Here is a 144,179-nt window from a genome sequence, read left to right as displayed (position 1 = left end):
TGATGGTTGGAAGTAATATTGAAATCTGGGGATAGGAATGTTAGGAGCAAGTTTCATCATGTATCCATTCCTCGGCGATCCTTAGAATAACTGAATAAATTACTTCCTCTTAATTCATTCATAGCGATTTCTGGAACTACAGGTTCTAGCTCGAAACAACTCTGTAATCCTTATAGTAAGAGAGCAAGACACTTGCCAGATCTCACCATCCGCTCAAAACCTGTGAATAAGTTATGGTCAATGCTATAAGTGGAATGTAATTCATAATCTGTGAATCTTTATTGAATGTTTTGTTTATATATTAAATTCCCTTTATAAAGAATAAAGGCATTGCAAAAAGTTCAATATTTTTAACAATCAGTGTAATATAGACCCAAATCTTCAAATGGATTAAAAGGGAAAATTAGATTTTAGTGGAATCTATTTAGGAAACATTATAAGTAACGTCAGTGTCTAACTGGAAATGTTATAATAACAGTGATAATAATAATAATAATACTTGCATTTGATATAGTGCCTTTGATGTCAAGAAGACGTGTTAAAGAAGAAGGCATTTTACAGGATTTACTGCAAAATATAGTGACTTTGAAGACAAACATACATTAGGGTTGAAAAACATCCAATTATAAAGGATTTTCATTTTTGCTTATGTGGTGGAATTGGACTGTCAACCTAGACTGTGAGCTTAAAGTCCCGACATGGGACTCATTGTACCTCATCTATAGTCAATAATGTCATCTAATTCTTTCAATAAAATATGAATTTGATTTGTGTGTATGATCTATGTCAAACAGTGCAATTTATTTTTCTCGCAGGATACCATCAAGATATATTGTGTCAAATTCAGTTTATCAAATTTAAAATGTTATTCATTGCAAATGTATAGCTTACAATTGTTTTCTCTCAAGAATTAATGAAAGAAAACAAACCATTGTAATACTTATGCATTTCATTCGCAACAAATTGTGATATGAATCATTTTTCAGGATGTAAAACTCTGAATATAATAATACAACTGATATAGTTGGCATAATGACTGACAACACATGCATATACAGTATCAAAGCCCTGTGCGAACCATATTTTTGGAATATAAGCATTTGACAGCAGGGAAACTCTTCAGTATCCGGCCAAAGGTTTGCATGTGCTTTGCAATATGTTTTTCAGTTGTCTTCCGTTATGTCTCAGTATCTGTAACCTCTTTTCCAAGAAGCAATTAGCACAATCTTTGTGAGAAATGTTAAGAAAGGTAGCTTATCTTTAACAGTGACTGACTGTACTTTTTCCACATGCTTTGACTAATGTGCAGTATTACTGGTAAAGTTCGTAAGGCCATTCAGATCCACAATGGGAGAATCAGGCAAAGTAGTTGACATGATCAAAATAGATAATGTGATTCTGGTCCTAAAACAAAAAGGTTAGAAGCATGAGCCCGAAGATCATAAGATCATCAATTTATCATCTTTAGCAAGAAAAATATTGTGGTATTACCATAATGGAAGCAGTAATAGTAATAATAAAGACAATTAATCCAAGCTGACTGGGGTCTACAATAAGCAAGTTCAGCCCAACTAATTTATTGATTCTTTGAAGATCTAAAAGAGTGAGTGGATAAAAGAAATATTGTTTACATTATGGGTGAGAAACTTCCTCCTTAATCAATCCAGATTTCACTTGGGCATAACAATCTTCTGAAATACTTTCTGAAAATGAAAATGCCTTTGGATGAATTTTTTCTTGTCGCTGAATGTAAGGACTTTTACAATCCTATTATAATCCCATGTCCTTATGCTTTTGCAAGAGTTATTTGAACCTTAAGCATCTTGTAGATCAAAATGAAGTGTAAAAATATTAAGAAGGATGTTTTAAGTTGATCAAAACACTGCACAAGGTAGGAATAAGGGAGAAATTAACCCAAAGCTCAGTCTAAACCACAATCTCATAGTACTGATATTAATGATAAACTACAACCTTCTGATTCAGAGCCATGTAGTCTACCAATTGAGTCAAGCTGACACCTAGTACAATTTGTTCCATCTTATTTTAAAACAAAAATCCCAAGAGGTGTGAATAACCAAAGTAAAACCTCCAAGAATGGAAAACTATGAAAAATGTCCCCAATTCCAAAGGCAATTTAGTAAATTATGTTAGGACATAAATCTAATATTTAAATCAACATTTTTCAACTTTGATATGTTGCATTCCAAGCTTGATATTCCCATGATCCCAACAGGACTGGAGTCATAATAGTGCTCTTAGACTATTTAGTCATGCATATTTATATATATTCCCGATGTTTCATATCCTGTTCATTACTAACTTGTTCATCCAGTTCTATTTTAAAAGGAATAATTGACACTGTGTTCCCCAACCTTGATAAACATTTATTGCATATATGTGCTACTCTGTGGGAAAAAACATTATAATTCAAACTTCGAGTCTTTCTTCGTGCTTGCCAATTTTCTACTGAGGCCATTTAGTCCTAAATGAAACAACCCATTAATATCTACATTATCTATACATTATAAAAACTTGATCAAAATCTCTCTCAGTGTTATTTACCAAGTCCAATTTTGGAATTTTTCCTTCTTATACTGTTCATCTTGGAATCATCTTTGTCGCTCTTTATAATGTGTATATATATATGTACAATTTAAAGTACTTGCTATATCATACTTAAAATGAATTTGATATATTGCAAGTATTGTCTAACGTCTTGAAGGAGGAGAGACAATTCTGTTAAGTGTGACTGCATAGGTCCAAGTGTGGCCTAGATCATCTGTGTTAAATTGATGGCGATGTCATACGTAAACTAAAGGAAACTATCATTTGGAATCAAGGAGAAGTGATGAATTATGCCGTTGAATGAAACTGTTCTGAATCTCTGCTCAGATGATTGTTAAAGATCCTGTTGCACTATTCAAAAAGAGAAAGAAGTCTCTCCCAATGTCATGATGAACAAATCGCTCAAATAAAATTGGTCATTCACATCACTGCTGTTTGTAACACATTGCTATGCACATATTTGCTGCCGCGTTCACCTACAAAATACACAATCCTTGCACTTTACAGTATATCCTGTGAAGCACTTTGAGACATCATCCTGAGGTGAAAAGCGCTATATCAAATGCAAGGATTATTTTTAATATTATTATCCCAATGTTATGAACCATCACACTTTTCATCCCATAGATGTAAACAAAAATTGAAGAATTGCCCAAATGTAACAGAAGATATGAGTGCTGCCTTTGAGAACTACAACATTGTGTAATGAGGAAAATAAGATGCACACAAAACAAATGTGGAACTCTTTATTATAATACCCTCCATCTAAGTAGAAGAAGCTTTTTTTTGTTTCATTGCAATAATATTATTTATTCATGTTTTAATAGTGCTTTGGGCACTAAAATAAGCAACAACAACAACAACAAAATTACATTTGTGTAGCACCTTTCACATCGGGAGGACGACCCAAGGCGCTGGACAGACAGTTACGGACCCGAGCTAGATTTCGGGGTCGGGGAGGGTGGACAGCAGGGGAGGAAGCAGGGAGATCGAAAGCATGGTGGAAGAGCAGGGTCTTGAGACAGGTCTTGAAGGTGGCAAGGGAGGGGGCGAAGCAGAGGGACTGCGGGATAGAGTTCCAAAGGATGAGTGCAGAGGAGCCGAAGGCCCGCCCGCCGATAGTGGGGCGAGCAAGGTGGGGGATGTGAAGCAGGCCGGAGAGCCTTGGGCAGATTTGCAAAGCAAATCCCCAGAACAAAAATTTACATAATTCAACTTACAGTACAATTTATATTTATATAACATATTTCATGTTGGGATGAGGACGTGAATCAGAATCTCTATTGTACATACTGTAATTACTTTATTAGAGATATTCTCTTTGAGTATGCTCTTTCTTAGTAACTATTAGCAAAGAATGAAACATTCTGATAAATATGTTAAAATCAACCTGTATAAAGTTGGACAATCTCCCACTAACTGAATATGAGACTGCTGATGACAGCATAGCCAGCCTGGCTCATCAGCAGGACCTGGAAGAGCAGACCAGTCACCGAGTGCAGGGAACCATCCCACTCAGTTCCTGTTAACCCTGCAAACCAAAGCCCTAATGGGCAGGGTGGTCCTAGCTGTAGAAGCAGCGGGGAAGCTTGTCGGACAGCAATATCAATGGCAAGCTATGCGGTTTTAGCTGGTTAGACTTCAGTAGTACTTCAACGCCCACTTTTGGGTCCTCAAGCCTTGGCTCTTGCCAACCTTCACCTAATACTTTCTGGAATTAGGTAAGCAGGATGCGTCTCTCCAGGGAGAGAGCGCACATTCCATTTGAACAATCTACTTCTGGGATATCCTTGTGTAGGTGGGATTTGTGGAAATCTCAGCTTGGTTTGGATGCTCTTTAAGCATGGTGATGGATTTCTGCATGTGTGAGATACCCGGCTGACCAAACATGAATTGGTGATGCAAGTGCTGAGCAAGAACTGAAGTGCCAAAAGTTATTAAGTCTGTGTGTGGAAACCTATCTTCAAACAAAGAGAAGAATATCCTCTTTGATAAGGTGCACAGTAAGATGAATTAGAACCTTGCAGAAATAATTGAATCCTTCTCTGAAGTACTTTGACTCAGCACTCTCGCCTCTGAGTTAGCAGGTGTAGGTTCAAGCCCTGCTTTGGTGCTTGAGCTGCAGTCCAGCTGACACTCCAGTTCAATGCTGGAGGAAATGAATCAATATTGAAGGCGCCAGCTTTTGGTTGTGACGTTGAATTAAGGATGTGCTTCTTTGTGAAAATAGACTTGAAAGATCCCACGGCACAATTTGAAAAGTCAAGGGAAGGGAGTTTCTTCCGGTGTGCTGGTTAACAATCGTCCAGACAAATTGGTCATTCACTTTATTGCTTTGTGGAACCTCACTGTGTGCAACAAAAAGTGCGTTGGCCAACAAAAACAGTGACAGTAATTACTGTAAAGGGCTTTGAGACATTTTGACGTGATAAGGTACAATAAAAATGCACATTTTTTAAAAATAAAAAATAAAAAGGTGTTTATATGATAAAGTATAGATTTAAATATAATTTGGGCACAAGGCACAACAACAAAACAATCATTGAGATACTTGTCCCCGCAATTGTTTGACCTCCATAATAAGGCACAGGAGCCCGGCAAGGGAATTACTTTCCATTTCTGATCTTATTTTCTACAGCTCTCCTTGAATGTTTCACTACAGCTCCAGCCTTAGCAGGTACCGCAACGTACTGCAAAAAAAGCAACACTTCACCATTTTATCTGTACTTGATGGTTGTCCCTCCATTTAAAACTACTGTATAATGATTCCTTTGTGGATTGCTCTTTCCTTTCGATAAGGTACATTATTATAGCACCTTATCACTTCAAAATATCTCAAAGAGCTTTAGTTACTGTCGGATTCAGTCACTGTTTTTGTTGGCCAATGCACTTCTGGTTGCTCACAGCAAGGTCCAGCAAGAAAACATACTGAAATGATCCCGGTTTGTGGCTGATTATGTGGTCCTTATGGTGTCTGAACTTCACAAACAATTACAAGAATGGGGTCCAATTCGTCTGACAATTAATCATAGAAGTTAGCAACTATGCCCTAAGATGATAGGTGCTGTGTCTTGCGATGTGAACGCCGACCCTGTCTACGTGCCATAGATAATTTGGATTCTGCAACAACTCAAATACAGTTGTATCCATTTTATGTCAAAGTGTTCAGAGAAGATTTGTCAAAATAAAAATAAAGCACTTGAGATGTCTTCCCGACATGCCTCTATATCAAATGCAAGGATTATTTTACATAATATTAAATAAAAACAGAAATCGATGGGAACACTCAGCAGGTCAGGCGAGGGAAGTGACTTAATGTTTCAGGCTGATGACTTTTCGTCAGAAGGATTATTATTATTGGTTTGGGCATGTGGCAATGTTTTTGAAAAGTTGTTACTGGGAAGAAAATACAACACATCCTTGACTTTGCTTTTCTCCTGAAGGAATGTGAACTCATCCCTTTAGGTTTCTTTACTCAGCAGCAAATGTAACTCATTAACTATATTAGTTTGTGCTCGGACTACTTTTTAACCTTCTGATTCTGTTTTCCCATCAGAGTTCAAGAAAAGCTTTACGTCTCAAAGCGCTTCACAGAATATGCTGTAAAGTGAATTGACTGCATATTATGTGGGCAAAACTTTTGTGAAACCATTTGAAAATAGAAGGGAACCTCTTCCGACATCCTGGTGATTGCTAACAGTGACCGGCGATTAATATTAAGATGGAAAATGCCTTCCTAGGGAACCTCCTGTGATCCTACAGCCTCTGTTATTTTCTCCTCTGAGCAAATATTTGTCTGGTTTGCTCACCAGCATCCTCTGCAACTCCATCCCAGAGACCCTCTACCTTATCCTCCCTACTCAGCAACAAGCCCCCCCCCCACCCACCCCCCACCCCCTGAAGCTCAGGCACCCAGTCAAGAATGTGAAGTGCTTTGAGAAGTTCTCCCAACATGAAATATGCTATATAAATGTAAATTGTTATTATTTGCTCCTTAACTATCCCTTGTCATTCTCAACGATTCCAAATACTGTAACTTATTAATGTAACTTAGATAATTATTTGGGGAGGGCAAGTTTGCAAAGCAATGGGGAGAGAGTGTGGGAGTGGGATTGATTTGGACAGCTCTTTTTAAAGAGCCGACACAGACACAATGGGCCGAATGGCCTCATTCTGTGCTGTATAATTCTATGATTCTATTGTATGCATGCCTTATGAACACTGCATATTCATTTGAAAATAGCTGGCGGTGAATGCATACAAAACACTACATTTCCTCTATATTTTGCCCACAAAATATACAGTTAATTCAATTTACAGTATATTCTGTGAAGCGCTTTGAGACGTCTCAAAGATGTGAAAATGCGTTATATCAAGTGTGAGGATTATTATTACTGTGACTTATTTTAAGCTGCCTACTATATATGAGAGGGGTCATTAAGAATACATTGAGGAAGCAGTGAAGAATAATGAGGCTGATAGCTGGACACTGTCATCTGGATTACAATCACAGCTACAGAAGTTGGGGGTGTTCAAACCAAAGAGAAGACTCAGGGAGATTTTATTGAACAGCTCAAGATAGTCCCACAAACAGTCATGGATTGAAGTGACCAATTTATTATTATTACTATATTATTATAAAGAAATTATTATCCCCGGAACAGTGATCTGTAAATCGACTAATAACTGGGTTCCTACTTACTGCTAGGTAAACAGAGGCATGTGGAGTAAGGAAACTTGCCCAACATTTCGCCCTGCCCAGGAATCAAATCCAGGTCTCCCGCTTGCGAGGCGAGTGCTCTAACCACTGAGCTACAAAATCCTTAAGGATGAAGAAAAATTGAATCCTAAATTATATTTAACAAGGTCAAAAAGTCAAGAATAAGGCACAAATTCAAATCCAGCAGAAGTGGAAAGGTGAATGGGCAGATCACATTCAATTATTTTATATAGAGGGTGTTGAATCTGTGGAATAGACTTGTCCAGGACCTTCTGTGTCAGACTGCATCAGCAAATCCAAAGTGAATTAGATATCCATTTGATATTGATGATAATAAGCCTTGCATTTGCATTCTGCATTTTAGTTGAGAGTACTTTGGAACTGGTCATATGCTGTTCTAAAATGTAAGCATGCTTTAATAACACTGAATAAACATTTGAAAATGGCTGGCTGTGAATGCGTACAAAACGCTACATTTCCTCTGTAAGCAGCAATGCTCTTTTCCTGTCTTTTTCTAGATGCCTTGACCTGTATGACGGGCAGCATAAGTAAGAAAGCATTATTGTGAGGGGCTATAGCTTATTGCACTTTACAGACAGCAACATGATGACGTAACATATTTTCTGCATTCACAGGCATATATTATCACTTTCAAATGATAATACAGTGTTGTTGAAGCATGCATCTGTTTAGAACAGTTGTCTAGGTGATTAATAATTTCATTTTCATCTTAAAATGAAGCAAGCATGTCACTTATTCCAATTATTTGATTGCCATAAACTTTGTTTTGTTTAACTTCACTTAATGCAATAAATATTTTGAAAGTTGCAGCTTTGTATAGATAAATATATGCTAATGCCATCATGAGATGTTCTTTTATCTAAACTAAAACTGAAATGTAAACCAGGATGTTTTACTCAAGAAAACTTTATGGTTGCTGATGCCTTTTTGATACATAGATCGCCAGTTCTTTGTATTGTGTGTCTGCCAGTCAGAGCACTCTATATCAGTGAGATAATTTAATCAAGATCTTAAGGAAATGACATATTATTTGGCAACCTGGAAGATAATAATATATAGTAATAATAATCCTTGCATTTGATACAGCGCCTTATTACATCATTGAGACGGCCCAAAGTGCTTCACAAAATACCATATAAAGTGAATTGACTGTAAATTTCGTTGGGGGAAACACAGCAGCCAATTGCGCACAGCAGTGTCCCACAAATAGTCGTGGATTGAGTGGCTAAATTATTATTTAAAACTTTTTTTAAGGAATTATTACCCCAGGAACAGTGGATCCGCCAATTGACTATCATCAGGTAACTGCTTACTCTTAGGGAAACAGAGGTGTGTGGAGTAAGGAAACTTGGCTAAGGTTTTTCCCCATCCAGGAATCAAACCCAGATCCTCTCGCTTACAAGGCGAATGCTCTCAGCAATATGTAAATGAATCTTAATAGTCTTTCAGCTATGTTGGTTGTGAGGTACGGACGGAGGCGGGCAATATGACAGAGGTGCGAAAAAAGCGGTCTTGGTGTGGGGTAGAAAGGAAAGCTGGGGATCGAACCTAACACCTAAGATTTGCATGGTTTCGGAGAGTCTGGGGGAGAGCCCGGGGAGATGGAGGAGTTCAAACCCGCAGGAGAGAAGACGTTGATGGGAGCCAAAGAGTATGGCTTCCATCTTGCCGACATTCAGCTGCAGGCTTTCATGGCACTACTCAAAAAGAAAAGAAAGTTTCTTTTGGTGTCCTGGCCATAAAATAAGTGACCATTCATTCATTCATTCATTTGTTTATTTGTTTATTTGTTTATTTGTTTATTTGTTTATTTATATCTTCAGATTAAATGATTCATGGCTGTTTATGGGACATTGCAGTATGCAATTTGTTGCCACATCTACCTATAAAATGCACAGCTGCTACACTTTACAGAAAAATGAAGCACTTTGAGATGTACTCCTAACTTGAAAGGCACCATAATCAAATGCAAAGATTATGCAAAAACACCAGGAGAAATTCCCTTCTCTTTGAATATTGCCACGAGATCTTTAACTAATGTGAACATGCCAATGGGAGCTCAATTTAACAACTCATTTGAAAACTACAAGTTACAAATGTTCCCTTTGAAAAAAGGGTTGTAATGTGTTTATTCACATACATTATAGCCATCCATGGCCTTAGAGAGAAACATTCCTGAGATTAAAACAGAGAAGTTACAGAATAACCAATTACTGCAGTTTTACGGCATTAAACCTTTACGTCTGCATTTGTGGTACACATTTTACAACTTTGTAAGATGCGTGCCTTCATTGTATGGCAATATACTTAAGATGGCAGTAGATTTGAAGAGTGACTCAGCTGTTTACTTATCAGTCACTTTATTGTCTGTTGCAGCTTTCTGAATAGGTAATAGTTGCAGCCTAACTAGAACGTTGAAACAACTGATCAGGATCAAACATCACATGCTATTAATCAAACGGACTTGAGCCAAATCTAAGAACGAAAAAGTAACAACCCTTGGAATTTCTAATGGGCCCATTATAAAGTCCAAAAAGCATTAGGAAGGCTATGACCGGACTAAAGATGCACGCACTGCTGGTTCCCACATAAGAATCAACACATCGGAACCGTACAACAATAAAAGGGCAAGGAAGGATCGTGGCCCCTGCACTCAAAATCAGTAGCCCGGTTAAAAGTGCAATTCATGGGGAACTGTCAGCATTGAAACATCTCAGTTCAAACTTGTTTCACTGAGGATCAAGTGGAGGAGGCTAATTTCGTTTTCTAGACACTTAAATCCCATTTTCCCAGGAGGCTTTACCCTCCACTGTCTCAACGTATCTCTTAAAGAGAATATCTTATTCTGAAGTATCTCCGTTGAGTTTGAATGGAACAATGCCTCCGAATACATCACTGTCACAGCCAGTGTGTCCGTCAAACCTGAGTGAATTCCAGAAAAGCGTTCATTCTGTTTTCCCAAAAGAAATGATAGTTATTGTGATTGATGCAAACATTTGTGAAAGGAGTCTTGATTTAATTGTGCAAAGCTTAACTGTATTTTACTTTATGGGAGTGAATGATAACTCTGACAAGCAAAAAGGAATTTACGCATATAGATTATTGTTTTAACTGCTTGAAAGTTCGCAGCTGCAGTGTGGGCCTAAAATTGCAACGATTATTCCTACTCAAATAAAAGGCAGACTCTCCTTCTGAGGCCACATGATGTTCAGGTGTTTTCTGACATGCAGAAGGACTGCTAAAACTCACAGGCAGCTGGGAAACTACCCTGAAATGGGTGTCACAAACATGAAAAAGCAGTAATTCCCTTTAGCTGGTCAAAGAGCCGTTGTTTTGTTTCTGAAATTCTTTCTTTACAAATTTTCTGTTTTACCATCATGGGGAGTTATTCCGCTCTGTGGGTTTCTTGTAGCAATTTTGTTGATGTTGGCTAAATGCTACAGTTTTCCATTTTGCTCATTAGTCCCTCAGCACTCATATACCTTATAAAGTAAAGAAATTATAAATTAAATGGATTTGAAATTGCAACACAATTTTTTATAAGTACAGAGGGATAATTCTGCAAACATTTAGTAAATAGTACAAAATAAAAATTACGATTAGGTGAATAAATGAACAACATGGACCATTAGAGCTGAATAATTGCTGTTTTTTTTAAATTGATTTCATTGTATCTAGTATTTGTCATGTACAAATGCACTTTCTGAAAAGCTCCTTTGCCTTTGCGACATGTGTAAACCATTTCCACAGTACATGGGCACAGGGATTATTTTGTTTAATAATCATCAATTTCACTCCATTCTTGTGAAATGCAAACAATTCCTTTCCTTTATCTGGACCCCAGAGGTCGAAAATTCTAGCACATTCTCTTTTCTTTAAGACAATTATCTTAAAATGTAAGATAGTGTCAAATTTTCAGAATTTCTTAAATTCAATATTACTCTAGAAGCCAGATTTCTGTAGTCCTGGAGTCCTGTAGCTCAGCAGTTCGAGCACTCGCCTTGCAAGCGAGACACCTGGGTTCAATTCCAGGCAGGGCGAAACCTTGGGCAAGTTTCCTTACTCCACACGCCTAATAATAATCCCTCCAAAACCAAAACAATAATAAATTGGTCATTTTCAATCTACGACTGTTTGTGGGACATTGCTGTGCGCAATTGGCTGCCGCGTTCGCCCACAAATATACAGTCAATTCACTTTACAGTGTGTTCTGTGAAGCGCTTTGGACATCCTCCCGACGTGAAAAGCGCTATATCAAATGCAAGGATTATTATTATTATTATTATTATTATTATTATTATTATTATTATTATTATTATTATTTATAAACAATAATAAATTGGTCATTTTCAATCCACGACTGTTGTGGGACACTGCTGTGCACAATTGGCTGCCGTGTTTCGCCCACAAATATACAGTCAATTCACTTTACAGTATATTCTGTGAAGCACTTTGAGAAGTTGAGAAGACGTGAAAAAGCGCTATGTCAAATGCAAGGATTATTATTATTATTATTTCCCTAAAAATGCAATGTCATTTTGCAAAATACCTCGGAAGCTGTTTTTCCACAGTGCCCAAAAAGAACTTGAAGTCTAAACCCATGTCTACTACTTTAGCAAAGTACATGCTTTGCAAAGTCCTGCAACACACAATCCACATTGTGTTTGTTTCAATGCGCTTTCAGTGAGAAAAATAATAATGTTTACATTTAGTGTAGTGCATTTCACATCAGGAGAATGTCTCAAAGCAGTTTACAGGATATATTGTAAAGTCTAGTGACTGTGTGTTTTGCAGGTGAGTGGAGTGAATAGTACAAGCTTCATTTTTTTAGAAAATAAAATCATCATCCTTGTATTTGATGCAGCACCTGTAACATAAAGGCATCTCCAAGCACTTTACAGGTGTTGATAAGTGCATTATAGGCAAACATAGCAAACAACTTGCGCATAGCATTGTTCCGCAAACTACACAATAAATTTTTCTGAAGAAACAATGGCTGGTACTCACTCCATTCTCTCTTCAAATAGTATCTTCAACATTCACCTGTAAAGATAGACAGGACCTCAATTTTTATTGTCTCATAATTTTGGAGGGGACAGCTGGGTGTCTTACAAATGCAGAAACCCATCCCCATGCTTAAGAGTATCCAAACCAAGCTGCGAATTCCATGCACCTCACCTACACATGGAAATCACAGAGATAGATTGTTCGAATGGAAAGTCTCACAAGACAGACATGCCCTCTGACAATGCAGCACACCCTCAGGTTAGTTCTACTCTGAAATCTCATCTCAGGTTCTACTGTGAAGCTGGAATCCACAGGAGTGGAGGGGATGGGAAAGTGACCAAAGAGGAAGATCCTGAGAAGGACCTTGAATGAGATGAGGGAAGGAGCGAGTTAGAGTGATTCTGGGATGGAGTTTCAGACAGTGGGGTTGGAAGGCACAATTTGGAAGATTGGTCTAGATGAAGAAAGCCCTTCGACTCATCTGATCTCATCCTTCCAGAACACCCACCCTGCCATTCCCCACGTAGGAGGCCAGCTTTATAAATGGCTCAGATTTCTATTGATAATCACAGTCAGTCCTGTGTGATTTAATATAACTCTTAACTTACCTTTACTTGCTCTTTTGAGAAAATGTAATGCCAGGCAAAAGGAATGTCAATGAATATGTGTTATTGAAGAGGATTATATGGGCTGGTATGAGAGTTCTTCTCTACACATTTACAAATGAAGACGTTCCATGCCAGCACTTTTAGAGTCCAGCTGATTTGTTATGCATCCATGCTGCCACTTCTTTTTAATCCCCCATTATTTAGCATTTTCCACTTCGAGTCCCGGGTACTTGCAGATTGAATGAGCCAAAACACACAAATAAACTGTTAAATGATCCTTGTGAGCCTCTGCAAGATAGGTGATGTTTGAAATATTTTATGTGATGAGGAGTACAGTTCATTTCACAAAGGAGGTTCTTGTAAAGATCCAGCTTATCTTTGTGACTCCTTTATTCATGCTTCCTTTTAACATGTCACTGTTCAAACTCGAACAATAAACAGTGTAGCCATATTAAAACTTCAGGCACGAAGCAAAGAGCATTAAAGGCAAAGGCTGTGCTTTTATACTGTTGTTTGCCATTGCAAGGGAATTAAGAGATTACAGGATTTCTCTGTAAGTTTTTCTAAACACAATTTAACAAAGTTTTAAGGGATATTGTCATTTGGATGATGTCCCTTCCAAGATACTTAGCCTGGCTTGCAAACAGAATTGAGTCAATGATGTGATCAGCAATACAGTGCCTCAATTCATTGTGCCTCAGGTTATAAGTGAAATGTAATGGCATAAAAAGTCACTTCTCCTTGGGGGCCTTATCTGAAGTGTCAGGGAAAGCACCAGCTGTGACAAGCAATGTCTGTTTGGTCACCCAATGTTAAACATACTGCAGTTTGCATTTGAGGGCACACTCTCAAAAAGTGAGGCTGTGGCCTGAGTATCTTCAGGAGGTGCGGTAGCTGATACATTTAACTACTCTTCAGTCACTCTCTAACACCATATCCATAGTTCTACCCTCTATGAACAAAATTCTGTCCATTACCTGAGTGATCAGGGGTCTCCTTGGAGCTGAACTGCTCCAAGGTGACATGCCTGACACTGGAATGTCAGTATCGAGCCAGCCCTCTGTGGCGGTCTCAATAGTCCGGTTCCTGAGCCAGGCAGGTCTGCGGTATTCCAGGGCACTGCTGATGACAGCACAGCCAGTCATGCTCATTGGCAGGATTTGGAAGGGCAGACCATTCACTGGGGACAGGGAGTCACCCTACTTAGCACATGTTAACCCTGTGGACAAAGCCCTAATGGGTAGGGTGGCCCTAGCTGGACAAGCAGCAGGAAAGGTTGCCGGACATCAGTACCAATCACAAGCTATGTGGTTTTAGCTGGTTAGACTCCAGCAGTACCTCAATGCACACTCTGGGGTCCCCAAGCCTTGGCTCTTGCCAACCTGCACCTAATACTTTCCGGAATTAGGTAAACAGGTTGCATCCCTGCAGGGGGAAAATATATTCCATTCCAACAGTCTATCTCTGGGATTTCCATGTATAGGTGGGATGCTTTGAAATCTCAGCTTGGTTTGGATCCTCTTAAGAATGCTGATGGGTTTCCCCATTTGTCAGAAACCTGTCTAACCAAAAACCTGACAGAGCAGTTAATTTAAACCCAAGTTCCTTCAATGCCGCTTGCCTGCCTAGGAATCCATCAGGATGTTAGCTTGATTTAGTTGGTAGTGCTATCACCTTGGAGTAAGAAAATTATGGGTTCAAGCCCCATGTCAGGACTTGCAATCAGATATTCCGAAGCTGAAATTAATTCCACAAATCAGGTTTACCAAATCATTATTTAGACCACACAGGTCATTTTGGTAATCATTAGTGTGTTGTTAGCAGGAGAAAGATTGTTTTCAGCATTCCTTCACCTGAAAACTCTCCTTCAAAGATTTGAAATAGCAGCACTGGAAACCTAATTAAAACTTATTAAGGTCTTGTTGAAAGCTATGTAGGAGCTTTGCGAGTGAGTTGCACAAATTTGGACAAAGTGGAAGTGTTAATAGCAGGAATGTATGGAGGCTTAAATTGGTAGCACTTTTACTGCTCTATCAGAAGGTTTGTGGTTTCAATCACCTCAAGATAGAGGTTAGTCTTATAGTTTAGGGTGAAGACTGTCATTCCAGTTTATCTTCCATGTTAAAACTGCTCTTTTCCACTTACCGCAACCTCTCTGGTATGAAAAAGGTTCCATCAAAATTCACTGCACTTCAAAAGCAAAAGCAACGGTTACATTTTTATAATTGCACAGTCAGAGTTCAAAGATCCAATTATTAAATGCAGAGTGTGCCAGTGACATCAGATTAATCTTCAAATGAATGAAGGATTTAAAATGTGTTCAAATGTGCTTTGATTTCTTGAGAATCAGAAATCAGTAGGAATTAGCTTTAATATAATTAATTAGAAACAATTGGCATCTTGAAGACACCAATTTCAGTGTGTGCGTAAACTGGAGTAGAACTAGCACAGTGATTTTAGTTTTTAAAGGGATGGTATCAGGAATTTCTGTCTGGCAAGTTAAGAATGTCTACTTATAAACAGTAACATGCTGCTGAACCTGAAAATGTAACTAGACATAGTCCATAAGACTATTTCGATTTGAAATTGAAGGTTGTGCAGGAATGGGGAAAGTGCTTAAATTCAGTCTTTATTTCAAAGTCTGTTTTTTTAAAAAACTGCAGAAAATGGCTTCCAAATTAAGATGAAATGAAAAACAATTACACAATTCTATGCATCTTGAATTTTAAGACAAAATGGTTTTACGGGCTAATTCGTATGGAATTTCAGGCCTCTGCAATGTCTAAATATTTGCACAATAACACTACAACAAAAGTACTATCCTTAACTCTTGCACTTAACACATTGTGGGATTAGGCAAGCAGGCTGTGTCCCTCTAGAGAGGGAATGTTCACTCTGTTCTAGACAAAGAGAAATTTCCGTGCACATGTGGAACTCTCAGTCTGGATTGAATAGTCCTAAATATAGAGTTGGGTTACTGGATGCATCCGACACACAGCTGATCAAAAATATCCATTCAAAACCATAAAGGGTAACACCCAAAATGTTAACCTGTATTTCTCTGTCAAACACTGTGGGCATTCCCAACATTTTTTGAATCCCAACATTCATATTTAAAAGACCGCAGCAGATTTACATGTTCACACTGAGATTTGATACTTAGATTAATAGAACATTCTTGTGGAGTCCTATAGTCTATGGATTAGAGCACTCACCTCGCAAGTGAGATGACCTGGGTTTGATTCTGGGCAGGCCCAAATCTTAGTCAAGTTTCCTTACACCACGCACCTCTGTTTACCTAGCAGTAGGTGGAAACTCGGTTGTTAGTCGATTGGCATTTCGCTCCCTGGCCGTAATAATTCTAAGAAAAAATTTGGTCACTCAATCCACGGCTGTTTATGAGACGTTGCTGTGCGCAATTAGCTGCCGTGTTTCACCCACAAAATATAATCAAGTCACTTTGCAGTATATTCTGTGAAATGCTTTGAGGCGTCTTGAAGACTTGATAAGGCGCTGTATTAAATGCAAAGATTAACATTACTATTATTACGTCACACATGAGACATCGACTCTGAGGTGATCGGGAGACCAATTTGAGATCTTGTGAGTCGGTATGATTTATGTAGTCACTGGCACTGAGGTGCTGGAACTGTGTTGCCTACTTTCTTGATCTGTATGGAGTGAACTTGGAAGAGTACTTATTAAAGAAACACTGCTCTTCCAACACTGTGTCTCTGCAGCTGAAAGAAACAAGTTGCATTTCTGTAGCACATTGCAATGTTAAAATGTCTCAAGGGCTTTACCGAAATTATAATCAAATGCAGTTTTGTAGACAAATGCAACAGCTTTTTTGTGCACAACAAGGTTAAATGATTTTGAGGTGAATGAGGATTGCTGGCCACAAAACGGAAAGAAATTCCATTTTTTTGGGAATAGTTTTCATAGGATCTTTGATGTACGCCTGAAGAATGGGTGGATAATGCTTTGACGAGGCTAGCTTAATGTATATAATAAAATAATAATCCTTGCATTTGACACAGTGCCTTTCACTTGTCGAGACGTCTCAAAGTTCTTCACAGGATATACTGTAAAGTGGAGTGACTGTGTATTTTGTGAGCGAAATATGTATTATCCAAAGGACAGAACCCCGGCATTGCAGAATTCTCTAATACTGCATTTAGGGATTCCCTGCAAAAAATACCTTACATTGCCTGCAGACTTTTTCAGGGGTCAGTGCAAGTAATGCTAGTGCTTTCATCAGGTGTGATTTTCAACCCTCAATGTTGCTTTAGCTTAGAATATAAAACGGGAACATGCAATGCAAAAACTTTTGGCAGCTTACTGCATGCTCCCTTCAGTAAAATCCTGATATAAGTTACACTGTTTGACAAAACAGTATTTTTCCCATAAGTGGTTGAATAGGAAATGGTGAATTCAGCACAATGTGTGGTAGGTTTTGACAGCTATGTCCAGTTTAATCTATAATTCAAACCAAGACATGTCTCTCCTTTATGATCACATACCAATGCTTTGTGAGAGGAAAGCCTTCAGAATTTGTTTTCTGCCGTTAAACAGAATTCCTCATTAATGTTGGAGTTGACTTCCTCAAGTGTCTGGCTGGCTGCTATCACAAAGAAATTCATTTGCATGATACATACTTCACTCTACTAAAATAGCTACTACCATAGGCTAAAGTTCGCTCCATTTCTTTTCAGCAGTTTCATATTCAATTAATAACGCTTCAATAAATAGATTCTTTTGTGAGAAACTTTTGTAAAGGCTGCTTGCAGGACAAATACAAGAATGCCATTGTAGTAAAATATAATTGGATTAAAGTGAGAACGGGTTTTGAGTTTTTTACCTCACTGTGTTGAATATTGTCTTGGTCTGTATGGAGTGAACTTGGAAAAGTACTTATTAAAAAAACGCTGCTCTTCGAATACTGTGTCTGCAACTTAAATAAACAACTTGCATTTCTATTGCACATTGCTATGTTAAAATGTCTCAAAGGGCTTCACTGAAATTATAGTTAAATGCAGTTTTGTGGACAAATGCATTAGGTGTTTTGGGCACAACAAAGTAAAATGATTTTGAGGTGAATAAGGATTACTGGCCACAACACAAGTAGAAAATCCATTACTTTTTAATAAATTTCATAATATCTTTGATGTATTCCTGAAGAACAGGTGGACAGTGCTTTGGCGAGGCTAGATTAATGCAATATAGTAATAATTCCTGCATTTGGTATAGTGCCTTTCACTTCATCAAGACATCTCAAAGTGCTTCGGGATATACTGTATAGTGGAATGACAGTGCATTTTGTGAGAGACATATTATCCAAAGAACAGAACCCTGGCAATGAGGCATTCTCTAATACTGCATTGTAGTGTCAGCATAGACCCTGAGTTTATGTCCCAATTGTAGACTTGAATCCACAACCTTCAAATGGGTGACAAGAATGCTAACAACTGAGCCAAGATGACCTCGAGATCTGAAGTGAAATCAGAAAATAATAGAAGTTCATATCATGTCCATCAGCACCTGAAAGAGAATGATGGCTTAATAATTTGGGTACAATACTCCGTCTAAATATATTATAAAATATCTATGTCAGTCGTTAAACATTCACCACAGCAAACAATATCGCAAGAAACAGATTCATAGATTCAACACATATGAACAGCAATATATAAAATTGGATTATTTTGTTCTATCAAAAACTGTTAAAAATAATTGCATTAGTATTGTGGTATTCCTAAGCCCTTTTGTCCCTTAATTGAAAAATGGGATATATTTAGGAATGCTATCATTTTGTCTCCAATATATGTAATGGGACAGAGTTAACAAAATGGAACAAATACAGTTGGGGAAGAATTCCCCCTGGGTATTTATGTAGCATTTTAGAGCATTCAGAATTTGGCAATTTGTTTCATTCAGCCTTTATTTTGAAATTTTGGTTGCTATACTTCTGAAAATATATATAAGTATTTCACAACCTCGATTTCCTCTGCATCAATGCCTGTTGTGTTGTTTTGCCAGAGCAGGACTATGCGTGAGCTGCAGATTCCTTCATGATTGTGGTTGAAGCCATTTTATGACTACCCCGGAACAGGCAGTCTGAACGATCTGAACTGGTCTATGTCAATCCCCCTCTCAAATTACTGAGTCTTAACTTAACTCGTGTTTTATCTTATCCTGTCAATACTAATGGTGCTAATTTAGAAATGTTTATTTTGTTACATGGACAGTCTTAATAGGCATTTAGTCTTATCTAAACTGATTTTATGCAGGTTTAAATACATCTCCTAATCTTATTATGTGCTAGGCTTTTAATTGCCTTCTATTTTTGCTTCAGAAGGCCATAAGCAGACCTCAGTAAAGCGTACGTTGGGAAGAAACCCCTGGCCATTTGCACTGCACTCCTCACATAACATTGATGTAACTTTCACTTTTGCTGTAGAACAACTCTGCTTTCAGGGGTATCGATTTGCTATTTATTTCCACTCCTGAAACCAGACTCGGAGTTGGTTTAATAATCTAATCTATGTCATTGGCTGCAAAGTAAATATGGATTTTAAAGCAATAGGATATGCCTCAGTTAACATGCTAGAATTTTTTAGTGCCTTTTTTCTTTTTTCTGGTTAGCTGGATATCACGTGCAGAAACCATCACTATAATTGAATATTCTATCCAAACCAAACCAGGCATTCCACACTGTATATATGCCACCTACCCATGGAAATTCCTCCGTATCTGGAATGGACACTCTCCTACCGGAGGAACATATCTTGCTAACCTAGTCTCAGAGAGTCTTGGGCACAGATTGCCAAGAGCCAAGTCTCGGGGACTTCAGAGTGCTTGTTGATGTGCTGCTGGAGTCCAAACAGCTAAAACCACATTCCATAAACTCCTGATATATCGCTGCTACAAGGGAAAAGAGCTCAGTGACTCTGTAACTGGGGTGAAGACATAGGCAGGAGTCCTCTGGGGCCACTATGAGGCACTCTGGCCAGGAGGACTTACACCAACACACACTGCAGCTGCGCGGAGTGAGCGAGCAGCTGTAAGTGTGAGAGAGCGGTCATGGCCCCTAAAACTATCAGTTTATTTGTTCAACCTCATTTACGTTAAGTACAGTATAAATTTATGCGTAGGCCTATGCATCTATAAAACATGTTTGTTCATTTTGCTCACCTGAATTACTCAGACTTTAACAATCAGGCAGAACCTTTCAGAAGGCAAAGTCTAACATTTCTGCTCACAGAGAACTTGCCCCAACAGTCAAACCAGGTCCCACCTGGCTGGCTGACGGCAATGTTTTCCCATGCTAGGCTGCTCATCATGAGAGCTCGCTGAGAGGCCCATACACATAGCACAACTGGCTGAGCCGTGTAGGGAAGTTTGTTCCAATGATATATCTGATATTTTACTTACTGGGATGTATGGAATGTGACTTTATATGTTATAATCGAGTGGCGAAATAAAGTAAGCTCTTTTTCCTTGGAGTGACGATATATCAGCAGTTTATTATATGTGATTTTTCACATTTTGCATGGGAAGCAGCTGGGATATTGAGAGCTTGATATAAGTCACGTGATGATGTAAGCAGGGTTTTATTATCATGAGTTCACTGTAACTTGCCTTTGAGAGGGCTGTCTGGCAAGCTTCCTGTTGCTTTTCCAGCTAGGACCATTGTATCTGTTCGAAGAAATAGTGTCATGAGATCCTGTAATAATATAATAATAATAATAATCCTTGCATTTGATATAGCGTTTTTCACGTCGGGAGGACGTCCCAAAGTGCTTCACAGAACACACTGTAAAGTGAATTGACTGTATATTTGTGGGCGAACGCGGCAGCCAATTGTGCACAGCAATGTCCCACAAACAGTCGTAGATTGAAAATGACCAATTTATTATTGTTTTGGGTTTTGGAGGGATTATTATTAGGCGTGTGGAGTAAGGAAACTTGCCCAAGGTTTCGCCCTGCCTGGAATTGAACTCAGGTCTCTCACTTGCAAAGCGAGTGCTCTAACCACTGAGCTACAGGACTCCACGTCAACACACACATGGCACTTCCTGTTTTAATCTGAAGAACACATTGGAGATTCTCGAGCAACTGCATTGGATGTTAATCGAGTCTATGGTCTCAAAATCCCCAAATGAATATTACACCCAAAGTTGTCTGACGCAAAAGCAAAGGACATGATGAGCTGAGCTAAGATGATATCCTATTTTGTTCAGTATAAAACAACAACAACTTGTATTTATATAGCGATCTGCACTCTGGTAGCATCTCAGAACATTTAACAGTGGCGGAATTTGAAAAATAGAAATAGATTTTTTTTAATGTGCTGAATAAACTTTGATCTTGGCAAATGTCACACTATGCATTATTTATTCAGGATCATTAATCAATTAAACAAACGTCTAATGGTTCACTGGGGTCTGGCCCAGTATTATTTTATTCTTTGCTTCAGGTTTATAAATGACTCTAAATGTTCCTTTATTGTAAATAAGGCAGCAGCAGACATTTACCTTTTACTGATCTTCATTGGTGATTGATGAAAACGGAAAGGGGAAAAGATTAGTTTGAAGTGTCAACACCTTGAAGTTGTCTAGGACTTATCGGGTGCAATTCCTGATGATGCCACACAAAAATAAGATGCAAAAGAATTGCAGGAAACTGGTTTTACATTTATGAGGTGTTCACTGAATATCTGCCACTGGTTCCAACAATGTGTGCAAAGGTTAAACTAAGGTAAATGGAGCCATTTACGCATCTAAGAAAAACCTAACCAACAATGTAGCAACACAGACAATTACTGAGAAACATTCACTCTGGCATGTTTGGTTTGTCATTATTTACAACACTCTATTTGCATGTGTTTTTTATTTGGTTTCAACAAGTATCCACTTTTTTAAAAAAAACTTCCTACTGGGATTAATGTTGGTGACATTGGAGTGCCTCATCTTATTTCCAAATTTTTCAATTACACTTTTTTTAATTAACTTTTCAATTTATTAAATCAAATTTAGACAAATTTATTTTCTTTAACTGTTCTTTTACACGAACAAGCTGGCAATTCTCACAAATGATAGAAATTAACAGCACAGAAAGAGGTTATTTAGCCCAATGAGTCTACTAGAGCTCTCAGAACAAGGTCCTGCTTCAACCCAACTGTTCCAATCTATCCCCATATCCCTTCAAGCCTCTATCTTTTATACATCTATCTAATTCCCTCTTAAAACCCACAATGCAGTCTGCCTTTACCACCTACTTGGCAGGGTTTTCCACATTCTCCCAACTCTCTCTGTGAATATCATGTTGGAAGGCATTCTGCCCTCAGTGGGACAGAGCTCCAATCTCCAAATGACCTTTGTGGGGCAGGGAAAGGGAAAGGGTGGCCAATGACAATTAGTATATGTATAGCACCAATCATGGGGATAGCATCTTGGGGCATGTACCAGTGGCGGAGCATGATGCTGAGCCAGGAAGAGAGTGGAGGTGACTGTAGGCATGGTCAAAGAGGAAGGTCTTCTGATGTGCTCTAATGATGGGCAAGGAGTGGGGGAAGGTGGAGGGATTGAGACAGTATGTGTACATGCAATGCACCAAATTAATTTCCCTTTAAATTGTAGCATGGTCAGAACCAATACTTTATTCCATCATTAATCTGCTTCAACGAATCAAGAGATATGTAAATAGGTAGTTAAACTGGTAGAAGCAGCTAGTTATCACTGGCCCAGAGGAAAGTTGGAAGCTAAATGACAGCTTTGTTGTGGTGCCGTGGAATAGTTATTAAATCTCGCCCAGCACCCTTGTTCTATTTGGAGATTAAGTCATACATAACATATATAACAATTTTGGCAGTTTCTTCATCAAAATAATTCTTTTTGAGGCCATAATTGAACAGTGATAACATAGTGATAGAATTACTGTGCATTCCTATTCTTAATCCTCTTAGGTGGCAAAGGAAGGTACATTATTATTGTGGTATTTCAGCAACAGTAAAGGCATATTCAGGTCTTGCTTTGAAGTTTACAACACTTGTCATACCTAGACATTTAATAAGAAGGAACGTTTAAATAGACACACACAGGTACTGTTTTGATCAGAATATTATGTGCATGCTACAGAAGCATATAGTATCTTGGGTCTATGATCTACAATGTTAATGGGGAAGTGGATCAAACGTTAATGGCTGTACAATTTGTAAGCTTGCTGCCTTTGTCACATACGCTTCTGTTAGGTACCTTGCTACTCCGACTGAAAATTGAAGGAAATAAGGAGCCTGATAAAGAGTAACAATTCCATGAATTATTTTCAAGAAGTAACTTTGTGGTGGGTTAAGCAAAATCGTGCAGCTACCCCCAAATAGATATTACTGCATTCAAACTATAAAGCAAAGTTTGGGTCAGAGAGTACAGAGGCCTCTGACCCCTTCACTATTGATATCTTGCCACTGCACATTATGTACACTGGATTACACTGCATTTAAACATCATATCAGGATCCCATACAATATACACTTACTGTTTTATTTAATTTGCGTGGAAATTGATTTCCATGGGAAATTTCAGAACTATTTTGTGTTTGCATGCCTAACAAACAAGCGCTTTGTAAAAATTATAAAAGTTAATTTTAACATTGCAACTGAAAAAAATCTGTTTTGACTTTGACTTTACAATTGAAAGCATGAAACACTTGCAAAACATTAGCTTTTCATTCGAGTGTAGCTCAGCTAATAAACTACCACTTTGTAACTGAAAGAAAGTTTTGAGAACCGCAAAATGCATCCTATGATCCCATCACTAGGTTAAGATAGGAATTTAATTTTTAGCTCTATCCTTGTGGAATAATGTAACCTCATGAAGAATTTTAAATGGTCTGAGCTCGCAGTGAACTGGTGAGCTGGTAGCAAGCTCACTTCAAAATGTGGTTTAAAGCGACGCAGATTTAGCAAGGTTTACAGCTTCATGCTATCACTTTCATAAACATGCAGCTTAACTACTTTTTTGCGTCGATGTGTGCATACCTGATGTGAACCCAAATTTAAATCTGAATTTGCTGGACTTTTCCTAACTTATTCACTGAATGCCTGGATCCCCATTAGTTAGAATTGAGGCTCTTCCTACCCTAATGAGACAGATAAGGTTTCCAGTTAGCAGTAATATCACAGTTCTGGCTGGATGTCAATGCATTTAATTAGCTGTCCAGTACCAACAGTCATAAGGCACAGAGGTTTGCCTTGTTCTGTATTAAAGGGAACACCTGTTTTTTGCAGGTATATAAAAAAAATCCAGGGATTAATTAAAGCTCTTTCCCACAGATCAATTTGTACATTTTATCATAATTTCATAATTCTCTACATCAGTCAATCAATGACAGCTGTGCCCCCGAATTGCATTCAACAGAGAGCAAAGTTTCCTTTCCCAGTGTCCTGGCCAACATTCCCCCAAATAAAATTAGTCATTTGCTTCATTGCTGTTTGTGTGACATTGGTATGTGCAAATCAGTTTCTGTGTTTGCCCACAAAATACCCAATTTTATACCAATTACTTGTTTATGCAAAATCATGATTTTTACTTTTCATCCAATAGCAGAGGATGATTCAAATTGATTTATTTTGGTCAAATGAGTGCATGACACACGCACAAATTCATTACCATGCTCAATGAATAAAGAATAATATAATCTGTAACACAAAAGATATAGGTTTCATCAACATCCAACAAACACAATCATACAACATGTGAAAATTAAACATTCATTTGGTTATATTTACTTGCAGGTCTGTAACAATGTTTGTTTGAATAATAATAATGCTTGCATTTGATATAACTCCTTATCACGTCTTTGAGACATCTCAAAGCGATTCCCAGAATATACCGTTAAGTGAATTGACTGTATATTTTATGGGTGAAACGGGGCAACAAATTGTGCACAGCAGTATCCCACAAACAGTCGCGGATTGAGTGACCAAATTATTATTATTATTTTTAAAAAATTGAAGGGATTATTACCTCCTGGACAGTGATCTGCCAATCAACTAACAACTGAGCTCCTACTGACTGCTAGGTAAACAAAGGCATGTAGAGTAAGGAAACTTGCCTAATGTTACGCACTGCCTTGGAATCAAACCCAGCCCCTCTCATTTGTGAACCGAGTGCTCTAACCAACACACTACAGGACTCCACAATAAACTAACAAGTAGATGGAAGAGAATTATAGACAAAATATAGTGTAATCTGGAGTACATTACAAAGCAGTCACAACCCCATAAGAGTGGAGTATGAGGATTCTTATCAACAGAATCCAGAGGTATGTGACAATCCTTAAACAAATTGAGGAATGTAAACACACAATTTTTAGTCAAAATTGAGGAACCTGGGTGAAAAATCAAAACACACAGTTCAGAAAAAAAACATAATTGAAAAGTACCTGTTCACGTACAAAAAATTATGTAGACACTACATTTTAGAGTAAATCCTGTAAAAGTCCTCCTGAGTGATAGGCATTATATCAAATGTAAGAATTATTGTTATTAAACGATAAAGAGAAACTGGCAGTGAGATCAAGTAAAGAATCAGTAATTTTAAAATCCTTTTAATTATTAGGTAGGAAGAAGCGTGGACTGAGTTTAAGGGTTACCACTGGAGTTTACGTGCTGTGTCCCAATGTTTTTTTTGTGCTTTTATATCTACTGGTATGGCAGCTGAGACTTAGTATATAACTTCTTGTCTATATGTCAGTAAGAAGATTTTTTTTAACGTAGGATGATGTCTCCAAGGACCAGGGTTGGAATAGCAATAGTCGAGTCAGTGTTTTATTGTAAAATAACAAATGTTGTTTGAATGGATCATGGTGCCCTTCTAGGTGTTGGACTCTGGCATACAGACACATGTTATTCCTCTCTTGCCTCCCTGAAGACCCATCTTAAGACCCTCCTCTTCAGTCACTCTCTTACCCCTACCTTCTCTGCCCTCCAGCATTCCTGATCCCAATCCCAACCCAGGTCCAACCTCCTGACGGTCCAGCACCTTGGGACATCATCTCAACGTGAAAGGTGTTATATAAATGTAATTTGTTGTTGTTGTTGTTGTTCTGAGCGTCTTTGAGCATCACTGTACTGGAGAGGTCCTAGCTCCTGTATTCCAAAATCTGGTGTGGTGTGTTGGTTGCCGAGGAATGGTACCAATGCAACACAAACACTTGCAATCTCACGATTTATCTGAATTTTGATGAAGACTACGATGAAGAGATAAGGAAAATACAAATAAATAAGATAGTGATAGCACCCACAGCGATAGGCAATGCCTGGGAGACAACGTATCAGAGGAGAAAGCCCCCGCAATGTTATTGTCCACATCGACTGGCAAAGCCAAAATAAACAGTGACCATCAGCACAGGGATTTTTGTGGTCCGGGAGAGAAAAATGTCAAACTTTTGTGGCTAACTCTGTTTGCACACCGAACCAGAATGGAAAAAAAATACCTTAGTGGGGGGGAACCTGTTTATAGATAGAGTAGTGTATTACTCTTAGGACATGTTTCGCTTCATTGGCTGATCAAGACACTGGCTGTGAGGCTTTGCAAAGGCAGCTTCAAACTAATAAGCTTCCTCTGATCATCCTAAAGTGCAATAATGTATGCTTTCACGTTCATCCAACTTAACACCAGTTAAAATGTAAATCTGTTGGGGAATGGCTTGAATGGAATGTTGTTTTTGCTTTCCTTCTTAATCTCCTTAATCTGTTATTGATCAGCAAAGATCATGGGGCAGTTAGCCCAAGCAGAAAAAAAGAACTCTCTCTTTACAAGCTGGCACTGTTTCTTCACGTTACGCAGCTAAACTTAATTATACAAACTGACCTGTAATTTTCATCTTTGATGCTTTTATCTTCTTTTCCTCCAGTCACATGTCGACATCTGCCCTTTGAAATCGTGGTAGATCTCGTAGCCAAATAGCAACGACTTGTTAAATGTAAATGGCATTAATGAAAATTAAAAAGAAGGCACTTGCAATACAAATGTCCTAAAGGCTACTCACCATTGTACACTTTAATTAATCCACTGCTGAATGCTCTGACAATGTGCAGCACCCTTTACAGCCGCTTTACAGGCAGTTGTAAAATACCTTGCAAATTAAAACTTGCCTCCGTTAAAAATTTAGTGCAGACTTGACTCTGCTTCCCCCTTCGTAAACTGATTTACTGGATGGGGTCTCGGCTTTATAGTTCTGCAAATGCCTAAAACTAATTACGTACAATAAGATCTCTGGATTTGTACTGTGGATTTATGGTGCATGTCTGGGATCAAACCAGAAGCAATTCGTTCAAGACACCAAAAAATGTTGGTGCAAATATTGTAGATTTTCGTGGTTGATAAATCTGTTAATCAGACATTCTTTTGTGCACTTTGATGCCCCTACTGCAAAAACTGGTTATCCTGAATCTTTCTTCTAATATATCTTGAACCTCCTGCCAAGTCAGGATCAGGTTCCGTCAACCTGACCTCAGTTATTCTTTGCCTTTGTCATTCAGAGCTGCCCGCTTACAACTCAGTTGTTGTGTTGAGCACCTGGCGTTGCAATCTGGCTTGCTTCCTGTTGACTGCTCAGCGAAACTATAAATCTTGCACTTACTTGAAGCTAATAAACAAAAAGGTCCCTTCTGATCTCAGGTGTTTTACTTTTTCTTTTCAAAACTGCTTTACAAATAGGAAAGGACAAAACATCTATTCACTGCTGTTCATTGGTTATTGAGATCAGTGACAAATACATCAATCAAGTATGATCATTGCATTCTCAAGGCGTCTGATATTTATGAATAAGGAAAGATAAGGAATAATTACAATAAGTAATATGCCATAAGGTTATAAGTGTTGTCATAAGTGTTGCATTAACACAAGTTTCATGTTGATTCCAGCCTCCTTTTTCCTAAGTTCTTTCTCTCAGTCTTTAATCCATGTTGGTGTAAGCACTCAGACACAGTCTTTTATTCTTCCTTCCTACTAAGTTGCTTCCTCGAGTATCGTAAACTCTGGGTTCATTTCACAAAGTCCTGTTAAGTTTCCAAACACACGAGCGAGCTGCCTGCATGCATCAATCTGGAGATATCACCTTTATCTGAGACGTGGATTTTTCTTTTTTATTTCTTTTTACCTGACGCCAAACTGGGGATGTTAACGGGAAAATTAAATGGCAATCTGGTTTGTTAGATTCAGATTTATTTTCATTTTTGCAAGTTACACACTAAATAAGCCAACAGATATTGTATCTTTTCTATTATAGGAGGAGGGAAAATAATAATTTACAAATAATCAATGCTCTATCTGCCCAAGGGATGTCCTTCTGAAGTGAAAGATGCTATACAAATGTAACTTTGTATTGTAATTTTGTAATTGTATAGTTTCCCTAGGAATTAATTTGGATAATACCTGACTATTTTCTTGCTCATATAATATCCGTAATCAAACAAAAGGCTATTCCAAAGGCTGGCATCAGGTTGAGTACTTCTGATAAGGTTCCCAGTAGTCTATGGGGAATTATTTTACTCAAACCATAGTACATTCCCCAAGTTTGCAATTGTAAATAATTCCAGACTTAACATGGTGGAAATAATTACCCCTATTTGATTATTGTAAAGAATTCACTCCAGAGCTTCCAAGCATTTCAGTTGATGAAATGCTTCAAGAAACAGTTGTGCAATCTTATCTGAAGATCCAGTGCTCTGAAATCTGTCCCATTTATATTGTAAGGTAGATTCCATGGTAGCCAGCGTAAGAGAAAATCTACTCTGCATGGGCAAGCTTACACATTCACAATCTTAAAGCCATAGCTCGTGAATGAATGTCAGCCTGGCTCTGTCTGTTGTAATCTTGCCTTTGTCAGAAGGCTGTGGGTTCATGCACCATGTCAGGTCAGTCATAATCCAATCTGACAACCCATTAATAATAAATAGTAATAAGAATCCTTATATTATCATTAATGTAAGGGGTAGGAGGTAAGTGAGGTCTCTTTGGAGCTGAATTGGTTCCAAAGTGACATGCTTGGTAATGGAATTGAGCCAACCCTCTGTGGCAGTTTCAGTCGTCCGGTTCCTGAGCCAGACGGGTCTGTTGTACTCCAAAGCACTGCTGATGACAGCACAGCTAGGCTGGCTCATTGGCAGAAGGGCAGATCAGTCATTAGAGGCAGGGACACTTCTCACCCAGCTCAACCCATCCCCATGCTTAAGAGTATTCAAACCAAGCTGAGAATTCCATGTATCTCACCTACACAAGGAAATCCCAGAGACAGATTGTTGGAATGGAATGCGCACTCTTTCCCTGGAGGGACACATCCCGCTTACATAATTCCAGAAAGTATTAGGCGCAGGTTGACAAGAGCCGAGGCTTGGGGACCCCAGAGTGTGCTGGATTCGTTATTCAGCTCAGTGTGATAATAAGGCCGATAATGGCAGTAAAATAATCAACTTAATGGGTCTGAATGGAGCAATACAAGTAAATGGATTTTGTATTAACTTATTGAGGTTAATACAAAATCAGCAGCATTCCCTTCCCTCAGAACCATAACATTAAGAACAACAACAACATGCAATTATATAGCGTCCTTCATGTTGGATAGTGTCTTGGGGCATTAAGAAGACGAGAAAAAACAATGTTTAGTTTTTGAATGTTTACTTTATAAATTTACATATTTTACAATACAACCTGTGTAGAAGTCTGTGAAAAAATGAATAGACAATTGATTCAATACACTTTAACAGCATAAATTGATCCGTCCCTGCAAAACTGTTTACTTCACCTGCAATTCTATTGATTTTACACAGAACCTTTCTGCAGACTGCTTTCACGATTCTTAACCCGATCCCCTCCCCCTACCAACTGGTCTTCAAACCATGTTTCCGAACAATAACAAACAGGTTCAAGTAGATTGTGTTTGTTCTGCGGAGAAATGTACTGAAGTGCATAACATAACATCAGATTGAATTTTCTTCTTAAATAGTGGAATCTTCATGCACAACCATTGTCCCAAAGTCAGAGGAGTGTTCAAACTCCCCATTGGCTTCAGCAAAGTGGTTGGGCCCAAAGATCTCCATGCTCCCAATCTTGGCAAATCTGAACATCTTAAAAATACGATATCATTTTATCTTGGATAGTATCATGTAAAGCAATGTGCAAATGATGTTTCGAGCCCCCAGCAATGCATTGCATTCCTGCTCACTTAGACCTAATCCAAAATGTAATTTCGAACTAAATCAATTTTCAAAGACTCCTACAAAGGAAACCACTGTGCCAAAGATGTGGGGTGTACATCGGTGATAATTTCTGTTTTTTTGCAAGTAATATTTCTAAGTGCTCTAAGCAGTATTTCATTTCCGTTGTCTATATTTAATAATAGCAATCCTTACTTTTAGTATAGAACCTTTCATGTCAGAAGGACGTCTCAAACCGCTTCACGTGATATACTCTAAAGTGGAGTGATTATTTTTTGTGGGCAAACGTGGCAGCTAATTTTCACACAGCAGTGCCCCACAAACAGTCATGAAGTGAATGATCAATTTTATTTGGGTGATTCTTGAACACGTCATGGAGAAAAACTCATTAACACAGTATATATATTTATACCTAGAGCTTTCTATTCCTGACCAGATATTAATCCAGGTCTTTTTTGGGAGAAATTGTCTAACAGGCAGTTACACAGCATTCATTCACTGTTGTTGAGTTATACTGTGGTTCATTTGTATTGCTTGCTTTTCCCTGTTGCAATATAATTTGTAAAAGCTTATGGGAAAATATGCAATGTTTTGGTAGATCTAAATCAGCTGTAGCTACAAACCATTTCCTGAAATACACAGAGAACGCTCAAGGGCTTTCACAGGTTTGAGGTTACTTACTCCAGATGAACTAAATAGTTTTGCAGGGACGGATCAATTTATACTGTTAAAATGTATTTGAATCAATTGTCTATTCATATTTTTCACAGACTTCTACACAGGTTGTATTATAAAATATGTAAATTTATAAAGTAAACATTCAATTTAAATCAACATCCAGAATATGTAACAATATCCTCTGCCTGTATCTTATCTTTCTTTGCATTTATTGCAACATTTGCAATTAATTTTGTGAGCTAAAGTATAAGGAAATATAAGCTATTTAAAATACTCCTGGCCATTTCAAATAACTATTTATCTGTGAAGATGTTCCAAGTACAGTTAAATAATAAAGGAGCAAGTGTCAAATGGAAAACGAGGTAACCATTCACACTAATAAATTGAAGTCATGCACTCTCATTCATTTGGTTTCGGTCTGTAGTTGGGTGTTTACTTATGTAAGAAAAGTCACATTTGACACGACTACTTATCACTTCATCAAAATATCTCAAGAGCTTCACAGGATTTACTGTAAAGTACAGTGACTGTGTACTCACTCTTCACAACCAAACCTTGTCATAGACATGCGGAAAACAGCTCAGTGATATTTTTCCATTATAATGCTATCTCCTGGGTGCCTATAGATATTTGTCACAGATCCTAGGTGAGTTTCACTGTGCACTGACACCAACTTCAGATGCTAGGTGTCAAGAACATAAAGCATAGAATGAGAAAACCTTCTCCTATCAAGGACAAGTAATACCAACACGATTATGGACATCAACCCACCACACAGATACTCCCCCAAGCCCAAATGTAATCATAGTAACAAAAATCCAGTATTTATTCACCTCCACATAGCCCTGGCCTTCTTCTCTCCACAGACAAGATATCTCCATCCTGGTGGTCCCAACAGCACATAAATCATTTTGTCCCATGAAACATATGCTTATTTCAGTTTTCACTTATCCCTAGTTATAATGATAATAATCCTTGCATTTGATATAGCTCCTTTTGTGTTGGGAGTACGTCTCAAAGCATTTCGCAGGATCTATTGTAAATTGTAGAGACCGTGCATTTGTAAGCAACTTGTAGGCACATATGAAAAAGCATTGCACGTGTTAGTATCACTGTCTTTAGTTAAAGACTGCCCCTGCCTATCCCCCGCATTATCAGACAGCTGTGGACAGTAAGGTGCTGAGTGACATTTGTCACATAACTCATGTTTAACATAAGAACAGGTGAATTTAGCAGACGTGACTTGATGGAAAGCTAAACAGTTCCTTCCTTTCAGCTTTAGAAATGCATGGATTCCACTACAAACTAAGTGGAGTACCTTTTAATATTCTCTCGTATAGCCCAAACATGCACAAAGGTGTCTGTTGAGGAAACAATAAGGGGAAATTGTATAGTGGTTCCTGGTACAAACTAGCGACAGACTTCCAAGCACTAGTAGATAATGCAGTGGTAATATTTGCTTTTATTTTGGTTTGGAGATTGAAATACAGCACAGCTAACTTCAGGGCTGCCGAAAAAGAGAGTGTGCAAAGGATCAGTATTTTTGCAATAACTGACTTTTAATGAAGCAGAACCGCACCAAGGTCATGCTTTCTTAAAACAAACCGAGCATGAAGTAATAATAATAATAATAATCCTTGCATTTGATATAGCGCTTTTCACGTCGGGAGGACGTCCCAAAGCGCTTCACAGAACACACTGTAAAGTGAATTGACTGTATATTTGTGGGCGAACGCGGCAGCCAATTGCGCACAGCAATTACAATAAGTTACAATAGCTGTGTTATTTATACGCCATGTTCTAGTTGCAGCCTGTGGTATTCCAACAAAGTCAACAGTTACTGGGCTCATGCAGTCTTTGTATTGCTGGCAGCGAAGCGGCTTCACTTCAAGGAGAAGAGTGATATGAAGGCAGGATGCTGATGTACACTTCCTGGTTCACACCACATGACCTACAAATAGAAGGAGATGAGGTGTGTGCCTCTGGACAGCTACTGTTATAGAGATCACGGATTATGGGTGTACTGCTGAGATTGAGAGCATTGGTGTTTCATGACACAAGCAGTCTTGTTGAAAGTTTGCTCTTGAAAAAAAGAGTATTGGGAATGAGAGCCCCAACAAGAGAAACACAACACAAGATCACAAGATTAATCTGGATGAAGAAAGCCCTTCAGCCCATCAGATCTATCCCTCCAGAACACCTCTCCTTCTGTCGTTCCTCCCAATCACGCATTAAGTTGCTTTTGAAATTAGTCCAGTGTCTTGGATTGTACTACTTTTCCTGACAATCTGTTCCAGTCACTGATTATCCTCTGTGTAAAGAAACCTTCCTGGTATCTCTCCTGAAAGCGAGAGATATGAAATGTTACAAGCAGAAATGTCAAACTTCACAATTAAAGGTGCAAAAACGTTTAAAATAAATAAATACCAGTCTTGATTTTCTGAACAATGCCTGTATGAACAGTGACATTGGAGGGAAAGAAAACATCTCCACATAGATTATAAAATACAATAATAATCCTTGCATTTGATATAGCCCCTTATCATGTCTTTGAGATGTCTAGATGGGCTTCACAAAATATACTGTAAAGTGTATATTTTGTGGGAGAAACACAGCAGCCAATTGCACAGAGCAGTGTCCCACAAACAGTGGGGGATTGAGTGAACACATTTTTTTTGAAGGGATTATTACCCCCAGAAAAGCGAGCTACCTGTCGACTAACAATCAGGTTCCTACTTACTGCGAGGTAAACAGAAGTGTGTGAAGTAAGCAAACTTACCTAACTTTACGCCCTGCTCGAGAATCAAACCTAGGTCTTTTGTTTGCGATACGAGTGCTCTGATCAATATGCTTCAGGACTCCACAAATCTTGAAAAATCAAAACTTGAAAAAGAGAAATACTGGGCCCTAAATTATATACTGAACGTTATTGAATGGCAAATCAAGATTGCTGAGGTGATTTGCGCGAGTCAATGGGAAAACAAATGTAAATTTTATGCCTTAAACTCTTGTGAAGTTTTAACCTATTCAATAAACAGTCACTACATTTTACAGTAAATCCTGTGAAGTACTGTGATATCCACTTTGAAACATGCTACATCAAATGTAAACATTATTATTACAGTTATTACTTATGGAAATTAGCATGGCTGACATGATTTGGGGAGTTAATGTTCGCCCTGTATTGCAGGAAGAATTTTGCTCTTGTTTAATGAGATAATTATAATAATAGTAATCCTTGCATTTGATATAGCACCTTATCTTTAAGATATCTCAAAGCGCTTCATGGAATATACTGTAAAGCAAATTGACTGTATATTTTGTGGGCGAAATTCGGCAGCCAATTGCGCACAGCAGTGTCCCACAAACCGTCGTGTATTGAGTGACCAATTTATTATTATTTTTTTTCAAGGAATTATTACCCGGGAAAAGTGATCCATCAATCGACTAACAAAAAACATTAAAAACGTTTTAGTCTTTAATGAGTTTAAGGGTATGTTCTCTCTACCTCTGAAACTGCCTAATTTTCTCCACAAACCGAAAAGTCTATACGTATGGCTCTGTGGAATCCAGTAAACAACATGTTGTGTTGCTGGTGAACTCAAAAGGACTTCACAGAAATATGTACATACAGGAAATAGGAACATGTAGAACAAACAAATGATTTAGGGACAGCTGTTGGGTGTCAACAAAACTTTGTATTATACAATGTTTATATCACTATGCAATGTGCCTGCAATCAGCGCTCAATGTAATGGATTTTACCTTCTAGATTCCAACGAATGCCTTCGCCTACTGTATGTGCTCATTAGTCTGACTCACAGGACATCCAATATATGTGTGAGAAAGAAAAAGAGTGAGACTCCTGATGGTGTGTGCCCAGGGTACAAGGGAGGAGGAAGAAAAAACATATTGAGACACATCATTTAAGACACGTATCACGTTTCAAACTGGGTGAGCCATACAATTGACTGAATTGCCTGCTGTGTAGCACTGTGTCTGTCCAACTATATTCACTCTATACAGTAGGACTCTGGTTTGCAGGGTTTCATAACAATCGTTGCCTTCAATAAAACACTTAATAGAGAATTGTGTGAAGAGATTTTTGAAGGTAAAGATTGTTATTAAAAAAATAATAATTTGGTTACTGAATCCACGACTGCTTGTGGGACACTGTTGTGTGTAATTGGCTACTGCGTTTCACCCACAAAATATCTCATTCCAATATATTCTAGTGCTTTGAGAAGTCTCAGTGACGTGATACAGCGCTATATGAAATGCAAGGATCATTATTGTTGTTATTAATTGCTGTGAAGTAATTGTAAATGTGTATTTGAATGAAATAACAAATGGCCAATTTGCACAGAGCAAGACCCCACAAAGACTAAGTCAATGACTAGTTCATCGGAAGTGAAGCATTGTTGGCTAGTACACCAGGAGAAACTCCCTTCTTTTTTCAAAAAAATGTCATGGATCTATATGCCTATCTATGCAGGTGTCCAAGCCCATGATTTAACATCTCATCTGAAGGATGGCACTTCTAACAATGCAGCTCTCTCTACATTGCATTGGAGTGTCAGCATAGACTATGAGCTCATAGTACTGATGTGAGGCTTGAAACCACCCACGCTTAAACCTTCTGGTCGAGGGTTGTGTGCTACCAACTGAAGACAGCTTTAGACTCCCAAATCTGCCTTGGTGTGTTTGTATGAAATAAGTGTGGGAAACATAAGGTGTGTTTCCTTGGAGCTAATTCTAACCCAAGGAGACTCCACAACTCCCTCTCCAAAGGAATTATTTTTAGACATGATACTTATTTAAAGTACCTTGAAGGATTGAGTGAACCAACCAGGATTTGAACCCTAAACACAAATCTTCCTATTCCTATTCCAGTATGGTCCTCAACCAACCATGTAAGATGAATTAACTAAACTGAATTTTCACAATCAACTAGATGACGTCCTGCTTTCAATATGTTTCTAGCTCTCTCCCTTCAGTGGATTTCCAGTAACTCAACCTTTTTGGCTCATTTGATCGCATTCTCATCTTTCAGTCAAGACACCTGGGGTTCAGGCCCCACGTTGTTGATTTTTTCCAAAGTAATGTTGAACCAATCTGTCTCTTGAGGTAGATATTAATAACGATACCATTAAAAAAGGGAAGAGAATTTCTTTTAGTATCCTGGCTAACAACCCTCTGCATTCATTTGTCAGTCACATTGTGTCTGTCTGTGGGACTTGCTGGAGCAATTAATGACCCCATTTGAATTATGCTTTGATAGATTTCAAATATACGATGTAACAAATGTACAATTTCCATGCCATGTGAATTTAAACGATTTGCACAAAGCTAGGTAATAATAGTAATAATCCTTGCATTGAATATAATGCCTTATAATATAATTGGGACAACTCAAAGCGCTTCACCAAATATTTTGTAAAGTGGATCGACTGTATTTTGTGGATGAAAAGCGGCTATCAATTGCATTTTCAATCAAAGAATTGGACAAAGCATCCTTGTGGATTTATCCGCAAACTAAATCCCTAAAACATGCAATTAGCATATGAAATTTACTTTTTTCTTGTTCCGGTTCAATTTCTGTTTCAAGGTTCCTACATCTAAGGTCAGGGCCACAATGTTTCTTTTACGCTTGTTCTCCCGACCTCTAGGTCTAAGAGGTAGAAGGTCTACCACTCGTGTACATGACGGTGACTCGAGCTCAGCATACTGAGGGCTCATTCTTTACAGTTGTTTTTTTTAATAATGTTGATGTTTTGGCAAACCAATCCATTACTTGACTCGCATGTTAAAAAATCTACTTTGTGTGGAATATGGATTTATGTGCTTACTTAATGGATAGTCATGTTTATGGCTGGGAACCAACTCTTTTATATAAATAACAAAAGGCCACAAACATTTGGCTGTCCACCAGTGTCCCTTGGCAACTTAGTAACAAGTTCCAACTTCACATTAGCTTTCATTTGTAAGTGACTGTTGATGCTTGTTTATGGTACATGCACCAAGCAGGATATCAAGAAACTGTGTCTTGAAAGACTGACATTTTTATCGTACAACAGGACCACAAAGTACTTGGGCCATCTGCTTGACTCCCTGACACCAACCCAAGGGATCAGCCACAATAATGATGCCTACAAAATCAGAGTCACTGCAGGTTATATGCACTTTAGACTCTTCATTTAAACCTGTCAATAATACACTTATGAAGATAGTATAAGAGAAATGGTACAGTAACCTATCTCTTGTACTATTCAGCATAAGATTCAAAGATTTGGAGAAAGACAAATAGAAAGAGAAAAGATGATGAATTGCCAGTTGCATTTGTACAATGCTAGTTTTCAATGCTAGTTGGTTCCATTAGTATAACAAAAACAGCAGTCGTTGGGAACACTCAGCAGGTCAGGCAGCATCTATGGAGAAAGGAAAGTGAGTCAACATTTCGGGTCCACGACCCTTTGTCAGAACTGGGGCATGTTGGGAGGGAGAGGCTTTTAAGGGCAAACAGAAAGGGGGTAGGCAGGGCAAGGAAGACAAAGGAAAAAATGGGGATGATGGTTAAAGAGGTGTTAATGATGCAAAACAAAGGGGGCAGGGATTGTAACAAACCAGGGGAATAGATGTGTTAATAATGCAAAGCAAAGGGGTGGGGAAAGAATTGCAACAAAACGGGCATACCAGCTATTTTTCTCCATAGATGCTGCCTGACCTGCTGAGTGTTCCCAGTGACTTCTGTTTCTGTTTTCAGATTTCCGGCATCTACAGTATTTTGCGTTCCGTTGATATAACTCTTGCCTATGAGTCAGAAAGTTTAGGGTTCATGCCACACTTTGGGACTTTAAACTCACAGTCGATGCTGATACTCTTGTGTTTTCACACAGCGAGTTGGTCGGATCTGGAACGCATTGCCTGACTGGATGGTGGAAGCCGATTCAGTAACAACTTTTAAGAGAGAAGTAGATAATTATTTGGGGAAGACAAGTTTGCGAGGCAGCACAGACATGATGGGCCGAATGGCCTCCTTCTGTGCTGTATAATTCTATAATTCTATGATTCTTAGTTCTGCGCTGGGGGAGCCCTGCATTGTTCAAGATGCTGTCGTTTGGATGAAATGTTAAATTAAGATCTTCTCTGTGCATTCAGGTTGATGTTAAAGATCCCGTGGCACGATTCAAAAAAAGAATGGAGTTTTTCCCAGTGTCCTGGCCAACAATACCTCAGATTAAATTGATCATTCACTTCATCGCTGTTTGCGGAATGTTGCTGTGCATGGATTGGCTGCTGCATTCAACCTACAGAATACACAGTCACTACACTGTGCAGTAAAATCTGTAAGGCACTTTAAGACATCCTCTCAAGGTGAAAAGTGCAATATGAAATGCAAGGAATATTATAATTATTATTTAAGCCTGTCAATTGAAATCGACGAATTGTCAAACTGGTTTAATTCACAGTACTAACACTCCCCCCACCATCCTCTCTCTCCTGAGGTTCAGAGAGTACAGATTGTTGGAGCCATAATAAACTATCTGTAATTGTCCCATTGTGTAAAATCTGAGCTTTTATGTGTGTAACGAGCCCATCAACACTTAGTTTGCAGGCATTCTGCTTACATATGTGACCAGGTTAATGAGTGCATAGTTCAGAGGTTAACAGAGGTAATGGACACCCAGCTCTGAAGGACATGTTTGAAATACCTTCCGGCCTATTTGAAATTCTTTGTTCCCCAGAAACGTGACATTTAAACCACGAGTTTTGATGCAATCTTCCTCTTTTATAACAACTTTTATAAAATATCAACTGTGTCATTGCATGAGGCTGAGCTGTAACCTTGCTTGTATATTAATGCTGAGTTTCAGATGTTAGTTCCTGAATTGGTGGGATCTGAGTGGAGGCAAACTCCAACACCCTGCCTATTAGCTCAATTGGCTGTGGTGGCTTTGGGCAAAACCATTGGAATTAATTCTGAAGAGGGAGGGGGACAGTTATGGATTAGAAAATATCCTGAAATGGAAGATTGGAATATTGGAATATCAAATTGGAATGGGATATAGTCATCATTATACATTAACAAAAATGTTATCATTCAATCCACAACTGTTTGTGGGACACTGCTGTGCGAAATAGGCTGCCGCCTTTTGGCCACAAATACACAGTCAATTCACGTCATAGTATATTCTGTGAAGGGCTTTGAGGCATCTCAATGACGTGATAAGGCTCTATATTAAATGCAAGGATTATTATTATTTTTATTATCAACATCACACAAAACGTTTTTTCACATCACATCTTGTAAATGTCATGAAAAAGCAATGCCTAGTCCAGTGGAATCTAATATGTGATACTACTAACACGTCCTCCGCTCTGACACCATCTGCTTTACTCCCACAGAAAAGTGTGATACACCTCGAGTTACCCCAGTGCCCAGTCTCCCTTAGCCTTCTGCCCATAACCGCATAGTTTTAGTCTAGCAATGTGGTGTGCACGAAATTGCGCGCACAAACACTTGTTGGTGAAATAAGTTTACATAAAATAGTAGGTGGTTGTAACATTATATCTCAGAATTGCAACTGAATAAGGAAATCAATGTTGAGGTATAAAGGATGTAGACTGAATTCTTAATTCCTCCCAGTGTTGCAGTCAGTTTTATGGAGTTGCAGATATTGCTTTACATGTACAGTACTCCCCTGCTGTTACACGCTCGCGGCCTCCCCGTGTTGTTTCAATTAGGAACTGAGGTAAATTAATCTAAACCAGCCCCAGACTCCCAAGAGTTCTTTGAGCCAGGTATTGTCGCGTTTCAACTTTTCTGGAAATAATCTGCACCATCGCTTTCAAGAAGCCCTGATATTTTTGTTGAAAAATGGTACTTCAACCAGGATCTCCTCAGGAAATTCCAAAACATTAACCTCTCGGGGTCACTGAAAGCAACAGACGGTTTCTAGTCTTGAATAGTGACCTCTGTTCATTTCCAATCCAAACAAAGTATCTGATGCTATCTACTTGTGTATCTTAGAGTTCCTGAAAGTAACCCCTGAGATCAAACAGTAGCAATTCCATACGTTTAGTTAGTATATTTTTTTAGCAAAGAACAGTGCTTCTTTAAAGTTATCAGGCTGAAATAAATCATGTTTCACAATGCATTCGATGTGTCCATTAAGTTTGCTGGGCGCGTCTTCGACGTTATCACATCTTCGAGACGTCTGAAAGCTCTTCACAGTGGAGTGACTGTATTTTACAGTATATCCAGTGAAGCACTTTGAGATTTCCTCTTGATGCGAAAGACGCTATGTGAAACGTAAATAATAATTATATTGGATAAAAAAATGTCAACCCATATATTTATTCACTTCATTTCCATCTTATTTTATTCAGAATTTGCTGCACTTCCCTCTCACCTTCCAACTCCCTTCATGAATTGATGAAATGGAGAAGTTTCCAGCCTGTTCTCCTTACCCAGCACTAAACAAGTCTCCATCTCACAATCCAGATGAGAGCATGAGTTGAAGGGATATATAGGAAGAGAAAAAATTACTGCATTTATAACCTCAATTTGTTCCTTAATTAAAGTCACAGATTAAAAAATAAAGGAACCTTTACTGACTGGCCAGAAATTGCAAATAAAGTTTGTCCTTAAAACCAATTATTTGAGACATGCTTGGGACTGACTTCCCCCCTCCTCCTCCCCCTCCAGCTTTTCTCCTTGAGGCTTCTGAGCTGTGAAAGAATCAGGTATGTTTTTAAATAACTAGAGGTCCTGAAATACCTTCAATCACACCACAGGAGAGACCTCTTCACAACAGCTCCCAGTAGCATCCTATGATCCATCAATAGGCTTAGGAATCTCTGTCCATCATCTCCCTTCACATTTTTCTTCCTGAAGGGCGCTATATAAATGCAAGTTGATGTTGAAATCCAGGAACAACAACAAATTGCATTTGTACAGCACCTTTCACGGCGGGAGCAAATCTCCTCCTCAGAGCACTTCTCTGTGGTGCGTTCCACCCATCACAGAGAAGTGCTCTTTATACTGTCCAACCAAGCGCTGATCAAACACCCCAAGATAGCACAACATAAAGATTTAGAAACCTTCTCTGGGGAGCAGAATCTGGGTCAATCGGATTACAGGTATACAGGCACATAGTGATACCACACGGAAGCAGGACATTCAGCCCATCTAGTCCATGTCTGGGTTTATAGTCCTCCCCAGCTGCCACTGCTCCTGTTACCCTCACCTCTTCCCTTCTACCTCCTGTTCGGAGTCAACTTAGCATTTCTCCACTCATGCAGCGACATTTCCAATACAACAACAACTTGCATTTATATAGCTTCCTTCACACGGGGGTAGCGTGATAATAATATAATAATAATCCTTGCATTTGATACAGAGCCTTATCACATCTTTGAGACGTCTCAAAGCGCTTCACAGAATATACTATAAAGTGAATTGACTATATTTTGTGGACGAATTTTCGGGGTTCCAAGATCAACTCTTAAAAATGCCACTATTCACATAATATATATAATTGACATGCCACATTAACTGCCGTGTTTGCCCTCAAATACATAGTTACTACCCAACTGTCCAGCCCCTTGGGACATCCTCCTGACGTGAAAGGCCCTCTATAAATGAAATCTTGTTGTTGTTTACAGTAAAATCCCGTGAAGTACTTTGAAACATTTCTACAACATGCTCCATCAAACGGAAGGATATATTTATTTTATTCTAATGGTTAAAAAAAACTAAATAAACAGACATAAAAAGAATAATGTTTGCATAAATAAGTAAAAATATCAAGTTCCCTTTTTATTAACAAATATTTATTCACAGGATTGTTTTTCGAGATGTAGCATATGGAAACTATTCTGGCAACAGTTTAAATGTCTGAAAGTAGTAAAATATGTTTCCTTCAATTTATACAGACACTTCAAAAATAATAGGATTTAAAACAACATAGAATCAAAATATCATAGGAAATTTATAGCACAAGAGGAGCTTTCAGCCATCATGTCTCTGTTGGTGCTGCAACTCCCCCTCCCCCCCACCATGTTTCAGATATTTACTCTGATCCCAGTCCATTGCTTGTTCCCCACCTTGTCTGCACAAGTGGTAGCCCCTCGCTGGAACTATCCACTCTAATCCCATTCTGCTCTCTTTCCCTGTAACCTTTAATGTTATTTCTCCTCCAGTATTCTTGTCAAATAACTGGATACACAGACATACTGAAAACAACATAGACAAGGCCAAAAAAAACTACAGTAATCTTAAACTTTGAAGGCAAGTCACAGTCGTGTGCAGGTTCATTATGTATTGTTATTAAATAGTAAGTTATACTCTGCTCAAGAGTAGAGTATCCATCCTCTGTAACCACACATATGGGAAAAGGGAAAACCTTTACTTTCTAGTCCCATTCTGTCGCTCCTGTTCTGTCCTCACAAGCCGTCTGCCAATAACATGAGCTTCGTATTAACCTCATGGAGACCAGAGAGTGAAACCTCTGGGGAAATCACATCGCACACTGCCCATCAACCGAGACATGTGCAGTGCAGTAAAAAATCTATTTGACCGGAACTGAACTCTCATGAACTTTGTCCTGTTCAAACCGAGCTTCCCCCTCAATGTTGTCTCGAAAATTTTGCAGGATTACTTGCCAATTCCTAGTTATGCCACTACCCTCTCCTGATTAGCAAGGAAAGATATCTTAAAAGCAGTAAGTGTGTGAGGGATTTTGCTCTCCTATTGTATATCAGTGTTGAATGTTCCTCTGCGTACAGTTTGAACGAGTGCAAAGGTGATCAGTTGAAGTGATTTATACTTTTCTGTTGCAGAGGTCAAGAAGCTGAACTGTGTGTTTTGTTTACAAATGCCACAAATCTCCATTCTGTACTATTACTTCTTGCCAAAGTACAAAGAGGAGCCTGTACAAATATAATTCAGCATCTTGATCTCAACCTCGAGAAACACACCAATATTCTGCAGAGTTTGCATTTCAAATTGAAGTGTTGGTGCATAATAATAATAATAAATAATAATATTCCTTGTATTTCATGAAGTGCCTTTCACATCAGGAGGACATCTCAAAGGGGTTCACAGGATATACTCTAAAATGTAGTGACTGTGTTTTATGGATAAACGCGGTAACCAATTTGCACTCAACAATGTCCCACAAATAGCCATAAAACATTTGACCAATTTTATTTGGGGAGATTGCTGACCAAGACAGAGGAGAAACTCCCTTCTCTTTTTGAATTGGATCCTTAATGTGCATCTAAACCCATCAACGGGGCCTCAGTTTATTATTTCATCTGAAGGACAGCACCTCCAACAATGCAACAAACCTCCAGCACTGCATTGGAGTGTCATCTTAGATTATATGAGATCCAATATGTTAACATGTGGCTTCAACCAACAATCTTCTGACTCAGAGATAACAGTACTACTAACTGAGCCAGGCTGACGCACAATAATGTGTACATAACGGTGATTCAAGACAAAATATTGAACCCACAACCTTCTGAATCATTCCATTTTTGAGGACATTGGTTTTATCCATACATTCCAATAATAATAATAATTCTTACAGCACCTTTCACTGGTTTCCTGGGAGCAGGGGAGGGAGAGCGTGGGGGGAGAAAGAGGTTTAACAAACCCCAAATATTGGCTTTGTTTTTCTGTATCTCATATTCATACGCTCCAGTTCTGTAGGTCAGCGTTCAAAGCACTTGACTGAAATTGATAAAGCTCTTTCTCAAAGCCAGAATTCTATCATACTCTTTTATGATTTTCGAACAATATCAAGTGATAACTTGTTAGAAGCAGCACAGGACAGAATCAAAAGATCATCTGTATGATTTCATGGTAAATATTTGTAAGTATTTGTCTCGAAGGTGCTATATCAAATGCAAGGATTATTATTATTATTAATACAAATGTAAATTAGGATTCATTGTCTACGAGTCACACATCCTGTTCTCCACCTATAAGGAATATAGATAGTTTTTTTCTTTTTTACACTGGATGTGCCATCCAGTAACAGAGATTCACCTCTCTTTGGGAATATTGATTAGTTTGATTGATAAAATTACATCCTTGTGATGTCATTCTGGAAATCAAGACTGAGATTGTGGAGGATAAAAATTATGAATTCTCATTAACAGATAATAATAATAATAATTCTTGCATTTGATATTACGCCTTATCACTTCATCAGAACGTGTCACAGTATTTACTATATCCATTATCTATCTACCTGTCTATCATAATATTAGTCATTGAATTCGATATAATCTTTTTCATGTCAGGAGGATGTGTTAAAGCACTTCATAGGATATATTGTGAAGTGTAGCAACTGTACACACACAGCCATGGAGTGAATCATTAATTGTATCTCAGGATACCGGGAGAAATTCAGTTTCAAATAGTGCCACAGGATCTTTAATGTCTACCCGGACAGGCAGACGTGATCTCAGTTTAACGTCTCATCTGAATGACGTCACCTCCAACAATGCAGTAATTGTGCCGCACTGCACTGGAGTATCAGCCTGCAGTCTGAGTTCTAAGTCCTGACATGGGGCTGTAAACCAACCTACAGCATTCTGACTCATAGGCAAAAGTATTACCAACTGAGTTAAGGTGAGATTTAATAGATATGGAACTCATCATCACTATCTTTGGAACTCAGCAAGATGCCTCAATTTATCCAGATAGCAGGATAGATAGAAGAATGATAGAGTTGGAGGAAGGTGAAGATAAGGACCAATTACAGTTTACTGCTCTTTTGCAGTTGAGTAAAACGTGCATGCTCAACAGTAATTTAAACTCATTGAGAAATATCTTCCTCCATATGGGAAGTCACTATATCAAACTGGAATATGGTTCAGGGTAGACAATGTCAACTGAGGCAGCTCTGACAGTCTCAGATATCTGAAAACTGGAGGAAACACACAGATGCTTAAAGGTGCCCCTTAACAGAAATAAACTTATGATATAGATATATTTCAACTGACAAAAGTAATAATAATAATCCTTGCATTTGATATAATGCCTTAGCACATCTTTGATACGTCTCAAAGCGCTTCACAGAATATACTGTAAAGTAAATTCATTGTGTATTTTGTAGGAGAAATGTGACAGCAGTCCCACAAACAGTTGTGGATTGAAGTGATCAATGTATTATTAATTATTATTATTATAATGCAAGGATTATTATTATAAGTATGAAAAAGACATTGAAAACTTAGCCCGACCTGAGTGTTTTCTGCAATCAGTGGAGCTTGTATATTTTTAGCACTGACATGACTGGAACACTTATTAATGCTGCTGTCTGTTCTGTGAAAATGTTTAATCTCACGACAAGGAGATCTACCAGATACCCAGGGCAAGGGTTGAGCAACAGGAAATTCCAAAAGGAGCAGGCAGAGCTAGTGAGCACGGTATTGTAATGCTTCTCCTAAATGGCTCAGTGTATCTCTATAGCCTAATGATAATAGTGCGTGCAGTTAGGAGCACTAACATTCCTTAGCAGGTGCACTGCCATTTAATGGTATGGGCTCTGCATTCTGTCAGAGTTGAGTCAATCCTCTGTGGTGGTCTCAGTGTTCCAGTTACTGAGCTGGTTGGATCAACAGTAATCCAGGGCACTGCTGATAACAAGACAACCACCCTGGCTCATCAGCAGCACTTAGAAGGGCAACTGGTCACTGGGGCATAGATTCCTCCCACTCAGTTCCTATTAACTCTGCAGGCCAAAGCCTAATGGGTAGGATGGCTTCAGCTGGACAAGCAACGAGACAGAATCATACAGCACAGAAGGAGGCCATTTGGACGATTGTGTCCATGCCGGCTCTTTGAAAGATTTCTGGTGATGTATTCTATAGGCAAACTCACAGTCATTTTTAACACAGTAAGGTTCTGCAAAACTTCATGAGGTGACTGATTACTTTATCTGCACATTTCTGGCTAGGACACCAGGAGAACCTTTCAAATAAGGTCATGTTTTCTATAACATCCTCCAAGAACAGATGGACAGGAGGTCAGTTGAATGTAGCATCTAAAGGACGGCATCTCCAATAGTGCAGCTCTCACCCAAGTACTACAGTGAAGGGTCATGGGGGTTGAACACATAATTTCTTGACAAGCGGCAAGAATTTTCCAACTGATTGTTCCCAACATTAGTCACCAACTGAGCCAAACTAATAACTGAGCAATCACTGCTTCGGGAGGAATGGTTGAGATGCAACAAAGATGTGCATACATTGTTTGCAGCTACATGTTCTGACAGATGTGTGTGCATGTTAATAGCAAATTAGGGCATGAGGAGTTGGAACAGTTTTATGGCTCAATTGTACAGTAAGAACCTTGTCAAGGCAGAGTCTTCGGCTAATAATAATAATAATCCTTGCATTTGATATAGCGCTTTTCACGTCAGGAGGATGTCCCAAAGCGCTTCACAGAACACACTGTAAAGTGAATTGACTGTACATTTGTGGGCGAACGCGGCAGCCAATTGCGCACAGCAATGTCCCACAAACAGTCGTAGATTGAAAATGACCAATTTATTATTGTTTTGTTTTTTTGGAGGGATTATTATTAGGCGTGTGGAGTAAGGAAACTTGCCCAAGGTTTCGCCCTGCCTGGAATTGAACTCAGGTCTCTCACTTGCAAAGCGAGTGCTCTAACCACTGAGCTACAGAACTCCACTCCACAATTAGGAAACAAGTCGTATTTATGTTTGCCTTCAAACTTCACAGTCACTACTTTTCACAGTAAATCCTGTGAAGCAACTTGAGATGTCTTCTCAATGTAAAAAGTACGATATCAAATGCAATGATTATTATCATTCATTATAATTATAATTATTATTTGGTAATTATTATTATAATTATTATAATTATTGTTTTACTGTGTGTATACAACAATCCTGAAAATAGATAAAAAGATTGAAAAGTAACTTTGAATATTGGGAATAACTTTGAATAACTTACAGTTTTTGCAAAATGATTGCAAATGGTGAATCCTCTGGAACCTCTGAACATTAATATCAGTTTCGATTTCCCTGATGCTGGAGTGTAGACAAAAGAGGCTCCTGTTACCTGGCACCTGGCAGAAGATCAGTGGAGTCTGAGTGGAGTGCAAGAGAGTTGGTCTGATACAGATCTAGCTACCAGCAGGATTCACAGTTTACAAATCATTTTGCAAGGATCGTATGGGTATATAAACTTATAAACACGCAAGAACTTTATTCAAAGGTTTTGTTCCATTTTTATTTATAAGTTTTCTTTCCTCATTTATTCAATTTATTATTTAAGATGCCGTTTTCCTTATTGCCCCATTGACCAGATCAAGATCAAGATGCACTCGGAAAAGGCGTTGAAAGTAAACTTATATCAAACCTTGGTTAGACCACATTTGGACTACTGTGTACAGTTCAGGTCCCCATATTTTAGAAAAGAGGCACCAGAGATGGTGCAAAGGAGATTTACAAGGATGATACTGGAACTGCAAAGTTATACCTATCAGGAAAGGCTGAACAAGCTTGGACTCTTTTTTCTTGAAAAGTGAAGGGTGAGGGATGACCTAATAGAGGTCTTTAAAATTATGAAAGGTTTTGATAGGTTAGACATAGAGAAGATGTTTCCACTTGTGGGGGAGACCAAAACCAGGGGCCATCAATATAAAATAGTTACCAATAAATTAAATAGGGAAGTCAGAAGAAACTTCTTTACCTAAAGAGTGGTGGGAATGTGGAACTTGCTACCACAAGGAATATTTGAAGCAAATAGCATAGATGCATTTAAGAGGAAGCTAGATAGGTATGTGAGGGAGAAAGGATAGAAGGCTATGCTGATAGGCTTAGTTGAGAAAGGGCAGGAGGCGGCTCATGTGGAGCATAAACACCGGCATAGACCAATTGGGCTGAATGGCCTGTTTCTGTGCTGTATATTCTATATAATTCTGTAAAGAAAGTTTCTTGTTACTATGTCAAATCATGTTACAAGGCTGGAAGTCAGAGAGACACAAACCATCTGGAAGGGGTTGTGGGAAACATTGAAATTCCAAGTAGACAACATGGGAAATGAATAAAAATGGTACAAATTAACTAAGCGATTGTGGGAAAGGTCACAAGAAGTTGAGTGACATGTCATGGAAACATGACCGATTCGAACTGAAGACATCCCCAAGATGAGAGGTAATGTTAAAATAATGGTCTACAATATTGTTGCTGGATTCTTGTCTTGTGCAGCACTATGATTTGGTGGTATGATTCAAGGTCTAGAATGGTCCATTAGAATCTATGCAAGGATAGGACAACTTCCTGGAAATTAAGGCGGATGTGGTTGACAAAGCAAAATAGCAGTGACGCCAGTACTGGAAACAACTAATAATAACAACTTGCATTTATATAGTGCCCTTCATGTGGGGTAGTGTCTTGGAGTGCTTAATAATGATTCTTGTGTTTCGTATAGTGCTGTTTAGTGCTGTTAACCTGGAATAGTGTCTCAAAGTGCTTCACAAGATTTATTGTAAAATGTAGTGATCGTGTATTTGTGGGTGAATGTGGTACCCAATCTACAAACAACAATGTGCCACAGTCAGAAATTGAATGACCATTTTTTTTATCTGTGGGATTTTTGGCCAGGATACTTGAAGAAACTCGCTTATCTCTTTGAATAGTGCCATAGGAACTTTAACGTCGACGTGAGCAGGAAAAAGGGATCTAGGTTTATCATCTAATCCGAAGGATGGCACCTCTGATAATGCAGTGCACCCCCAGGATTGCAGTGAAGTATCAGCCTTGACCGTGTGTTCAAAATCCTGACATGGGGCTTGAATCCACAATCTTTGGACTCAGAGGTGAGAGCACCTCAACTGGCTGACAAAATTCACTTTTAACTCCAAAAGCCAAAGTCATATTCCACTGGAGTGTAAGCTGCATAAGTTTAATGACCAACCTGCAGAAAAAAATGTTGTGCTTTTCCATTTGCTTTGATTTATGACAATTTGTTTTTGAGCTACATATTGAGCCATAGAAAGTATTTTTGGGTACTTGTGAATTCTTCTTCCAGGCACTTAGTCATTCAGATTTACAGCCTAAGACTTGCTAGTTGACTAAGTTCTCATAGGCTTTTAACATTATATATTATTTAATGGTCAATGTACACAGTACAGAGAAGAAGCAATGTGACAGTGCAGAATATGGCTGATAGTTATGAAGTGCAGAGCACCACTGATGTGGGAAATCAACTATTTTCTACAACAACCTCAGCAGTCACAGACTTGTCCTTATCATGAGTTTCTCTCCTTCAATATAGTGCCTTATCAAGTCAAAAAGCGCTTCACAGTTTTTTTTCCCATCAAGTGTAGTGACTGTATTTGTAGCCAAATGAGACAGCCAATTTGCACACAACAATGTCCCACAAACAGCTGTGAAGTGATTGACCATATCAGGGAAATTGTGATCAGGACTCCAGGAGAAACTTCCTTCTGATTTGAAAAGTATCATGACCACCTAAACGGTCAGATGGGACCTTGGTTTAAATGCTCATCAGTAGTAATAATATTTATCATATCTTCTAGATGGTTCAAAGTGCTTCATAGAATATACTGTAAAGTGAATTGACTATATTTTGGGGGCGAAACGCGGCAGCCAATTGCGCACAGCAGTGTCCTACAAACAGTCGTGGATTAAGTAACCAAATTATCATTATTATTTATTTATTTGAAGGATTATTACACCTGGAAAAGCGATCCACCAGTTCCTACCAACCGGTTCCTGCTTACTGCTAGGTAAACAAAGGCATGTGCAGTAAGGAAACTTTTCCAAAGTTTTGCCCTGCCTGAAACTCTCACTTGTGAGGTGAGTACTCTAATTATTAAACTACAGGACTCCACAGCACCTGTCACAAAGTAATGTTCCATTAACATTGAATCAGAGTGTCTGTGTGGAGGCCAACTTAAGCTACAAATCAACCTACAACCTTCTGACTCACAGGGGGAAAGCTACCAAGTGAGTCAGGCTACAGCTAAATGGACAATATTTTTTGCCACCCAGGTGCCTGAGATGTGTAGAAGTGTCACCATGCTTAAGAATATCAAGACCAGATTGAGAGTTCCACATCTGTATGCCGACACATAAATATGCTTGTGTGTCTGAAAGAAAATGCAATCTCTGTCTGCAGGAATGTACCCTGTTTACCGAATTCCAGAAAGTATTAGGCACAGATTGGCAAGAACCAAGGCTTGGGGACCTGAGAGTGTGTGTCGGGATATTGCTGGATATTGCTTTAACAAGCTTAAACTGCTTATACAGTTTGAACCATTTTTCCCATTACGACTTTGGCTTGTAGGGTTAACAGGAACTGCGTGGGTTGCTCCTCTGTCAACATAGCACTCTTCCAACAATATATTACAGGGCCAAACGGGACTCTGACTTCAAATTTTTGAATCATACTAACATATCCAAAACATTTTGGGTTACGTTAGCAATGTCAGATAGAGATTGCCACTGAGAGCACTGTCTGGAAAGCTTTTTGCTGCTTATACATTTTGAACCACCTTATCGATTATGGCATGGGCTTGTAGGGGTTAAGAGGGAGCTAAGTGGGAAGGATCTCTGCTCTCTGTGACTGGTGTCTGCCGCTCCAAATCCAGCTGATGAGTCAGGTTGGCTGATCTTTTATCAGCAGTGCCCTGGATCCTCCGAGCTCACAACTGGACTACCGAGACTGATTGATTCTGACAATTGATTGCTAAACCTATCACCTAAGAACCAGTTCAGCTCCAAGGAGACCCCACATACCTCCTTTCCTAAGGGAGAGAACAATATTAGATGATAGAAATATGAATATCTGTGCAATGAATATTAAAGCAAAAGCCAGTTGTCATCAGTACTTGTTAAACTTACCCATCAATATTCAAACATTTCATTAATTGGTATACATAGGCAAACTACCCTCGGTTTATATGTTTGATTTAAGCTTGATAGGAACTGACCTGCTCTCATTGAACTCAAAGCCAGACTGGAAAAGTTAAATACATTGCCAGCATAAAAATTAATACTGGAAGGAAAATTTGATTCAGATTCAGTTTTTCAGCTCCCCAAAACACAATTTCTAAAATAAATTGTTCTCATCTGACCGTGAAGTAAGTAAGAGCTTAGTCTGACCGACTTAACTGCGCTGTATAAATAAATATAAATGCATCCTTTATTTCTTCTCAGACTATGATGTTTTACCTTCTGCAATATACAAAGAAAATCAGTTTCATTATTAAATTGCATTTGATATAACATCTTAATCTTCGCCGAGAAGCCTGAAAGCGATTCATAGGATTTCACTGTGAAGGGTAGTGACTCTGAATTTGTAGGCAAACACGGCAGCCAATTTGCACACAACAATATCCCACAAACAGCCCTGAAGCGAATGATCTATTTTATCTTTTCTTATCGGATCTTTAACGTCCACCAGAATAGGTAGACAAGATGTTAGTATAACATATGATCTGAAAGACGCACCTCTGTCAAAGTAGCGCTCCACCAGCAATACATTAGTGTGCAAGCCTAGACTCTGAATTCAAATTATATATAATATATACATATTAGGATACATACAACAACCAGAAGATTCCATTTATAGAGCGCCTTTCACGTCGGGAGGACGTCACAAGGCGCTGTAATACTGTAACAAAATGCAGCCGCAAAGTAAAGGAAAGCAGATTTGTTGTGAGTTTGATCCCTCCTACTCGTGAGAGCACAGGAAGGGAAAGATTACTGTATTACTATAAATAAGCCACATATTTTTCATAACTTACATTAGAATATATTAGAATATGCAGCTCAGAAACAGGCCATTTGGCCCAACTGGTTAATACTGGTGTTTATGCTCCACATGAGCCTCCTCCTGCTCTTCCTCAACTAAGCCTTCAAGCATAACCTTCTATGCCTTTCTCCCTCGTGTACCTATCTAGCTTTCCCTTAAATGCATCTATGCTATTTGCCTCAACAACTCCTTGTGGTAGATTGTTCCATATTCCCACTACTCTCTGTGTGAAGAAATTTCTTCTAACTTCCCTATTTGATCTATTTGTGACTATTTTATATTGATGGTCTCTGGTTTTGGTCTCCCCCACAAGTTGAAATTTGATACAGGAGCCGACTCTAGTTCAACAAATGTTGCTAAACTCTGATGACTGAAGCTCTGTATAAAAGGAGAGGATCCTTCTTTAAATTTTCTGTCCTTTTTATCCCTTGGTGTTTCTTTCTCCAGTAAATCTGTGACTCCTTTTGTTTCTACTAGGTTGTGACTAGATGAGTGTATGAGTGTAGGTTGACCTCAGTGGCCATTGTGTGAGCTAGGAGAGTGAATGGCAGCAGGTTATGAGCCATGGGGGTGGGGGGAAAGTCAGTCAACTTTCATATATTCTCCTATTAAAATATACAGCAATGCATTTTACCATAAATCCTGCAAAGCATTTTGGCCATCTGTCTGACTTGTAAGGTGTTATATTAAGTGCAAGGATTATTATCTATTATGTATGAACATAGGAGGAGGCCATTCAGTCCACTAAAACCTGTTGCACAGTTTATTAGATCCGGGGAGATAATTTAATCCCAATGGCCTGCTCTTTTGCAATACCCCTTTATGCCTCTACTACCAAGTATCTGACCAGTTCTCTTTTATACATTCTTAACGATTCTGTAGCTTTCTGGGGCAGAACATTCCACATCTTCACAAGCCTCTGCATAAAGAAATGCTTCCTGACCTCAGTTATAACTGTCTTATCTCTGATTTTAAGGCTTTGCCCTCTTGCAGTGGATTGGTCTACCAAAGAAAAGAGTGGTTCATCATCTAGCCTGTCAATTGCTTTCATTACTATAAATTCCTCAATCAAATCATCACTTAACCTTCTCTGCTCATGGGAATGTAACCCCAGTTTACCAAGCCCAACCCATTAAGAATGATATGCCAGTGGGTCAATATTACTATAACGTGCCAGTAGAAAATAATATGTTCACTTTTATGTTACACATTTATTTTTACAAATAATCTCATTTTATCAATCAATTCAACCCTAACATTTTTTTTTGACTGATACCTTTTTTTGTATTACAACAGCAACAACAAATTACATTTATAAAGTGCCTTTCACTCATAATTTAAAGATCTCAATAATTTTTATTCCAATGGACAAAGTCCCAGTTCCTCCAATCACCCTCATAGACTAAACAACTCTTTCCCTGCGTCATTTTAGGAAATCTCCTATTGCCTTAATATCTTTCCATATCTACTTCCTCGCAGGTTTGGATGGGATGCAGGATGCTTTTGGAGGCAAACAACAAATAAATTCTAAATGGATAAAAACCAGATCAAATAACTAATAATGCATATCATTGTGGAGGAATAATAATAATAATCCTTGCATTTGATACAGTGCTTTATCAAGTCTTTGAGATGTCTCAAAGCGCTTTGAATTGCAACTTTAATACGCACGTGTGGTTTCATGGCTCTTTGTAGCACATTGCTGCTATGCGCAACTTGCCTGTTATATCTGTCTATAAATACACAGTCATTGCACTTGGCAGCAATTATTTGTTATGCTCTTTGAGACCTATTGATGTACAGGCGTTATATCAAACACAAGTATTATTACTATGTTCTTGGACTTGGGACCTGGCACCATCACATTCAATTAGTACCATTCACAGCTAATTTTCTCCCCTTAACCATTCTTTGTGAGCAAGCAAATGGGACCATCAATATAAAATATTTATTAGGTAAAGAATATATTAGTATCAAACCAAGGACTTCCTCCTGCCATTCCGAGGACTCTGCTGTTTTTGTTGTATTATGTTAATCATTTCTAGGGGTGTGCCCTGGCAATGTGGAAATATCAGAGCCAATCTTACATAAGCACTGAGACAACCTTTCAGTTGCTTTTAAACAGGAAAGAGGAACTATTTGTATTGCTTAAGCCAGGTAGGGATCAATGGACTTGGCAAGGCTTTAATCAAACCTTAAACGGTCACACTGTTCTAATCATTGTGTTATATCAAAATGACATGAATATATAACATGATCATACAGGTCTGCCTTGTGTGCCAATGCAATGTCAGGACCTATGCCATAAATCCAGTACACCTTTTATAGTTCTCTCAGTCCTTGGGGTCTAACATGTGCTAATTGCAAACCAACTTAGAAATAATTGTGACTTGTGGTTTGTGAATAGTGTTTTGGGTACTTTGTGGTATGTAAATTATGAATTGCAAGCTAGCTCCGTTCAAAATAATTTATAATTTAATTCCTGGTGAACACCCTCCTCATAAAAAATGTGTCTGTCACGTTCACCTACAAGTGCACAGTCACTGCACTTTACAGTAAATCCTGTGCCGCCAGTTGAGATGTTTCATTGACGTAAGGATTATAATTATTATTATAAACAATTTCTCAAACAAAGATGCAGTTCCCTATGGTTGTCTGATAAAATGCACAATCCTTCTGTACATTTTATCCTTGCACTTGATATAGCGCCTTGTCACATGTTTTAAAGCACTTCACAGAATATACTGTTAAGTGAATTGACTATAAGTTGTTGGTGAAATCCGGTAGCCAATTACGCACATCAGTGTCCACAAACAGTTGTGAATTGGGCAAAGAACATATCAATACAACAACAACTAGATTACATTTGTATAGCACCTTTCACGTCGGGACAATGTCCCAAGGTGCTGGACAGTGTACAGCATTTCAGACCCGAGCTGGAGTCAGGGAGGGAGAAGGGAGGGGAAGGGGAGGAGGGTGGCCGATAGTATGGTTGAAGAGTAGGGTCTTGAAGCAGGTCTTGAAGGAGTCTAAGGAGGGGGCAAGGCGGAGTGACTGGGGGATGGAATTCCAGAGGTTAGGGGCAGAGTGGCTGAAAGCTCTCTCCCGCCAAACCAAGTGACCAAATTATTATTTTTTTAAATTTATTTTGAAGGGATTATTACCCAAGGAAAAGTGATCCACCAATCGACTAATAACCAGGATCCTACTTGCTCATAGGTAAACAGAGGCGTGTGGAGTAAGGAAACTTGCCTAACCTTTCGCCCTGCCAGGGATTGAACCCAGGTCCTCTCACTTGCGAGGCGAGTGGTCTAACCAATACACTACAGAATTCCACATTTGATCTGAGAAGCTTGTGGAATCTCAGCAGCTGTTTCTATTTCTGGCAGCGTTGGCTGGCAAGACCCTGTGCCTTGCGCTTCTGAAGCCAGGACTGAAATGAGAGAATGTGTCTCTGGTGGATGGATGATCATATTTAGCAAACATAAGTGTGAAAATCGCAATCTGTGGCAGATTGACACTGGTGTTAATTAACACATTTTTGAAAATGCTACCAGTCGATCTAATTTATTGTTAGCAGGTGTGACCCTGAATTCTGTTACAATTGTTGGTTGTGAAGCCATCTGCACTGTCAATTTTACACTTCACATTCATATCCTGTGAATCACTTTCAGTTGTCCTCCCGACGTGAAAGGCGCTATATCAAATGCAAGGATTATTATTGTTATTATTAACATATCTTGTGCTGTGGTTTTCCCAACATATAGCATAAAATGATTGCACCCAAAAATATGATGAGTTTGACATTGATTCGGAAAAATGGGTTAATATTTTTATGAAGTACAACTCCAGTAAAATGGCTGAGGAGGGCAGAGCCAATTGGGTTGATGCAAGAAGATCAGAAGAAATGCTGGGGGCTGACATATCAGTGATTGAAAGCAGCTGCACTGAGTCTGAGAAGTACAATCCTAACTAAGGTGGTGAAATGAATCCAGATTGGGCCAACAATGTGCACTACAACAACAACTTGCATTTGTGCTTCATGTAAGGTTGTGTCTTGCAGCACTATAAGTACTGCAGCTGGATCAGGTTTCATATTCAGAAAATTAAGTGTGTTAATGGATGAGATAGAGAGGGGGGAGAGAGAGAGAAAGAGAAGCAAAGAGAGTTTTCAAAACCACTGTAATAGTGAGAGAAACCATCTCTGATAGCTCAATAGATAATTGTTTTGTGTGGTATGGCAATGAGCCATATAGTAAACCTCCCCTCCCAATAGAAAATGGGACATGTGAATGGATATCAGTTAAGGATAAGATTGGGTTTAGCTGGGATGCTTTCCACAGTTAATCTGATGACATTTACTACATGAAACATGCTCATTTACTACATGAAACATACCAAAGGCTGGCAACACCTGTTGGACTGTGCCCCAGTATGAGAAAGGAACTAAGAAGGTGAGAAGAAAGCCCTTCATATGCATGGATAAGAACATTCTTGAGACATTTTATTCACTTTTGGATTTTTTTTGGTGTGTTTTTGTTTGTGTACATTGAAAAGGTCTATGAAAATATAATAATATTCCTTGCATTTGATATAGCTCTTTATCACATTGTTGAGACACCTCAAAGTACTTCACGGAATTTACTATATAGTGAATTGATTGTGTATTCTGTGGACCAAACACAGCAGCCAATTGTGCACAACAGTGTCCCATAAACAATCGTGAATTGAGTGACCACATTTTTTTTGAAGAGATTATTACATCTGGAAAAGCAATCTGTCAATTGACTAGCCACCAGGTTCCCACTTACTGCTAGGAATCTTGCCTAAGGTTTTGCCCTGCCTGGGAATTGAAGCCGGGTCCTCTTGCTTGTGAGGACTCCACAAAGGATCAGAAAATGCAGAAGAAAAGAAGTTCAATATTCTAAAAAACTCTGACATTGATATTGAAGCACAAAACAGATGACATCATTTATTATGTGCCACACAGCACCTTTCACCTTCAAACAATATTAGAAATGCTCCAAATCAAGCAGACCAACGAACCCTACCTCACAGATAAGGAAACCAATTGAAAGTGAAAGTCACTATCTTGCACATATGATAATCACCAGTGAATACCTGCCAGGAAAGTTAAGACACAACTTGCATGATAGGGTTCAAATGAAACTCATAAACTGTTTGTCTGTCTCTTATGGTGATATCACTAATGGTTTATGGTGATATCACTGAGACGCTGTCTGGCGTGGTGGTCGCTATATAAATCCGAGTTGTTGTTTTGTTTAGAATTTGTTGTGTAATTTAATTTAACCTTTAATCCATTAACCTTCATATAATAAATATAATCTGTCATAAAAGGTTGATCTATGTTATCTGCATGTTAACCTCAAAACCACAATCTTTTGGCCGAGAGACAAGAGCATATCCAAATAGCATGTCCAGCACCAGAAGGAATGTAAAGGGGTTTTCAGCAGTTCTATGTACAGTATTGCACCACATATTCACATGCTGCCTATTGGATTCTCTGCATCTGGAGCTCTTGATAGTGAAGTGGTGCTGAGATGATTCAAAAGGAAATCACACCTTTGTATGAGGGAGACTCATGTAGTGTACTTCAACATTCACCTCTTCTTCCTCACATTTGTTCTTTGACCAAGACTGGTTTTCCTCAGCTTCACCACATTGCCAGCCTCCATCCTTGTCTCACGAAAACACACCATTAAAACCCCAATTCATGGCGCAATTACACCAGAGTAAAGAAAGTACAAATCACAACCTTGACTTCTATAGTTTTTAGTGTAACTTCCTCTAAATTTGAAGATGCTCCCAGAGTTTCAGGTAAACACAGTAGTGCTCTGACATAATTTAAAGCACTGTACACAGAGATGGATCATGGACAAGATGTACGTTTTTTTAAGGATAATGGTTTGAAGTAAAGAAGTGGTTAAGCTGGGGACGAAGTCCATAACTCAAGTACAGTTGCATCTTGCCAATGTATTCTTTTACTTATTTTAGTTTTTCATGAACTTGAATGAAGATGTAGTTTAAGTGTAAAGTTGCTGCAGACCGAACAATTATTAATTTAGTTGGGAAAAAGTGATTCAGCTAGATTCTTTTGAACACACACACAGTACTTCACATACTTCACCCCAGATGCTACCTCTGGGTCATAGTGTGATTATTTGCAGTGTGCCAAACAAATATTTTTTTTCTCTCTTTTGCAACTATTGACAACATGTGAAGGATTATTTTGTTGTACACTAATCTTGTTGTACTCCTAGGTCAATACTTATCTGATAAAGTAAGATTAGTGTACAACAAAATAATCCTTCACATGTTTATTTACCTGCATTCCATTTGATGATTATCATGAACATTTCAGTAAGTGTTACACTTGAGTAAAGGACAGGGCAGTGACTAAAGGACAAGGTGCAGTCAGTGCTTTAAATCAATGAAATTCCAGCCCTTCATCTAAGAAACATTTATTATAATTGTCAACAGAAGTGATGCAAATCAAGTGTGAACCAATAGTGACTTTGCACCTTCCTGCTCATTTATAAAGTTTGGTCTATGAGTGTAGCCTTTCTATATTTAAAAATCACAACAACTCCAGATATTATGGTGTCCTGTAGCTCAGTGGATAGAGCACTTGTCTTGCAAGTGAGAGACCTAGGTTCAGTTCCCCGCAGGGCGAAATGTTGAGCAAGTTTCCTTATTCCACACTCCTCCTGATGATAATCCCTCAAGAAAAAAATACAATAATAAATTGGTCACTTCAATCCACGACTGTTTGTGGGTCACTGCTGTGCGCAATTGGCTGCCGCGTTCGCCCACAAATATGCAGTCAATTCACTTTACAGTGTGTTCTGTGAAGCGCTTTGGGACGTCCTCCCGACGTGAAAAGCGCTATATCAAATGCAAGGATTATTATTATTATTATTATTATCTACCGAGGTTATATGCTGTGTTGTGGACTAATAAAGTCAGTAAGAATATGTTATTCCAGACAAATGAAGATTATCATGATTCTGCTATGTTAATTCAAAATTTAAGTAATAATTAATGTGAGTTTGTGTGTGTGAGTGTTTAATAAACAACAACAAAATTACATTTGTATATCGCCTTTCATGTTGGGAGGATGCCTCAAGGTGCTGGACAATCCGTTTTTCAGACCCGAGCTGGGATGGTTGAGATCAGGAACAGTGGAGGGCAGGGGGGAAACAACAACAACAAAATTACATTTATAGAGCACCTTTCATGTCGGGAGGATGTCCCAAAGCACTGAACAGTCAGCTGTCGGGGCCCAAGCATGGGGGAGGTGTGGTGTAGGTGAGAGGGAAGGCAAAGAGGTGGGAGGGAGACCAAAGGCACGGTCAAAGAGAAGGGTCTTGAGACCGGCCTTGAAGGATGCGAGGGATGAAGTGAGGTGAATGGACCGTGGGATGGAATTCCAGAGTGTGGGGGCAAAGAGGAATTGAAAATCCCGGCCACCGATGGTAGGGCGGGTCGGGCGGAAGACATGGAGCAGGCCGGAGCCTGATGAAGGGAGGGAGCGGGCAGGTTGGGAGGGAGTCAGCAGGTCAGAGAGGTAGGAGGGGGCAAGGTGATGGTCGAGATCAGGGATGGTGGCCATGGATGGCCTTAAAGGTGAGGACGAGGATCAAAGGATCAACGTGAAAGGAGAGTGATCAAAGGCACTGTCAAAAAGGAGGGTTTTGAGCTAATGTTTTCTTTATGCTAGTGATTGATACTGGCTCAGTAAAATCACATACATAGACCTAAGAGATATTTCATTCAGCATTTCTGTGAAATGTTGTATTTCATCCATTGGTGCTTTTTTTTCTATCTCCACAGCTAAATGTTTTTGAGGGGTTTATTTGATAATGACAGGCATATGATGGTTTGGCAACCAGCAAGGTGTGCCCAAGTTAGCGCTGAGCAACAATGTTTTTAACGGATTATTATTTGTCGACCTTACTTTAATTTTTCTGTTTTCCTTAAATTGAATGGGTAGCAGTTGACTTAACAATGCAATTTCAATGCAGCATGTTATTGAAGCAGAAGTGTTTCAAGCTGGTGCCAGGGAAAAATGAATCATTTTTCTTTCCATATTAATCTGCTTATTTTTCTTCTCTGTTTTAATACTTTGTACTTATTGGGAAAACATTTACAGTGCTGGAGAATAACTCTTGTTTCCACTCTTTGAAGCACTTTTAGGTATGATATTTAAGTGTACTGTATAAAAATGGTGTCAGTTTGGCTCATTGGAAGCACTTTTTCCTCTTAGTCAGCAGGTTGTGGGTACAAGCCTTGTGTCAGAACTATTCGCTCAAGGTCTAGGCTGATACTCCAATGCAGTGCTGGGAGTGTTGCTGCACTGTTGGAGCTGCCGTCCTTCAGATGAGACGATAAACCTAGGCTTATTCTGCCTGTTCAGGTAGATGTTAAAGATCCCAAGGCACTGCATGAAAAGAGAAGGGAGTTTCTCCCAGTCTCCTGGCCAACAATCCCCCAAATAAAATTTGGGAAAACATTTTACAGCTGTTTGTGGAACATTTCTGTGCATAAATTGGCTGCTGCATTTGGCCCCAAAATACAGTCATGATAGGGAGAGTGTGCATTCCGTTCCAACAATTCTTCTCTAGAATTACCGTGTGCAGTTGGGATGCATGCAATTCTCTTTTTGGTTTGGATACTGTTAAGCATGGCAATGGGTTTTCGCATGTGTCAGACACCTGGCGACCCCCCCTCCAAAATATATACAGTCACTACATTTTAGAGTAAATCCTGAGAAGCGCTTTGAGACATCCTACTGACATGAAAGGGGTTATAATGAGGATTATTAATAAATGCAAAATCAATAGATTGAGACTGTGCATTATGTTCCTGTTCTCAACTAGGCCTTTGTGAAGAGACACTGAAAGACAGTCAACCATCTTCCGTGAGGAGAAACTAACTGTCTGCAGGAACATTGTTTGGGGGAGATCTGGAGCTGTGTTCTCATCCGCTCCCTCATTCCTGGTATAACATGCGAGGAACAACAGAAGGGGAAAAAATTAAAACTTAAATAAAAATTGGAAAACTTACCATCCTTTACTTTGTAATTCCCATTCATTCATTAACTAATCTATTAACTTCACGTTTATGTCTGGTTGCCAAATCAAATTCTTGATAATAATTTGTTTCAGTTTCTGATGTCAGCTTCTTTACATTCCACTAATTACATCATTTACACCAGACTCTCCTCTCAGACATAAGTCTTTGAAATGCTGCCCTCACGACACCTTTTCCAACTAGTGATAGGAATCGTTTGCAAGTCACACTGTTACTGCAATCATTATTTCAGAGGACATTTGCTGCTAATGAAACCACCTGCTTCTTTTATCCTTTGGGATCTCACACATGTAAACTCTGACAGTGAGTTTGCAGGTCACACCCATTACTCTATTCACTATTACAGAGGATATTATTTATTAAAGTGACCATATTTTGTAAAATAAATCTAGGGACATATATATATATAAACAAATTAAACTCACCACAATTCTTGATGCTGGCAGTACTCTTGAAGTTTGTTGGATTAATGGCTGTGTTTCTCTGATGAGTGTATCCGTTTTAGAATTTTATTGTTCCTGCTCAATTTGTTGCTTAACTCAAGACAGGGCAAATTTGTCCAGAAACACAATATCTCATCTGAGGACTGTCACTGGAAATTGGGGATGTTTGATCACCCTATATTAACAAAATCCTCTGATGCTGAAGATCTTTATCAGTTAATAGAAGTGTAGCCTTTTCCTTTCTGTGTAGGTATTAAGTGTTTAACTTTACAAAAGATAAATATCCTGAAATGTATGAATTACTAACTCCAGTGTAAAGTGTTGTGCTCCAAGTTTTTACTGTATCAATGTCTTCACTTTCCCCACACCCTCCTCTCATCAGCCAGAGTTCCCACCCATGAAAGGCGCTATTTCAATGTAATTTGTTATTGTTCCTTCCTTTCATCTTCAGGCTCCCACCAGTATCTCACCACAATGCCATCAGCTTGTGTAAGCTTTGACAGTGAGTTTTGGCAATCTGTTCAATCGTATGTTGGTATGTGCTACACACACAAGTGCAGGTTTCAGCAGGTACGAATATATAAGAAGATGCTTTGGTGATAAATTATCTGTGTTTCATAATACTTTCATTATGTTAATTGCCACATCAAACACATAAACAACACGGCTAAATCTCCAAATTCATTGATTTTTCTATTGTAGCATCATCTTGAGACTTTTCTTTATAGCTGCACTGTCACATCAACCAAAATATTACAAAGGGAACAATCTCTATGCTCCTTGGTATCTTTTCATTCAAACCTCGTTGTGCGGTTTTGTTCTTCGAACTGTGCTTAGAGTCAGCATGTTCTTACAAAACAAAATTCAGCACACTCTATAAAAGTGGTGTATGAGCACTTTCCTTCCTTACAATCCCACACAAGCAGTTCCGCACTATCAGAAACATAGAAACTATTCAGCCACTCAAGCCTGTTCCACCATTTTATAAGATCATGGCTGATCTGTACCTAACATCCAGTTACGCGCCCTTGCCCCATATCCCTTATTACACTGACCTAAAAAATATTAAGTGGCTATGCCAGCTGTTTCTACAGAGTTTTGAAGCATACAGTTGTAGCAAAGAGAATGAGAGCTACTGATATTTCTAATATTTCTGTGACAGTTATATGACAACTTGCTAGAATACACCAGAAGACATTTATGTGTAAGTTCTTATGTCTAGAAAACATATGTGTTTGTAAATGTAAATTGTGTGGTGTAAAGGCTAATATTATCTCTACCTGTTAGATATGGCTATGATTATCTGGCTGAAAAATGCAGTGCACAATGTAACAATTATAATTTACCAGGGTGCAACCATGGCGCAATTCTATTTGCAGCAGGTCCATTCAGAAAATATTTAGGAATACCGGATAAATAATTCCATTTAAAAAAAACTGAAAAGTGAACTGTTCATGTTAAAAATGTATAGATAGAATCATAGAATGTTAGCACATGCAAATAAGCCATTGGCCACATCAAATTAGTGCTGTTATTTTTTCACATAAATCATCTGGTCTAATCCTACTTTCCTGCTATCTTCCTCTACCCTTTAATATTCTTCTCATACTGTGTCAGTCTGGCTCCGTTGAATGTGGGTTCAAGGATCACATAAGGATTTTGAGACTGTAGGTCAAGGCCGACACTCCATTGCAATGCTGGGGGTTTGCTGTATTGTTGGAGGTGCCCTCCTTTAGACGAGAGTGAAACCAAGGTCCCATCTGCGGGTTCAGGTGTATGTTAAACATTCTATGACACTGATTAAAAAGAATAAGGAGTTTCTCATAATGTCCTGGCCAACAATCATAGAATTATAGAATCATAAATCACAGATAAAACCTATCATTCACATGGCTGTTTGTGAGATATTGCTCTGAGCAAATTGGCTGCCGAGTTGGTCTGAAAAATGCAGTCACTACACATTATAGCAAATTGTGTGAAATACACGAAACAGCATTTATATAGCACCCTATACATAGAATAGGGTCTCAGAGTGCTGAAAGGCATTAAATCAATCACAAGGATTATTATTATTATTAGTGCAATTACAGTTTCACTAAAATAAAAGTTAGCAGAAGCACAACATTTTTCCTTTCAGATTTGTGTCATTGGTAACTCTGTTGAACATTAAAGGAAAATAACAGTACATTTGTTTACTGTGGCATCTTATGGTTTGCTGTTCCAACTGAACTGAATCAACTCACTCAATAGATAACAGAACTGTGTTATTTTAGCCACTAAAACGTGCTATATTATCCACGTGAAACCTCTAAGGTACTGATTCAGTGAGTTTAACCGAAAGTAGAGACATCAAAGAAAGGAAATGAACTGGAAAGGTTCTGTATTAGTCAAATGTTTGTTCAAAATGTAGTAAAAATACTTTTTAAATACTGAATACTTGCATGTCTTAAGTAGTATTGTGATGACAGACTACTTTGCATCTTAGCAGTTAATTTTTATAAGATACTTATAAGATGTTTGCAGCAGATCTGTACAAATATCTGGATATATTTTTGCTGAAATACTGGAGGATCAGTTTTTACCTCTGGGCACTGGTGCAGTTTACACTAGCATTCGTGCTGTTCTGATCACACAAAGGGTTGTTGTTGCACCTGGTGCTGAAGCTATTTGCAAGTCTCAATCCACTTTATAGATCTGCTTATGGGAAAGCAATACTTTATTAGCAGTGACTGACTTAATCCGAGTGTGGCATTCCTCCATGTTCTCTACTTCTGCAACCCTACTGACCCGGACACTCGCTTTGCTTGGCCCCAGCCAATCAGCACCACTACTGATGGGCGAGGTTTCAGCTATCCTGCCCTGATCTCTGAAACTCCATCTCTATTTCATTAATAAAGTCGATTCTAATATTGTGGGAGATGCCTAAAAATATTCAGAAAAATCTAATCCTACACGTAATCAAATATATCTCAGACATCTCTGCCAGAATTACACACCAACTCCAGATCTCATTTCTGACTTATGAGAAGTCAGATTGCGGCCAAAGAAGGCACCCGGCTGGAGATCAACCGAGACCTACAACAGCTCATTTGGTAATTAGTTTCTATTTCACTCACTGCACTTTTTCTGAACTTTGGTGATTTGGGAATCGCAATCCACCATTCAGAAATATCATCCAATATCTCCTCAATGATGAAGGCTTCTTCTGACTCAGTACATTGGACCCTGCTGTGTTTCTGTTCAATCATTGGCAACGTTCCAATTAGAGCACCTGGGTTACCACCTCCCTGGTGTTATTGTAATAATATTCCTCACATTCCACATGGTTCCTTATCACGTAATTGGGATGTCTAATGTTCCACAAGCAGCCGTGAAGTTAGTGACCAATTCTGGAGAGTTGTTGTCCAAAACATCAGAAGGAATGCACTTCCCTTTTAGAATGGTGCCATGGGATCTTTAACAACCACCAACAAAGGCAAACCGACCAGAGATAGGAGAATGTCGTAGGTGACCAGCGTCACCTCTGAAAATGCAGCACCAGCACTGCAATGAAGTGTCAGTCTAGAGTCTAGACCATGAGTTCAAAGTCCCAACGTAGGGATTGAAACTACAAACTTCAAACTCATAGGCGAGAATTCTACCAACTGAGTCAGGCTGACCCCTTTATTGGGGTAATGAGACTCATTTATTCATTGTTAAGATGCTGACATTCGGTTATTCTAGCTTGATTGGATGTTTAATATCTGTCCGTTTGGCAGTCACTCAGCAGCTCATCGGAAATTGGCATCTTGACCAATGAATAATTGTACAATGATGAACAATTGTGCTGTCCTCACCTACAAATCCCTTCACATCCTAATACCTACCTATCTCTCAAAGTAATGTATCAAATGCAAGGAAAATGCAGGGATTATTATCTTACCACTCCCTTCCCGCCCCATCCTGTTCATGTGAAAGGCACCATATCAAATGCAAACATAATTATTATTATGAATATCACAGAGTAAACCTCATAATATCTGTTCAAAATCTGTCTGATTTGGTGATTCCTTCCTTTAACCAGAAAGAAAAATAAAACACAGTTCAGTTTGACAAACTTCACATTGGTCTTTAACATCATTTGTGATTTATTAACTGGGGATTCGGGTCTCTGTTTTTTCTGTTATTGCCAGTCCCTAGTTTACAGCCCTTCAGTTGTCAGCCACTATATTTTTAAAACTCAAATTACATTTTTCTCTCTACTAACAGTGATATTTGAGTTTGTGCCAGGGGAAACTTTGAACAACGAGGACCACGCAACAGCTAAGGGATCAGTAAATCTTATTTGTTTGATATGGATAGATTTGAGAAAATAAATGAAAGATCTTATGTCATGCCAAGGAAAGGAACTCTTTTCGGTTACATTCTGCAGCTGTGCCATTGCTTTAGTACTGCTTGTTCAGTTTGTGCTACTTACAGTGAGCAGGATGTTGCCACTATTTTTAAGGGGAAAATCTGATTCTAGATTCAAAAGGTCATCCCAACTGTCCCTAAATGAAGGACCCTGACAATGTTGAGCATTTGGGGCCCTACATGCAAAAGTCATTATTGTCTCTGTACAGAAATAACATTGAGTTTTTCTAGAAAGATTTAAAATCTATTATCTTTTTTTATTATTGTATACTAATAAAACAACAATATCTGTCTGCGCTTCAAGAAGGATCTCAATAGCCAATTGACGTAGAGACATGATTTATACCTAACCAAAAATGTCTTGTAACTGGGAGTGACATGGGCATATTTGTTTTCGGGTATCTCCTATCGTTCATGAGTTGTTTCCAGTTTTGCGTTTTTCGCTGCATTTTACATCTGATGGCCACCGAATCAAAATAGTGTTGTGGCATCGTGCATCACAGAGCACCCATGCATGTACGCATACACTACAGTTACACCTGGTGGCTGCGCTGGCTGACCATGGGTACAGCTAGTTTTCTATATATTATCTATTTTATTTTATCTATTCTTATTATCGAATTTGATATAGTGCCTTTCACGTTGGAAGGATATCTCAAAATGCTTCACAGGAGTTTTACTGTAAAATACAATGACTGCTTTGCAGGTTTGAAAGTTATGAACATGTTGTGCCTGCTTGTTAGGTTAAATGCAAAACTCTGCACTGGTCAATTAGCTACTGGTCGTGTGTTGTAGAAACCTCAGCTGGAGATGGTTATATGTTGTAAACAATGCACACTTGACTGCTGAAGCTATGTGTCACTAAACTCCTTAGAGGTTTAATTAAGATAAATATAACTGGTGAAATGTTAGCATTTGTAAAAACAGTTGGCATGTGGCTGAGTGACACCTCTTTATTAGTTCAACCACTTGTGTCATAGCTAATGACCCCAATAAAAAAGAAATGGCAGGCAGAGTTGAAAGTTAATGACAGTTCAGGAAGCTAGACATTTTCTACCATCTTGTCCTTTTTTTGACTGATAATGTTTGTCAGTGAAACAGTGGTTTTGTCAAGATGGGTTGTTTGAGGTGAGGCATTAGTAATTCATGGATATGTGACAGGAAACACCTGTCAATGTGATCCTGGAAAAATATAACAATAGAATCTGGCAACATTTTGTGCTATTTTTCACAGTAAATCCATGATTACCCATACTTTTTCCGATGTTTGAGAGTCCAGGGGCCCCAAAATTGCACCATATTTGGCTGTTTAGGTATATCGATGTGTGCAAATTGCCTGCTTCATTCACTTACAAAATACACATTCACAGCACTTTACGTAGAGCAAGTTAATAATAATAATCCTTGCATTGGATATAAAACCTTAGCATATCGTTGAGATGTCTCAAAGCGCTTCATAGAATATACTGTAAAGTGAATTGACTGTATATTTTGTGGGCAAAATGTGGCAGCCATTTCTGCACAGCTATACCCCACAAACAGTCATGGGCTGAATGACCAAATTATTACTATTTTTATATATTTATTTTTGAAGGGATTATTATGCCCTTAAAAGCAATCTGCCAATCAACTAACAGCCAGGTTCTTACTTACTGCTAGATAAACAGAGATGTGTGGAGTAAGGAAACTTGCCTAAGGTTTTGCCCTTGCCTGAAGTTCAACTCCATGGAAACCCTGCTGGTTTCCGTATGTGTCAGACACCAGGTTGATATTAAGCATAGGGATGGCTTCCAACTGATCTAAAAAAAATCTATCAACTTTTCTGATTTTTTAAAAAGTTTTGCATAAATTTTTTATCACAGATGAAAGTATCTATGGCATTGCCTGTCTGACCTCATTAGGGGAGTTTAAAGATACCTTGACAATACCCCAAAATGTTAAGGTTGCACACCACCTGGTTTAGCCTGAGCGAGAGCTAGGGAATTGAAATCAGTCACTCAGTATGTAGTGTAATAATATATATCTCAGAGGCTTTCTGTATCACCACCTATGTCTTGGTTGCTGATAAGTGTTTACAATTATAAAAATTAATTTGATGAAATAGAACAGATCTGTTTCTTACCCTCATTCAATGTCTACAAGATCATTGCTCCATTCCTCTTATTGTCTCCAAGAAACCTTGTTTCGTTTCAAAGCTTCCAGCCTTTATCCCTCTACTTGCTTTGTCACTTTTAAATCTGTTTCTTGCTTGATCTAAAGAAATAATAAATAATCCTTGCATTTGGTATAGGGCCTTTCACATTGACAGGATGTCCCAAAGCGCTTTACAGGATTTATTCCTCAAATGGATGATCGTGTATGTGGGCGAACATAGCAAGAATGAAGTGAGTGACCATTTCATTTTGGAGGCTTGTTGGCCAGGATCCTAGGAGAAACTCCTTTCTCTTTTCGAATATTGCCACGGGATCTTTAATGTCCATCTGAACAAGGCAGATGGGACCTTGTTTTAACTTCTCATCTGAAGGATGGCAAATGAGACCAGGTGCCTAATGGAAGCGCTCCAAGACACCACCCTGCGTGGAGGATGCTATATAAATGCAAGTGGTTGTTGTTGTTGTAAAACAATGCAACATATGCCCAGCATTGGATTGGAGTGTCAGCTGAGATGAAATCTCGATGTAGGGTTTCAACCCACAACTTAACTCAAAGGCTATCACTGTGCCAAGACCACTCCAATACTCACGTAGGGAGGGGGGAAGGGGGCAAGATGCAAGGAGCAGCAGTTGTAGAATGACTGAAGCTTGTGCATCAAGGATGAAGTGGAATTGGGCTCTGGACATGAAACCGTCTGGTGTTTGCTGAGTGGTGGGAGTGCCAGAGTAGTAGATTTGCCTGGGATCACAGGTGTAAAGGTGGGGCTGATCCATGCAGGCATTTGATAATGAATATACCCTCCTTCTATTGTACTTCCATGAAATAGTGAGCTTCTCCCTTTCCCTCTATGCCTGCAAAACTCCCCTTCATTCTCGAATCTTCCGGCCATATTGGCTGAACCTTGCCCACCACCCTCTTTCTTCTGACAATTGCTATTAGTGCAACTGGAGTCTCCTGCTGATCTCTGCCGTTGGCACTCTCTCCACATTTGAGGAAATTTCTCTTTGCTTTCTTAGATATTACCGTAAAGTGAGAGATCTACCTCTGTAACGGGAACCCACAGAACATCCTCAGACATATACTACAGGAGCTGGAGTTTCTGATCTTTCAAGATAACGGGGGTCTAAGAGCAGATCCAAATAATAATAATAATCCTTGCATTTGACATAGTGCCTTATCATGTCATTGAGACATCTCAAAACGCTTCACAGCATACATTGTAAAATGAATTTTGTTGGCGAAAAAGGCAGTTTAGGAAGAACTTCTTTACGCAGAGGGTGGTGATAATGTGAAACTTACTGCTGAAAACTGTGGGTAAAACAGAAAGCATTGACGTATTTAAGAAGATACCTGCTGCGTATATGAGGGAGAAAGGAATAGAGGGGTACAGGAGAGGGGATTAGGAGAGGTGGAGGTTCATGTGAAGTATAAACACCGGCACAGACTACGAGGTCTAAAGGTCTGCTTTCATGCTGTACTGTCTTTGTAATTCCACGTGACATGTACTATCCATGACAGCAAGGGAACCTCTTATAGCAAACCTTTGGCAAATTATGATTCGTGCAAGTTGTCAGAGTGTGTAAACAGAATGGAGAGGAAAGAGTGGAGGGGAAAGATACCCCATATCTGCTCCCTAACCAGGACCACTTTTCTCGAATTCCATATCCAAAATCCACCTAATCCAGAACTCCAGTGTCATCCATTCTAAATTCTGTACCCCCATCACACCAAACCTCGCCAGGCTCCATTGGCTCTCTGTCACAGAACGGATCAACTTCAAGATCCTCACATTCATCTGCAAATCCCTCTGCTTGGTTGGCTATGGCCTCCTGCTTGTCCCCCATCCCCTCCACTCCACTATCGAAGGCTGTCCTTTAGCCACTACGTCCTGAAACTTTGGAACTCTCTCCCTCAATCTCTCCACTTTAACCCTCCTTCCCCTTTTTCAGATTAACCTGAAGACCCAGGGTCACCTTTTCCCTTCCCCTGACTCGGTGTTAGCCTCCATCACTGTTAAGTGCTCCGAGACTCTACCCTGCAGGAAGGGCTGTAGCAAAATGCAAGTTATTGTTGTTTTTGATGGCCTGGCCCAGTGGTTGGTATTCTACCTCAGACTCAAGATTGTAGGTTTAAGCCCATCGTCAGGATTTTGAACTCGTTGTAGAATCTGACACTTCAGTCCTGCGATTGAGTGCCCATTGCAATGTTGGAGATGCTGTCCTTCAGATAAGACATTAAATTAAAATCCTGCTTGGTTGTTCAGAGGATGTTAAGTACTCTGAGATACTACTCGCATGAACAACACTATATAAATGCAAGTGGTTGTTGCGGTTAAATTTTGAATGGCAATAATTGAAAAATGAAGGAAGTTTCAATAGCATTCAATTTCTTGTTGATAGATAAAGCACTTACCCTGAAAACACGTATGTGTAACACTATAGTAGTTTTCAAAGTGTCAAAGTAAGGCATCATTCAGAGGTAATGGAGCATTTGATGTATCATTGTATAGCATCAAATTTTTTGGAAGGCAGTTATGGTGCCAAGTAATTTTCCCCTCCTCTTCCTCTTTGTTTCCTGTTTTCCAAGCACATTTCATTCTGGTTGTATCCTCATCAATAAAATGGAGCAAAATAATATTTCAATTTCAGATATTTTCTTTCCTGAGGCCCTGGAGGCAGTGCAGAAAGCAGCAGTGAAGCTAATCCCCAACATTAGAACATGAATCATTAGGAACGACTAGATAAGACAAGACTCTTTAACCTTGAAGGGAGATGTCTCATCAGAGATCTTGTGGAGATGGTAAATGGGATTGAGAAAGTAAACCCAGAACAATATTTACAGACTTGTCAAGGCAACAGGACATGATGGCTAAGGTTCATGGTTGCAGAAAACAATATCAGGACATTTATCAGGACTGGCTTCCACTGCCTCCATACATATCCTCCAGGATTAAGTTCAAGATCCTCATCTTCACTTTCAATTCCCTCCACTGTCTTGCCCCACCCTAGCTCTGTGACCTTCTTAAACCCTACCAACCCGCCTGCTGTCTCCTCTCAGCGGCAGTGCCTGCTTCATGTCCCCCACCCTGCCTGCCCACCATTAGGCTTTCAGACAATCTGCCTTCACTCTTTGGAAGTCCATCCCAAAGGGTTTTCATCTTGCCCTTCGCTCGCCTCCTTCAAGACCTTCCTCTTTGACTCCAGTTATCTCCTCCCTCCCCCCACCACCCACACAAACACTATCTCCCTGACTCCCATCCCTTCCGAATTCAACCCCCAGCTCAGCTGCAAACCCTCGACTGGCCATCGACTTGGGATATTCTCCAAATGTGAAAGGCGCTATATAAATGCAATTTCTTGTTGAGTTATACTTTCCTGAGTGCATTCAAGCCCAATGTTGGGATTTTTAATTAATATAGTCTAGGATGACACTCCAATGTAGTGCTGGGGGTGCGATGGTTTTCAGGCTTAATTGTATACTCAGGTTATGACAAGGCGCTGGTGTACTTGGTGGCTTCTGTTTAGATCCTCTCTCTGTATTGTGGAAGTTCCCTCTTTGAGTGAAACTCCACTCATTAGAATTTACACACAATGATCCTTCAAAAAAAAACAATAGTAATTTGGTCACTCATCCACAACTGTTTGTGGGACACTGCTGCGCGCAATTGGCTGCTGCATTTCACCCACAAATATACAGTCAATTCACTTTACAGTATATTGTGTGAAGCGCTTTGAGACGTTTAAGAAGACATGAAAAGTGCTATATGAAATGCAACGATTATTATTATTCTATGACTTTTTGTGAGATTTTACAAAAAATGATTTCTGTGTTCGCCTACAAAATACACAGTCACTACACTTCACCAGTAAATCCTGTGAAATGGTTTGAGATGTCCCCCTGACATAAAATGCACTGTATCAAATGCAAGGATTGTTATCATTAAAATAAGGCTATCTGTCAGTGACGAGTAAAGCCAAATAGCATCATAAAGAGAATTCAAATGGACAACTTTGCTAGGCTTTCGGCCAACAAGAAATTAAATCCAAATGGTTTAAACAAGGTTGAATTGTCCAAGCACTACCCCCATCTAGTACTTCACCATAATAAAACCTGGAAAACCCTCAAAACTAAGTTACGCAAACTGTAATTAACAAATAATTGAGGCATTTACATTAAATAGAGGCTATGATTGTCCTTTAAAAAGTAATTCCAACCTCAAGCACCCACCAACTTTGAACCACAGTTTTAAACACTTTTTAAGTTTAATTTGACAGAATAAAGACAGTCTGCGAGCAAGATGTTTAGTATATCATGCATAAAGGCATTTTGGCTGTTTTTGTGCCAGTAACCACATCAATTTAGTGTCAAACCATCAAAGCTAAATATTTTGGGTCTGATGTATCTTAACATACTGTTGCAGTACGACATTGAATCTGATGTCATTTGAAATAATTCAGTTAGTGTAACAACAAGTGGAAATCGGTCACTTGACCCATTGAAGTTAACAAAACATCGTACTGTAGCAGTAAAGGACTAATGAGGTCATGAAAGGAACAGAATGTCGGCCACATTATAGTGCAATGATACATCAAATCCAAACATACTTCATTTGGCACCGCCGAGCAAAGTGACAGGGGAGGTGACCATTGGTTTGATGTTGGGATTTAAAGATAGATAGAGAGGGCGAAGCAGAGGGAGAGGGACAGAGAGTTCCAGAGTTAGGCACATTACATCAAATGTAATGATTACCTTGGTTCAAAACCAAATAAACTCCTTCTCCTCCTCCTCACAGCCTCTTGATGTTCCAAACAGAACTGAGTTCTGTGAATGCCAGTGTGCGGGGATGCAGTCAACATTGGTTTCTGTGGCTCATTCAGAGGGTGACTATATAAAAGATGATTCAACTGAAGGTTTCTCAACAGTTTAATCCTGGTGAGTGGGAATAGATTAAGAAAGAAATTTAATGCTTTCAGTACATTTTTCAATGTTACATTATTTATTGTTTTGCTCATTTGAAACAGAAATGTTTTTTTTGGTCAGCCGGGTGACCTGACATATACGAAAACCCATCACCATGCTTAGTAGTATCCAAACCAAATTGAGATTTACATGTATCCACCTACACATGGAAATCTCAGAGATACATTGTTGGAATGGAATGTGCACTCTCCTTGGAGGGACCTATCCTGTTTACTAATTCTGGAAAGTATTAGGCGCAGATCGGCAAGAGTCAAGGCTTGGGGACCCACAGAGTGTGGATTAGGGTACTGCTGGAGTCTACCCAGCTAAAATCACATAGCTTGCCAGTGATTTCACTGTTTGGTAAGGTTTCATCCTGCTTGTCCAGCTAGGACCACCATTAGGGCTTGGTTTGTAGGGTTAACAGGAGCTGAGTGGGATCACTCCCTGCCTCCAGTGACGGGTCTGCCCTTCCAGGTCCTGCTGTTGAGCCAGGCTGACTGTGCTGTCATCAGCAGTGCCCTGGAATACTGTGGACCCGCCTGGCTCAGGAACCGGACTATCTAGACTACCACAGAGGGCTGGCTCTATCCGATATTCCATTGTTGGGGAAATCACCTTAGAGCCAGTTCAGCTCCAAGGAGACCCCGCTTACCTCCCACCAAGGAGGATTGTCACTAGTTGGTCGTTCAACATCCGACAAACATGAGTTTGAGCCTCACTGGTTGGATGGTAGGTACAAGCTGCGAGCTTCATGCAGGGTAGCATCCTGGAGGATGCTCTCCCTCAATCCTCTGCCTTAATGCAAGGCGGAGGGTTTAAGGGAGATGAGTCCAGAGTTTCAGGGAGTAGTGGCTGAAGGCACGGCCACCGATGATGGAGCGGAGGGCACAAGGGACAAAGAGGAGGCCCTAGCCTGCCGAGCAGAAGCAGTGGGTGATGGAGTGGTGGGGTAAGCAGGTCGGATAGTTAGGGAGGTGCGAGGACATGAAGAGATTTGAAAGCAAGTGAGAGAATCTTGAAATTGATCTGTTCGGTAATTGGGAACTAATGGAGCTTGGCAAGGACTGGTGTGATGGGGGTACAGAATTTTGTGTGGTTGAGTATCCGGGCAGAGGAGTTTTAAATTAATTTGATTTTGTGTATGGTGGAGCTAGGAAGACCTACAAGGAAGGCATTGGAAATGTGGACCCACCTGGCCCAGGAACCGGACTACTGAGACCACCACACAGGACTTGCTCGATTCCAACATTCCGTTGCCAAGCATGTCTCCCTGGAGCCAGTTCAGCTCCGAAGAGACCCCGATAGCCTCCTGGCCCCAAAGGAGAAAGTCACTAATTGGTCATTTGACATCAAACAAGTGGGCATGCCTATTTGCCAAGGCCCCTTGCATGAGGACCTGGATTAAGCAGCTGGTGCAGGCTCAACCTGTGTTTGTTTATGGTTGTTGTCACACTGCACCAACTCTACAGCCTGGGAAGTCCCCAGTTGTGCTGCAGATGTGGCACGAGATAGAGCATCTCAAGACAGACGATTGAAGAGGAACATGGATGTTACACAGTGTGGTATTATCAAACAATAAAATGTTAGCAGTGTTTTGTAATCTGTATATTGGGATATTTAACACATTGAACGGTTATGAAACAACCTGAATTTAACTTCTGCATTAACTATGAAATAAGAAAGTATTCCAATGGATTATTGTGTGGCGGGGAACTGACTGAATGATTTTGCTCAAGAACGTTTGCATTAATGGCCTAATCTATGTGCCGGAATGATGATTAATATGTGCCGGGATTAGTTCGTCCATGAAGGAAGGAAAGAAGCAGCTATTAGCAGACGGACAAGAAAGACCTGGTAGGATCAAAGAATTTACATTCAGACTTTAACAATATTTCTATCATACTGAAAGACATTATAGGATGAATCTGGAGAAACTTTCCTGCACAATAATCATTTTAATATATTATAATCTTGTACACTCTCAGAGACCTCAACATTTCCATCAAGTCTGTTTTGTCTTAAAATGTAACTTTCACAGAACCGTGGAGAATTCTTCAATTCAATCTTAATTTGAAAGTTGGTTCTTTTCATGAACTGCGAAAACTGGTCTTCAAATCAGACAGAATTCAAAATTTTTCTACAATTCTGCAAAACCTTAAATTTCAGGACAAAATTGACCTCAACGATTTAAGGCAAAGTGGAATTACTGTCTTCATAGCTTAAATAATATGACTATTTTTGAATTTTACTGAATATTTTATGGACACCATGAAATAGATTCTCTATCGATTCCCAGATTTGTGTAGTAGGATAATGTTGACATCTTTCGCACCAAGATTTGCTTCTATTGTATACAGGCCTTATTTGAATGCATTGGTAGGTAAGCCATAATCGTTTTATGATAACATGGTTTTCAACGCTAAAAGTTACCCGGATTCAACTTTTGAATTGAGCACCGAAGAACAGCCAAGAAGCCAAGAAGCAATACATTACAAAACAAGGCTCCCTTTGTTTTTTTATTAACTGTTGTCCATGTAATAAATTAAAACTTGATTTTAACTGTGTTTTATTGATAACAATGTCCACACATAACATGACATGGTTTGTTCTATGTTTAAAAACATTTCTATTACCTATCTACATTCTGCTCCTATCTATAATCTCCTTGTGTCAGCAATAAAAATTTAAGGCATCTAATTTGTGATTTTCTAAATGGTAAGCAAGTTAAATGGAAATGCCATCTGGCAACCAGAAGTACATCATGTCGAGCAGCGTTGGTAAAAACCCTTGTATTTGATATAGCGCCTTTTCACATTTGTTGAGACGTCTCAAAGTGCTTCACAGAAATTATGCTCCCCAGGCTACACTGAGGCATCAGCCTAGAACACGGTGGTCCAACTGGCGGCCCACGGGTCACATCTGGCCTGGGGAATAATTTACTCTGGTCCACGAACAAAGTCTCACTGTTTATCCAGAGCACAGGCTTGATCTGATCCAACGCAACAACAACAACAGCAAATCACATTTATAGAGCGCCTTTCACGTTGAGAGGACGTCCCAAAGCACTGAAAAGTTAGGTGTTGGGGCCTAAGCATGGGGGAGGGGTGGTGTAGGGCTGAGGGAAGCAGAGAGGTGGGAGGGAGACCAAAAGCACGGTCGAAAAGAAGGGTCTTGAGACCGGCCTTGAAGGAGACAAGGGAGGAAGTGAGGCAAAGGTACCGTGAGATGGAGTTCCAGAGTGTGGGGGCAGAGAGGCTGAAAACCCGGCCACCGATGGTAGGGCAGGTTGGGCGGGAGACATGGAGCAGGCTGGAGCCCAATGAACGGAGGGAGCGGGCAGGTTGGTAGGGAGTCAGCAGGTCAGAGAGGAGGAGGGGGCAAGGCCATGGATGGCCTTAAAGGTGAGGATGAGGACCTTGAACTCAATTCTCTGGGGGATGGGGAGCCAGTGGAGTCGGGCGAGGGTGGGAGTGATGAGGTCATGGAACCTGGTGCGTGAGAGTACATGAGCTGCAGAGTTTGGGATGATCTGCAGCTTGTGAAGGGAAGAGTTGGGCAGGCCGATGAGGAGGGAGTTCCCGTAATATTATAATAATAATAATAATAATCCTTGCATTTGATATAGCGCTTTTCACATTGGGAGGACTTCCCAAAGCGCTTCACAGAATACACAGTAAAGTGAATTGACCCTATATTTGTAGGCGAACACGGCAGCCAATTGCGCACAGCAGTGTCCCACAAACAGTCGTAGATTGAAAATTACCAATTTATTATTGTTTTTGTTTTTTGGAGGGATTATTATTATTCAAGCCTTGAGGTGACAAATGCATGGGTGAGGGTTTCGGCAGCCTGAGTGAGGGGTGAGGCAGTGGTGTAGTGTGGCAATATTGCGGAGATGGTGGTAGGCAGTGCTGGTCATGGCGCGGATGTGGGGGAGAAAGGACAGTTCAGGGTCAAACAAGATACCCAGGTTCCTGACTGGCTTAGTGAGGTTGAGTGTGCAGTCGTAGAGGCTGATGCTGCCAGCGCCTGAGATGTGGAGGCGCTGGCATGAGCCAATCAGGAGGGCCTCGGTCTTGCTGATGTTGAGTTGGAGAAAATTGTCCCTTGTCCAGGACTTGATGTCGGACAGGCAGTTGGTCAGGACGCCAGTAGTCCTGGAGTTCAGGGTGGAGGCAGAGAGGTAGAGTTGGGTGTCATCCACATACATGTGGAAATTTACCCCATGTCTGCGGATGACGTCACCAAGGGGGAGCATGTAGAGAGAGTGAAGAGGAAGGGACCGAGGACAGAGCCCTGAGCAACACTGCACGACAGTGCGGGGGCTGGAGGGGTAGCCATTTGCCGCGTTGAAGTGGAGGCGGTGTGAAAGGTAGGACCTGAACCAGTCAAGGACATAACTTTGAAGGTTGAGATGGGAGGAGAAGTGGTGGAGGAGGATTGAATGGTCCAAGGCGGCGGAGGGGTCAAGGAGGACGAGGAAACATATAGTGTAAATCAACAACTTTCTGATTCAGAGGCGAGAGTGCTACAAGCTGAGCCAGTCTGACAGGTTGCAGTGCCATGAATGGATCAGATGCTAATTAGATTAAGATGAAAAATAAATTTGACTCCACTATCTTTAATTGTTCAAATCAGGTGGTATGTTTTTGAACTAAACTTTCAGAGAAGCAACTATCTTTAAAACATGGTTTCAATGCAACAGCCTTCGTCTGTGAGATTTTGACTGATGATTTGTATTGAAATGAAATTGAGATAATGGCCAAGAATTTCAAATGAAGAAGTAGTCTGAGTTCTAAAGATATCAGGAGAATGCTTAATTTGTATTATTATAATCCGTGCCTTGAGACATTGAGTGCTTGTGGGGTGTGTGTGTGTGATTAATATCCTGGAATATTAATGAATTGGCTATGTGGGAGTCAGAAGAGAATTCACAGAAATGTACCTTTCTGAGGGTCTAGCTGTGCTGGGTCACCTACTTCAGAAGACATGTGTTGGCTAGACTCCAAAACAGAGCAAATTGTAAATGGTCTGGAATGCAATTTAAACAAATGTCTAGATCATTTTCATTGTTAATTTAAAAATCTACGACCTCGGATGAGAAAAGCATTTCTGGTTACTTGCTTCAGTTGCAGGGTTTACTACATATACCTTGAAACTGAATACCATTGTTAGATAACTATTGTAAAGTGACATTCAGTAATATTCAGCAAATCAGAGAAAAAAAAGAACATTTTATAGATCAGTGCTGCAGTGCCATTTGTATCTCTTGCTCTCTATGTACAAAGCGCTCTGAGATGCTACTCCATGTGAAAGGTGCTATATAAATGCAAGTTGTTGTTGTTAAAAGATCTCCTCACAAATACCACTGTTATGTTTTAAATTGTCTAACAGTATGAAAATGCTCTCAATCCAAAAACAGAATCTGACCTGATAGCTGCTTAAGTCCATACTAACTTGTGTTAACTCTCTCCTTAACTCAAAAGGACATATTCTGAAGGCATTTTAAAATTCATTAATGCATTTGACAGTTTTAAAACAAATGCCCTTTGTGTGGAGAACACAGGTTTAATGACACTGTGGTGTTGTTTGAAATGGAATTATACATCTGGAACTACAGATGGAATACATAGGTATTAAATGGTTATGGTATGGTATCATTTTCCATTCTCCCAGTCTACACACAGTGAAGATATTAATGTCAACAACAGCTATTATTTTCCCTGAGCTTTGATCTTTATTTTTTTGGAAAATTCGGATCCGGTTTCAATCACTGCTAACCTTACATCATCACTAAAGGATCAAATTACTCTTTTGGTGGAGTCACTAGAAACAGCTCATATCAGGTGAGTGTTGTTGACACGGCCCTGAGATCTGGTTGGTTAGCTGGTGTCTCCTGCTCTAACCATTCCCCAAATGTGGGTTTATGAGGCAAGAGTCTTTAATCACCACTGAACAGGTTTTCTGTTTGATCAGCTTAAGGTTGATTCTTTGCTTCAGGTGTGTATGCATTGATACATTGATACAAAAATTATTGTGCAGGATATGACCACCTCATGAAAAAAACACACACCTACAAAACAGTCAAGCATTAATAAGTATTCGTAAGCTACTTATCCTAATGGCACTTATCCAGATTGACTTGTTAACCAAACCCAGCTGGAAGATTCAGCATGCCCTCTGTGAATAGTTATTTAACTGTCCTCAGTGTCACTTTCTGCTAAATTAACTATATAATACAGCTCAATAGTAAATTAACATGGAGGTCCATTACCCAAACTATTCACTTATCCAGTCAGGGTGTTAACTGAATATTTAAATTGGTCATTCACTTCATGGCTGTTTGTGGGACATTGCTATGCGCAAATTGGCTTCCCCATTTGCCTACAATTACACAGTCATTACAATACATAGTAAAATCCTAAAAGGCACCTTCAGACTTATCAACAATGTAATAAAGAATTATATAAAATATGATTTATGATTTATAGTATGTGGAGCTCTGAGTAGTTTGGTTTGGATACTATTAAGCATGCTGATGGGTTTCTGCATGTGATCAAAAAGTGCATTCTTAAGGCAATGGCACTATAGCAGTGATTTGTAAAATGTTGCTTTTTTCTTCTGTTTCCTGAATATTACTGAAAGTTATAGTTAACGAACAATGGAATTCATCATCAATTGGTGTAATTTGATCTTGTGGTCATCAATCCCCCAAACAAAAACACTGGTCACTTACTTCATGGCTTGTTTGTAAGTTATTGCTCTGTGCAAATTGACTGCCGCTTTCGCCTACAAATATATAGTTCCAATATTACATTGTAAAACCATGTGAAGCAGTTTGAGACATCTCAAGGTCATGAGAAGGTGCTATATCAAATGCAACGATTGTTCATAATTATTATTATTAATTCTAGGCAGCAGTTCTTGAATCTAACTATCATAACACTGAATTCAAATGTCTTTCATTAATGGGTTGGATGATCGGTCACCATTTCACGAATCTCGCCCTCCAATATTTGCCACCCGGAAGTTGCTTCGACATTCCTGAATGTTGCATTTTCGAACACAGAGTGAGTCAATACAATACTATTCACATTGATGTAGCCCCGTTCACGTCGGGAGACCGTCTTGATGTGGAGTCCCTTAGTGTAGTGGTTAGTGCGCTCACCTCGCAAGCAAGAGGATCCGGGTTCGAAAACTTAGATGAGTTTCCTTACTCCATACGCCTCTGCTTACCAAGTAGTGAGTAGGAAAATCCAGTTGTTAGTCGATTGGCGGATTGCAAAAATAAATGGTCACTCGTTCGCCCGCAAAATACACAGTTAATCCACTTTATAACATATTTTGTGATGCGCTTCCAATGATGTGATAAGATGCTATATCAAATGCAAGGATTATTATTATAGAGTGCTTTTCACAGTCAGTTGGTTTCCCGTAAGGCAGTAGTGTAAAGGCTGCTCTGGTGACTGAACAACTTTAGCAGGTCTAGCCTAATGGAGAAAGTGTTTGTTTTGTTGCTAGGCAGTAGTTTGCATTGCAACGGTGACCAACTCTTAAGCAGCAGCTAAACTTTCACATGAGTTTTTATTAAAACGAATATAACAATTACAGCACTGTTTTGTATATCACTCCCGACACTATGCACCAGAGATGAAATTAACATGAATGAACATAATCAGTTAAGTGACTATTTCTATCAACCTCTAAAATAGCAATTCACATTGTTACATTTACATTGTTATTTTAGAGGTGCCTTCACCTCCCCTCTCGACTCTATCCCCTCCTCGCTCCCTCCCTTCCTTCCCCTCACCCTGACCATTTCCCCCCTGCTCAGGTCTCGACCCAACTGTCCAGCGCAGTGGGACGTCCTCCCTAAACTCATCTGAGTTACAAATGCAATCTTGTTGTTACATAAAGTCTCTATCTCTTTCCTGCACCTGGATTTTGTTCCTCTGTTGTTAGCTGAGCGCTGGTGCTTAGGGAATGTAATATTTAACCATAACACACTTCTAATTCAGAATCAGCCACATGCTTCCACTGGTCTTGAATCTGTGGATTAACATAGTAATTGCTATCTGATCCCATGACACAAGATATGGGATCTGGTTGACACATCTGTTGCATTTGGCTATACATGCAATCACTACTTTTAACAGCAATTAGCTTTGAGATGTCTTGACATGTTATTATGGGCTAAAATGTGTAATATTCCTTAACTAGAACTGGCATTAACCTTTACCACTACAATTATTGATGTTTAACGTAATCCTCTTATTGTTAGATTCGCCCACGAAACACAGTCACTCCACTTTACAGTGTATTCTGTGAAGCGCTTTGAGACATCTCGTAGATGTGATAAGGCGCTATATCAAATGCAAGGATTATTATTATTCAAGCGTATTATTCTCCCGCCACCCCGCCATGCTAGCTCCAACCAACAGCCTCACTCTATTATTGAAAGCATTTCCCGGGCTGGGAATCAAGCAAATTTAGCTGCTGTTAAACAGGTCCAACCCAGAAAATACGTTTTAACCCCCACCTAAATAAATGGCCACTATATGGTCCAAAAATCTAGAAGCCAACCCAATGGCAGTATAAAAGATAGTGGCAATGGAAACCAGGAGGGGATGGGATACTGTCACCTAGTGGAAACTCAATGTATTTTGTTGGTTAGGTTTGGTTGGTTAGGTACACACTGATAATGTCAGCATTAATAAGCAATGCTGATAATAAGCAATATCTCAAATTTTCCCCCTATCTCAATTGGTCATCCCGTCGCAGTACTTGGAAAGAAAAAGGAGTGTCTCCTACTATGCTGGCCAACAATCTCCCTAATAAAATTGGTCATTCACTCCATGGCTGTTTGTGGGACATTGCAGTGCACAAATTGGCTGCCGCATTGGCCTACAAAATCCACAGACACTACACTTTACCATAAATCCTGTGAAGCGCTCTGAGATGTCCTCCTGAGGTGAAGAGCATTGAATTAAATACCAATATTATTATTATTATTGCTAGATGCTAGGATCATTGTTTATTATTTTGTTAACAGCAAGAGCAATTTCCAACAAATAATTTGAACATCGATGTGAAAAAAGTAAATGAAAACTCAGTAATATACTCAATTGATTTTACTGCACATATTTAGCTAGAGTTTTAGATTTGAAAACTCTATGGTGGTAAAATGCAATATTAAATGTGATTTTTTTTTCCTGTACTGTATCTAAATTATTGCTGGGTTATGAAATCTTGACTAGGCTTTTTGTGTGTGTCTTCCTCTGTTCCACTGTGTAAGCAGCCATTGTAAGCAGCAGGGGGTATAGTGTGGGAGTTAAGTTGGAGGATTTAAAAGTAATTTATATGTTTTACAGGTCACATAACTTGCCAAATCACACACGTTGAGCATGGGACTGACTTTTAAAGCTTGGCACTGTGGCTATCATTTGTCACTTGCCATTTGCAGACTTTTAGTTTTCCCTCTTGTACAAAGCTGAACATCTTCAAACAATCCTCTTCAGTCTGAGCTGCGGATTCCTGTGGAAAGTGCAGGTGTCAGCATTGTGTAAAACAAACGTCAGGTGCCAGAACTCTGGAAAAACCAAATGGTCTCTTCAACGTGATGTATGCTTAATGTTCACTGTAATGTTGTGTGTACACAAGACCAGTCACAATGCAGTTCTTTTTCAGTTGTGGAAGGCTCATCACTCACGAAGACTGCCATCTTTTTGAGTAGGAAAGAGGTTCAGGAGTGCAGTATTTATTTTCCCATACTCTGGGGATTCAATTGCTGCGACCCACTAAAATGTTACCAACCTGTCCTCTCCCTCCACTTGGCAGGCACTAGCCTGCTCCATGTCCCCCTGCCTTGCCCGCTCTACCATTGGAGGTCGGGCCTTCAGCCTTTCTGCCCCCACCCTCTGGAACTGTATCCCGGAGCCCTTCCACCTCAATCCCTCCCTTGCCTCCTTCAAGTTCTGTTTCAATACCTTCCTCTTTGACCATGCCTTCACTCATTCTCCCACCTCCACCCCCTTTCCCTCTACCCCTCTTGACCATAACCCCCAGCTTGGGTGCAAACCTTTCACTGTGCATTGCCTTGGGATATCCTCCCGACATGAAAATCAATATATAAATGCAATTTGTTATTGTTGCTTAAAATTTAAATGCAGAGGGATGAAACACATGATGATTCATAACAGAATCAACAGAAATGTGCCATCTATTGTATTCCCAAAGACTGGGTGTGCAATCCTTCTTTCCCCTAACTTTGGAAAATTGGTTGGGAATAAAGACACTGCAAAATGTTGTTTCACTACAGTTCACTGAGGGTATGATTTGGGGGAACAAAATAATAGGGACAATCACATAATGACAAAATCATTACATGAGATAGAGTGGGGGCGGTGGGGTGGGCATGGGGGTATGAGAGTGGGGTTTAGGAGGTTTGAAGGCTCATGCCAAGTATGCTCTTATGTTCTATGTAATTCTATTTTTTTTTGATCAGCCAGGTATCTGACATATGTGGAAACCGATCACCATGCTTAAGAGTCCCAAACCAGACTGAGAGTTCCATGCATATCACCAACACATACAAATTCCCTCGACTAGAATAAAATGCGTGCTCTCTCTCCCCAGAGGGCTTCACCCTAGTTACCTAATTCCAGAGAGTATTAGGTGGAGGTTGGTAAGAACCAACTTTTGGGGATCCCAGAGTGTGCATTGTGGTACTGCTGGAGTCTAACTAACTAAAACAACATAGCTTACTATTGAAAACACTGTCTGGCAAGCTTCCCACAATTCGGACCACCCTACCCGCTAGGGCTTTGGCTTACAATGTTAACGGGAGCTGAGTGGGAAGAAACCCTTCCCCAGCCACAATGACAGTGAGCTAACATTGAGAAAAGGAGTACCAGGAGCTTGTGTAAAGGTAGAACATAATTTTACTGTCTGTGGCAAATTGGCTTCTAGGCATCTGCGCTTGTTGTTCTTGAGAATGCTATTGAGGTGATGACTTAGTATCACAGCAGGATATTTTTCCCTTGCCTCCTTGTAAGGATTTAGACCCTAAACAATGAAACCCTGTGAAGCACTTTGAGATTTCCTCCTGATGTGAAAGGCACTATACCAAATGTAAGGATTATAATTATTATTATTAGCACAGCTGTTGTACTGGTAAAGATAGACACTGGCAGGGACAAACCAGAGATGCGAGTGCTTTCCCACATTCAGGAGAAAGTACAGCATGTCCCCAAGAGTTCAATCTTGGATGTAGACTTTAAGTGGCATCATTAGTTTCTACTTCAATATAATACGAATTCCAACACTGACCAACCCATTGACAAGATCTCACGGAGAGGTTTGGTTAAAGAAAGCTCCTTGGCCCATTGGTCCAAAATACCAATCCTACTCTCTTCCCATTACACTGTTCCTCCAGTTTCTTAAATTAGTGTTGACTGTTTCAAGCTGTTGATCGCCCATTATGTAAATAAATGCTTTCTGATGTTTGTCAGCCTGGTTTGGTTGATAGCAACTAGTGAGGGTGACCAGCATTGTCGCAATTCTTTCATCCTTAATGTCTTTCAGATGAGAAGTTAAACCAAGATCCTGTCTGCCTGCTCAGGTGGACATTAAAGATCCCAATTGGCACTATTTGAAAAGATTGCATTTTGCAGTAAATCCTGTGAAGTGTTTAAGACATTCCTCTCAACTGAAAGACACTATATGAAATGCAAAGATTATTACGTTCGAAATTTTTCCTTCAAGAAGAATGTTACAAATATAACTAAAGGTACAACATCAGGACTTCAACTTTGTGTCAATTTAGTTCTCAAAAGATCAAAAAGTTTCTATTAGTAATTCCAACTATGGATGTACTTTCGTTTAGTTTACGTAAACTCATCATAGTATTAGATATTACTAACGCAGTAAGTGATTATGCAGACAACTGGAAAATAAATGAAGCTTTTCGGTATCAGCTTTAAATTTGAAAACTATCTAGAATCTTTCAAATGAGTAAATCATTGTGTAAATATCAAGTCTGACATCCAGTTTATTATCAATGCGTAGATGGTAGTTTGGTTTTCTGCAAGAATGAGATCAAATGGGCTGTCTTTATTTGAACCTCTCTTGTGATCTTGTGAATTATATTCACTATTTTACTGAACGCTGGTGATTACAGAATCAAAGGGAATCCAGAGACGTATCATAGCGATAACACACAATAAAATTCAATTTGAGAAAGTCATTTTATGGCTGAAGACTTCAAAGTGCTGCAGCCAGGAGTGAGCAAGCCTTAAATTCATAAATGTTGAGGATCCCTTCCCAATAGAGAAGAGAGTTTCTTCTGGTGTCCTGGTCAACAGTCCTGAACATAAAACTGCTCATTCAGTTTTATGTGTGCAAACTGTGTGCAAATGTGCTACTGCATTCACAGTTAGTCCACTTCACAGTAAAATCCTTTGAAGAGCTCTGAGACTTCCTCCCAGCGTGAAAGGAACTGTATGAATTGCAAGGATTATAACTCGATTATTATTAGGATTCCATGGTAAAAGCTGCATCCATGTTAAACAACTATAGTGATCCTTGTATTTGAGACAACGTCTTTTATGTTGGGAAGACATCTCAGAGCACTTCACAGGATTTACTATAAAGCAAAGTGCCTGCAATGAATGTCGTAGCAAACCTCTGCTGTTTGAATCCATCGACTGTCCTGTATCTAACTTCATGTACCTAATTTATGAGAGTATATACTTAAGGTGGTTGATGGCTCAGATCATACAGGGGTATTTGTTTCTCAACATAATCATTGCAAAACAGTGAGTAATTTGTGTGCTGCTGCAGAATGTAGAGGTTGCAGAGATCAATGTCTAAGCAATAAATTTGCTGTCATCTGTATCCTCTAGTCTTGGCACACACTGTACATAACTATCTGTTTTGATACTTAATGTTATGTTTGCTTCAGATCAAGGTTACATGGGTAAACTTTGCTGCAGTCTAGACAAAACAGATGTGATTTTATTATTGTTGCGCTGGTACTGGACTACATCAGTACTAATACCGCTGTAGAACCCTAGTATAAGGCGTCCCTTCAGGTTCTCATAAGGGACCTCTCAGTTTATTCCGGCGCTGACTTCCTGCGTACTGAAAATGGCTGACTTTCCGGTTGTCAAATCGCGGCTGGAATGACTTCCTGCCCTTGCATTTAATGCTGTTACAAGAAATGATGTAAGAGACAACCTGATTTTTTGGGGGGTCAGTCTGACACATGCGGAAAATCATCCCCATGCTTAACAGTATCCAAACTAAGATGAGATTTCCAAGCATCCCACCTTATACATGGAAATTCCAGAGATAGATTGTTTGAATGGAATCCTAACATTTGAATCATAAATTATGTTGATATTTCTATGTTAAAGTTTAAATTTGATTATGTTGCCTAACAGTTCATTACAAAATGTTTTGATAATTTATTGTCCCACATGAAAAATTTTAAATTTTGGCTTCAGGTATTGCTCATAATTCCTAACTTTTCTGTTGCAAATAATTCCTCAACCGTGTAATTCCTCAAATCTCTTTGTAATTGTGGGAGTGACATTTAATTGTTGAGATCATTTCAATATTCTACTTTGATCTACATGATTCATAGGAAACTAAAGAAAGAACATGATTTTTTACATTTTTGAATGAAGTCTACTATTAAGCTGGATCCATTCAAGTCTTCAAGATTGAGGTAGATAGCTATTAGTTAGTCAGGGTAGTAAGGGATATGGGGCAAGGGTGGGTAATTGGATTTGAGGTACAGGTTGGCCAGGATCTTATGCAATGGCGGAACAGCTCCAGGGTCTGAATGGCCTACTGTTTCTAAAACATATGAACTAGGAGCAGCAGTAGGCCATTTGGCCCCTCGAGCCTGCCCTACCTTTTAATAAGATCATGGCTGATCTTCTAACCTAATTCCATTTAATAATAAATAATAATCCTTGCATTTGATATAGCGCTTTTTCACGTCTTCTAGACGTCTCAAAGCGCTTCAAAGAATATACTGTAAAGTGGATTGACCGTATATTTGTGAGCGAAACGCGGCAGCCAATTGCGCACAGCAGTGTCCCAGAAACAGTCGTTTGTGCGACTGAGATCTAAAGGGATTATCCCTTAATCCTTTTAGATCTCAGTTATCAATCTCAGTCTTGAATATGTTGCAATGAGCAGATTTTTTCTGCAATGAGCACATTTTTTTTTATCCACTAAAGTGATTACAATATATGGGCTCCTTACTCACACATGCTCTAATCATAGAATAACTTGTGAAAGAAATGTTTACAACACAGAAGAGGTCAGTCTTCTGTACAAATGATCACTGTTTTAGTTTTCCCACTGGAGCTCTCTGATCTTGTCACATATTCCCTGCTCTTTCCCTTATCCCTTCATGTTCTTCATCTCTTAGTCATCCCCTCATCACAGCTTCAAGCTGCTTTTTAAATAAGTCCAGTGTCCTGTTCTCAACCACATTTCCCAGCAACCTGTTCCAGTTATTGATTATCCTTAGCTACGTATCGGTATTTCTTTGTTTCCCTGCTCCTCCAATTCATACATTTTTTTTGTCAGCTGGGCATCTGACACATGCGGAAACCCATCTCCATGCTTAAGAGTAGCCAAACCAAACTGAGATTTCCATTCATCCCACCTACACATGAAAATCTCAGAGATAGATTGTTGGAATGGAATGCGCACTCTCCCTGGAGAAACGCTTGCTGCTTACCTAATTCCGGAAAATATTAGGCACAGGTTGGCAAAAGTCAAGGCTTGGGGACTCCAGAGTGTGCGTTGAGGTACTGCTGGGGTCTAACCAGTTAAAACAGCAAGCTTTCCTGCTGCTTGTCCAGCTAGGACCACCCTACATTAGGGCTTTGGTTTGCAGGGTTAACAGGAGCTGAGTGGGATGACTCCCTGCCCCCAGTGACTGGTCTGCCCTTCCAGGTCCTGCCTATGAGCCTGGCTGGCTGTGCTGTCATCAGCAGTGCCCTGGAATCCTATGGACTCGTCTGGCTCAGGAACCGGACTACCAAGGCTGACACAGAGGGCTGGCTTGATTCCGACATTCCATAGTCGGGGAAATCACCTTGCAGCCAGTTCAGCTCCAAGGAGACCCCGCTTATCTCCTCCCAAGGAGGATAGTCACTAAATGCAAAATATTGCAGATGCCGGAAATCTGAAACAAAAACAGAAGTCGTTGGGAACACTCAGTAGGTCAGGCGGCATCTATGGAGAAAGGAAAGTGAGTCAACGTTTCGAGTCCACGACCCTTCGTCAGAACTGGGGTACGTTGTGGGGGAGAGGCCGTTAAGGGCTAACAGAGAGGGGTGAGGCAGGGCAAGGAAGACAAAGGAGAAAATGGGGTAAAGGACAGGGGATGATGGCTTAAAGTGGTGTTAATAATGATAAACAAAGGGGGGAATTGCAACAAAACAGGGGGAAAGGGATGTTAATAATGCAAAACAAAGGGGAGAAAAATTGGAACAAAATAGGAGATTGCAATTTTCTTGCAAAATTGTATATATTATATGTATTTTATATATGTATTATATCACATACTATAGAGAAAAATTCTAGAAAGAATTAATCTGTAGGCTTGAATACCATTTCCAAAACATAAAGACTGTTTTTATCAACAATACTAAAATTAAATCACTAAGAGAAGGGAGTTTCTCCTGGTATCCTGACCAACAATCCTCCACATAGTTGATCCTTCACTTCATGGCTGTTTATGGGTTTCGCTGGTTCAAATGACTGTAAAATTTGCCTGCACAAACAGTCACTGTTTTTATAAATACAGGAAAGGTTTTGAGGCATTTCTTTTATGTACAAGAGAGACAACAGTATATATAAATACAGTATTCTACGTTGTGAGAAGATATCATAAAATTACAAGTTATTTCTTTCTATTAAATGAACTAATAAGTAGGTACAGTACTGGAATAAAAACAGTTTTAATAAAAGGCTGTCAAATCCTAATCTCTTCCTTCCAGTGAGCTAATAAAATTGCTGTGCATTTCCATTCTATTTCAAAGGTACAAACTTGGCTTTCCTTTTTATCACTAAGTACATACTGGCTCAGTTCCAGGAAAAGGTAAGTCCAATAATTCAGCTATGCAACCACCGTGTTGGCCAGGGTGAATTTGTCAGCATGTTTTCATATTTTTATATTTTACTTTATTAAAAATCAAATAATCATCTTTAGTTTTGCAGTACAAGATGTGATTGGAACAACAGATCATTGAACTACATCATGTCTATAAACTCTTCCCTTAGATTATTTTGCTTGTTGATAAGAATCTAAATGGAATAAATGGTTCTACGAAGATGTATAGATTAATTTACCTACAGAAAGTTATCACAAGGGTGTTCTGAGACCTGCATTGTTTAGTGTATAATTTATCTTTATCTAAAAGTACATGGCCATGGCACTTTACAGTCAATCCTGCGAAGAGTTTTGAGACATCCTCCTGATGTGCAAGGCGTTCTATTAAATGCAACGATTATGATATTTCAGATTTTTATTGGCTTCTGCTATTCAATGTTAAGGCAGACTTCATAAAGTATTTTAAAATTATTTTAATGCATTCTTGAAGAGAAAGAACGTTAAACAATAGTGGGAGTGATGAGGAGAGTTTAATTCAACTAGGCAACATGGAAAAAGATACCAGTGTGGACTCAATCGACCAAATGCCCTGTTTCTGTGTTACGACAGTCTGTGATTCCAATAGAAGCCAAATGATTTGTTCAGATTGACATAGTTGTGTGTATAATGATTAATATATGAGAGGTGTGGTTGCTTTCCCACCATGGTCTCATGACATCTATCACAGGTTATGTTTTGGTGGAGCTGAGTCCAATGCACTGGAATGCATATCTTAATGGCTCTGTTAAATATAAATTAACTTCATCTTCAGCCACCAAGAAAGACTGAGTGAAGCCAGTGTGGTATTTCGGAACCCAGCTCAGCTGCCTGTGCGTTCTGCAGAGAATAATTGAGATTAACCATTGTGAAAGCATTACCCAAAATGTGCAAGAGTGATTTATATATCTTTTTATTGCAGTATGTGCTCAAGTACACTTACTATAACTTTTGCTACCCAATGTATAAATTTGTATCACTGTTGCCATCTGGGGTAAGTTCAAAGTAATGGAGAAACAATTGTCTGCTAATTTGTGAACCTATCAAATTACCTGCTGTAATATTATAATAGTTAGACCTAATCCTGCAGTCTCTTTAATAATTTCCAATTGTATCATCAGCCTCACTGTTAGTTTTGCCACTACATTTTACAATATATGCTATTAAGTGATTTGAGACTTCTCGGTGACATAATAAAGTGCTACATCAAATGCAAGGATTATTATTTTTGACACCTTGCTTTGTGCTGTGGGTGAATCATATCTCTGAACAATAATTTAGAACAGTATGTGTTAGCCATATTTTGCTCTTTTCAAAAAATCCACTCCCTTGGCAGGTTGACATCACTATACACAGCACAAGCCAAGGATTGAATGAGGAGTGGAAATCTTGTTAACACCGAGGCACTGATGCCAACATTAAAAATAATAATCCTTGCATTTGATGTAGCAACTTATCATGGCGGTGAGATGTCTCAAATCACTTCATAGCATATACTAGTGACTGTGTATTTTGTAGACAAATGGGGCAGCCAAGTTTCACACAGCAATGTCTCACACACAGCCATGATGTTAATGACCAATATTATCTGGGGATTGTTGGCTGAGAAACTCCTTTCTCTTTTTGAATAGTGCCATGGGATCTTTACCATCCACCTGAACAGTCAGAAGGATCACTGTTTATCATCTAATCCAAAGGAAGGCACCTTCAACAAGGCAGTGCCCCACCACTGTGCCCGTGTGAGCTCAAAACTCCAACGTGGGGCTTGAACCCACAACCTTCTGACTCAGAGGTTAAAGTACTACCGACTGAGTCTCCTGCTGCTGCTATTCAGCTGAGAACAGCTAATATGGGACAGACTGTGGATCAAACCTAAATCATTCCATAATGGTATCAATATTGTATGGCACAAAACTTCGCAGCCCGCATTCTCACCCACACCCCCAAACTCTGTACCCCGATCACTCCAGTCCTTGCCAAACTCCACTGGCTCCCTGTCACAGAGCAGATCGACTTCAAGATCCTCATGCTAGTGTTTAAATCCCTCCATTCCTTGGCACCCCCCGATCTCTCTAACCTCCTCTCTCCCCACAGCAGCACCCACTGCCTCTGCTCTACTGGGTCCGGCCTCCTCTGCATCCCCCGAATCCTCCGCTCCACCATCGGCAGCCGTGCCTTCAGCCACTACTCCCCAAAACTTTCGAACTCCCTCCCTCAATCCCTTTATCTCGTCCCCGCCTTCAGCATCTTCAGGTTTGCACCTGAAGACCTTCCTCTTTGACCGTGCCTATGGTCACCTTCCCCCTCTCTCTGGCTCGGCCTTGGGCTCTGCCATTGTTAAGCACTCTGGGACGCTGCCCAGTGTGGAGGGTGCTATATAAAAGCAAGTTGTTGTTGTTGGCACATGTGCCAATCACAAATGTAACACAGGCAAACAGACAGCTGTATTGAACTCTCTCTCTCTCTCTCTCTCTATCTATCTGAGATCCATCTGAGATCAATCTGAGATCTGTGAAATGACACTCAAACATTGGGCTCTGCAAGAGGCAACTCTAATGGAAACCACTGAACACCTCAGGCTGGCTTCAGGCCACAGCATTGTGCTGAAACCAGGGAAGGGTGGAGTGTATTTCACATAGAGTGCCACTGAAATGCGGGCACCAATAACAATGGCAGCAGCGAGATGCTTTGATCTGCTTCAGACCCATGTTGTGCTGAGGTCAGTCGTGGGGAGGAGTGCTTTACAAAGAGTGGCATTGAAATGTGGGCAACGAACCACAATGGAAGCAGCTGCAGGCTTTGATCAGTTTTGGACCCCTATATTTTGCCAAAATCAAGGGTTTCAAATCTGAAGCCAAATGACAATTAAAGACTATTAATAATTATCACATGACATGTTGCATTTCTCTCCCCCAATTCACTTTTAATCAGTTTAGAGATGCGTGACACTATTTGAAAAAATCCCAGTGCCATGACCCACTGTCCACCTGATCAAATCGGCATTCACCTCATTGCTGTTTGTAGGATCTCGCTGGCAAGCAAATGTTGGTCAAAAATAGTCAGTGTACTCGAGAAGTTTGAACGTGCTAAGGCACTATACAATTGCAGGGTCTTTCTTTCTTATTGTCATCCTAGCCACTGGAATTACAGAAACAATCCAGACCTATTTTATATTTAGAATGTTTATTCCACCCAAGACAGTACAAGTAGTGAGAGAGAATGCACAAAAGGAAATCATCCAGAGTGGAGACAAGTAGAACTGTTGGAATGTAGGTTTTGACTTGCTGGGAAAAAGAGTCGATGGTATAGCAACAGTCCAGGCATTTGATTCTCTGACCATGAGAGGTACAACATAACACTTGCAAAAATGCCAAGACAGTGTGAATGGAATATTTCAGATCAGCAATGAATTAGACAAATAGTGAATCCAGCCATACTAAAGTCCAGAAAGCATTACTCTTTTACATACAAAAGAACATAATAATAATAATGATAATAATAATCTTTGCATTTGACACAGTGCCTTATCACATCTTTGATTTGTCTCAAAGCGCTTCACAGGATATACTGTAAAATGTAGTGACTGTGTGTTTTGTGGGCAAAACCGGCAGCCAATTGCATACTGTCCCACAAACAGTCATGGATTGATTGATCACATTATTATTAATTTGAAGGGATTATTACCCCCGGAAAGCGATCCGCCAATCGACTAACAACCTTCCTACCTACTGCTAGATAAACAGAGGTGTATGCACAGAGCAAGGAAACCTGTCCAAGGCTCTTATTGCTTCGTCCGGGAATCAAGCCCAGGGCCTCTGGCTTGTTTAGTGATCACACTTCACAATGCTAATGTACATAGCTCAATTCCTCTCCGCCAGGCTAGTTCCCAAACTGGCACTGGGCTGACTGACTGACGGGTGGAATAATCCTGGAAACACTGATAACAATAATACTAATATAATAAAACTTTGGTAGAGCACCTTTCATGTCAGGAAGGCATCTCAAATGATATACTGTACTATGTATTTTGTAGGTGAATGTGCCAGCCTATGTTCTTATAGCAATATCCCACAAATAGCCTTGAGGTGAAAGACCAATTTTATTTGGAGGATTGTTTGCCAGAACACTGGGGATAAACTCCTTTCTCCTTTTGTATAGTGCCATAGGATCTTTAACATACACCTGAACAAACAGTGGGGCCTCGGTTTAAAGTCTTATCCGAAGGACGGTACCTGCAACAGTACAGCACACCCCAGCACTGCACTGGAGATTCAGCTTAGACTATATAAGTCTTGACGTGGAGCTTGAACCTATACCTGTTCACCCTCAGAGGTGAGAATGCTACCAACAGAGCCAGGGTGACACCCAAGTATGTAACTTCAAGTGTGGTACTGTGTGATACTGACATTAGAGCAAGGAAAGGGAAAATATTCCATCTCACCTGGCTTAACATCCTTCATCTGGTGAGTATCAATATTTGCCCTCAAATCACAAGATCACAAGATTGATCTGGATGAATAAGGTGCTTCGACTTATCCACTCTGATCGTTCCAGAACACCAACCCTACTGGCCCCACCATCACTTTACCAAGCTGCTTGTTAAGTGAACCTAGTTTCCTACCCTCCACCACCTTTCTTGACAATCTGTTCCAGTTGTTTATTACCCTTTGTGTAGAGAAAATCTTACTGGTATCTGTCCTGAAATTGTCCTTTACAACTCTAAACCTATGTCCTCTTGTTCTAATTCAGAGCATATCCTAAATTATTGACCTGGGTTCACATTTTCAATCGTATTTAAAATGTTGTGCTCTCTATGATGTCCCCTCTGAGTCATATTCTCTCAAGACTGAAGAGGAATAATTGTCAAATCATTGCTCATAGCTCATTCCTCTAACCCTGCGGACTATCCTCATTGCTCTCCTGTGTACCACCTCTAGTGGCTGGGCAACCCCGTTATGTCACGGTGGCCAGAACTATTTGCAGTATTCAAGGTGCAGTCTGACCAGAGCTCTGTGCAACCTGAGAATGATGTATGGGACTCTAAACTCAACAGATTAACATTATAGCATGTTGTCATCCTGTTTGCTTGTTAATTGCTGTCCCACCTTATTTTGACAGAATGAGCAATAGATCAACTAACAGCCCTAGATCTCTTTCAGCTTCCTCCTTGCCAAGTTCAATCCCATTCATCCCATTTCCAGCGCCTTGGGATGTCCTTCCGTCGTGAATAATAATAATATAATAATCCTTGTATTTAATACAGCGCGTTTCACGTTTTCTAGACGTCTCAAAGAGCTTCACAGAATATGCTGTAAAGTGAATTGACCGTATATTTGTGGGCGAAACACATTTGGGTATTCAGTGTTATCAATGTTTCACATGTTCGGACCAATGTTGCAGTTAGCAGGCTTCAATATGAATACTTGTGTTTAACAATTATTCTGTTCAACCGTAACTAATTGCATAGAGACAATACCAGAAAAAGCTATTACACACCAGCCCAATGTTAAAAAAAAAAATTAATAAAATAGTAACTAAATAATCCTGCACTGCTCTATTTCTCAATTGTATTCTTCTCCAAATGTTGTGAGCTATTTAATTTCCTCTTGAACTTGTTTACACAATCTGTCTCCATCACCTGCCTGGGTACCTGTGCTAAACATGCTTCTAATCTCATATATACTTTAATAATAATTTCTAGTTCCTTGGGACGTCCTTTCAATGTGAAAGCGGCTATACAAATGTAATTTGTTGTTTTTTGTAAATATCAGACTGGTCATCTGTGTATTTAAACTCAATTTAGGCTACATTTCTGTAATCATTTGTAAATTAATTGCCAACAATTAGCATCAGGAGGAGAGTCTCTTTCCAGATCAGTATTTTCCCAGACCCCCAAAGCCATCATTTATATTTTCCTGAAGTGACAAATTAGTGTTTTTTGAGTCTTACATCTGGCTCTTAGTTCTTTTGGGAATGGCCCAAACAGAGATCAACAACAACAATACATTCCATGTATATAGCGTCTTTTATCTCAGGAGGACATCCCAAGTACTGGAGTCAGATTCAGGAGGGGTCGGGGTCAAGGTTGGTTGGGAGTGTGGGAGGAGATAAGCAAAGGTGTGGTCAGAGAGGATGGTCTTGAGGCTGACCTTGAGAGAGGCGAGGGAAGGGGTGAGGCGAAGGGACTCAGGGGCAGATATGGGCCAGAGATTAGGAAGATATGCTGAAAATACTCAGATCATGCATTCCCTTGGGCTAACAACAATTTTTCCTTTCTCACAGAGTCGACTAGGAACTATGTAATCAAAATACACATTCATTACACCTTACAGTAAATTCTATGAAGTGTTTTGAAAACTTCTGACGAGAAAGGTGCTACAGGAAATTCAAGTGCTATTTATTACAGAAATTCATCCAGATTACAGATTCAGGATTAAATAACCAAATTTGATTCAAGATGCATCCCAGCGTCTCCCTTGTTTATAGCATCTTAACAGTGGCCTGGATACTTTCAGTGAATGCTCACCCTTTCCCTTATTTACACTTACTGGTAAACATTACTCACTTAGTACATGTTTCATGTTTCCTGATCATCTGTATCAACGCTAAAATCTTTTGCAACTCTGCTAGGTGATGGTCCATGATCCCCACGTGATCCTCTATATCAGATTGCCTTGGCTCCACTGTTGATGTCTGTGCACCTCTGTTATTATTTTCAGAACATCACCGAGTCCAATGTTTATATTCCTAAACTGTGGTGTGGTTATGTTAAATTCGGAGGAGATATTATATTTCCTCTATGGTAGTACACCCATTACTGAATGTAAAAAGATGCCATGGAGAAACAGGGACAAGAAAAGGATAAGAAGTGTTATGTCTTTCTGTTAAAAGGCAGCATTCCCTGAAAAAACGTGTCTTGGAAAGCATGTTATTAAGTTTCAAAACTAAATTGAGATTTTATAGCATAACAATGAATCTATCCTGAGAAATGTAACTTGAATGAAGTTTAAAAAATCTGCATAGCTAAATTTTATCCTGCAAAAGAACCAGCATTAACTAGCTTTTCCTAGCAAAATGGGTAATACCCTTGAATCATAGGATTTGCTCTTGATGCTCTGATTCATAACAGATTTTGTGTGATAATTATCACACAATGTTCTTCTGCATTGTTTATCTGTATCTTGATAACAAAAACTGTTTAAAAAAGGATTGCTTGCAATTTGTGGAGTCACCATATTTTACAGAAAGCTTTAATTTACCTTCTTAAGAATATTGCACTCTTTTTTCTTGCGAAATATTAACCAGGTCTGATTTTTAGCAGATACATATAAATAGTTCTGTCAGACGTATAAGTAAACAGTGATTGCAGATGGTTTTAGCTTCTTTATCACACCCATGTTCCCATTGAGGAATGTATTCCAAGGTATTTGGTTACGTTTTCAAAAGTGAAAACCTTGCTCAAAACCTTCCACACTTCATATGCACTTCATGCACAAGAATGCCAAACACTGGAAAGTGGTGTCTATCACTTCAATAATATCGGTAACTGCGGAAAGCCTAAACTGAAAATGCAGCTGTGACAATAAAGAAGGTTATGTAAATATAAACACTGAATTTAAACTATAGGATTGTTCGAACCAAAATATGACATATTGTCAGTATCCACTGACTCACTACCTCCTTTGCCAATCCTTTAAGGAAATCTGTAACTTTCCAAAGATAGAACAGGTTTGCCCTAAAGATGTCTCTGTTATGTTTCTGTTGGTTGATTCCACTTTACAAAGCTGAGCATGAAATTTTAGCAAGTGTAAAGCATTATTGCTGAAAATGTCATCTACATTAACAAGGAAGAAGAGCAAATTGCAGCTCTGTGGTGGTAGATAAGAAACTGAATCCATTCTGTAAGTAATTGCGAACAAGACACAAATATCTGCTTCAACCTTGAATATAGATGTTAACCATGAAGAATGAGGATATTATTAACTTCTTTACTAAAGGTCTCACACTGAATGACCTACTAGATCCTGTGCTTCTGACTAAGGAAATAGTCTTCTATGCTTGCAATGAGCCTCACTCCTGTACCCACCTACTGATACGTTTATATTATATTTGTATTAGTTTGCCTTATAACAACTTTGATTATTTAAACCATTTTACTCATTCAAAGCTTCTGATGAAATGGTGATATTGGACTGAACGGCTCCTAAAAGAGGCAGAGGCAGTTCTAGATACAAATACACAAGGTGGCAACACTGCAACTATACAATGGTTTGTTTGAACTTTTGGATCCTGATAATCTTCTCTTCAAGAAATCCTACCATTTCAATGACAGATAATTAGAGATTTTCAAACCCACAAACAATATTATAGTGCATTCCTCTGGAGCACTATAAACCCACATTGCACCAACATCAACAACAAATTACATTTGTATAGCGCCTTTCACAATGGGAGGACTTCCCAAGGTGCTGGACAGTTAGGGATTTGGACATAAACTGGGGGTTGGGATCAGGAGGGATGGAGGGCAGGGAGGGTAGGGGGTAGGAGGGTGACCAAAGTCCTAGTCGAAGAGAAGGTTCTTGAGATTAACATTGCTTACTTACTTCTTTTAAGGAACTTTTGAATAGCATGCAATAAAAGGACACTTAGAAGCGAGTCAAGTATGGCAGAGGACTTCCATGGCTTTCCTCAATTTTGTGAAGTCACAAATTCCTTTAAAGGAATTTTTTTTAACTTCATGAAAAAATGTTTGGTAAAAGCTTTTTTTAATCTGATTACAAACACAAGGCTCTAGAACATAAATGTTCAAATCCATCATTATATCATTTGGCTGCAATACTGTCTTCTGGCTCTTCTCCACTTCCCAAACAGAAACAGATCTCCATATTAGAAAAATATACATTTTCTTTATCCATTCAGTTATAGAATTATAGCCCTGCACCTGCAAGCATACAATACCACAGTATTTGGAGCATACTAGATAGACCACAGTATTTGGAAGAAAGGCTGTCATCTTCCTGAACAGAAAATAGTATTAACATCTGTCAGGAATATCTATCTGAAGTGGACTCAACAGCAAATGCCATAGTGTCTATCACCAGGTCATGTAACAAGGGAAAAGGAGTTTAGTTTGTACCCATGCATGAAAAAATAACTTTAAAGTAAACATTTGCCAAATAGAGTATTATTTGTAATGGCAAATGGCTGGCTTTCAGAGCTGCAGTAATACTTTAAACCATGTCTGATTCATTCCCATGGTTTAGATGTCAGGAGAACCACTTGATTTAATTATAGCCTCACCACTGTTGGCTGTATATAATCCCTGAGAACTTTAAACAATTGAAAACCCTTTAAAATGCCATTGTACCCAGATCATATGTGAACATAATAGAAACATGTATCTCTATTTTCCTGTTTGCAGTTGAAGATGGGCCGAAGGGTATTCATCATTCAAATTGATGTTATGATCTTGAGTCAGAACTTGCTCAACCCTACCATCCTCCAACTACATCATCAAATTGAACCTTCAGGATCCTGGGAAAGGATGGTTTATTGGGGTTGAAATGATGACACTTGCAAACCGTAAATTGGGATTATTTCAGTGTTTTGCTTTCAGCTTTTTTCTCAGCCTAGCATTCTGCTAAATTCTTTGTGCTATTCCCTAATGTTCAATTATCATAGTGTTGAAACATGGTGCTCAACTCGCACCAGGATTCACAAAAAGATTGATTAACTATTGGATCCTGCTGGTAACTTATTGCGATTTCATAATACCCATCGGACTCCCAGTTCTGGGCACAAGTTGCAGAGTTACAATGGATTGGAATTACCACACATCCAGCTATCAGCATGATTGAATATTTATTAATCCTTTGTGAAAACTGTTACAAATATTGTGATTAGATCCCATCACAATTGTAATTCAAAACTCTGTGCTGAAACATCCACTGTTAACTTTTCAAGGGATGTGCACATGTCTGTCATATCAACCCAAACAACTTAGTCTCAAGTCTCCAGCGCCAGGACCTCAGTGTGGACCGCTTATGAACTTTTTACCTCAAGATTAAAATGTCTGTGTTTCACGCATTGTTTTATTTACAGTACTAATCTTCATATTTATTGAACACTTGGGAATCTTCTTGTTTACACATTTTCTGGAAATACAAACCAGGACACTGGGAGAAACGTCCTTCTCTTTTCGAATAGTGCTATGGATCTTTAATGTCCACCTGAACAGGCAGACAGGGGTTTTGATTTATAGTCTCATCCCAGTTCCAACAATGAAGCACACACCCAGCACTGCAATGGAGTGTCAGCCTGGACTACATGACTACATGGACCAAATCCTGACCTGGGACTGAACGCACAACCTTCTGACTCAGAGGTGAGAGTGCTAACAACTGAGGCAGGCTGACCTAACACATGGCATTGCCACCTGCAAATCAGGCTGCTTAAACATATTATTCTCTGTCATTTCTTGTGTTGAAAATAAAGGCCTGGAACGACACAACGTCTCTGTGAGAAAGCTATTCTTTTTGTCGTCTCAAAGAATAGTTTGAATATTTCCATATTTTGAAATGCTCTACTTCTTACAATTGGAAACTGTTTCACACACAGACAAACAATGATCAGAAAAACCTCCAGTCCACATATACACAAGTCTTTCAGCCAATTCAAATCAGGAGCAGCCTGTCAGTATTTTCAACAGCTGCTTGTCAAAACTATTCCCTGCATTCACTCTATATTTACATGGATGACAAATAATTCTTTCTAATATATTGCACGTCATTAAAAGACAAAAAAATTCTTCCTTTTCAGCAGAAACATGAGTTGGACCAATAACAACAACAACAACAACAAGATTATATTTATAGAGCGCCTTTCACGTTGGGAGGATGTCCCAAAGCGCTGAAGGGCCAGGTGTCAGGGCCCGAGAAGGGGGGAGGGGTGGTGTAGGGGTGAGGGAAGGCAGAGAGGTGGTAATTTCAGAATGATTGCAAACTCTCTATGACTGATTAGACTGCAACAAAATATATGGGACATTATCGTATATAAGGTTTATATGGTATGTATAAATACAAAAGAACATGTCATTCCAAAACTTGTGAGAATTTAATCCATAATTACACAATATGAGAACACAAAATTGCTGATTTTACTATCAAGACCCTTGATACATACACAACAACAACAAGATTCAAGATTCCATTTATAAAGCGCCTTTCACGTCAGGAGGACGTCCCAAGGCGCTGATACACAATACACAATTACATGCAGACAATATATCAATACATATCACTTTGAAGAAGTGGATATTAATAAAATAAGCTTTTTAGCCCAGTTAGGATACTGTGAGTTAGACTATTAGCAATACTATTCTATTCTTTGAAGGTAAATGAAGTAAAGCATAATAGACAGGACATTACAAATTTCAAGATCCAAATAACACAAATGTACTCATTCCCTTTTCTTTCGTGACCCTGTGACTGCTATAGAATTTCATTTTAATTGATTATTTAATATTTCATCAGTAAACTTTGTTATTCTACCTCCACGTATGAATAGAAGACAGCTGTTCTGCAGATTTAACTATAAAAAATATTGTGCTTAACATTCTCGTTAGGTTGCCATGTTGTTCCAATGATGTAATGTTTAGTTCAAGCCACACTGACTCTTTGCTGTAAATAAATGTCCCTAAGTTAATTTATTTTTGTTTCCTGTCTGCCAAGCTCTCTGCTGGTTGTTTGCTTTCCGTCATTCTGCCTCTTCCATCGATGGCCGGGCTTTCAGCCGCTCTGCCTCCACACTCTGGAACTCCATCCCACGGTCCCTTTGCCTCGCTGCCTCCCTTGCCTCCTTCAAGGCCCGTCTCAAGACCCTTCTCTTCGACCTTGCCTTTGGTCTCCCTCCCACCTCTCCACCTTCCCTCACCCCTACACCACCTTTCCCCATGCTCAGACCCCGACATCTGACTGTTCAGTGCTTTGGGACGTCCTCCCAAAGTGAAAGGCGCTCTATAAATGTAATTTTGTTGTTGTTGTTTACATGGATTCTGTAATGATTCCTTTTATCTCACAAGAGTCCTTTTCAGTGACTGTTCCCAATTATTGCCTACCTGCTAATTGATATACTTACAACACAATTATCTTCTCATTCTGAGTCAATGGGAATTTATTCCAACTTTTGGTCCAGGGATCCATCAGGTGAAGATTGATGCTATTATCATCCAATGTCAAGCAGCATGTCAGCATGGTTATTGTATTCTCATCTCTAACTATCTTACCAAGGCAGCGAAGAGGTAAAAGATTGAAGATTGACAGGACCATAGCTAGGGTCAGGTCTATGCCAATATCTGACTCAATGTTGCATCTGAAGAAGGAAGTTGGGCCATGAACAGGTAAACATTTCCCTCTATTGCTATATCCAGAGGAGTACAATCATCCACAGTGATCCAGTGTTAGGCATTAACTAAATAATACAAATTACATTTATACGGTGCCTTTTATGTTGAGAGGATATCTCAAAATATTGAAAATACTGGATGAGCACCACCATTGGCAGTAAATTCTTTCATTTATCATATTGACAAATAGCAACCTTATCATTTGGATAAACTGCAATTATACCTTTCCATCTTCTGTAAGATTACACACTATCAGATATTAGACTTATACATGGCAAATGGCTGTTGCGTTTCACCCATAAAATATACAGTCACTCCACTTCACAGTATATTCTGAGAAGTGCTTTGAGACATCTTGAAGATGTGATACAGGGCTACATCAGATCCAAGGATTATTATTATTATTATCAGCGAATAGGATCATATGACTATACCACATTTCTCGTGAATGTAACAGCACAAGTCGACAGTGGCACACCCAGTAAATGCACTAAAGCCCAGAGGGCATCTGCGGCATCATGCTTCACACAGAATTAGAATTGTTTATGGTATTCAAACCAATCAAAAATAAACAGACACTTCCTTTAGGTCTCACTCTACATCAGCCACTGAGGGGTGAATGTATGTTCTCAACAACAATTCCGAGATTGTCAAACATTAACTGGTCACCAAAAGGCTGCAGAAAATATCCTGGTAACAGCTTCAGGCAAGTGTAAACCATTGGACCACTTAGCCTCTCTAACCAACTTCCCAAGCAGCAAGAAATTTGAGATCAATGGCTCAAAACACCATCGCAGTGGAAGAGCTCCACTTAAAAATCATCAATATGCTCAGCAGAAACCTAAGCAAGTCTACATCAGTTCCCAAACATTCTGTATGCATTGCATCTGAAGTACAATGCTGTTCGTGGGACATTGCTATGCACAAATTCACCGCAGTATTTGCCTACGAATAACACAGTCACTGTACTAAAATCCTGTTGAGCACTTTGACATGTCTCGATGACATGAAGAGGCACTATATAAAATGGAAGGATTATTCGTATTATACACAAAAACAAAAGTCGCTAATACTCAGTATGTTGTGTTTTGAGTTTTGCATTTTGTTTTGTTTCTTATTATATGTAGTTTGCAAAAAAATCTGCAAAACCTCGAATGCAGATGAGCTGTTCTTTGCAAATATTCTTAAGACATATTTTGTTTACATTATTTACTGCCACTACACCCTGAAACTCTGGAACACTATCCCTCCACCTTATCCCTTCTTTCCCCATCTTCAGGTTGCACCTGAAGACCTTCCTCTTCAACCTTGCCTACGATAATAATAATAATAATCCTTGCATTTGATATAGCGCTTTTCACATCGGGAGGACGTCCCAAAGTGTTTCACAGAATATACTGTAAAGTGAATTGACTGTATATTTGTGGGCGAACGCGGCAACCAATTGCGCACAGCAATGTCCCACAAACAGTCATGACCAATTTTTATTATTGTTTTTTGGAGGGATTATTATTAGGCGTGTGGAGTAAGGAAACTTGCCCAAGGTTTCGTCCTGTCTGGAATTGAACGCAGGTCTCTCGCTTGCAAAGCGAGTGCTCTAACCACTGAGCTACAGGACTCCACGATCATCTCCTCCCTCTCCCCGGCTTGGACTTGTACTCCATCACTGTCAAGCGATCTAGCATGATACCCTGCATGAGGGGCGCTATTAAATGCAAGTTGTTGAATACTGCCTTCTTTGTCTCCCTATGAACCACACCAGAAGAGAGCAAAATCTTTTTCAGGACAAGCCACTGCACAACAGACACACAGGTAATTTAATCCATACCTTCTGAGAGGAGACTTAAAACATCTCCCATGCAACTTCTTCCGAGATGTACTGTGAACATAAGAGAACATAAGTGAATATACCCTGAACAATTTTTCAAAATAAGAGTCACTTAAAGCCTTTTAATATATAATAATAATAGTAATCCTATAGTCCTTGCATTTGAGATATAGCGCCTTATCACAACTTCCAGACATGTCAAAGCGCTTCACAGAATATACTGTAAAGTGAATTGACTGTATACTTTGTTGGTGAAACGCAGCAGCCAGTTTCTCACAGCAGTGTCCCACAAACAGTCGTGGATTGAGTGACCAATTTAAAAAAAATTTTTTAAGGAATTATTACTCCTGGAATAGTGATCCGCAGATCAACTAACTAACGGGTTACTACTTACTGCTAGGTAAACAGCGGCGTGTAGAGTAAGGAAATATGCCCAACATTTCACCCTGCCAGGAATCGAATCCAGGTCTCTAGCTTGCGAGGAGTGCCCTAACCACTGAGCTACAGGACTCCACAAATACAATCCACCAGTGCCCAATCTTGCAAAGAGGGCATATGTGTGCTGAAGTATACAGTTGTCAACATTCATGCCAATGAAAATGGCCAGAAACACAATTGTACAGTGAGATTGCATAGTGTTATTCTATTAGTTTGGGACAGTCTATAGTCTAAATAAAAATATTTATAATCATAAAATCACTTCTTTCCTGAATCTTTAGTGAAATCACCAATGATGAATGGGCTTTCAGCCACTCTGGCCCCGCTCTCTGAAACTCCATCCTGGAGACCCGCTGACTCATTCCCACCCTCCCCTCTTTTTCAAGATCTATCTCATGAGCTGGGCTAATAGAAAAGTGCAGCTGTTAAACACTCTCCTCAACTACAAACCATCTATAGACTTTGTTTCTGGCTTGCGGGCCTTCCTGCTGTTTACCTGATGTCACTATTTGTGGGGCAGCTCCAGAAACACATGCGCAATGCGGCGCAAGTGGCAAATGGGCTTCACTCGGAGACCCCACTGTTGTGATTAAAGAGAGAGAGAGAGAGAGATTGTCCGTGTGTCTGTGTCTCTGTGTGTATGTGTGTGTATATCAGTGCCTTTATCTCCTCTGTGACTCTGTGTGTCTGAGTTTGTGTCTCTGTGTGTGTGTCTCTCTCTCTCTGGGTCTGTGTGCGGTGCTGAGCCCTGAGAGCTCCTGTAACCTCACTGGTGTCACCCACCCACCCCCAAAAAAGTCCACCCAGTTTTTGTTAAAGAACCGATTAATATATTTTTGCAACAATATGTGTTATTTCCTCATGTTTAGTTGTTATCAATAAAGTGAAAAAATGTAAGCTGGCAGTAAAATGTACCTCAATAATACCAATCAACTCCCCTCCATTTCCTACAAAATTTGTCAAGAATTTCCCTGCAATTTTCAGCAAATATTTCCACACTTTTCTATTGACTCAGCTCATGAACTATCTCTTTGACCACACTTTCGGTCATCTTTCCCATACCCATCCCAATCAGCTTTCAGCCCCAGCTCGGGTGCTCAGCTAGCAGTGACATGCACTTTGAGTCATCTTCCTGATGTGAAAGGCACTATGTAAGTATAAATGCATTGTATTGTTGAAAGAGTAAAACTACCCATATCGAGGCAGCTCTCATAGACTGTATTTACATGTGGCCGACACAAGATTGACACAGATACTGGCCTGAGGACAGGTGTCAGTTGCGTGTCCTCTCAGCCAGGGAGTAGGTGTGTACTGTTAAGAAGAAGTTCTGGAGGAAGGTCTTGAGAGGGACCTTGAACAAGATGAAGTTGAGAGGGAGTCGGAGGGATTCCAGGATGGAGTTCCAGAGAGCATGGGCAGCAAGGCTGAAAGCCACAGGTGATGATGGGCCTCGTAAGACAGGGGAAGAGGGGGAAGATAAAATATCTGGAAAGTGGGAGCAAAAAAATAAGCAGTTGCAGAACTGGGTAATTAAATGACCTAATTAATATTGTGGGTTCACCTCAAAGGTCACTTGCTGTTAGATTTTGTTTGTGTCTGGGTGAGAGTTGTTGCTTAGAGAAATATCTGGTGCTGCAGGATGCCCAAAGTCCACCCAGTGTTCAAGGATTAGTGGCAGTGAGCATTTAAGATTACTTCTTCAGGTGTGAATCGGAAGTTAATGTGCAGACTTCATCTGATGTTTATAGGCTAGTTATAATGCACAGTGTACATTGGTCGCATGGAGTTACTGTTGTGCTCAGTGATATAACTGCAGTTGAAAGGGTATGATCCGAATTACCAGAAAGACTACAAGGAAATTGATCTCTCACTCCTGTGGCTTTGCACTGGGTGTAATGTAACTACTTCCATGTTGCTTTTAAGCATGCAAAATGTAAGTTATATTAATACTAGTCCTTGCATTTGAATTAGCGCCTTTCACATTGAGAGGATGGTCCTAGGGGCTTAACAGTACGAGCTAAGAAGCTGAGCTAGGGGTGGGAGCTGAGAGAATGGGGAGGGGAGGTGAAAGATAATCGAAAGCATGTTCAAAGAGGAAGGTCTTGAGATGGACCTTGAAGAAGTTGAAGTTGGGAGGGAGTCGGAGGGTTTCCAGGAAGGAGTTCCAGAAAGCAGAGTCAGAAGGGCTGAAAGCCACCGGCAATGGTGGGCCTCGTAAGGCAAGGGAAATGAAGAAGGCTGGTGCTTGCTAAGTGAAGGGAGTGGCCAGGTAAGTAGGGATTGAGGAGGTTGCAGAGGTAGGCAGAGGGGAAGCCACGAAGGAATTTAAAGGTGAGAATGAAGACCCTGAACTTGAACTGCTGGAAAATGGAGAGCCAATAGAGGCATGAGAGGATGGGAGTGATAGGCTTGTGGAGCCTGGTGCGGGAAACAACATGGGCTACAGAGTTCTGGATAGTCTCCAGTTTAGGAGGGAAGTGTTGGGGAGTCTGGTAAGCAGAAAAATGGCTTAGTCAAGCCTAGATGTGATAAATACATGGATGAGGGTCTCACCGGCCCAAGGGGAGAGGTAGTGGCGGAAGCAGAGAAAGAATAGGAGAAAGCTGACACCAGGACTGTGTGGTATCCTTGGTCACTGTGGCTCCAGGATCAGTATAAACATTGGTAAACTCAATTTCTTTGGTCTGTTCTCAATTAGTATAATTTGATTTCAGTGAGTTTTGTCAGAGTAGGTTTATATATTTAGAAATGTTAAACATTTCTGGTCATCTTTCAGACACAAAGAGAATTTTAATACAGAGAGCTGTGCATTAAAAATAAAGAAGAATTGCCATCATGCATTTGCAATGCTGTTTGTATTTAAACCACCATTATAGGGGCCTTTCTACAAAGAAAGACAACTGAATACTACTACCATACTCAGTGGTTAGAGCACTCGCTTTGCAAGCGAGAGACCTGAGTTCAATTCCAGGCAGGGCGAAACCTTGGGCAAGTTTCCTTACTCCACACGCCTAATAATAATCCCTCCAAAAAAACAAAACAATAATAAATTGGTCATTTTCAATCCATGACTGTTTGTGGGACACTGCTGTGCGCAATTGGCTGCCGCGTTCGCCCACAAATATACAGTCAATTCACTTTACAGTATATTCTGTGAAGCGCTTTGGGACGTCCTCCTGACGTGAAAAGCGCTATATCAAATGCAAGGATTATTATTATTATTATTATTATGTTATGTGTCAAAAGGTACCAAGAAATCTTGCGGGTTTACTTCAGGAAGCTGTTCATCATAAGAGCTACAATGGACGCTGTGAGTTTTTGTATACCTTTCAGTTGCAGTGAGAGGGCATCGATCATCATCTGTGTGGATCATCGACACATCTGCACAGTTCACAAGTTATAAATCCTTTTGTAACTCACAAATTAGATGCCTGCAGGTAGGTAATCTGCTTCCAATATTGCTTTTCATGATGTGGCTACTAAAGGATGAACAAAAGTAGTACCCTGCCTTATGGGATTTCTCCAGGAAATGCTTTTCATGTTAGGAGGAAAGCACTTCACAGGATTCACTGTAAATGTAGTGATATTTATTTTGTAAATAAACAGAGCAACCAATTTCTGCCACAAACAGCTATGAAGGAAATGGTTATTGTATCTGGGGGATTGTTGGCCGTGACACTAGGAGCAACTCCCTTTACTTTTTGAGTAGTGCCAGGGGATCTTTAATTTCTACCTGTACAGGCAGACAGCGCCTTGGTTTATCATCTAATCTGAAGGTGGAACCTCCAACAATACAATGCTTCTCTGTGTATTTACCTTTCATCAACTGTTGAAGTATTTTAGTATGGGGGGATGAGAGGTTATACTTGTATGAACATGATTCAATTTCTTAGAAATTACTCTGATATTATTGGATGTGTAATATGAGAACTGATAAAACTATACAAGTCAAAGTCAAAACTTACCTGAGGGCCAAACAGAAATATTCTATTCCTGTCTGGAATCTTGTCTTGCTCGGAAAATAATGCTAAGTTAGGATCTATGAGGGAATGGTAATGCGGTGGTAATGTTTGAGGACTAATAACACAAACATCATGGGTTGGAATCCTGATGTACAGAAGTTCGCTAATTTAAAATAGCACCAGAAAATAGCCACAGAAGTTATGCAACACAATTCACACTTACTACTATTACCAACAATAATCTTTGCATTTGATATAGCGCTTTATCACATCATTAAGACATCTCAAAGCACTTCACAGTTTATACTGTAAAGTGAATTGACTGTATTTTGTGGAAACACCGTGCAATTGCATGCAAGCATTTTGTGGCGAAATCCAAAAGCACTTCCACAGCAGTGTCCCAATAATGTAAAGTGCAATTGACATGTTATTTCTGGGCCGAAAGCCGGCAAATAAAAAAAAAAAAAAAAAAATTGCGCACAAGCATGTCCCACAAAAAAAAAAAAAAAAAAAAAAAAAAAAAAAAAAAAAAAAAAAAAAAAAAAAAAAAAAAAAAAAAAAAAAAAAAAAAAAAAAAAAAAAAAAAAAAAAAAAAAAAAAAAAAAAAAAAAAAAAAAAAAAAAAAAAAAAAAAAAAAAAAAAAAAAAAAAAAAAAAAAAAAAAAAAAAAAAAAAGTGTCAAAAAAGTTGTATTTTTTTTTTTTTTTTTTTTTTTTTTTTTTTTTTTTTTTTTTTTTTTTTTTTTTTTTTTTTTTTTTTTTTTTTTTTTTTTTTTTTTTTTTTTTTTTTTTTTTTTTTTTTTTTTTTTTTTTTTTTTTTTTATTGAAGTGACCAATTTATTATTGTCTTTTTTTCTTGAAGGATTATTATCAGGAAGCGTGTGGAATACGGAAACTTGCCCAAGGTTTCGGCCTGCCGGGAATCGAACCCAGGTCTCTCGCTTGCGAGACGAGTGCTGTAACAACAGAGCTACAGGACTCCATTTTAAGTTCATATCAGGGCGTAACTTGAGGTATTTCTTGACGTGAAGGCAACTGCTTACAAAATATAGTCACTACACTTTACAACATATCCTGTGAAGGGCTTTGAGATGTCCTTCAGATATGAACAGTTCTACATTAAATGCAAGGATTATTATTATATTAATGAACCTTGAGCTGCACAAATGTGGACTCGCCTAAGTCATCAAAATTACACCATGAGCCATTTCCACAGTGGAAACTTTGCCCAACATGATCTACTGCTGGAGCAGATGTCCTACAGGTCAACAGGATTTCTAAGGGAATTCCTTATTCAGGAATTCCTCACTACAAATTATGCCATATCATGTCCATTTTAATAATGACTTCTATGGTGGTCATTTCACTGCAACTTGCCTTCAGGCTATCTATAAATTAGGTTTACCTCAGTTACCAGTCTGTCTCATAAAGGTAACAAATCTGCTGAAACCTAGACAAGTCTTCACATGCACAGTTCAGATTTCTACCCACAGGAAGTATTACGCTTGGAAAAGATCAGTCAGCAAATGCAACGGAGTAGACAGTTTACTGTCAGTGGTGCTGGCTTGTCTAGAGCTTGATAATTGCAATTATCACATGGTAACCACATCCCTGTTATGGCTCCAAGCAGAATATTCTGTATATAAGTCAGTGATTATGTTAAGTTTTGTGCAATCATTTATTTATCTTGGAATTAAATTTTGTGAAACCAAATTGACTCTGTCCCCATTGGATCAACCCATTCGTCAATTGTCCTGCACAAGTGATATTGGCTCAGTGAAATATTTCTTCACTCCAGGGCTTTTGGATTTGGTTATGGAACAAATTGCCCCTTCCCAAGCTTTTGACAATGAACCACTGAACTAGCTAAGTTTGAACTTTCGATCTTGTGCTTTCACATGTAATCAAATTGTCATTGTCTAATATGTGGCTAACTCGTAGTATTAACTCTTAAATATGAATTTGATATAGCGCTTTATCATGTCATTGAAACATTTCACAAAGCATTTTGCAGCATTTTTACTGTGAAAAAAGACTGTAACTGTAGGCGAATGCATTAGCTAATTTTGCGGTTATGCCCCACAAACATGCATGAAGTGAGTGATCAATTTCATCTGGGTGATTGTTGGCCAGAACACCGGCAGAAACTCCTCTTTTTAAATAGTACCATGGGATCTTTAGTGTCCACCTAAACAGGCACCTAAACAGCTTCAATGTTTGATCCCAATGGCAGATCTAACAATGCAATGCTCCCCCACAGGAGTGTCTGTCTAGATTATCAACTCAAATTCCTGATGCATGAGACAAGCATATTGCCAAAATGCTTTGTAACTGCTCTTTTATTGAGGAAACAAAGGTGAAAGATGCTGGTTCTTGACAATTAAGGATAGGGGGAAAAAAATTACCCTTCAGAGTGGAAGTTACAAGCTATTAGGAAGCCAAAATGCCATAAGAAGCCAAAAGTCATACAAAAGTAGCAATCCATGGAATGAAGCTTTGGAGGTGAAGATTAGATACTATCAGTGCTTTCAGTCTTTTTGCATGTTGCCATTTTATTTCATCTCCCGAAGGAGGTCAATAAACTTCCAAGAAATGAAAGCGTCAAACTATTTGTGATTCTATGACCCTTGAAGCTGATCGGAACAGGGAGAACATAGATCTGACAGTACAGTTGACATTATTTAACTATGATTTCACAACAGATGATAATTTCCTGGATCCAAAGAGGAATGAAATATTGATTGGGTGAAAATTATTCTTTTTGTCTTCACCATTTTCTTCCTTTGGAAAAAAGTTAATTGTTCCCTAGACATGCTTTTGAGGCCAATAATCACTTTGTTTAGGCGATCTCTTGACATGATAAGGTGCTGTGTAAATTATATTGTATTACCAGCCACGATGTGGACAATTCTGGAGCTTCATTCTGAAGTTTTTTAATGATCAATCCTCCTTTGGAAGGAGGTCAGTGGGTCTCCTTGGAATGAACGGGCTCCAAGATGCTATGTCTGGCAACAGTATGTCAGAACCGAGCCAATGGTGTTTGCAGTAGTCTGGTTTCCGAGTCGGCAACTCTGCAGTATTCCAGGGCACTGCTGATGACAGTACAGCCAGCCTGGCTCATCGGCAGGACTTAGGGCAGGGATTCATCCCACTCAGCTTCTGTTAACCCTACAAGGAAAAGCACTAACAGGTATGGTGGTCGTAGCTGGACAAGCAGCGGATAACTTGCCAGACAGCAATATCCGTGGCAGCGATATAGGCGGTTTTAGCTGGTCAGACTCCAGCAGCACTCCAACACACACTCGGATCCCCAAGCCTTGTCTCTTGTCAACCTGCGCCGAATATCTTCTGGAATTAGGTAAGCAGGATGCATCCCTTCAGGGAAAAAGGGTGCATTCCATTCCAACAATCTATCCCTGGGATTTACATGTGTAGGTGGGAGGCATGGAATTCTCAGTTTTCTTGGAATGGTGAAACCCATCACCATTAAACATGGTGATGGATTTCCACATGTGTCAGACACCGAGCTGACCAAAAAAAATAATGTTCAGTCAAAAGTGTCAGCCTGGCTCAGTTGTTAGCACTCTCACCTCAGATTCATGCTAGAACTTCGAACCCACAGTCACAGTATCATAGATTTACACAGCACAGAAGGAGATCATTCAGCCCATTGTGTCTGTGCCGGTTCTTTGAAAAGTGCCATCCAAGTCAATACCACTCCCCCGCTCACTCCCCGTAGCCATGAATACTTGTCCTCTCCAAATAATTATCTATTATTTCCGCAGTCTAAGCTGATATTCAACGAGGACAACAACACCTTGCATTTATATAGCACCCCTCACGCAGGATAGCATCCCAGAGCGCCTGAAGTGGGGGGTTTGCATTTCTGGAAGCAACATGCTTTGGATGAGTTAGATGAATTTGAATGAGTTCCTGTTCAGGTGAATCTCATAGCACGATTCAAAAAGAGTTTATTCCAGTGCCCCAACCAACAATGTCCCAAATAGTATTGGTTATCCTCTTCAATACTGTGAGCAAATTGGCTGCTGGTTTCACCAAAAATGCACAATCACCAGACCTGGTGAAGTGCTTTCAGACATGTTGAAAAGGAGCTATATCAAATGCAAAGATTATTATTATTATAACAATTACAACCAATTCAGAAGAATATGATTCACAGAAAACTGATCACCATTAAGATTCCCACATAAATATTTTTACCCCTTTAATTAAAACCTTCTTTAACTCTTTCAGGGTATAATCCATCAGATACTGGAACCTGAAATTCCAATGGTGGTAAATCTCACTGCCCTTGAAGATTGAAGTCACCTTAATTGTGGTGCTTCTATCAAGCAGATACCGGCAAGTAATCCTTACTCCACATGCTTCTGTTTACATAGCAGTAAGTAGGAACCTGGTTGATAGTCAATTGTTAGATCACTTTTTGCTAATTGACTAACAACTGGGTTCGTACTTACTGTAAAAAATAATTTGGTCACCCAATCCACGACTGAAATAAGTGATGTGAAGCAGGATGTCCAACTTATACTTTATGAATATAGCTTTTTTAAGGCAATTATATTTGCACAACAGATGGTTCTTTTAAAGTTCCTCACTGATCTTAGAACAGCCACAATCATGGAGAAGGATGTCTAATTTGATTTTCACCAGAGAAGTTTATGCCACAGAACAAAACCATTCAAGCCGCTGTGTATTTGAAAGAACAACCAACTGCTGTATTTATTTGTGAGTCAAATCACAATATTTCTTAAATAACCTCCAAATCAAGATGGTGTTAGGAGCAGAGTTCCAACAGAACATGCAATGTTTGAGGTTTAATTTGTGCTGCAGGTTTCAGCCTGTTCATTTGGCAAACCTTTACAACAGTCATTCCACTTTACAGAATATCCTGTGAAGTGCACTGCGATATCCTCCCATCGTGAAAGGCGCAATAACACTCTCACCTCTCAGTAAGAAGGTTGTGGATCCAAGCCCTACATTGGGACTTTGAACTCACAGTGTAGGCTGACACTACAATACAGTGCTGGAAATGTTTTTCATGGTTAGAGGTGCCATCCTTTGATGAGATGTTAAACTGAGGTCACAGCTTTCGCTTGATGTCTTGGCCAACAACCACCCAGATAAAATTCTCATGGCTGTTTGTGGGACAATGTTCTGTACAAATTAACTACCATGTTTGCCTAGGCAGTCACTATACCTAATAGTAAAATCCTGTGAACATTTTGAGACATCTCAATGACATGATAAGGTGCTACATCAAATACAAGGATTAAAGGATTATTATTTGACGTAAACTCCTGGCAAAGTCTCAGGGTTCAGTATGTATATGCAAAACACAAAATACAGCCGATGCTGGAAATCTAAAAAACAAAAACAGAAGTCGCTGGGAATACTCAGCACTAGGGTTAGGGTTAAGGTATGTCCTTTAACCTATCATCTCCTGTCCTCTGCCCCATTTTTCTCCTTGTCTTCTTTGCCCTGCCTCCCCCCTCTCTGTTAGCCCTTAAAAAGCCTCTCCCTCCCAACATGCCCCAGCTCTGATGAATGGTCATGGACCTGAAACGTTGACTCACTTTCCTTTCTCCATAGATGCTGCCTGACCTGATGAGTGTTCCCAGCAACTTCTATTTTTGTTTTCGATATTATATATATATATATATGTGTGTGTGTATATATATATATATACACAACAATAATAATGGAGCCTTTTCAAGCGAGAGACCTGAGTTCAATTCCAGGCAGGGAGAAACCTTGGTCAAGTTTCCTTACTCCACACACATAATAATAATCCCTCCAAAACCAAAAACAATAATAAAAAAAAATTGATCATTTTCAATCAACGACTGTTTGTGGGACATTGCTGCCGCGTTTGCCCACAAATATACAGTCAATTCACTTTACAGTGTGTTCCGTGAAGCGCTTTGGGACGTCCTCCCGACGTGAAAAGCGCTATATCAAATGCAAGGATTATTATTATTATTATTATATTCTGGAGATCCTAACTTTCTTGATCAGTTTTAACGTATAACAATCGCTGAAGCAGGATCCCGTTCTGAATTAGTTCATTCATTGATAAAATATTGCTTAACAAATTGTAATTCATACCATCTGAAACCTTCAGGTTCATGCCATTTCTCTGGAACCAATGCTGTATGGTTTATTATATATAACATTGGTGGTGCATCTTTTTTTATTAAATAACCATTCAGTACAGTGGAACCTGGATTTTTGGCAATTTCAATTATGCCTCAATGGGTATGGTGTATTTCACTTTAATTTATTTACATGTAACCTTAGCTCTATTAAAATAATCCTTCTATTTGATATAGAAGGCAGGAATCATCCATTTTCAATTCTTCAAGCACTTTTTAGCTTTTAAAAAAAATATAAGAAAAGTTCAATAAATATTTGAAAGTCAAAGATGGACAACAGGGGCTTTTTAGTTTACTGTTTGTGGCAGATTGCCAGAGATTATTTCTAAAAAAGGCACTTTACATTGGTTTGCCTCATAAAGCAAAGATAATATTGATATGTATTAGACATTTATTAACGTGCTTCATGTTGAATCTGCTTTATTTTGTATCCAAATAAAGCAAGTAGATTGTGTCCTTAGAGATATAGTGGGAGTTATTTTATGCTGATCGTTAAATTTACCAATCTTTGACGGGGTACAAAAAGCTAGGACAGCTAAAATAAATCTGGGAAACAATAGAAATCTGGCTGACAATAGAGCCAGGACTATCAAAATGACAGTTTAAATACAAGCATTCACAGCCAAAGATTGCTAAATTTATTAACAAGCAGATAATCTCTGCCAAAAGCCAGTAAATGTAACAAAAAGCAAAGAATAACCACAATGCGCTTGTGTAAATAGCTCTGTCCCCATAACCCTGCAAATTTGTCCTCCCCAAATAATGATCTACTTCTATCGAATCGGCTTCCACCATCCTTTCAGGTAATGCGTTCCAGATCCAAACAACTTGCTGCGTGAAAACATTTCTCCTCACCTCCCCTCTGTTTCTTTTAACAACTATTTTAAATCATTGTCCTTGGGTTACCAACCCACTCACTAGTGGAAGTAGTTTCTCCTTGTTCACCCTATCAAATTCTTCATCATTTTGAAAACTTCTATTAAGTCTCCTCTTAACCTTTCCTGCTCCATGGAGAATAATCCTAAAGTGAAGGAAATTACTCTTGGTGTCCTGACCAACAATCCCCCAAATTAAAAAATGGTCATTCACATTATGGCTGTTTGTGGGACATTGCTGTTATGTTTGTCTACAAATATACATTCACTAGCATCTCGTGTGAAGTGTTTTGCGATGAGCTCCTGATGTGAAACGTACCAAGTCAAATGTAAGGATCAATATCAGTGTTTTTTATTGTGCGCTGCAAAGAGCCTTGAGGCTTTAAAGCTGATGTTTGGATATTGTTGATGATGTGAAAACTCTATCCCTGAAAGCTTGTAATGTTTCTGTCCAGAAAAAGAAAAACTGAATGACTTATTGAAATGTTCATAAAACTTATGCTAAGTTAATGATGTTTGGTTTAAATTCACTACGGACTGGATTTTGAAACTGCTCAGCTCACAAGCTCTTCCAAGAGACAGCATTAGCTTACAGCTATTTCCTCCGGGGAATTAAATTGGCCACAATATGATTTTTCTGCACAAGATTGTGCAGAATGTGTTTTGGAATTTTGTTTTTGTGAAAATGATTTGATTGCATCTTGTGTTTTCTGTGGATGCTCTGTTGCAACCCTGGTCCTCCCTGAGTTCACTCGAGGCAGTTCACACGATTCATAGTAATTTATCTGAGCAACAATCACATATCCAATAGGCACTTACTTTCATTTTAATTGTTACTGCAAGGTTTCTCTGTGTGGATGTATCATGATGTACATAATGATGCAAAGCATTCACAACTGAATAGTCAAATACTTAATATTAATGTTATATTACATGATTACATGATTATATGGAGTCCTGTAGCATATTGTTTAGAGGACCCCAGTTCAATTCCTGGGCAGGGCAAACCTTAGGCGAGTTTCATTACTCCACAAGTTTCTGTTTACCTAGCAGCAAGTAAGAACCTGGTCGTTAGTCAATTGACGGATCACTTTCCAGGGATTATAATCCCTCCAAAAAATAATAATAATAAATTGGTCATTCAATCCATGGCTGTTTGTGGGACACAACTGTGCACAATTGGCAGCCACGTTTCACCCAACAAACATACAGTTTTAATAAATAAATAATTAATTTTTAATTTTAATTTTAATTTTAATTTAATTTTAATTAATTTTTAATTTTAATAAATAAATACTTTTAAAAAATCTACTTTTACAGTATATTCTGTGAAGTGCTTCGAGAGATCCCAATGACATTATAAGGTGCTATATCAGATAAAAGGTTTATTATTGTTAATGGTTGTTTACTTCATTGCTATTTGTGGGTCTTGGTCTGTGTAAATGGTTTGTTGTTGCTGTGTGTCATGCTTGCTTACATAAAACATATTCGATAATACTTAATGTGTGGAATAAAACAATATTTAAATCACTTAGAAACATGTTTATATATAAGGCGCTATAAAAATGAAACTTCTTTTTTCATCTTTATTATATGAATAAATAAATAGTGATCAACAGTCAGAGAGTATAACAAATTAAAACTGCCTACAAAATACACAGTTGCTACACTTTACAGTAAATCCTGCGAAGCGCTTTTTTGAGTGGTCTTCCTGACATGAAAGGAGAGGTGGGTTTGATGTAAATGGTCTCTTTCTAAGAATTATTTCCATATACATGGAAAGGTCCCATAATGTTAGTTTTCAATAGTGGATATGTAGGGAGGAAGAAAATAATAATATTAATCCTTGCATTTGATATAGCGTCTTTCCTTTTCACATTAGGAGGACATCTCAAAGTGCTTCACAGGATTTACTGTAAAGTATAGTGTCTGTAAAGTGCAATACTCTGGAGTACTGTGGACATGGCTGTCTCAAGAACTGAATTAACAAGACAAACACAGAGGATTAACTTGAATCCAATATTCCATTGCCAGTTATACTTTGGAGGCAGCACAATCCCAAGGAGACAGCCCCCCTCGCCACCTCCCAGCATCACTCCACTGTTTAATCCATTGAGAATTTTGGATGAATGCTTTCAAATCCCAAACATAGTAGAACTCCAAATATTTGACCCCTCTCTGCTGTTTAACCCTGATGGGTTGCTGTCTACAGATGAAAGTTTCTTGGTCGCAGCTTGTGTTCCAGGAAGCCAAACGTGTTTTACAAGCTGGCAGGCGTAGAAGGGTAACCTTTGTAAATCCAAACCACGCATAATTCTCATCATGTATTGCTCTTCAAAGAGCCTTAGAAATAACACTAAATGGTCATAAATTTGCACTGAGATGAGACAATATTATTTGATTCACAGCACGGAACTCAAGACTGCACAAGGGTCTTCTGTTCAATCTTTCATTGAGAACAGGGCTGCAGCTTCTCACACACTTACCACATTTTAAGGTTTGTTTTTTTCAACCAGTTCTAAAATGAATGAAAAGTTTCCTGTTTCCTACACGCTGCTTTTGAAACCCATGTGACTGATTGACATCCCAATTTTGCATACATTTATCTAACTGGAAAATGCATTCAATGGGATTTTTCTTACATAATGGTTCTCTTTCTAAACTGAAGTACAGACATCAACTGGTCGGAATCCTGAAATCACTTCATTCCCTAAATACATATGGTGGGTGATGCTTCCACGGGAAGGGAGTTATGTTGTGAAAACTGAACTGATATTTGGTTCAGACAAGTTGCAGATTAGGGTTTATTGTTTCTTTAGTTCTCATTGAAATGAAACAGAAGTGGAAAATAAATCATAAGAGATTACATAAACAATGGCACAGCTCCCTTGTGTATATTGCAGCGCTGTGTTAAAATAAGCATGGAGCAGGAATTCATGGTGTACAATAGGGAGGGGAAGAAACTGATCTTTGGGGAAGTTGTTTAGAATATACTTTTGGGACTCGTAAAGTCATTAGATGTTAGATTATATCAAAAACACAACAATTTGGGGTTTTGTTTCAGAGTTACATGTTTTTTTCGTAGAGTCCTGTAGTATATCGGTTAGAGCACTTACCTCGCAAGTGAGAGGACCCAGCTTCAATTCCCAGGCAGGGCAAAATGTTAGGCAAATTTCCTTACTCCACACGCCTTTGTTTACCTAGCAATAAATAGGAACCTGGTTGTTAGTTGGTTGGCAGATAACTCTTCCTGGGGTAATAATCCCTTAACAAAACATTTGGTCACTCAATCCATGACTGTTTGTCATCACTGCTGTGCACGATTGGCTCCCATGTTTCACACACAGTCAATTCACTTTACAGTAATATCTGTGAAGCACTTTGAGATGTCTCAACGATGTGATAAGGTGCTATAATAAATTAAAGGATTAGTATCATTGAGTTAAGTATTCAGTTACTGGGTTCTGTGTTTTGTGACTGAGTTATATGCTTGATTACTGAGTTGTGTGCCTTGTTATTGACTTTATTCCTTTGCTCTTGAGTTACTTGAATTCCTACAGAGCCACATCTCCCAGACAGAGAAAAGATAGAGGTGTGAACACACATAACGAAAATAAACTTTTGTTTCATGCCTCCCTAGTGGATGAGCTTAAGGGAAAATAATTGTACTACATTCATAAGTTGATCAGAATACTTTAGAAAGAAAATTAATTATTCATTTAACTAGAGTGAAACATTCTTATTATGATTGTTGTTCATCAGTCCAATATAGGTAATAATAATAATGATCCTTGCATTTGATATCGGGCCTCATCGCGTCTTCGAGATGTCTCAAAGCACTTTACAGAATATGCTGTAAAGTGAATTGACTGTATATATTGTGGGCGAAATCTACCGTTAGAAATCCTGGCACCAAATTCTCATGGGAAATAGACAGGATATTGAGTGAGTCATGAGTTATGTGGAGTTGTCAACTTATCCTAGGGGTGAGTTATTAGAGTTTCACTTTAATTACAAAGAAGCCACTTTTCAATGTGATCAGGCACCATATTGAATGCAAAGATTATAATTCAATTTGCCATTATAATCATCAATCTATTTCATTCTCTGGTTATACTGCCTTTTATTCCAAGAACTTTTTAAGATATTCAATTCTATTTTAAATGCTACAAGACAATCAACTTGGCTCAGAAGGTAGCAATTTTGCCTCTGTGTCAGAAGATTATAGGTTCAAACCCACACAACATGAGTTGAATGTACATGGTGATAAGGTTACACTTAACTGTGAGGCACCATGTGGCTGATTAGATTACTGCTATCCCCATAAATGCTCACATGTAAATAATCACTAACTTAGGCAAGTTATTGAAAGACACCTGTTGATAATTTACCTTGGTAGAAGTGTGTTCAGGAGAGAATGCCTGAAATTGTTATGTGGCAATAAATGGAATTCAATGCAGAGAAATGGGAAGTAATGTATTTTGAGAGGAAGGACAAAGTTAGAAAATATACTCAATTGATAAAAAATTTATGAATTGGAGGAGCAGGGAAACAAACAAACACAAATACATAGATATGGATAAACAACTGGAACAGGTTGCTAGGAAAGGTGGTTGAGAACAGGACATTGGACTTATTTAAAAAGCAGCTTGATGCTGTGATGGGGGCATGAAAAAGAGAAGAAAAATATTAAGGGGTAAGGTAAAGAGCAGGGAATGTGACAAGATCAGAGAGCTTCAGTGGGGAAAGTTAAACAACCACAGAAACAGTGACCATTTGTACAGAAGAATGATTTTTTCTGTGTTGTAAACATTTATTTCACATGTTATTCTATGACTAGAGCATATGTGAGTAAGGAGCCCATATATTGTATTCATTTTAGTGAATAAAGAAAAAAAATCTGCTCATGGCAGCACAGTGGACTTGATTAAAAAAATGATACTCTTTCCTTAGTTTCCTATGAATCATGCAGATCATAGTAGAATACTGAAATGATCTCAACCTTGGGAGGGGAGGGTTTAATTTGGGATATTGAAAACATGCAAAACAGATTGTAAATGTAAATTGAGACTTCTGTTTTTATCATTTAAATCTGCATTATTTGCAAAGTGCGAAAAAAGTCTGGGAAGGAAAGTAAGCTCGGAAACGCCTCCAATGATAACAATCAAATGTCACTCTGTAATAACAAAGAGATTTGATCAAATACATGGTTGAGTAATTAAGCTTTGCATCAGAAATGTTAGAAATTATGAGCAATACATTGCTATCTGAAGCCGAATTAAACATTTTTCATATGGGATGATAAATTATTAAAACATTTTGTGCATAACAATCTAATGAACTGTTAGGCAACATAACCAAATTTAAACTTTAAGATAGAAATATCAACATAATTTATGATTCAAATGATAGGATTCCAACTTTGTTTTTGAGCCAATGGGCTTTGACTAATGTTTAGGTTTTAAGGGATCAGGTCATTGAACAATTTCCAAGAATATTGCAGTTTGTCTAAGATCAATTTGGAGCAGGAACCCTGGCTGATTTTCCCATTCCAAACCCAAAAGGTTCTAAGGTCAACTGCAACAACAACTTGCATTTGTATAGTGCCCTTCATGTGGGATAGCGTTTTGGAGGACTTACATTGGCATTATTGATTTGGAATAGTCAAGGTTTAAACGCTCTGAGACTCTATCCTGCGTGGAGGGAGCTATATAAATGCAAGTTGTTGTTGTCATTGGTGGAGCCTGAAACCGAGCCGGGGAGAGATTACCACAAGCACGGTTGAAGAGGTAGGCATGATCTAAAAATGGGGAAGGAGGGGGTAAGATGGAGGGATTGAGGGAGAGAGTTCCATAGTTTCAGGTTGTAGTGGCTGAAAGCACAGCCACCAATGTTGGAGTGGAGGGGACAGGGACAAGCAGGAGCCCGGAGCCAGATGAGGGAAGTGGGAAGTAAGCAGATCGGAGGTATGAAGTGACTTGTAGACTATGTGTGGATCTTGAAGTTGATCTGTTCTGTGATAGGGAGCCAGTAGAACCTGGGAAGGACTAGTGTGATGGGGGTATGGAGTTTAGAATGAGTGAGTATATTTGACCCAACTAATTCATAATTCATGTTTCAACTTCATAGGAGCCTCCATCTCTCCTGTTTTCCACATTCACTAGGTCAGCACTATTGACTAATATCATTTCTTATGGTTGGGACAACTGTTCACATTTTCCTTCTAATTTGAATCAAAAAGGGTTTTATTCTGGTCGTGGAGAATGTTTATAAGTATATTTTTTGCTCTTCCAAAATTCTAACAGAGAAAGCCACAGGAGTATATTGTTTCAATGTCTTAGCTGCTGAGCAATATTATTGGAACAGACCAAGCTGTAGAATGAGTAAAGAAATGCAAAGATACAAATCAACAATACACATGAACATCCCATCCCAATCAAAGTTGATGAAATCAACAAAAACAAATTACATTTGTGTGGAGCCTTTCACATTGGGAGGAAATCTCAAGTCACTTGACAGTTAGGGAATTAGAGCAGTGGGTTGGGATCAGGTAGGGTGGAGGGCAGGCAGAGTAGGGAAAGGAGGCTGGCCGAAGACACAGTTGAAGAGAAGGGTCTTGAAGCGTGCCTTGAACGAGGCAAGGGAGGGAGCAAGATGAAGGGACTGTGGAATGGAGTTCCAGAGGGTGGGGGCAGAGAGGCTGAAAACCTGACCACTGTTGGTGGAGTGGGCTAGGCAGGGACGTGGAGCAGGCCAGAGGGAGCGGAACAGGTTGATATGGGGGCAGCAAGTCACAGAGGTTGGAAGGACCAAGGTCGTGGAGGGCTTTGAAGGTGAAGACGAGGATTTTGAACTCTATCCTCTGGGAGATAGGGAACAAGTGGAGCCGGGTCAGGGTGGGAGTGATAAGGTCACAGAGCCTGCAGCGAGATTGGACCCGAGCTGCAGAGTTCCAGATGATCTGCATTTTTGGCTCAAATATTTCTGAAAAACGGGGTCTCCTGGTGGCTGTACTGCCTCTGAGGAGGCACACTGTCAAAGCTTGGCAGATACACAGAACCCCAAGGCAGACTTCGAGATGTAGACACGTTTTCAAACTGGCAAATAAAATGGAAGGGAAGTTCTTGTGGGATAATTACCATATGAGGACCGCCATGTGCACCTTTTTCACAATGTATATTTTTTTATTTGAAACCGTGCAGATCAAATTCCTCATCTCACCGATAAAAACAAAATAAACCAGTCTATTAACTGTCCTTGATCGCATGCTTCCAATATACTGATGATGATAAAACTCCAGTATTGTAGTGATTACAATCTGGTAATGTGAATGACCACAGTGACAGTAATAGCTTCTCTATGTTGTGTTTAGTGTTAGTGCTCTGTGAACAATACTCCAGATTCATTAAATCACTCACCTATCACTACAAATACTGTATCTCTTAACCAAACCATCGAACCATGGAAATCAATTGTGCTGAAATAAGAAAAAACACCACAATAGGCTTCCCTCCAACAATCACTGGGATTTAGGGGTAAAAAAGCAGTTTGATACTGCAGTCTGCTCCTGTGTTGCTATTAATTTGACAATCCTTTTACATAAGCCAAGATACACAAGCAGTCTCCAAATGCTCTTCATATCATTATTCATTTTAGAGCCACGTTTCCAGAAAAATATGGTTATTGCATACAGCTCGTTGTAATTACTGAGTAGATAACGGATTCATTAAAACACTGTTTTATTCTTTATTGTTAAAAGTGTCAAAATACGATTAATCTGTAATTTTGGATCCAGTCAAGCTGCTGAATTTATTGTGTTAATAGCATTTTCCAGAAAGCTTTCTGTATAGGGATGTCAATTGCAAGATTACTGTTAGATGCTTTCAGTGAAATCAAGAATGTAAATTTTTAAAGCAACTTATCTTGAAAGGTCTCAAAATGTTCACTTGCAAAATTCTCAGCATTAATTTGTAACAATAGGAACAAACCTGTATTAAATGGATCCTTCTGTGAAATGAACTCAGGATAGGCAGATGCAACATACTGCAGATGTAGAGCTTTATATTTAGGTCAGTTGTGGTCATACAGTGGAACAATTTTATTTTCAGCATGTAGTATGTTTGCGTACTTGGCAGGACATGGAAATGTTCAGGTTGTTTTTTAATTTTGTAAGGAGGAGGATTCTTCTGCATGGGATTTCCTATTAGTTCTGGAGGAAATCCCACACAGACTTGGCAGTGCAGGTGCTTTCCATATCTTATCAACTCGTAAGCAAATGACTCACACCATTTTTAACATGATGTAAATCTTTCAGGGGCAAGAAAACATATTAAAATCCAAAAAATATATACTTTTAATTGTAGAAGCATTGGCCATGTCTGAGAAAACAGTGCAAGGCACGAGAGATTATCTTTTCATCCCCAAGTATGGAAATTTCCATCCTCTATGAATCTTACCATTGACTGTTGACGTAAGATCATACAAATATTGCTTTATGTTGCTTGTTATGAGACTATCCTGGTTTATTTTGTAGCATTCTCACCTCTGAGTCAGAAGGTTGAGGGTTCAATTTGCACATCAGGAAATTGAACTCACAACGTAGGGTGACACTCCAGTGCAGTGCTCGTGGAATACTCCATTGCTGGAGGTGGAGATGAGAAGTTAAACTGAGGTCCCATCTACCAGTTCTGATGGATGTTAAAGATCCCATAGCACTATTCGAAAGGGAAGAAAGTTTTCCTAACATTTTGGCCAATAATCCCCCAAACTAGATTGCTTATTCACTTCATGGATAATTGGTTGCCACATTTGCCTACGGAATATACAGTCACTACACTTTGCAGGGAATCCTGAGAAGTGTTTTGAAACATCCTCCCGAACTAAAAGGTGCTATGTCAAATGCAAACATTATTAATCTTGTTCTTATTATTCTCTAGTCAATACAGAGATCATCATTCATATCCTAGAAATTGAGAAGATAATCTGCGAGACAACTGTAATAGTCAAGATACTCAGGAAAATCAACAATGTTATAACGGAACTAAAAATGTAATTATTTTGTAATAAAGTACGTTGGTTAAAACAAACAATAGATTTTTAATATGCTTTGCAAGCAGGCTAATGTAGTCGCAACATGGATAAGCACTTTTATAGATGTAGAAGTATAGAACACATTCATGCTCCTATTGCTTTATATAAACAACCTTTTACATTTCGGAAAAAAACAAGAATGAATTTCCTTTGAGGCCATGCCTTACAAGCAGCTTTTGAATTTTCAAGATGGTGTTATGAGTCAGCTGCAGTAGATTAAACATGATCAAAGCTGATCTGTTCCATAAGAACTTTCTTCAAAGATAAATCCACAAATACTAGTCAGTAATCACTCAAAGCTGATGGGAGGTTTTACTTTTTGTCCAGTAACCTGCAAATGGGTAGCTATAAATATACTGAGCACAAGAACTGGGTTCACTTTTACTACAAACAGAAACAGATGTTCTGGGACTCCTGAAATCTGACAGCTAAAATTACATCATGCATCCTACATACTGGAAGTTGTACAACAGGAACCTGAGAGTGTGTTTGATTTGGCAACTGCCTTGAGAAATCTTTTGGAGAAAAGCATGATTATTTTACCTGCTAAACTACCTTTAGCATTTTGATTGAACCCTAGCAAAGTATTGACCTGAAACAAAGGCTTCTTTGGATTTGGATTTGATTCATTTGATTTGTATTGATAGGAAAGTCACACATGGTAAAGTAATACCAACCAAAGTCCATTACCATGACCCTATGTACTAACAAACTGATAACAACAAGGCCGTCTCCTTGTGCATAAGCACAGGGTATGAGACTGCTTTAGTTACTCTTATTCAGACGATTGAGAACAAAACAATCCATTTTCTTGCTCAAAATTGACAATGTTTCATAGACAAATTTGCATATTTCTTAAGTAGATTTTCTATGAAGAAATCACATTAGAATTCTTGTCAACCTATAGCAACTTTGATCCGAAAGAAGATACTGTCAGAGCTGATTTCCCAGAGAGTGCTTTTGCAATTGCAATGTCAGTCCGAACTCTGAAACTCTTTCCTCCCATCATTTTCTCTTTTACTCCTGAGACAGTCTTTTTTTAAAAACTTATGAAAGTTCTTAAAATACCAGACTCCCCACATGTACCAAGGTCTGGCAAGGATAGCAGGTCATGCCTCTTCAAATAATGGTGCATGGCTATTTATACAGAATATCTCAGTGAGGTTTGAAAGTTCGTTTACAGTTGGGTTCTATCTCAGTCAGCTAACAGACACACAAGAGCAAAGAGACAAAATTGATATAACACAGACAAAATAAGTAGTTTGTAATATTTTGAATTCTTCAGTTCATTGACTACTGTGCTACCTGTCATCTTGCAACTTCTCTTTTTCTTTAGTTTTAAAGTTATGATGCTTGAAATGGGCATGGAAGGATAACAAGAACGTACATGTAGGATAACATGCAGACTTGGAGCGGTTACAAAGTATTAAAACATCAAGGGGATATGATGAGATAAAAAAACTTATTCAAGCTACAGCCTAATAGTTTTGATAGAAACTAAGCCTCCAAGATATGCTTTTATTTGCATAGCATCTTAACTGCATGAAAACCCTGCAAGTTCTTCATAGACGCAAGATGTACAAATTTAGCAATTTGATTTTACCATTTAAAAATGAACTGTTCCAGAGATGGCAGTTTTGCTTTAAGCAACCAGCTCCCACAATTGAATTACCAAATTCAAGTGGAAGTGGCGCTGAATCACAGTGTATTAAGTTTTAATCTGCGACCTGCTAAACCCCTACCGACCCACCCGTTCCCTCCGCTCAGCCGACTCTGGCCTGCTCCACATCCCCCAACCCACCCGCCCCACCATTGGTGGGAGAGCCTTCAGCCACTCTGCCCCCAACCTCTGGAATTCCATCCCCCAATCACTCCGCCTCGCCCCCTCCTTAGCCTCCTTCAAATCCCACCACAAAACCCTCCTCTTCGACCATGCCATTGGCCACCCACCTTCCCCTCCCCTCCCTTCCCCTCCCCTGACCCCAGCTCGGGTCTGAAATGCGGTACATCGTCCAGCGCCTTGGGACGTCCTCCTGACATGAAAGACGCTATACAAATGTAATCTTGTTGTTGTTTTATGTAATAGGAAAACAGCATATATAAATACCTTACCATGGTGACTGATCACAAAGGCTGAACCCCTCTTAAGGTGTCAACCAAATTCATTTTGTAGCACTCTCATCCCTGAATCAGAAGGTTGTGAGTTCTAAGGCCTCTTATAAGGACTTTGATCTCACATTTCCTTGATTGAAACTACAGTGCAATGTTGAGGGTGTGCTACATTGTTATTTTGTTGTATATTTCTGTATTTGGAATGAAATGTTGCACGGAGGTTCTGCCTGTTCTGGTGAATATTACAACAACAACAGAAGGTCGCAGAGGTAGGGGGGAGCAAGACCATGGAGGGCTTTGAAGGTGAGGACCAGGAGCTTGAACTGTATCCTCTGAGTGATGGGAAGCCAGTGGAGTCGGGCGAGGATGGGGGTGATAGAGGGACGGAGCCTAGTGCGGGAAAGGACATGGGCTGCAGATTTCTGGATGATCTGTAGCCTATGGAGGGAGGAGTTGGGGAGGCTGACAGGCAAGACGTTTGTATAGTCAAGCCTCGATGTTATGAATGTATGTATGAGGGTTTCAGCAGCCTGCGGTGTGAAACAGTGGCGGAGCCGGGCGATGTTGCGGAGGTGGGGAAGGCAGAGCGGGACATGACACGGATATGCGGTAGAAAGGATAGTTGAGGGTCAAACAAGATGCTAAAGTTCCGGACTGGCTTAGTAAGGTGGAGTGTGCAACCATGGATGGTGATGCTGTCAGCGCCTGAGGAGTGGAGGCACTCGTGGGAGCCAATCAACAACACCACATTACACTTGTATAGAGCCCTAAATGTCTATAAATGTAAATGTAATTGTAAAATGCCCCTCAGCCTTCAGAAAATCATTCTCTCTTGCAATGAGTAACTTTAATACTTTGCAGTCTTGAACTGTACACATTTTCACTGTTTCCAAATCTATTTGGTTATAATATTGTAGCAGGCATGGGGGTGCCACAGAAGAACAGCCATAGTTGCCAGCCATAGTTGATGAAGAAACATGTCAATTTTATTAGGTGCGTCATCAACAGATCAGGTAAACTCCATGTCGAGGGTACCCATAGTAAGTGACATCAGCTCTCTTACCTGTTCCTCTCCAGATTCCTGGTTGCAGGAACACCTCTTATACCATCTTTAGGCTCATTCCAATGATGATCTCCAGGCTTTCCTTCTGCAGGCTGTCTTGATTATTTCACTAGGGGAGGTCCAGGCTTCCCATTCTCCTGCTGCAGCCGACAGCCTCTGTGCTGCTGTTTCTCACCTCAGGCTCCACCATCCTGTACAACGTGAGTGTGATCCCCAACCCCATTTGGCTGCATCCCAGCCTCAGCCGATGCAAATTCCACATGAGGCCATACATTTTATGACAAGCTTTTTTTTGTACTGTATGTCAAAATCTTTTTAACTTTGCCAGTATAAACTAATTGAATTATTCATTCCACATTGGCACCATTTCAGGGCTCTGTCTCCTCCTGATGCGGATTAATATCCCTTTCATCTTGTAGTGACTTATAAAGCCTTGTCTTTAGCAACATTCCTGTATTCCAAATGTGCTGGTTAACCAACATCCCTCCAAAATGGGAAGAAAGAAGTTTAATTTTATGGTGCCTTGCCATGTCAAATTCTCTCAAAGCTTCACAAGTTGTAATTGTTTTGTAAGTAAACACAATTTGATAATTTGCAGCACATTGCATGCCCTTTTCATCCAATTGAAATCTTCAAGGTCCCCTCTTGAGCAATGCAGAGCCATAATATCACACCTAGAGGCACCCACAATCATGTCCCACTTGGTGGCCCATTGAAGATAGGAGTGCAATGCACGCAATCCCCAAGTGAGTCTGCCAGCAGCTCAATCTCATCTGTAAATAGAAGAATAATAAATATTTTTGCTTAGAATAGATACACCATCTCTCCTCATGCCACCCAATACATCACTGGTAAGTCCATTGAATTGGGTTGTTGACAAAGGACAATTTTGCCTTATTCAGTTTCAAGAGGGATAAACTCAAGAGGGATAACCTCAGTGAGTTGCATCACGGAATACACATCCAGATAAAATCTAAGAATTGTCCAAGAATGTCATAGCTTCCAGCTTCTTCCAGATGGCTTCATAAGGTCCTGGGTCAAAACCTTATGGAAATCACTGAATGCAATGTAAGTGGATTACCCTTGAGTTTTACAATGTTCCACATTTCTCAGTGAGGAGTAGAGCAGGTTACAAAGGATGTTAAGGGGAAACTGTGAACAAAGATTTGAATGTTAAACCCTCAGATTTCCAAGCTATTAAACTGTCCCAATTAACTCACATCTGCACATCTTATTCAAATTTCTGAATGTGGAAGTTACACACTTAACTTGATTCTCTACAAACCAGTCTGACCAACGGTGAATGACTGCCCCATAAGTAGTTCAGCTATCAAGGATTTTTAATAAGCAGTTAAGCAGTGCATTCAACGTGTAGTGGTTATAACAGACTTGTAGAGAGGAAAGACACTGCAGTTTTTCTTTATGACAATTTAAGAAAATATATGCCTCCAGAATCATGAAAACAATCTTTGAAACATCAATAATAAAGATAACAGTCAGAAAAGTGATTCTTGATTCTTAAAAACATGTAGATAAAGAAGAAACAGACTATGCATTGTGTAAGAATGTTCATTTCCAGTAAGACTAAGGAATAGCCCGGCAGCAAATGAATGAAATACAGGCACAATGCCAGAAAACAGCAGGCTCATTCCACTGTGCCAGCACTGCTTGTTGTGACTGCTGCTCCAACTCTTGTTTTAACAAGCACCTCAGTTGAGATGGTGTCAATTGATAACAGATTAATTAAATATGTTTCGGTGACTCAGATAGTAGCACTCTTGCTTCTGAGTCAGAAGGTTGTGGGTCGAAGCCCCTTATTGGGACATTGAACTCATATTGTCTAGGCCGACAGGTCAAAGCATTGCTGGGGGAGTGTTGCTTTTGCATAGATGCTGTTGTTCGGATGAGATGCTAAACCAATGTGGACATGAAGGATTGCACGTCACTATTTGAAAAAAGAGGGGAGTTTCTCCTGATGTCCTGGCTCACAATTCTCCTAATAAAATTGGTCATTCACTTCAAAGTTGTTTGTGGGATACTCCTGTGCTCAAATTGTCTGCAGAGTTTCCCTTTGAAGTACACAGTCACTAACACTATATGGTAATTCCTTTGAAGCTGGAATTCCTGTGAAGCTCCTCTGACCTTTCCTCAATGTGAAAGGTGCTACATTAAATCCAAAGTTTATTATTTTGTTATTATTTATTTCACTAGTTTTATTAACCAGCACCTTGGGATATCCTCCCAACATGAAAGATGTTATATAAGCTGAATTTGTTGTAATTAGGTAGATCACTAGAGGGGAGACAAAAAATGCTTCCTGGATCAGGACCAAAATCGCAAGGGGTTTAAAAAAAGGTTTTGGATATTTTAACAAAAAATGTGTAAGAATACCATCTACATATGCAACAATTTGTGCTTTGGGGTTTTTTTTGGGTGGAAAAAAAATGTAAATTTCACCTCAGGGTTTCTGATAAATATCTGAAGAAGCTTGACACAGTTCTGACGAAAGGTCATTGACTTGAAACGTTAACTCATTTTCCTCTCTCCATGGATGCTGCCTGACCTGCACCTATTTTGCTGCTTTTGTACTATAGCTCTGGACTATAGGATAATAATAATAATCATTGCATTTGATATAGCACCTTATCATATCTTCGAGGCATCTCAAAATGCTTCACAGCATACACTGGAAAATGAGTTGACTGTGTATTTTGTGGGTGGATGAGGTAACTGATTTGTTCACAGCCATGTCCAACCAACAGCTATGGAGTGAGTGACCAATTTTATCTGGAGGAGCTTTGACAACAGGTGTTTACGTATTTGTTTAGAATATCTCTTCCTGCTTTTAAAACTTTTCCAAAAACGTACCTCTTTGACTTTAGCTTTAATAATGATAATCCTTTCATTTAATATAGCACCTTTCATGTTGGGAGGCATTACAAAATGTAAACGCTTCACAGTACATAACGTAACAACAACAACAAGATTACATTTGTATCGCGACTTTCATGTTGGGAGGACATTCCAAGGCACTGGACAGTGTAAAGCATTTCAGACCCGAGTTGGAGTTGGGGTGGGGGGAGAAGGGAGGGGGATGGGAAGGGGGGTGACCGATTACATGGTCTAAGAGGAGGGTTTCAAGGTGGGACTTGAAGGAGGCTAAGGGGGAGGCAAGGCAGAGTGATTGGGGGATGGAATTCCAGAGTTTGGGGGCAGAGTGGCTGAAGGCTCTCCCGCTAATCGTGGGGCGGGTGGGTCGGGGGACGTGGAGCAGGCCAGAGCCGGCTGAGCGGAGGGAACGGGCGGGTTAGTAGGGTGTTAGGAGGTCACAGAGGTAGGGTGGGGTGAGGCCATGGAGGGCTTTGTAGGAGAAGAACAGGATCTTGAACTGGATCCTCTGAAGGATAGGGAACCAATGGAGTCGGGCGAGGAGGGAGATGGGGTCACGGAGTTTGGTGCGGGAGAGGACACGAGCTGCAGAGTTCTGGATTATCTGCAGCCTGTGGAGGGAGGAGTTGGGAACGCCGACAAGCAGGGCATTTGCATAGTTGTGCCTGGAGGTGATGAAGGCATGAACAAGAGTTTCAGCGGCCTGAGGGGTGAGGTAGTGGCAGAGTCGGGCGATGTTACGGAGGTGAGCGAAGGCAGAGAGGGTAATGGCTTAGATGTGGAGAAGAAAAGACAGTTGAGAGTCGAACAAGACACCAAGGTTCCTGACTGGCTGGTGAGTTGAAGTGTGCAACCATGGAGGTTGAGGTTGCCAGAGCCTGAGGTGCAGAGGTGCTGGCACGAACCAAACAACAACAACAAGATTTCATTTATAGAGCGCCTTTCATGTCAGGAGGACATCCCAAGGTGCTGGACAGTTGGGTCAGGACCCGAGCAGGGGCGAAATGGTCAGGGTAAGGGGAGGGAAGGGAGGGAGCGAGGAGGGGGTAGAGAGTCGAGAGGGGAGCTGAAGGCACGGTCAAAGAGAAAGGTCTTGAAACCGGCCTTGAAGGAGGAAGGGGAGGAAGCAGCGAAGGCACTGGGGGATAGAGTTCCAGAGCCTTGGGGCTGAGAGGTTGAAGGCTCGGCCACCGATGGTAGGGCGGTTGGGGCGGGGGATGTGGAGCAGACCGGAGCAAGAGGAACGGAGGATACGGGCAGGTAAGTAGGGGGATAGTAGGTCGGAGAGGTAGGAGGGAGCGAGGCCATGAATGGCCTTGTAGGTGAGGATGAGGATCTTGAATTCGATCCTCTGGGGGATGGGGAGCCAGTGGAGGCGAGCGAGGGTGAGAGTGATGTGGTCCCGAAGCCTGGTGCGGGACAGTACACGAGCTGCAGAGTTCTGAATGATCTGCAGCTTGTGGAGGGAGGTGCCGGGAAGGCCGGCGAGGAGAGAGTTCCCATAGTCCAGCCTTGAGGTGATAAAGTGTGGTGAAGGAGATGAAATGGTGATCGGAGACGTCCTTGTCGGTAATGGTGACATCCGAGACACTGAGGCCCAGGGTGATCACCAAATCGAGTGGGTGGCCGTGACTGTGAGTGGCGGAGTTGATGTGGAGGGAGAGGTTGAGCGAGGAGAGCAGGGAGGAGAAGTCCGAGGAGATGGAGCAGGAGGGGGTGAAGTGCAGTTTGAAGTCACCCAGAATGATGAGGCGATCAGAGCAGAGGCAGAGAAATGTTAGTAGGGTAGAAATATCGGAGATGAAGGTGGGAGAGGTTTTAGGGGGCCGATAGAGGATGAGGATTTTGAGTGAGAGAAAGGAGGGGTGGGAGAGGGTGAGGTGTTCAAAAGAAGGGAAAGAGCCAGAGGAGTAGGGGGATAGGGCAAGTGGTGGCCTTGAGATAAGGGCTACACCACCGCCACGGCGATTGGGGCGAGGGATGTGGTGGGAGGTGTAGCCGGGTGGTGTGGTCTCCGTGAGGGGGAAGGTGTCGCCTGGGGTGAGCCAGGTTTCCGTTAAGGCCATGATGTCAACGCTCTCATCAAGGATGAGATCGTTGATGACCAGGGCCTTGTTACAGAGGGTGCGGACATTTTGTAGTCTGATGTGGAGGGAGCGGTTGACCGAAGGGTGTGTGGGGAGGGGAGGGGGCTCCAGGTTGTGAAGCAGGGGTGGGGGGAATGGGGATGAGGGAGGAGAGGTTGGCTCCCCGGGTCTGTGTCCGGGGTGGCTGGCGAGTGTGGTGGGGAATGGGGCAGTCGGTGTGGCTGCTGCTGGACAGCCAACGCCGAGTGCCACGGTGAGCCCAGCGGAGGATTCCCAGGCTGGAACAGAGGAAGGTTGTGGGAGGGTCAAGTGGGGATAGAAGGCGAGAGGGACGGAAAGAGAGGAGGACAGAGCGGGAGAGATGCAGAGTGGGGAGGGTTTGGGGGGAGAGAGGAGGGGGGAGGGAGGGAGGGGGCGAGGGTGCTCGGGTCAGGAGGGCCTCAGTCTTGTTCACATTCAACTGTAGGAAATTTGCCCTCATCCAGGACTTGATGTCCGACAGACAGTCTGTCAGGACAGCAATGGCCCTGGCGTTGAGGGTGGAGGCAGAAAGATAGAGTTGGGTGTCATCCACATATATATGGAAAGAGCATTGATGTGTGCTTTGTGGGCTAACATCCTCAAATCTCCAACATCCTCAAATCTCCTTCCCCCTCCACCTTGCTTGGTGAACCCCATAAAGCACTTTGAATGTTATCCTATGTGAAAGGTATTTTTGTGGTAACTCTTTACATTATTATGAAAGGTATGTCAACATTTCTCAAATATTGTTTTTTTGACAGCAAAGTGCACCTGCTTATGAAATCTGGACAATTACCAAAACATTTGAGCTTATGGCAAAATGGAATTTTTCCAGAGAAAATATTAGACTTTCCTTGATCAATCATTTACATATTCTTACTCATAGTTGTTTCATGAAAAACAGGGAGGTAATTGTAACTAGGGACAAGAGCCAATTGCAAAACATGTCTAGGAAGGATAAGATCGCTCATTCTTATTTTAAGTGTGATTGATGGAGCTGATTTTTATCAAAAATACCATGTGGAATTTTTAAAATGTGGAATTTTTAAAAAATTTTAAATTCCACTGAAAAGAAATCATGTCCCAAATGAATATTCATGTCTGAACATGAATACTGTTTTAATTAACATTTTGTTTGGTTTTTTAAAAGAAATCCTTTTTTTATCACAATGAACAATATACTATTGGGTCGACAACCTGCTCTGGGAAATCAACTAACGCTGCCGTGCATTCAGCCACTAGGAGGATCCAAGAGCAGTTCCAATAATAATAAGCCTTAAATTTGATACAGGGTCCAGAACATTGAAACATCTTGCAAGGCTTTGTAGGGAAATTGTCTAATTGGCAAGAATTACAAAGTTTAGTAGGCTTTGTATTTCATAGAATCTTACAGCACAGAAGGAGGCCATTCGGCCCATTGTGCCTGCATTGACTTTTTGAAAGAGCTACCCAACTAGTCCCACTCCACCATTCCTACTCCATTAGCAGACAAACATGGTACCTAATTTACTCACAGCAATGTCCCACGTATAGCAATGAAGTGAATGGTCAATTTTAGCTAAAGGATTAAAATGGGAGGAAACTGGGGTTTTACTTTTTGTTGATCCAAAGCATTTGACTGTTCATTGCTTGCTGTCAGTAACAGTTAAACTTTTAAATAACAATCAAATCTTTGTCTAAAATTGTCCCGTTTGTATAACATAGGCTTGATGCACTTTGCGTTTTTGGAAAAAAAACATTCAGTCAGCTTGCATTCTGAATAATGCACTATAATAAAGCAATGCAACATATACGCTGTATATCCTGTGAGATTCATCGATGAACATGGTAAAGCACTGTGTAAAATCCAAGGATTATTATTTTTAAATTATGTGGGATTACTTATGGCTCAATCTTTTTGGTTTAGCTATCATAATCCTTGCAAAACAAAACCTAGATTTCATAAACAATTACTGATGGCTGTTTTATTTAATCCCTCTATACAGTTGAGACATCTTATAATAATCATGTCAGTCTCAATCTAGGTGACACTCCAATGCAATGTTGGGGTGCGTTGCATTGTTGAAGATGGTGCCCTTCAGGTGAAACATTAAATTGAGGTCCTGTCTGCCTGATCAAATGGAATTTAAAAATCTGTGGCACTATTGAAAAGAGAATGGAGTTTCTTCCGATGTTCTAGCTCAGTCATTCACTTCATTCATGGCTGTTTGTGGGAGATTATCTACAAATATACAGTCACAACTTATCCGTAAATTTTGAGAAGAGCTTTGGAGACATCTTGACAATAATAATAATAATCATTGCATTTGATATAGCGCTTTTAATGTCTTCCAGAAGTCTCAAAGTGTGTCACAGAATAAACTGAAAAGTGAATTGACTGTATATTTGTGGGCGAAACGCGGCAGCCAATTGCACACAGCAATGTCCCACAAACAGTCGTGGATTGAAGCAACCAATTTATTATTGTTTTTTTTCTTGAGGGATTTGTATCAGGTGTGTGGAGTAAGGAAACTTGCCCAAGGTTTCGCCCTGCCAGGAATCAAACCCAGGTCTCTCACTTGCAAGGCGAGTGGTCTAACCACTGAGCTACTTGTGGAGTTCTGTAGCTCAGTGGTTAGAGCACTCGCTTTGGAAGCGAGAGACCTGAGTTCAATTCCTGGCAGGGTGAAACCTTGGGCAAGTTTCCTTACTCCACCCAGAGCCTAATAATAATCCCTCCAAAACCAAAAACAATAATAAATTGGTCATTTTCAATCTATGACTGTTTGTGGGACATTGCTGTGCGCAATTGGCTGCCGCGTTCGCCCACAAATATACAGTCAATTCACTTTACAGTGTGTTCTGTGAAGCGCTTTCGGACGTCCTCCCGACGTGAAAAGCGCTATATCAAATGCAAGGATTATTATTATTATTATTATACAGGACTCCACAATGTAATAAGATGTCATATCAAATGCAAAGATTATTATAATAGGTATACTGAATGTATATAATGGTTTGTATATCTTAGGACATGCATTTCTTATTTTACTTATGTTATGAAAACTTTGAATAATACAAAAAAAAATCATAATGATCTATGATATATTGCTGATACTTCAAAATGTCTCAAAGTGCTTCTGGGAAATTGATTTTAACACCTTTCATATATGTAGCGCCTGTCATGTAGGGAGAACATCTCAAAGGGCTTTACAAGGCTTGAGTGGGGTTCCAACCTGGAGGTCTACAAGGTGGTAAGTCAAGGGTGTAATTATAAATAGGTCTTCAAACAGGTTTTGAAATCAGAGAGGGAAGGGGCAAGGTGGAGGGATTTGAGTACCAGAGGGTGGTAGTAAAGTGGCTAAAAGGATGGAGCAGAATGAATAAGAAGGCATGAAAATAGCCAGAGTTACTGGAGCAGAAGAAGTGGCCAGGGGAATAGGGTCACATATTAGAGTGGTATGGATAGGACAATGCTGTGAGATAAGGATCTTAATTTCAATCCACTGAAGAAGCCAGTGGAGCTGATGAGAACAGGAGTGATGGACTCATTGAATCTACTGTGGAAGAAAATGCAGACTGGCGAGTTCTAGATGATCTGGAGCTTGTGGAGGATAGAGCTGGGGAGGCTGGGGAGAAGAAACTCCCTTCTCTTTTTCAATAGTGCTATAGAATTTTTAATGTCCACCTGAACAGGCAGACGTAATTCCAGTTTAATGTCTCATTTGAAGTTTGGATGTGCCGACTTATGTTGAAGTATTCAGTAATGACACATGCTAATGTGATTGATTCATTACATTTCTGTCTTTTTCATGGTTTTCTTCATTGCATGCACTATTAATACCCATGTAGCACTGCTGCAAATCATTGAAGCCCACCACTTCAAAGGAAGATGCAGCATGTGGACACTGACATGCTGAAATTGTCGACTTCTCTTCACTGCCAAAATACTCCTGGACGAGGCTTGAGGCATTCATCTCTTTCCTTTTGCACGTCCTTCAGAACTTCAGAAAAGAGTAACAGATAGGAGATCATTTGCAATTCTATCCACATCTTATCCTAACTGCCATATACTTTTTGTGACATGATGAGTCATGATGTCTCTGTTTTGATGTTACTCCTCAATCTTTTGTAAAGTTTGCAGCGTGTATGTCAGAAGTTGGAAACAGTCCACACATGCCATTTCCGTTCCTTGATTGTGTTCTTTCCATGCAATTGTTCAGTGAGGAGACCTTCCACTGCAACTAGCACAATGATATCTCAGAGTAGCAGTAGTTTCCAGAAATAATAATGATAATAATAACAATAAACCTTGCATTTGATATAGTGCCTTACCACATCATTGTGACGTCTCAAAGCGCTTCACAGAATATACTGTAAAGTGAATTGACTGTATTTATTGTGGGTGAAACAAGGAGTCAATTGGCACAGCAATCGAAATGAAATGCATAGTCTTGAGGACAGTCATTTATACAAAATTTGACTTCACATCTTTCAAAAGAGAGTTTTGTTTTTAAGTTGTAAATTTTAGGACATACAAATTGATGTACAGACTATGAGGTATGAATCCAAAAGAGAGAATTCTCCCACACATTTAAAGATCAAGCATTAGCATACATCAATTTGACCTTTCTATTTGCATTGGAAGCTAAAATGTCTGACCTCTGGGTCATTAAGTTGCTGCTAACATCACTTCCTGCTTTATTCATGTGCAGCAAAACATCAAGTGCCATTGGCGTGAAAGTAACATGGGGTCCACATTGCAACCAAATTTGCATTATAAATAAGCATGTTATATCAGAGCTGCACTGTAATTGATAAATGGAAATTATGAAATTTCCTTAAAACTGTGGCATAACAGACCAATAACAGCAGTAATTCAAGAGACAAGCTTATTAATCGCACCTCTCCTTTTCAGTCTCACACGACACAGAGACTAATGAAGAACTTTCCATTGTCTGTGAAGTGTCCCTATTCTACTGGTCATATCCACAAGCTTTGAAGCTGTTTTGAAATGTAACAGCTGTACACTTTTCCACATTGGACCTGACAAGAGGATTATTTACAGGAAACAGTGTTTAAATAGTTCACATATCTTAGAATAAAGATTTGTTCCCTGTTAAAAAGTAATGTACCATTTTGTAAGATAAGCATTGCACATAATTATAAGATAGAAAGTACTGCACAACAATGAAGGTAATAATTATCAGATAATGTTTGGGATTTTGCAAATACTCTCAACAGGAAACACTTTAAGACGTACATTTGTGAGGAACTTTCAAGACCATTGTTGCTGTATATTTAATATAGTTCAACTGGCTTGGTGGATGTTTGACTTACTACACAAAGAACCCTTCTGAATTGATCGCATACATAGAAATATATCTGCTTCAAATACTACACAAATTCCATCACACATCTTCATTAATGGCCATGATGTGCTCCACATAATTTCAGGCCCTATCGTCTGTTTATAATAATCCTTATTGTTGATATAGCACATTTTGCGCCAGAAGGATGTCTCAAAGAGCTTCTCAGGATATGTTGTAAAGTGTACTTACAATGTATATTGGAGGCAATTGTGCCAATCAATTTGTGCATAGCAATGTCAGTGGAGGGAATAACCAATTTTAGTTGGTCAAGATAGAAGAAACTCCCTTCTCTTTTCAAGTACTGCCAATGGGAACTATAACTTCAACCTGAGCAGACAGACGTGACCTTGGTTTAACATCTGATCCAAAGGAGAGTACTTCCAAAAATACCGCCCCCCTCCCGCCCCACACAGCACTACATTGGAATGTCAGCCTAGACTTGCAATTTCAAGATCATGACAGGGGCTGTAAACCCACAGTATTTTGACTCATAAGTGAGAGTGCTACAACATGCTGATATCTAAATGGGAATCGTGGGTACATTTTAATATATGAAAAGTTTCTGAAGGTCTTTTAAATTGTAACATATGATATTTCTTTTATCTGAGTTTAATGACTGCATTGTCACCACAATAATGATTTCAATACAATTTTGACAGGAAGCACTTTCGGAGGCACATCACGAGGTCGGTGATTTTACTGAGTAGCAGAATGTCACTCTCAGCCACCCTGCCAGGAAGAGACACCAAGTAACTTCAGTGGAGATTATGGAATATAAATGAATATTGCTTGCATTTAATAAAGCACCTTTCACATTGCCAAGACCTTTCAAAGCACTTTACAAGTTTTACTGTGAGTGTAGTGATTGTATTTGCAGACTAATGCAGCAGCCAATTGCCCACAGCAATGTTTTATAAGCAGCTATGAAGTAAATGAACAATTTTATCTGGTGGTTTGTTGAAGAATAAATCAGAAATCACCCTTCTCTTTTTTGGAGGGTAAAGGGTATCTGACACATGCAGACACCCATCACAATGCTTAAGAGTATCCAAACCAAAATGATAGCTCCATGCATCCCATCTAGATATGGGAATGCAATGCACACTCTCTCACTGGAGGGAGGCATCCTGCTTACTTAATACCAGAGAGTGTTAGGCACAGGTTGCAAGAGCCAAGGGAATAGGTTCATTCTTTTTGAATAGTCCCAGTGCCTTGAGACAAATCTCCGATGTGAAGGTACTATATAAATGTAATTTTGAGGTTGTTGTAGTCCCATGTGATATTTAATGTTCACCTGTATGTCTTATCTGAAGGATGGCACTTCCAACAATGCAGTATTTCTCTGGAGTGTGATCTACAACAACAACAACAACAACAAGATTCCATTTATAGAGCGTCTTTCACGTCGGGAGGACGTCCCAAAGCGCTGGACAGTTGGGTCAGGACCTGAGCAGGGGAGAAATGGTCAGGGTGAGGGGAGGGAAGGGAGGGAGCGAGGAGGGGGGAAATGGTCAGGGTGAGGGGAGAGAAGGGAGGGGGCGGGGGTAAACTAGTCTATGGATTCAAAGTCCCACTGTGGGATTTGTAGCCACAAACTTCTGATGCAGCAGAGAGAGTGCTACCAACTGAGCCAGGTTGACACTTTATCAGAAGAATCACCAACACCACGCTTTCCATAGCAGATTGAAGTCTGATAATGACAGAGGATGGAAGCCAGATTCCCACCCGCAGTTTTGGCAACATACTGGGATGTGCTGTGGGAAATCCACAAGACGAATATAACTAAAAGTTGTGGAAGATTAATGAGAAATCCAGTATTTCTGAATAAAACATGAGTAGATAAGTAGGAAACACCGTTAAAATAAATTCTGTTACTGTGATATGATCATATTAGTTACTTTCAATTTAATTGTATTAATAGCTTTCCTTGGCCCAAAAAAGATTTTTATTTATCTATCTAATTCTGTTTTGCTTTTACAAAACGTATTTCTCTTTTGGGAGGTATAGGTTGTTGGTCCAGATTGCTGAACAGTATTGCAATTGTTTAAGTGAAGAAGAATGTGTTTAGCAGGTGCTGCTTCAGGAAATATGCAGAATACTGTAGCTTTCCAAACGTGAAACCTTAGAGGTGAAAAGCAGAGGGATTCCTCCTGACTCATTTGGAGATCCTCTCTTGACAGAATCTTTACTCTAGATGTTAATTCCAGATATTAATCTTTCAAGATTCTCACAGCAAGGTTTGAGCATGCAAATAATATCCAGCATCACACAACAGTTTTATCTATTAAATGCTGCAGTGGTATGTATTCAGTGAAGACTGTCGAAATCTCATGTTACTTGGGAAGAAACTACCACAGTCTATAATAACACAATATTGCTAATAATGCTTGCATTTGCAAGCAAAGGTCAAAATAAAGAGGTCCCATATCACTCTTTACTCATTGGCTATTCAGTTATAAAATAATTACTTTCTTTTCTACACATCAACGCACATCTGCTTAACAAACATTTACTACCATTCTCTTTTCGTTTTGCTATTTTACCATTAAACACACAAAAAGGTCAAAGTGCACATTTATATATCATACTTTGCGTATTGAAAACACACGACCAACATTTTTTAAAATTTATTAATCAAAAATGCAATTTAGCCACATTTGGATTCCCAATTTACCCCACGTGGCTAGTGGCTAATGTGCTGGACAAGTCTGATCTAGACCCACGTGGGATTGCTCCTCATATGTCTTCTTTAAATTGTGTATTGCATTGTGAGGGCATACTAACTTGTCAATCTCCTGCACAATAGCCCTGAACACTACAAGATTGTTTGAAAAATTTACACACAGATCATGGGGTCAATTCATCTTTAACATCACCTACAAAATATTTAGAAGTCCTACATAATACTGATAACCCTTCCATGGGATATAGAGCCTTTCATATTGTCAAGACATCTCAAACGTTTCAAAGTACATACTGTAAGGTGGTTGACTTTGTATTTTGTGGGCGAATTGTTGTTAAACAAATAGAGATATAACGATACCCCAAAAAGCACCCACAAGCATTTGAAGAATGAAAATAATGTCAGCCTTATGACAACACTCAAAGTAGTGTTGCAGAGCATGGAAATATACTCCCTACATTGTCAGGGCTGGGACTAAACTGGGAGAAAAGAGTCTCTGTACTCATTTGAGAAAAATCTGCATGGCTTGTAGCGTCCAAGAGATCCATATTTATGGCCAAAAGCAACAGCAACAAAAACAACAAATTACAGTTATCTGGAAAGATGTCCCAGGAAGCTGGACAATCAAGGGTCTTGGACCCGAGCTGGGAGTTGGAGTCAGAAGGGGAGGAGGGCAGGGGATTTGGGAGAGTGGTAAAAGGCACAATCGAAGAGGAACTTGAAGGAGATAAGAGAGGGGTTGAGGCGGAGGGATTGCTGGATAGAGTACCAGAGTGTGGGGGCAGAGATGCTGAATGCCCAACCACCAATGGTGGGGCGGGAGTGCAGGGGACCTGAAGCAAGTCCGGTGTCTGCCAAGCAGAGGGAGTGGACAAGCTGATATGGGGTTATGAGGTCAGAGAGGTAGGGGGAACAAGACCGTGGAGGGCCTTGAAGGTAAGAACGAGTGTCTTGTACTCGATTCTCTGAGGAATGGGCAGCCAGTGAAGCCGGGCAAGATAGGGGTAATAGGTTCCTGGAGCCCGCTGCAGCAGAGGGCAAAAGCTCGGGAGTTCTGAATAATCTGCAGCTTGTGGAGGGGAGAGTTGGGAAGTCCAGTGGACAGGCAGATGTCATAGTCAAGCCAGTACATATTGAAAGGGTGGAACAGGGTCTCGGTGGCCTTTGGTGAGAGACAGTGGCGGAGGCGGGCAATGTTGCGGAGGTGCAGAAAGGCAGAACGGGTCTCGGCACCAATGTGGGGGCAACAGCTGAAGCGAACGAATATTTGACTATATATAAAATAACAGGCTCTCAATCCTAGCTGCTACCAAATCTGCCGTGATGGTTCCTTGCAAGCCCAATGAGAAATATAATACATTTCCAATTATGTTGAAAACCTCAAAAAGGTAGAATTTGAATAGAAAGGTAATATTGTTCTGAGCCCCATCTGTTAATGAGGGCCAATTAAGAATTTTAATCTAAGAATGTAGAAATGCTTGTCCCACAAACAACTACAGAATTTGACATATACTTTAACAAAATATGTATTATTTAAAAAAATGTTAAGATTGTAAAAAATAGATATATAAGTAGTAACAATGTGGTCACTCAATCCACCGTTGTTTATGGGATACTACTGTGTGCAATTGACTGCCGTGTTTTGCCCACAAAATACACAGTCAATCCACGATACAGTAAATTATTATTATTATACTAATAATTCTTGCATTTGATATAGCGCTTTTCATGTCTTCTAGATGTCTCAAAGCGCTTCACAGAATAAACTGTAAAGTAAATTGACTGTATATTTGTGGGAAAATGCAGCAGTCAATTGCACACAGCAGTGTCCCACAAACAGTCGTGGATTGAAGTGACCAAATAATTATTATTTCTTTTCTTGAGGAATTATTATCAGGCGTGTGAAGTAAGGAAACTTACCCAAGGTTTTGCCCTGCCAGGAATCTAACCCAGGTCTCTCGCTTGCAAAGCGAGTGCTCTAACCACCGAGCTACAGGACTCCATTCTGTGAAGAGATTAGAGATGTCTAGAAGACGTGATAAGGCGCTATATCAAATACAAGGATGATTATTATTATTATGTTTATTCCCCCAATTCTGTTACATTTAAATTAATTGATAGAAAATGACTTGGAATTCAAGATTTGAATTCAAAGTCGGAACTGTGACTCTTGATTTTCTGCCGAATATATTTACAATTGACCTGATTGTGTACCATGCAGTATGCAGAGTGGCACTGAACCATACCAAAAGTGTTTGGGTTAAAAGGGCCATACATTGTGCTGGTGAGCTCAGATTGGTATTACAGCTAGAAAATGTATCATTGGGGGAAAAGGATATTACTACTTCCTGATCTGCAGACCTCAAGACAGCCACGCAAATATGTCATTCCAGTAATTTTCCATTGTTGTTTCTGAATGCTGAATTGCAAAATGTATTTTTTAACCATAAACTATGAAACATACATATTTACAGAAAGCAGATGCTACTTTTTAGGAGAAGTTTAAATCACTCAAGCTGTTGAACTATGAACTTTACAATGGACTTCTTTATGACTGGCTTGCTTATAACGGAAGGAAAATGGATTTCATGAATGAGTTTTTTTAAATCTATCTTCAGTTAATCCTTATGAGTCTGTGGGATGTTTTCTCTTGACAGCTGACAAAAAGCTATGCCTGTAAATTATATAGCATCCCTGGTAAATTATTTTCTAACTGAATATATACACAGTACATTAGTTCATGGAAACTGTGGTATTCTTGCCTCTAAGTCAGAAGGTTGCATATTCAAGGCCCTCTTCGAGACTTTGAGCTCGTAGTTTAGATTGAGTGTACATCTTTATGGAATGCTATCCTGTATGGAGGGCGCAATGTAAATGCAAGTTGTTGTTGTTCACATTGCAATATACTGCCGGGAAAGTGCTGCATTGTTGGTGGTGCCTCCTTTCGGAGGAGACGAAGGGATCTTTAGGTCAATCTGAACATGCAGATGGGACCCACTTCTGTTCAAATCTCATTCAAAGAACAGCACTTCCAGCAATGTTCAAAATCCTGAATTTGGGTTTAAACCCACAATCTTCTAACAAGAAGTGGGAATGCTACCTACTAAGCTAGGCTGATATTGACCACAAACGTAACAGAAGGGAACTAAAAGCAAACATTTGTAGGAATCTGCTGATCACTACCTCAGATACAATATTTCCATTTATTGTCACCATCTGTTTCATATTGTTAAACTGCAGTCTTGTCGCTCAGTGGTTAGAGCACTCGCCTCGCAAGCGAGAGACCTGGATTTTTTGGGCAAGTTTCCTTACTCCACACGCTTCTGTTTACCTAGCAGTAAGTAGAAGCCTAGTTGTTAGTTAATTAACTGATCGCTTTTCTGGGGACAATAATTCCTTGAAAAAAATATAAATAAATTGGTCACTTCAATCCACAACTGTTTGTGGGACACTGCTATGTGCAATTGGCTGTCGCATTTCGCCCACACAATGTAGACAATTCACTTTACAGTATATTCTGTGAAGGGTTTTGAGACGTCTTGAAGCCGTGATAAGGCACTATATCAAATGCAAGGATTATTATTAATTATTAAACTAATTTAACTGATTGGTGATTTCCAGGCTTTTGTACTACTCCTTTTTTGAGTAATGGGATAACATTTGCCATCCTCTAGGCCTCAGGTACAGCTGCAATTTTTGCAGCTACTAGAAATAGCAAACAGCTTCAACTACCTCCTTGAGGATCCCAGGATGCAGCAACACCTGTGTGAATGCTTCAGTTTTTCACATTTCCTACATTTCTCATTTCCTTCAATTTCTAAGCTATTTTCTCCCTTGTGACCAGTTTAAAAGAGATTATAGTCAGAGATTTCTTCCACTGACTTAGAATGTGGAAGTCAGGAATACTTCCCTTCCAAAACTGTCTTAACGTAATACACAATTTTCCGTATCTAAAAAAATGTAGAATAGATGAGGCAGATTTTAGCTTGACAACAAATTGTTTACAAGTTGAGTGAATTGGAAAATGAGCCCCAATCTTTTCCAATAATGGCTCGAATCAAGTTCTTATTTCCAGTAAGACTCTAAATGATACAGCACTTGAGCATAACCTTCTGACTCAAAGGTAAGAGTGCTACCAATTAAACATGCGAGGGCTCTTAAGAATTAATTCTCTGACCATTAGTAAGTAATTAAGTGAAATTTATCAATTGAGAATCACCCACTAGATTCCACTCAATAAGAAGTTCAATAACTTAAAATTTTCTTCCACCCTTCCTACCAACATTGGTCCACTCACAGGTAGCTAGAAACAGGG

The 144,179-nt window shown here is 39.6% G+C and overlaps 1 long non-coding RNA gene and 1 other non-coding gene across 2 annotated transcripts; one reads left to right on the top strand and one right to left on the bottom strand.

Annotated features, from left to right (window-relative positions):
- Positions 1–32,263: 32,263 nt before the first annotated feature.
- On the bottom strand, positions 32,264–126,993 carry LOC103180214. Its single transcript, XR_488068.2, has 5 exons — positions 126,834–126,993; positions 117,685–117,768; positions 34,586–34,685; positions 33,600–33,703; positions 32,264–33,161 (listed from the first exon to the last, which is right to left on the bottom strand). It is a non-coding gene; the product is annotated as an uncharacterized LOC103180214 (long non-coding RNA).
- A 7,433-nt stretch (positions 126,994–134,426) lies between these two features.
- trnap-ugg lies at positions 134,427–134,498 on the top strand. Its single transcript has one exon. It is a non-coding gene; the product is annotated as a tRNA-Pro (tRNA).
- Positions 134,499–144,179: the final 9,681 nt, after the last annotated feature.

Source organism: Callorhinchus milii, unplaced genomic scaffold (genome assembly GCF_018977255.1).
Source record: "Callorhinchus milii isolate IMCB2004 unplaced genomic scaffold, IMCB_Cmil_1.0 Scaffold1, whole genome shotgun sequence".
NCBI lineage: Eukaryota > Metazoa > Chordata > Chondrichthyes > Chimaeriformes > Callorhinchidae > Callorhinchus > Callorhinchus milii.
This window is presented reverse-complemented; position numbering and strand designations above follow the sequence as displayed.